Source organism: Tinamus guttatus, unplaced genomic scaffold (genome assembly GCF_059628265.1).
Source record: "Tinamus guttatus ecotype Peru unplaced genomic scaffold, ASM5962826v1 Tinamus_guttatus_pri_ptg000208l, whole genome shotgun sequence".
NCBI classification, from domain to species: Eukaryota; Metazoa; Chordata; class Aves; order Tinamiformes; family Tinamidae; genus Tinamus; species Tinamus guttatus.
This window is the reverse complement of record NW_028288742.1, coordinates 4508048-4622742: the sequence shown is the minus strand read 5'-3', so window position 1 is coordinate 4622742 and position 114695 is coordinate 4508048. Positions and strand designations below refer to the sequence as shown.

General features: G+C 40.4%; 2 protein-coding genes across 4 annotated transcripts; one reads left to right on the top strand and one right to left on the bottom strand.

Annotated features, from left to right (window-relative positions):
• Positions 1–511: 511 nt before the first annotated feature.
• STRN (striatin) lies at positions 512–59961 on the top strand. 2 transcript variants are annotated; one of them, XM_088524183.1, is made up of 19 exons: positions 512–817; positions 12494–12597; positions 19722–19795; positions 22878–22956; positions 24095–24259; positions 34957–35092; positions 37116–37251; positions 40828–40938; positions 43216–43302; positions 43857–44000; positions 46811–46947; positions 51002–51177; positions 52228–52275; positions 52970–53091; positions 53874–54041; positions 56181–56321; positions 57411–57518; positions 58462–58548; positions 58649–59961. In XM_088524183.1, exons 1-19 carry the CDS (start codon positions 527–529, stop codon positions 58816–58818), a joined length of 2484 nt encoding a protein of 827 aa, XP_088380309.1. In that variant the 5' UTR covers positions 512–526; the 3' UTR covers positions 58819–59961. The 2 variants fall into 2 exon arrangements, with proteins under 2 accessions (XP_088380309.1, XP_088380310.1); XM_088524184.1 differs by lacking the exon at positions 43216–43302 and having other exon boundaries at positions 527–817.
• A 12601-nt stretch (positions 59962–72562) lies between these two features.
• VIT (vitrin) lies at positions 72563–105410 on the bottom strand. 2 transcript variants are annotated; one of them, XM_088524178.1, is made up of 18 exons: positions 105377–105410; positions 103761–103826; positions 102966–103137; positions 100666–100799; positions 97135–97212; positions 94180–94260; positions 92174–92380; positions 91440–91490; positions 87544–87582; positions 87386–87442; positions 86689–86751; positions 82352–82399; positions 79911–79973; positions 78156–78303; positions 77257–77360; positions 76509–76735; positions 73538–74051; positions 72563–72913 (listed from the first exon to the last, which is right to left on the bottom strand). In XM_088524178.1, the coding sequence occupies exons 1-18, from the start codon at positions 105405–105407 to the stop codon at positions 72735–72737; spliced, it is 2262 nt and encodes a 753-aa protein (XP_088380304.1). In that variant the 5' UTR covers positions 105408–105410; the 3' UTR covers positions 72563–72734. The 2 variants fall into 2 exon arrangements, with proteins under 2 accessions (XP_088380304.1, XP_010221719.2); XM_010223417.2 differs by having other exon boundaries at positions 102966–103122.
• Positions 105411–114695: the final 9285 nt, after the last annotated feature.

Genomic DNA, 114695 nt, shown 5'->3' with positions numbered 1-114695 from the left:
TCTTGCTGCAGCCCCAGCATGGGTGCAGGGCGCGCATGTCCTTCACCCCTCCAGGGTGGGCCGCGAGGATGCCAAAGCCCTTTAAATCCTCCTTGGAGAGGGGGATTAATAATAATCCCGGGGGAGATTCCCACAGCCTCCCGCGGGGCGGGAGCCGGGCCGCGCTCCCTGCGAGCAGGCCGTGCCGAGGAGCGGGGTATCGGCCAGGCCGGCGCTGCGGGGCGCCAGGCCCGCTCCCCACGGCGCCATTCCCCAGAACGGCCGCCGGGCGCGGGGGGAGGGACATTCCCGCCCCGCTTCCGCCTCGCAGCGCCCCCCGGGCGGACTACACTTCCCAGCGTGCCGCGGGGCGGGGCGCGCGCCGCGCTCCGCGGCTGTCCCCGCCGGGCCGCCGTAGCGGCGGCGGGGGCGGCTGTCAGGCGGCGAGGGCGGGCGGACGCGCCCAGGTTGTTGCCGCCGCCGCCGTCGCCGCCGCTGCTGCTGCCGGGACGCGGAGGGGGCGGCGGGCGGCGCGGCGGAGCCGGCCATGGACGAGCAAGCGGGGCCCGGCGTTTTCTTCAGCAACAACAACAACAACAACGCGCTGCTGCTGCCGCCGCCGGCGGGCGGGCCGCCGCTGGAGCCGGGCGAGGCGGCGGCGGCCGCGGGCGGCGGCGGCGGCGGGGGTGTCCCCGGCGCGGGGGGCGGCTCGGCCGCGCCGCTCTCGGCCTCGCGGGCGCAGTACAGCGTGCCGGGCATCCTGCACTTCCTGCAGCACGAGTGGGGCCGCTTCGAGGCGGAGCGCGCCGAGTGGGAGGCGGAGCGGGCGGAGCTGCAGGTAACGCCCGGGACCCCCCGGCCCCCCGCGCCCGGGACCCCCCGGGGACCCCCCGCCCCCTCCCCGCCGCGACATGGCGGCGGTTGGCGGCCTCGGGCCGCGGCGCGTTCGGGGCCGTGGGGCGGTTGCGCCCCCCGCGCCGCGGGGCTGCGGGCGCCCCGCGCTGGGGGCTCGGGCGCTGCCGGGCGGGAGCGCGGGCAGGGCCCCGGCTGCGCCCCGGCCGCCCCGCGGCGCGTCCGGCCTGCCCGCGCTGCCCGGGTCCCTCCGGACCCTCGTCGGGGCTGGAAAGTGTCTCCTCGGCTTCCTTTTCGGGTCGCCCTCTTTGTCTTCTACTTCCTGTCCGTGCCTCGTCTTGCGGCTGCTTTCCTTGGACGTGCTCTCTTTTGTCAGCGCTGTTTGCCTGCGTAGCCCTGGTGGTTTTATTGTAGTTAACGGCAAAGCTGTCCTTTTAGCAGTACTTTTTACAGTAACATAAACAAAATCTCTCCGAGAGGAGTGTCCGAGGTGTCTTTCTCCATTGCGATCCCTGGGAATCTGAAGGAAGTGGTCATGGGGGCAAAGGGGGGATGCGGTGCTTTTTTTAACCTGAATGGCCCTATGAAGAATTTAGTTAGTAAGTGGAGGTGAAAAGCAGACTGTCTGTAATAAATGCCATGCAGGAGGCTGCTGGTTTAGTGTGTGTAACCGGAACATCAGATGTCGTGTGGAGTCCCACAAATAAGCATCTCGATTGCTTTTCATAGCTGATACAGATCTCCCAAAATGCTTTGGAGAAAAAATCCTGTTTTACAGGACCTAGGGAAATTCTGCCAGGGCTTTAATAGTAATGGCACTCTGCATATTTATGCTAACCCTGCGCAGAGGCCAACATCTCATTCCTCCCGTGCCTCTAGTGCCCTCGTTGTGGATGGAATAGGAAGAAGGAAGTGGAGCGTTTATCAACTATTTGCTAAAGCTGTGTGTTGTCGGGAGCAGAGCTGGGGTTATAACCCGATTGCAAGTTGTTTGCTTGCACTCCGTTGGCTCCTGCCGAAACACCTCAATAAAGTTAAAATGACCTGTGACCGGCACTACCAGAGGCCGTAGCAGCACTTCCCTGCGCAGAGCCGTGTTCAGAAAGGTGCAGGATCCTGCAGGCATCGTGTACGTTGTGTTCGCGGTGGCCGCTTCCGACTGAACGTTCCCTGGTCCGTGCTGGGGGTGCAGCCGAGCGATGAGCAGGAGGAGTTAGAAACCCATTCCGCGCCCCTGAAGCCTGTGGTTGGCCTGTACGTTTGGAAGAGTTTAACCGAGTGTTGGGAATCGGAGGTCACGCGCTTGCCCTCTCGTGAGGTGAAGATGCAGCGCTCCTGATTGTGCTTTAGTTGTCTTCCCTCCGATCCAAATTTAAATGTTAAATTATCTGCTCTCTTGGGAGGCTGTGTGGCAGAGATTGTTGTATATGGTATTCTTAGTATCTCCTAAAATTTACCTCTAATTCATCCTGTTTCTTGGAGGTAGCCCTTTTATCCTCACTTTCCTACCTCCCATGATATTTAACTCCTTCAGATATTGTGTGCCACAGCGATGCCATGTTTGTCTTCTGCTCTGTAGTCGTTGCTCAGTTAGGCTGTGCTCTTTTTGAGAAAAACTCTGCAAATCAATCCCAGTGTCTTTTTTCCCCTCCTCTTTTTTCATATATACACACACATACATATATTCTTCCTGAATATCACATTCTTGTGTTGCATTATGCCTGTGCAGGTGGAACACACCTTCTGCTTGAGTTTTGAACAGCTGTCTTACGTGTCATACAGCTTCCTTTCTGTTCTTACCTCTTGGTCTACTACTGTGTTTTCAAGACTTTCCTTCCTATCAAGTGCCTATATTTTGCTTTCCCTGGCAAATATCCATGTTTATTCTGATTTTTTTAATGGTTATTTTTCTTCGATCTTTGTTAATTATTCTTGCCCCGTTATATAATCTTCCTCATTCAGGGCAGAAGAGGACTTCAATGTTTATATATGTTCAAGTATCACTAGTAGGCTGTGTGCTTCGGAGTGAAAGCGGATTCATAGAGGGCTCCCCTAGATACTTATCTGCTAATTATATATTTCACCATTAATGCTTCACTTGTGTTGGCAGTACACAGAGATCTCTTCCTATGCAGACACTCCTGTGGACTGAATAATTGTCCTAAGATTAAACTTTTGTAGTGACTTATAAAGTGATTCACTAGAACAAAATACCAGCTTTTTAGTATTAGTGGTGTTGTTTATTTTCTTACCTTCTTAAAAAATTACATCTTTCCCTTTCTTCGTTTCTTCTAGGAACTACCTGGTACAGTTGGCAAGAGAGGGTTCCCTGTTTTGCAAAAATTATTCAAACTTAAAAGTATTTTGCATTCTTCACTGGACCGTGTTTCCACACTCTCATCGCAGAGTTGTCATTAGGCATTGAACTAACCAGCCCATCCCCAAATAGCCCATAGTTTGATCCAAGGATGTATGAAACACGTACCTTGACTGTTGAGGTGTGCAGGGTTTGAGCTGCCTTCCCCGTGGTGTCCTGCCCTAAGTGTAGATCTCCCGACAGGTTGGGGGTGATTCTGTTTCGCTGTTGATGTTCCCATCTTATTAGGACAGGGAGCCCTGGCCTGTGCCCGGGGCTGGGAAACCCGCGGAGCGGAGAATCGAGCATGGGAGTCTTATTTTTTATTTTATTTTTTCTCCGAGGCTGTTGAACCGTTGTTATTCCCGGCTGGATGGGTTTGACAGACTGTGGTTTTGTTGTTTTGTTTATGTGGCTTTTGCTTTGACTAGGATTTTCTTCGTTGAGTGTAATGCGTGTGTTGTGGGAAGTCTTGCTTTGACAAACTACCATTTTTTTTTTTCTGGCAAAAATGCCAATTTGCAGAATTTAGTTGGCGTTTCTCTTCATTTCACATTTGCTCTGTGTTGCAATTAACTGTTATAGGTAACTGTTTTTTTTGTGCAGACTCTCTATGCTACAAGGAATTTTCTAGCTTCTGTTTGCTAATGAACTTTCCATTTCTTTTAACTGATACTAGTTTCTTAAGAGTAGCAGACTGATTTGTAGTAATGGGACCTGATATGATCACGTTGGAAAGAAATTGCTCTGGCTAGATAAGCTTTCCTTCGAAAAGGTGGATATAAACGTGTTCATCTTTCCACAGCTTCCTGAAAATGTTCCTTGTGAGGCACTGCCAAAAGAAAAAGTTATAAAGGAACAAGTTAACGAAAGGAGATGGTCTGTGGTTCAGTGACCACAAATGAGTGTAATAAAGGGGTGCCTTTATTACATTTAGGGGTGCCTTTATTACATTTGTTTGTATTTTGATATTAAATATAATGTTTGCAAAGAATAGGTGGGCACTTGGTTATAGAAGTTCACTTTTTATCTTGTAGTTCTTGGCTTATGTCACTGCCATTCGCTCTTCAGGGTCAAGATGCACAGTAGTGATAGGCAGACACATAGGTAGTGAGGGTGACACTTATTTCTTTTATTTATTCCTGGGGAAACAAAAAAACAGATATTGGTGCCATTCTTACTAAATTGTAAGATTGTGTGTTTTGGAGATAGGCAAGTTAAAGTAGCTGAGAGAAGGGGCAAACCAGACAGATGGCTGTGGCTATTTGTAGTGTTTTTTAGAACACTGATTACATGATTCAGAAATGGTTGATATTTACCGTTTGGCTTTTAGTTATGGTATTTTATGGAATCAAGTTTCTAGTGAGAATCATTCTTATAGATGGATAATATGAAAAGAGTATTTAGAGAAAAATAAACAGGCAGTAACTTGATAAAACTGCCTGTATATTTAAGTGAAAAGTCCCAGAGTTGCAGGGGGTTTGGTTACTTGAATGGAGGGTAAGATGCAACTTGCAGAAGTTTTGTATCAGATTTTCAAATATGAGTATATCCACTGAACCAAGTCTGTGGTAGTATCTGCCTTATGGGAAGAAATACTTTGCAAAGAAAGCAGTGGTTAGTGTCAGATTCCTCCCCACCCCAAAAGAACAATATTTTCAATTCTATTATTTTAAATTCTTCAGATAATTCAAAAGAAAGGTGGTTGGATTCAGTCACGGGTTGATCGCTAGACTAAGACACGTTTGACTGGGAAGGGTGTTGCTGAATGGATCTCAGTAAAGAGCAGATACCCTTCCTCTTGATCATTTTTTAGCAAACTTTCTCATTGCCAGGTTCATGGGAAGCAAAGGAGAGGAGCTTCTGCACCTCTTTCTTCTGTTTGTTTGCTGATGTGTACGAGTGCCAGCCCATGTTCTCACTGAGAAGCTGTCAGGAGGTGTCTTCTTTAAACCAGGGAACCAGCGCCCGTAAATGCTCAATGACTAAAGGGCCGCCTTCAAGAAACTTGTAGTTTTTATTGTGAAGTAGAGGCGTAGAACGTGAATATGAACTGATGAGACGGTTCATTTGTACATTTTTACATAAAAATATATATTTTTTAAAATTGCAAAAAAGATCCCATCTTTTTTTCAGAATCATTTTCACATTCTTCTCAAATCTGTTAAACCTGTAATTTGGTTAAGTGTCTGCAAAAAGGTTTCTTAAACGAATTTAACTCTTTTTAGGAAAGTGTTGCTTTAAATGTGAACATGGCATGAACAGATAGAATGTACCAAAAGTGTCATTTCCAAGTGTTCTTTAAAGCCTACAAGCACTTTTCACAGAAAGTTGTACTCTTCCAAAATGATTCAGAGGGCTTTTTTTTTTCTGCGTATGATCTATTATAAAGTTATTGAATCACTACTAATGTAAAAATGAAATACTTTGTAAGATTTCAGGTAAAACCCTGTGTTTTTTTCACATCAATTTAGTAAAACATCACATGGGCTTCTATCAGTGCATGTTATTTCTATATCCTTATGTGCTACTTAAATTGTACTTCTTATCTTACTGTTGTAGTTCTTGCCTTATGTCAGTTCTGTTGCATAAGGGAGTAAATAACTCTGGGCTGCTTGAACAAGAAGTTGCAAACGTAACTCAACCTTTATCTGCATTTCAGTAGACACTGAAGCTTTATTTACAAATTCTAGAACAAGCTCTGTGCAAAATTCCCAAAGGAAGATCACGTGCATCGTGAGAGACTTCTGGTTCATCTTAAGGCTGGAAAAAGAAATCTATACAAATGTCAAGACTCAGCTGAAATTGATCTCTGTACACAGTTCTGTAAGTGAGGAAATAGATATTGGTAACAACCAATTTATTTAGCTTCACGTGGCTGTCCCTCGTCAGGTCCTCCTGCCTGAACCTCTTAACTGACTTACAAATGGCTGAAGGATTGTTAAATATTTGGTTTTAATATGCTGAGAAAGGTTTAGTGCTTCATATGGATCTTCTGAATTGCTGTCGAGTGTACAGGATCCAGGACAGTATCCTAGAAATAAAAATCCTCTGAGAAGTGAAAACAAAAGTTATAGTGACCTCTTCTGTATGCTTGTTTGATTAATGTGTATATGCTTGATTGATCTAAATGTCATTTTACCTCTTTGAAAAGAGTTTATTAATGCTAACTAATATTGAGCCTATTCAGAATAACCTTTCTGGTGACAACAGTAATTCAAGATTGCGTTTTTCTCCTGTTAGTCTGTGTTACGTTTGCCCCTAGGGCAGCCACATAGGGTAGGACTGCAAAAGCCTCTGCACAAAAGCAGCACCAGTTCTTGCTTGTGAGCAGGAGGTGGGAGCAGGATCAGCCACTCCTGCATCTGTTTCACTGCTGCTCTAGTCTCTTCTGTGCTGCTCCTGGTCGAAGGGCTGAGCTGCCGCCCTCACAGCGCTCGTGTATTTGTGTGTGGCTCGCTCCACTTCTCACAGCTAAGCTCCTAACGGGCTGTCATTTTGTGACGTGCCATTGCAGTGTCGCCTGTAGAATTACACCGTGTTTCAAACTTCCTCTTGTTGTCCTTCCATCAGTCTGCGCGGAGCATGCTCCTGGCACTCAATAAACAAATAAATAAAAACAGAAATTAACGCACGCCACTGTGGCAAATGTATTACATAAATAATTGAGGGACTGAAGAGAACTTGTCTTAGGAAGAATGATTAAATAAGCTGAATATGTGTTACTTGTCTAACTTGGCAATAGTTTTCGTGTTTGAAGTTGTTAGAATGCTGAAAGGCACTGCTGAAGACTGGGAAAACAGACTGTCTTTCTGGGAAGAGATCTCGCTAGTAGAACACTTAAAATTACCAAAAAGGAAGTCTTGCTCTTGGTTGAGATATTTAAGTTAGTAATCAAGGTACTCCTAGACATAAATTTTGCGCTCTGGATGATCTATCAGGAATTTTATGTTGCTGGTCTATTTGGAAAAATGAATTGAATTTAAGGAAGTAACTTTCTCAACCTTGTGTTTTTGTTTTTTGTTTTTTTTGTAGTTGACTAAATGCTAGATCTCTTTTGTATGGTTCAGGTCTTGAAGTGCTGTAAGGCAGATACCACTTTCAAGGCATCTTTGAGAAATTCAGCAAAAATAATTTGCCTGTAGCTGACTGTGCTATTTGCTAGGCCTATAAAGCAGCATGTTATGTACATCATGTTTCAAGTCTTGAAATACGGGGCAAACCATTTGTTTTAGCGCAATGACAATTCACTAGCTCAAGCTAAAACAGTGCCCGTGTGGTCGGTCCCTTGCGCTCTCCGTGCTGGGGACGGATTGGAATCCGGGACGTGCGACTTGCTTCCCTCCGTGGCCCTGCCTGGGGCTTGTGCAATCCCGCGAGCGGCTGCAGGCGCTCGGGAAGGCCGCCCGGCCTCTCCTCCCGAAACCCAAAGGTCATTTATGGGTGTGCGTGTGTTAATGTTTCTCAAGTGAGGCGCCTGAAAAATGGTTCGCTGGTTGTAGGAGGCCACTGACACCTTCCCTCCCCTGAGGGGCTTTCAGGCACCCCAGAGCCGCGTGGTTTTTGTCCCTGTTTTCTCTCGCCCCTGTCGCGGCTCCGCAGGGCCCGCTGGCACCTCCCTGCCGGCGAGGCAGCGGCGTGCACAGCCCCGCACGCCGAGCAGAGGTGTGCAGGAAAATCTGGGCCGACCGGTTGGAGCCACGGTCCTAGGCTGATTCATCTCTATCATCGTTTAGTTATTTTAGCTATTTACATACTTTTTGCAATACTTTTCTCAGAGGTTTTCTTCTTCCTTCCTTCCTTCCCTCCCTCGCTTCCACCCAACTTAACTGAGTTACAGGAGCGGCATATACAGAATTGCGTGTCTTTATAACAGTGCTGATTTTGATAAATTACCTCTGTTGACCTTCAGGTGCCCATAAATTTGAAAAGTGAGACTTGTTTTATAATATTCAGATAAATATTTTAATGAGAAGAATGGTTTTCATACATAGTTCTTGAGTTGTAATTGAAACATCACCTTAAGATGAAATAACTTTAAAAGTCATGAGTTGATAGAAGTTAATACTAAACATGAATAATTTGTGACATGATTTCTTTTAAACCCTTTCTGGTAAGGTAAATATACATATATATATATATTTTCTTTCTGTGATGTCAAGATTTCACTGTACAAAGGCATGCAAATATAACATACTATTAACATCTGTATCATTGTGGGTGATGATTCTAGGGAGAATAAATTTCAGTTTGAGTGGTAAAGTCCAGATTTAATTTATAAAGACTCAATTCTTTTCGGATTTTTTTAATGACTATTAAAACATGTTTTAGGGAGGCGACAGCTTTGTTTCTTACCCAGTGCCACCTAAAGTATTGCCTCACCCTTTTTGAAGTGTGCCGTCCCTTCCCAGTAATGTGACCTTTGGAGCCTCCTGGAAATCTTCTAAAACTAACATGTTATTGTATGTGAGAGCCTTTTAAATCTTTTTTTTTTTTAAGTTAAAAATGAATTATAGTTTTAAAATTTCCCAGTAAATATGTGGAATAGTTTGTATCCTCACATTACCGTTAGCTTAGGCCCAATCCATGTGAAGCTTCCAGCTTCTGAGAACTTATGCAGTTGATAATGCAAGCATCTTTAGGGAGATAAAGTGAAAAGCCAGGGTGTGCAACTATGTGTTGGGCATATTTGTGAATTCCTGAAATTTTTGGCAAGCCTTCCGAGGAGTGGCCACAGCACAAGCGTAAAGCAGCGTTGCAGATTATTGCACACTAGTGTCTCTCCTTTCCTCTCTGCTTGTGCTGGGTACTTCACATCAAGTTAACGCTCTGACCTTTTACATTTTAAACATTTACACAGACATTTATCTGGGCATTGGCCAAACATTTTGATTTCCACATTCATAGATGATGAACTTAGAGTTATCACCACATTATTTTTGAGACTTACAAATACTGCCACTTGTTTTTTTTCCTTGTGTAAATTTAATACATTACACTTATTCAATTTTCAGTTATACTTGAATTGTTTCATTTATGGTATAAACATTCAGGTTTATACCAAACTGCAGGTTTTCAGTCAATTGCCAAACACACCAAGAATAAAACAGGCTTTTGATGTAAACTGCTACAATATTGTGGTTAATGTAGGATTTCAGTTACTTTCTTAATGCTGTCCTCATGTTCGTTGTAGTTTAATCGTGGTAAGAATTTGTTAAATAGTGACATAAAACTCTGAGCTTGCATACATAATTCATGTTCTGTTGTCCTCTGAGGCTTATTTAATTGCAATTAGTGGAGACTTGTGTAACTGGGGGATCAGGGTTGTCAGTGTCCTGTGAGAAAAAGGAGGAGCAGTCCCCTTATGTTTGTGTATTGTAAGAATGACAAAATGAAACTGTTCCCATACACAGAGCCAGAATCGCTGAGAAATAATGTGTGTTGGACAGGAGGGCTCTCCTCTAAGAGGAGCAGCGGCAAACGATGCTGGAAACTTCCTGGGCTCTGTGGAGAGGCCACAAATTATTCTCAAGCCTCGTGGTGCACTTGCCCATTTCCTGGCTTGACAATAAAACTACTGCCCTCTAAAGCGTGTAGTAACCTTGAAAGCTCCTGGACAATAAGCTGGCGTGGGGCTGGACAAGCAGCTCTGGCGTCATTCACTTCTGCTGCTACTGCTGCTGCTACTGCTGCTCGCGTTTGGAATTGTTCGAACAACAAATGAGAGGATTTCTTGCAAGTCTAGCTACAAAAGAGTTGCAAGACACCTGTAACAGCATTGGGCATCTTTTATCCTTGGTGATATGCCAAACATCAGTTAATATTTTTTCCAGTTGACTTCCTGTATAATATAAAACATTATATATTGTATTACATTATTTATTTATATATATAAAATATATAGAAGAGATACAAGACAATCCTATTCCTTCATGCTGAATCTTAGAATAGAGGTAGTTAGGAAAATTATTTTCATTATTTTACATGTATAAGAACTTTTTGGTAATAGTCTTAACTTTTGGTTCTCATATGCTTAGTCAAATTAGACTATATCAGAATATATGTATATGTGTGTATATATATATATACATGCATGCAATGTAGGAATGCATGCGGTGTAGGAATGCTTATTTTAGCATCAAGGAGATGTATACTAGTCTTATTTAATCAAGCACATTTCTGCCTCTCTCTTATTTATAAAAGTAAGTTATGAAGACTACTAATAAGCTGTGTTTTTTCCCTCTGCGTCGGGTGGTGGCCGTGGTCGAAGCATTTAAGCTCCCTGGTTCCCAGGAGGGGCCCGACCTTTGCCAGCCCTTGGTGTCTGACCCTTGCTGAGCCACGTGCAGAGCCCGCCCAGAGAGGTGCTTCCTTCCCCTCCTGCCTGAGCTAGAAATCACTTGCAGACAGCGGCTCTTGTAGATCATTTTAGCTTGTGTCCTGATGTCATCGGATGATATTTTGCATCCCAGGATTTACATAAAATTCTGGGGTTTTGTTTGTTTGTTCTTGTTTTTTCTTTCCAGCGTGCTTGGATGCTATCTCGCTTAGTTAGAAGGACACTTTTTTCCTTCTGCTGGGCCTGTTTGGTGACAGGGCAGAAAAATTACCTGGTGTGTGCATTGTGATCTGGGCACCTGTACAGCTGTTAAAGTCAATAGCATTGGCCTCAAGCGCTCCTGTTGCTGAGAGGGATAGGGACTTTGGTAAGTTGAAAGGCTTCATGTGCAGTTCAGTTTTTCAGTGTCGGAAGGAATGGCTCCAAGAGCACCACTGCGTTTTCCCGTGTCCCGGTGTAAAATCAGCATTAGAATCAACTGCAGTTTTCTGTCCATCCTGGCTGGAGCGTAGAGCGAGGAGACGCTCAGTGCCAGGGTGACAAAGGCCCTTTGAAAGACAAATTCCTTTGAGGCAGCTAAGGGTGGTCTGGAAGCCAAATGCGTTTCCACAAATGAAGGTGAAGACCAACTTCACTGGAGCGACCAGTGTTTTTTGCTTCTCCTAAGCTGGCCACTGTAGTTGGTAACTGGTAGTTAAGGATTTTTCGGGTATCTCTCAGGTTCATTACTGGCACTTTTTGAGTGCTTAAATTACTTTAGTTGGCATCGTGTTTTAAAGCAGCTACAGCTGGTCCCCTGCAAATGTCCTGTTGGAGTGAGAGGGCAGAACATGTCAGATGCAGAGAGGGTGCTGCTGCTTTCATTGAGAGGTTGGTGCAGGCCGTAGTACCTACAGAAAATACTGAGCTTGCAATCCCTAAATGCTGGTGTTCTGTGAATAAGAAGTTTAGTGGTCTTCACATGTAACAGCTGATGTTCTTGGCCAACGGTCTCATCCCGTGGCTGCTTCTCAAGAAACAAGGTAGATATATTTAGGGACTTGCCCCGAAAGCTATCGGAAAGCTGCTGCTGCTGGAAGTGGCAGCCTGCAGTGCTGACGGGTGGAGCGGTGACAGCCCAGTTGTTGTGCACCAAGTGTGGGTTCCATGGGTAGTGAAGGCACAAGGACCGGGCGTCATTTCTGCTGGACTTGATTTAAGCATCGAGTACAAAGGCAGTTCTGCCTTTCTGATTAGGAGCGAATATCTTGCTTGTATTGTCGTTTTATATTGAGTGGAGGCTTTTTGAAGGCATCTAAGAACTTATTTCCTCAAAGTTAGGAAAGGTTAGGTGGCTGTCTTCCTTTTGCTGGGCTTTCATTTACCTCTGTGTGACTTCTCTTGTCTTTTCCCTGACCAAAATACCTTTTTTCATTTCCCTTTTTAACTCTCACTATTTCTGGAGAGCTTTCTTTAACCAACTTCAGTAAATATTGCAATGCATGCTTGGTACTCTATAACAGACTTTTTTTTAATATACATTTTTAGCTTAGCTTGCTGTACTTCAGTTGTGAGACTACTATCATGTATCTGATTTACCTACACTACAACAGCTAGTAAGCAGAACTGCTTCGCCATCTCCCTGCATATCTTTCCTTGGTAAATGAAGTTCGCTGGTCTGCTGAACTTTCTGTATGCTTATTATATCTATTCCTTATCCTTGATTGAATGTTTAGAGAATAAACAAACCCTGTCCCACTCAAGTTGCTGCATTTCTTTATCTTTCTATTATTTTTGGATCTGTAATGAGCCCGCGGTTTAAGTGTTTAATGTTTGTGGAACATGCTAAGCCAATTGCTTCTGGACTTTGTAAATCAACATGAAAATAACTCAGGAAAACAAAAATACTTCTGAGCAATGTGGAATGGTTTGGGGGAAACAGTGTGTTAATTTCGGAGTATTTCTAAGTCGAATACTATCTTTTGCAGGCCCAGATTGCCTTCCTTCAGGGTGAAAGAAAGGGACAAGAAAATCTGAAGAAGGATCTAGTGCGGAGAATTAAAATGCTGGAATATGCGCTTAAACAAGAAAGGTATACACTGCTTTAGTAATGAGTACACCATGTAGATGTTCTAAAGATGGATACTTTTGCCTTTATATTTAACAAAAACAAGAAATAATTCTTCTGTATGCATTTAGATCCCAAACTGACAACTATTTAACTGGAAATTGTTACACTGAATAAATCTAGTTGTTTGAATGTTCCATATCCTGGTGAAACAATAGCTAACATAATATCGTTCCCATGCATGTACTTTTTTGTACTTTTTTAAACCTAATTGTGTAGTTTATATCCCAAATTTACCATGTGTTCTTTCTTAGTTCAAAGCACTAGATTTGTTTAATATATCTAATAACTGAAATTTTTAATAGCTGAAACTGCTTTACTAGTACTAAATTTTTACCCTTTTCTGTGTGATAGCATGCTCAAGAATATCTTTTGGAGGCTACCTGTGAGGAATGGATTGTGTTTTATGAGTTATTTGAATATCTGTTTCGTTGTTCAAGGGAATTTCAGCAGAATCTTCCAGCCTACCACTACTTTTTTTGCTTTAGTCTTATGCATACTCTCTTATTATTCTCATCTTTAAGCCAAAAAAGTTGCTTTTTTAACTTTTCTTTCTCTTAAAATGTTTCCAAAAGTTTTTTTGTTCACCTGATCTATTTTAGGGCTGAGTTTCTTGTAAAATGTCTTAAAAAATGCTTGACTAAAGGATATATCCAAGGAATTACTGCAAAGCAGGCAGTACTTATATACCACTCTTTCTATCAGATAATCCCTACCTCTTTCAGATAAAACAGTAATTAAATTTTAAGTCTTTTAAATGTTTTTGTATTACTAGAAAAACCATGAGAACTACAGAGAAAGGAAGACTAGGATATTGCTGCTAGAGAATTGAAAAACAGACTTTGGCAGTTCTCTATCATAGCACTGTATTGTACCCTAGTGAGGTTTGGTCATTGTCATATATTGGTGACTTTGGCACCCGAGACAGCTCTTATGCAGCCAAGTTGGCTCTTGCCAGTAGCTTCAGCCCGCTGGCATGGAGCTGCTCCTGCCTTTCTGGACGGCGGTAGCCCCCGGACTCCAGCTGCTTGCCCTCCCTTCAGGAGGCTGTTGGATGGACGCCCAAGGTAGATGCCCTTCTTGCCCAGGCAATGTTATGTTTGATATTTTATATAACTTGGCGTGGGGGAATACAGAATGCAGGCGTGATGGAGATGGCAGTTTCCAGCCATGGAAAGGTCTACATTTGTGGAGCGATCATCAAGATTAGAGTCACTCTGCATTAAGACAGAGAAGCACTGGAGCATGTTCTTGTGCAGTGAAGGATGTGCTCTAAGGAATATACATACAGTAGGAATTCTCTCCTTGCATTTCAGAAATAAAGGAGCTCTTCCTGGTTTCCTAGAGAAATCCCTAACGTTTCAAAGCCATAATCTTGTTAAATTAGGAAGGAATTTATTCAAAATTATCAGACTACTTAAATCTCCTAGGACTATTAGAGAAGCTGAGAGCTTTGTAAGGTTAGAAAAAAAACCCACTTCTATATCAATAATAAAATTATCCTTCAGTTGCATTCAGTAAGATCCACAATAAATTGGGCATTGAAATCCTAAGCATGCAAACAGTCAGGGTCAGGATTAAGGAAGAACTCCTTGCGATTTCTTACCTGCAGTTTTACGTATATGTCTTATTTTTCTTGTAATTTTTTTCTGCAGTATCTGGTTGTTAGCCCCACTTGCTCACATTGCAAAGCGATGCATTCAGCTGCTCTGATGCAGTTTGACAGCTGACCTGCATGGGTATATAATCCTTTTTTTTTTTTTTTTTCTCTCTCTCTCTTTTTTAAAGTAAATCTAGTGCTTGTGAATGGCGTGTCCTGAACTCGGCTATTTATAGCAGTTTGTGGCTTTAAACAAGAGTTCCATTTGCCAGTTACTGGGAGAAACAGTCTTGTATTTCTGCTGGGAACGTCTCCCAACAAGTGTTCTTGCTTGATACTTAAAGGCATGGCAAGAATCTGTGCTTGGAAGCACTGCTCTCTTTCCCGACATTTCCCTAAATGAGCCGTCGGCCCGGCCAGCCAGTAGGCAGTTTGGATGCCAAGTGTTCCCATTGGGCATCTCAGAGTTGAAAAATGAGGTCCCACAAGGTAGGAGAAAAACATTCCTGGTGGGTTTGTGCAGGATGGTGGGTGTGGGAGGGGGCAGGAAGCATTCCCACATTCCTGCGTTTCTGCCCTGCCCTCTCCGTGCACCAAGTCCTCCTTAGCTAGATGGGAGAAGCGGGTGAGCAGCACTGGGACAGGACATACGACTGGGACCCCTTGGCGGTGCCCTCAGGAAACCAGGAGCAGGAGATTAGTGACACCGTTTTTCCCAAATACTTGGGGTTTTTTTGAGCTGCTGTTCTGTCTGGTGGGTGTTTAGCATTTCTTTTATTTTTTCAGTCCTTATAAATAATACACTTTACAAGCCATCGTTGTTCTTCATTTCATGGCACTTAAGTAATTTTAGAGTGGGAGAGAGAGAAAATGAGGGTTACTTGGGAGTCATCTTTTTTTTCCTGACAAATTTAGTTGACTGTAAGGTTCAGTCGTTCCTCCAGTCATAGTGAGATTACCTTTTTGTTGCTTGTGTCTGGAAACCTGTTTGTTTCTGCTGCAGAATCTCGACACACTTATCAGAAAGGAACCCGGAGGCAGTTAATTATTAAGAACGATCGTCTGTTCACCAGCAGTTTTGCTGTAGTTTTGCTCACATCCAGTAGATCGCAGTGTGAGCCTGTCCTTCATACTTCAGGGTTACTTTTTATTACTCTATCGATAGTTACTTCATCCCCAGTAAACTGCATTGTTTCCTCTTGATTTTCAGGAGCTAACTGAAGTACTGCGCCCTTTCTCTGAAGTACGTGTCTAATTTAGTAGTCTAGTCTAGCTCATTTCCTGCCTTAACATATTTTACCCAAAGAACTTGTCTCTTGAGCCATGTCTCTAGAAGCCCTTGATTTGATTTTATGTTGTTTTCTGCGCTGGTGTGTCTGGTGAGAGCAAGGCTGGCGCCTTCCCCTGTGCAGAGTATCTCGCAGTGCTGTTCCTGGCAGTCCCTCTTGTTTACGTCTCCGGCTTTGGCGGCGGCTCCTAGATCTTCTACGGATGTTTTGGCAGGCTCCCTCAGCACAGCTGGATCTGATGCCTCAGGTCTGGTGACAGATATTTCCAAGAAATAGTGGCCTTTCTTGATTGGAATCGAATTTGTTTCTATGCAAGCTATTGAGAACGAAGTTCAGAAGGGTGAAAGCTCCTCGCAATTTTCTCAGCAGCTTTTCAAATGTTGCTGTGTTGAATGTCTCCATGCACTGTTTGCGTAGGAGACATGTGGATTAAAGAAAATAATTTTTTTAAAAAGATGAGTTATGTAATCAAGTGCAACAGCCAGAGCAATTGTACTATTTATCCTACCTTAGTAATCACAGCTACCTGGTAACATTGTTTGACAGTCCAAAAATAGCTTTCTCCCCAGTAACTCCCAAAGCCAATTGTCAAAGGGGAGATGACTCCTATAAAGCTGTGTGACCTTAAGTTACTTACTTTCAAACTTTCAAGTGTTTTCTTGTTCTCTGCATACAGATGATAATGCAGATTTTATTTTTAGAAATTGAGGTTAAATCATCAAAGTTGAACAAATTTCACCTAATGATGTACATTACTGTGTTTTTTCTTCCTTCTTAACCTCTCCCTTTCTCTCCTCCCCCTCAAAAACCCAAACCCATCATCCTTGTTTGTGACTGGATGATAAAAAGATTATAGGAGATTTGGTTTTTCTGTATACTGATTTATAGAGGAAAAATAGTTTAGTTGCACTTGGTCATGATATGTCATTATCTCATGACTGGGATGTCTGAACTAGAGTTCAGTGTGAACTCCAGAGCATCAAATTCAAGTAGTTCCTGGCTGGAATATGAGAGTCTTGAGAAAACAGAGAAATTAAGATTGATGGGTGGGGAAGAGATTATATTGGTGTAGAAATGGGTAACAATAAACTAATGAACCAAATATAGCACATTCTAGTTCTTCTGAAAATGAAAAAAAACACAAAGGGAATAAGATATATTAAGCAAGTATATACGTATGTATTTCTGCTGTGAGAAATTTCCTAGCCTTTGATTGCAATACGTGAAGTTGAATAAGACTTGATAAGTCTTCTCTCTGGACTTAGCAGATGAATCCTTCTGTTCATCTCTTTCCACAGTATATTTAGAAAGAAGAGGATTGTCTTTCATATGTGTGACATTTTCAGCTCTGCCATAAGAAAGTTCCTAAAATTAAATCTCATACTTGCTTCCTGCAGGAGTGCAGAAATTACTTTCCCTTCTGTACCGTTAGCTAAGCATGTTGTTTTTAAGCATTTTTTTTTTTTTCCTCTAAGCTTCAGAAGCTGCTGACCCCAGCTGGAGATGGGCTTCCTAGGTCAGGTTCTCTGATGTGGTGCTCGCAATCCTGTTTCACATCTAGCTGGTGTCTTGCTCAGATGCTTGAATTTATACTAACGAATTCTCAGGTTTGAGTTTGGCATTGGATTTTCTATCACTTCTGCAGGCAAAGGACTAACTTTTTTTTTTTAAACTTCCCTGTCCTGTTAAAAATAGGGATTGCTTTTTGAGATTGTTGGTTATTCAACTGTCTGCCTTTGCAAGGACATTATGCTTTAGATTGGTCTCTGTTTCTATGAGTCTCTGCCTGTGACACACAAATTTAAATCTTCTAAGGGATGAAGCCTTAGATGACCTTAGTCATGAAATAAATTTAAGAGCCTGTGACGTATAAGACTCCATAATCTAGGTTATCCTTTCTGAAGGAAGGAAAAATAACAAAAGATTTAAAAACTATTCCTTTAGGGGAAGGAACCAATTCAAAAACAACTCTACTCCTCTTAGATTAGGATGTGGATGGAATGAATGATCTCACTTTGCTGAATTGCTTTTATAATACCTGTAACTGAGGGGTAAAATACCAACCCAAAGGCAGACACAAACTATTACTATTCCTAGTAATAGTCAGTTACTAGGGATACCTCTAAAACTTTAAAAATGCCCACAAGTAGATTTAACAGATTTGAATAAACATACTGAGAAACAAATAATAATAATAGTTACAGGCTTCCATAATTATATGAAAAAAAAGATTTTGAAAAATGGGAGAGATTTAAAGAATAGGAAAGCATAAGGAATGATCTTTTCAGTTAATCTACCAAATGTTTTTGCTTGTTTTCTAGATGGAAATTTATTAATCAAACCTTGGTAAGAAAATTAGTGAATGAATAGAGGATAATGTGTTTTGAACTATGAGCTACAAGCAAATGCTTCATACCACAAAACTAATTGAATTTACCTGGAGGAAAGGAGTACAGTACAGTACTGTAAAGGTCACTAATTTGAGTTTGAATAAAGCGTTCATATTTGCTTGTTTTTTTGCAAGATAGTTAAAATGGATTTAATATCAGCATCACTTCAATTGCATAAAGGCTTTTAAGTATTTGATGAAATGCAGTGTGGAAAGTTGGTGAGTCAGGCTAGTGACAGCTTGGAGATTCCTACATCTCCCTGCTTGTGAGATGTAGGAAACAGGTCATTGAAAGAGGGAAGTTACATGTTTAAATATTGGGTGTCCAGCTTTAATTTTGTTCTATTCTTGGTTATTTTCTACACCAACCAAAATGTTTTTTTCCATCGTTTGCCACTAGTGATACTTCTCACTGCTTCCCTTCTCCTTTCCTCCCTGGTGGCTCCTCAGCTGCGCTCGAGTTCAGTGCTCAAAATGCTGAGGACAAGTGGGTTGCTTCGTCCATCGCTGCGGCGGCACCTCAGAGGCTTTGGTTCAGTCTGCACTTGCTCTCCTCCTCCAGAATTTGGTGGAATATTTACTGTAATGGAAGTGCAGCTTCAGGGCCAGACACAGCATGTGTGGGACATGGGCACCGTCAATACCAGGGCAGAAAAACTACTGGGCACTGCTTCCCTTGGCACTGTTTCATCAGAAGTAACGAGCTGCCGTGATGAAATAGGGCAAGGCAAAACATTTTTGGCTTTCCTTGCCTGTTTTGCCTTCTCTCCTTCCCCCGGCTCGGTACATGCACGTTACGCTGCGTGTGTCTGTGCTTGCTGGGCCTTCCACTATTACTAACCTGAACGTAAAGTATTCCCTGATTTTTGTCTTCTTTTGTCTTCTATTCAAGATGAGAACTAATATGAGGGCTACTTTTATACAGTTCAGAATTTCTATGGAAGACATTTTTAGCTTCCTCTAAGCTTTCATGTTTGCCTGAAATCAATGATACAGTCAGAAGTTATTGTTAGTGGGTTAGTGGGAAGCAACAGAGAAACTGCACTAGGCTCCCTCTGCCTCACTTTTTCTCTCTGTTATTGGATTACAGATTTCTGCTTGTTGTGATGAATCATTTTAAATAACTTATACGTGCATTTGTAATGCCATACTGCTGTGGCATTATTTTGTGGTCCTAAAAGTCTATGACTGACTCTGACTCTGCAGGATGAAGCTTTTGTAGCTTCACTTGGTGTCATCGTAGAGCATGATCTGCAGGGTTTATTGTAATTTTACTTCTGTAGGTTGAATATTTTTGGAAGAAAAATCTCCATTTTCAAAAACAGCCAGGCAGCAATTTAGCAACTTTGAGGAACTTATAGGTGGACCTCTGTGGTTGCTAGGACCTAAATTTAGAGCCGTTCTTACGGAGAGCTTCCTTTTGTTGGAAAACATAGCGTTTTGAAGAATAAAACAAAGGCGTTTTGTAGCTGAGTGACAGTGAAGAAAATGGGAGAAGCAAGGGGCAGCACATGTACGTGAGGAAGGAATCTTTTCTGTAGCAAAAACCAGTATGTAAAATCTAGCATCTGTGTGTTTTATCATTACTCACTTTGCAAATACTTGTCAACCTCTGGAAACAATAATGAGGCAAAGGATTTTATTTCTTCAGTTCTGCTGAAATTATTTAATTTGCTGTTTTGTTTTGTTCTAGGAGTGGCTTTTTTTTTATGCGAGGACAGATGACATTTATGATCACAGATACTCTTTAAATGTGCTGATAGATTCCCTTGTTTTTATTTTTCTTTATTTTTCTTTTATTTTCTTTCAGGGCTAAATATCACAAACTAAAATATGGCACAGAACTGAATCAGGGAGATATGAAGCCACCAAACTATGATTCTGGTAAGAATTTATTGAAGATGAGAAATGTTGCTGACAGTGTTTGTGCAAGTGCTGAAATGATAGTGTTGATAAAATAACCTACTTAATGGAAATAGTGGAAATAGAGTAATTAATGAAGGTCGTATTTTACAGTTATAAGATGCAGATATTAGCAATGCAGTTTTTTTTTTTTTATACCTCTTAAGGTATTAATGGTAGAATGAATATTAAAAACTACCTCAAATCAAAAATAGATATTGCTTTAAAATGTCTTAATAGATCAAATGAGTTTAGCCTAAAAAGAGAAAAAGAAACAATGACTGCTCCTGAAGAGAAAGATCTTTCTCTTACTAAGTCATGTGAATGAGCATTTTGGAACAGGGAGTTACTGGGTTTAGAGCTGTAAGAATCCTGTACTTCATGAATAATTGTTCAGATGAAAGAGTTAACAGCAGAGGACTTGCAGTGCATAGAGGTATCATAGTTTACTTAGCTCAACTTGATTCCAGAAAAAAAAAATAATGAGAATACAAAACAGAAGTAAGTGAGAATCTGAGATTTGGGAATTTATTTGTGAAGTTACGGTGACCATTGGAAATGCATGCAACCAGCTTGAGTGATGTGCTGTGACAGGACAACTTTTACCCTCAGTTTCTGGAAAGCGCACTTGTTTCTCTGGAGATTGCATCTCCTACTCCAGAAATTTCTTTTTAAGCCCTGAGGTATAAGGAAGTGAAATTACTTCGTTTCTGCCCTCCCTCCTCCTCCCGCACCTTCCTCCATTTAAAACAGGGGGGAGGGGGAGGGAAGAAATATGGATATGGTCAAGCCCTTGAGAAGGGTGGAAAAAAAAACCTTGAGAACTGCCTTAAAAGAAGAATATAGAGAGGATCAGACTTCAGCTCTTGTCATTTGGTTTGTGAAAGGGATGGCCTGTCATAGTTAGCTCTTTATCTCATTGGATTCAGAATGTGATTTAAAAAAAATAAATAAAAAAGCCACCTGATAAAAATTTTGTACCAGATATTCCTGTCCAAGACGTAATGAAGTTTTGAGAAATTTTATTTCCTATTCATATGAAAGTCATTTCCTGAAGTAAAGAAATAAATTAAACTGGTGTTACTCAAGTCACAGACCCCTGTCTGTATCTGGACCACAAATAAAGTTTGTGCTGATCATGCCAAGCTCGTTTTCCATGTTTTTCTGTTTTCTCAGGATGCAACCCTGGCATGTTGCCCAAGATTTCAGCTGAGGAAGCATAATGCAGGGCCCGACCTGCCCAGCAGAGCTGGTGCCAATGCATCACTTCTGCAATGTGAACATTAGTGAAATTAGCTTTGATAAAATTTTTGCTCTGTATCAAATCTACAGTGTTTGAATATGCAGATTTAAGGGAGAGACTCTGTTGTTACGCTCCTTTAGAGTTGTCCTCAGTAGACACTCGTCCTTTCCCCACAGCTCTCCTTGCCCTAGCAGGAAAAATAGTTGAAAAATGTTTCTAACAACGCTTCCAAGTGAATCCATGGTGTTGGCCTTCTCTGTGATCTTGTGGGGAGCCTAGTAATACAGTTCTCAAGGAAGAGAATAATCTCCTGATTAAAGGATATCTTTTTTTTCTCTTTCATGAGATCATCTGCCTTTATAATGCAAGTCCTTGCATTGTTGTCTGTAATCCGCTGTTATCACAAGCTGTCGTCAGTTGTGCAGAGGCTAAGCACATCAGAATTCTTACCTGTGGATGTTCTCAATCTTAGCAGTGTTTTTGGAGGAAAGTTCTTCACTTTCCAAGGGAATTTTAGATCAGATTTGTCTCAGTCTTGTTTTAGTTCTTATATAGAGTGAGCTTTGACAGTTGTGTGCTGGGTGCAGCTGTGCTCAGTTGTATTCAAAAGATCATTGTGCAATTGATTATTTCCCAGAGTTGCTATTGAATGGGTTTGTGAATTTGAGGCGGATAAAATGCATATGGTTCACTTATAAAATTGCATATAAAATCTCTGTATGAATTTTGTTTAATCTGTGACAGCTGCTGCTTTTTTTTTTTTTTTTTTTTTTTAGTTCTTCTTTTGAAGGGAGAATGGTGTCTTAATTAGGCAGAGTAACTTTCCTATACCACGTATCAGGTTATTCACAGGACTGCCCCACAGGTTTTTCTGGTTCTTAATTTTTGTTTATGCAACATGACTGTTCCTGCTCTAATGTTTTGACCACAAGGATTTCAAATTTTGTAGAGCCTTTTGTACAGACAGTAAACCAAGATCTTTTATCTTGGGAAGCATATGCTTATATTTGTTAGCCTCCTTCCTGGAAAACAAACAAACAAGGCAAAACCATCATGTAGTGTGAAACTATATGTGGGATAAATCTGTAGCTGCTGGTATAGAATAGCCACATTAATTTGTGTGTGTGTGTGCATATGTGTGGTTTCACAGGACAGTTGTCTGGATCCGGAAGTGTGGTTGTAGAAAACGTGGGGAAAATTTGTTTAGCAGATTATCAGACTAAAAAAGTATTCAAACAAACTTGTTCTGCCATATTTTTGTTTGTTTGTTTCTTCCACAAAAGTAATACAAAGATGGATAAATTTATGCAGTTAGGTCTGACGGGTACATGTTGTACAGTCAAATACGAAGGCAACCGGTTGGATAGTAAAGCTCATAAGCAGGGATCATGTAGTAGTTGTAGTGGGTATCTTTAACAGTCAAAGTTCAAACTTAAGCTTCATGAGCAGCAATTGTTTGGAACGGTTAACACAAATATCGGACTGCAGGTTGTTCCTATGATTGTATTCCCTTAGGGAAAAGAGAGTAACTTGGGGATTTCTGCTTACGATGCCAGATAGACACTAGTGACTTGCAGATCTTGCTCTCATACGTAGCAGTACCAGACAATTTTTGTTACATGTAGGTAGTATTACATATACTGTGCATGTTTTTTTTCATTTTTGAAACATTGATTTTTTTAAATTTTATTATTAACCATTCCTATTAAATTTTAAGGCAAAGTTTTTTTTTGTTTGTTTGATTTTGATTTTAATGAATGGACATTTTAGATACTAGTAGGAGAAGGTAGAAAATGTTCATAACTAAATAATTTTTTTCAGATGAAGGGAATGAAACAGAGATTCAGCCACAACCAAACAGTCAGCTAATATGGAAACAAGGACGACAGCTGCTAAGACAGTAAGTACTGAAAAAGGGTTTGAATAAAGAATGGAAAGAATCCAGCAATAGAATGTGCTGATGGTCATATTTGATTTTTCTACTGGATTTTATTTAAAGAAAGCTTAGTGTGATAGATTAAATTCAGCTTCTTCCCAACTTCTCCTAGATTTAAAAAACAATACACCTAAGTAATTCTGTTTAGAACTATTTAGAATAAAAGTTAGTAGGGTCAAGGGTGGGATAACTTTTTCTATTTTGGCTTGCTTTAGATGCACAAAACACTGATACCCAGCAAGTTAGACTAGAAGGATCTTTTGTTTTCTAATTCACAGTTTTTGTCATTGAAGCATAAGGCTGTTAGACTTTTTGAACTGCGACCATAATGAATTATTCACTTTTAAGGGTATTAGTGCCATTCTTGTGTGCTTTTGCTTAGGTAAATTCCTCAGTACCAATTAAAGCGGTCCCAATATTGCACCTTTGACTCAGCAAGTCAGTGTTTCCTTGCATATGCCTTGTTTCCTAGACTGATAGTCACAATCTGTCATCTTCCAATCCAGTAGAAAAAGATAAATAAATATCCTGCCAATAACAAAAAGGCAAGGCTAAATTTATATCAAGCTTTGGGTGTTATAAAAAACACCTTTTTTTTTTTTTTCTGTTGTAGCTACAGCTACAGAATTTGTTTTTATTCGCTCAGTTTTCCAGGCATTAGAAAATAGTTTTCTAAGAAATATATCTGACATTTTTTTTTTTCCCCCTTCAGGTTGCTTTCTATGTGTTGAAGAATAAAATGGCTCTGTTGTATATGCAACCCTAGTGATTTTTGTAAACTGATAAATGTTTTAATTGAAAGCCCTTTTCCATCCATTTTAGTAAATGAATGAATAACGTATTGTATAACCTCTGACTGCTGGGCTCTTTGATTTTATTTATTTATTTATTTATTTTTCTCGAGACTGTAGAGACTGGTACTGCAAGAGACAAACCCTCTGCAGCTGGTACAGGATGATTTATTAGCATGTTTCACTAGCACAGCACCATACTTTGCCAAGCTAAGGAGCTGAAGAAAAGTTTAGAGAAAAGTTCTTATTTATGGATTTGAATAAACGCCCGAGAGATGCCTGGCACATTACCATGACTTCTGTTCCTGCAGGTACCTACAAGAAGTGGGCTACACTGATACGATATTGGATGTAAAGTCAAAACGGGTACGCGCTTTGCTGGGCCTCTCAAGTGATGCTTCAGAGAAGGAAAACAGAAATCAGGAGCCAATGGTAAATGGCACGGAGGGCCAGATTAAAGAAAACGCAATGATTGGGTAAGCATCAGAGATGAGCGTTATCTTTGTGCATAAATGTGGTTAATGGTGTAGAACTATTTTTTTTTTTCTGAGAAAATTTCAGATTTTTTTCTAATTAGAGTTTAGAATATTTTTGCCTAATTTTATTATATTGGGTTATAATTTTGGGCACAGCACCTCTGAGGTTCAGATCAAAAGCAACATGCTTTTTGCAGCTGGATGGCAGCGCAAAGGGAAGTCAAACGTAGTCGAGGTACCGATGCTAAATGGTTAGAGGTCTCTGTTGTTGCAGCAACAACAGCTTTTCAGTTGGATTGCTGGAAACCTTCCTGTGTAGGTTACAGGCTTTGCAGTCCTGGTGCACACTGACTTTTGACAAGATAATGTGCATTGCGTAGAGGATTATTTTCGTGTGATCTCAAAACATTCACTTTTTATTTTCTAATCCCTGAAAATTTTCAGTTTTCTGCTAATAGATGTACATATGCAAATCTGGCTGAAATGCAAGTTACTTATCTGTCTTTTTTTAATACCGCCAAAAGTTAGTCAAAGAGTCAAAGCTCGTTGTGCTTACATTTTTTTTTGAGTAATGTTGAAAATATTGAACCATTTTCTTCTCTTTTTCATGGAGGAAAAAAAAGAAGAAAATATTAAATCTGCAGTTTATTGCAGAGGCCTCATTTTCTTTTTTATTTATTTAGGTTATTATATTTCTAAACTTGGAAAATGATGGAAAAAGTTTTGTTTAAGCAGTACAGGTTTCTGTTCCCAGTAGTTTGTGCTGTCATCAACATTCAGTCAGCACCGATTTCCTTGAAGGTTCTCCCTCTTTTTTTTTTCTTTTCCGTACTAGTGGGGCAAAACTCAAGCCCCTTTGATATAATTCTAAGATATAAGGTTCTAAGATGTACTAAGAGGTGCTGTTACATGATATATTCAGTATTTTCAAATGTGTTTGTAAAATTTCATTATACCCAGGAGATGGTTACAGTGACTGCAGGCCAATATGTTATATAAGGGCATAAGTTCATTGTTATGTAATTAAATGGTGTGGGGTGGAAAAATTGAACGTATGAGGAAACCTCCAAGCTATTAAAACCTACTGTGCTGCTACACGGTTGACAAACTGTGTGCTTTATGTGTGAGAGCTTTGGTTTTGAAGTTCTTGATAGATCCCAACAACAACTTCAGTTCTCCTTCTGGTGGAGAAATGATTTCTTCTCAGGGGAAGTGGCTAAATAGAGCTCCCGTTCTTTTTCTAATGCTTTAAAACCGAAATGAATTGAAATGTGTTTACTCTGGCTTTAAAAAGATTGAGGTTTATGAGGAAGTTACGTGACGGATGAAAGGGTCTGACAATGGAGCTGATAGCAGCTTGGGCTGTACGTGTGCTTTTCCCCATGTACTGGCTTTCTGAGCAGATACGGTGTTAGGTTCCACATCTGCAGTCTGCTCTATGACTGAGGGTGTTTTCACTGATGCGGAACAGTGGTTTTTCCTCTTGTTATTGCTCTGCAAGATTGGCAGCTACAGGGCTGCTAAGGCAATGCACGCTTTGAGAAGCTTTGTTTTCATCTCGCTGGTAATGCATGAGGGGCAGATGCTATTAGAAAGCTAAGGGGGTGAGGCCTGACGCCGAGGCTTTACAGCAAAAGTGTTTTCGAGAGATCTTGTTCAATATAGTTATGTCAGTCTTCACAGGCTGTTTTGAGTTTTGAGTATCAACTGGTATGTCTCCCACTGGAAGGAAGAAGTTGAGATTTTTATTAAAAAAAAATCCTGGTAAAGATGAATCTAAGATGTGCTTTCAATGTTTTGATTCCTCTGGGTATTTTAGTACCCCTCCAGTTCATTTCTGAATTTTCAGTGCAGAAGGCATTCAGTGGCTTTCTGCCTAGCAGAGACTGCCTGTTATTTCATAGCACATTCACCTTAGTGCTTGGCTAGCAGATGGTATAAAATTTTGTGCTTTCCCCCCCTTTTTATTTTTTTTTGTGGTATATGGCATTATTTACTTTCTCTCAGCTGTATTATCTCTTGCCTCTGAGATTTCACAGCACAGCTTTATGGCAGATTGGAAGTCAGAAAGGAGATGAGGTACTGTTCTCCTCAGCTCATCAGCTCATACTTATCTATTGCCCGTGTAACCTATTATTAGCCTCACTTAAGGATAGATTGGCTGGCTTCTTTCTGAAGTGTATCAGTACTGAATAGGTGACTCAGGCTTAAGGCATGTGGTCTCCAGATCCCAGGGGGAATTCTTGCAGAGTGTTCAAAAAGTAGTATTTGCCTTTTTTTTTTTTTTTTAAAAAAAAAAACTCATTGGCACAACTGGGAAAAATTTAGGTGGCCCAGCTAACTTGATTCTGGCCTAGAGCAGAGGAAGGGTCACCCTGTGAAGCTGTGTCACTGCTCCTAGGCTGCTTGCCTCTCGTGGAGAGAGAAGAATTTGGCAGTTCTTTAGTAGCCTCCTGTTATTTCTAGTGTACACCTAAAAAGTGAGGAGGATTGGGGTCCCAGCAAGCTCAGAAATTTAGGAGGAAGGTAAAGAGCATTTGCTGGAGAGCAAGAGCACTAATATGGTAGAGACAGAGAGGGAAAGTAATGATGAGAGTTTGGAAGAACAGGAGAAAAACCACAAAACTTTAGTATCGTCCCTGAAAGATGAACAGCATGTATGGGTTTGTCAAGATCACTGGACATGGGGACAACTGCAAAACACAAATTCATGCTCTTTGTATGAGAAAAGTTTCTCACTGCAGCAGGACTGTGTGGACTGCCAAAGCCAATGCAACTGGGTGAATTTTGTAGTTCCAAACATTTAATGAAGGAAACCTTGATATCAAATATCTGCAAGTGTGGAAGTAGTGGTCAACCTGAGGATGTTAAAAATTGTCTTTGAAGAACAGAGGTCAGGGCAAAATATAATGCGTGGAAATGAGTCTATTTTAAAAATTAAGATGTGTTAATGAGAGGAAATGCAGCACCCAGAATATTGCTGATTTGTTTGGTCTTGGGAGAACTGCATAGTACTGTAGATCCAGACAGGACTCCAGATTTTAAAAATCTGTTTTTTTGTTTTTGGTTTTTTTTCAGTATGTGTGTGTAGGAAGAATATGAGAAGTGAAGGAATATGAGAAATGAAGGAATGCAGAAAGTTTGTGGGTGAAATGTGATGGAGATAACCTATCATGGAGTGGAAAAATAGCACAGTGAGAAACAGAAGGAAAAAATGATACAATGCTGAGTTTCAGGAAGAGGAAAACAGAGGGCACATTAGAGAATTCATGAGAGTTTCTTCATGCAGGAATGTAAATTGTGGAAAGAACATATTGGCTGAACTGTCAGCCATATGACTGGAAAGCTTGTTCGATGAATTCTGAAGAAAGTAAAGAATGATGTTTCATGCTGCCATATGGTTCCCTCTCTGGGGGGTGAGAGGGGACAGCAGAAAGGGGAAGCAAATTTTCCATTTTGCTTTGCATATCCTTTAAAGTCATCGACTAATACGTTCTTGGTGAAAGTGAAGTGGTGAACAGCAGGACACGGAGGGGCACTGAGCCCAAGGGCTGATGCCCGTTGTGGGGGCCTCTCGCAAAGCCTCTCTGCAAGCCCCACAGGCTGTTCACACAGGTTGTTGCTGCTCCTCGGCCCGGCCTCCTTCAGCGGTATCGCTGGTCTACCTCGGTTCGCGCAGACACACACGCTTGTTTAATTTTGGTTTTGTTCCGAAATGGCTTCGTTTAAGGGTTAGCCCCGGCTTTTCTCCCCTGATCCCCAAGGCTCTGTGAGGTATGTGCTTCTTGGCAGGTAGAGATGAAGGAGAGGGCAGTTGAGGCGAGGAGACTCCTCTCCTTGTGGACTCCGGGCGGGAGCTGGGCGCTGGCATGCGGCGCTTGAGCCTTTTTGGGAAGAGGCTTATGAGGTGCTTGGGGCAGGTATTGTCACCTGGCTGCTGTTACTGCAGCACCTGGAAGCTTAGGGCCTTGCTACTGCAAGGGCAAATGTATGTTGGATATCTTAAAAACTTGTGTTTACTTTAGCCCTCCACCTTTGGTTATCTCTTCTTTGGTACAATGATAAACCAACTGCTTGTTTTCTGATAATCTTTTAAATCCAACTGAGTTTCTTTTCTTACTGTTAGGTAAAATTGCTTCAGTCTTTGCGTGTTACTTACCACTACACCTGTAGCCAAATATTTGTATTCTTACACTGCCTATTTATTTGCTAATGTACAGATCCTCATGAAAACTTTAGCACTCAAGACATCATGTGGATTTCGAATGCGCCCTGGAAGATTTTGATTCCATAAATGAAACGTTATTTTGATAAACTGGCATAGATATAGTCCTGTTTCCACTTATTTCATGGAATTTAAAAGGCGATCTCTTTTCAGTTTCTTCAAATCAGCTCACTTGCATTACAACAGATAAGTACCACTTGGCATGATTGGACTCAGAACTGAATACTAAAATAATAACTTTACATTAACAGTTGAAATTCTTAACACCTACAGTGAGAGGAATGGGTCCTTTCCCCAGCAAATTTTGACACAAATGAGAGCCACTCTATATGTCAATCGTAGCCTTGGAAACCTGAGAGTATTTGAGTACTTTCAGCTTACCTATTGCTTCATTTCTGATTGCTTTACCTTGACTGAAACCTAAGCAGTCAGTTTGGTTTATCTTCTGAAGGTTTTTGACTACTGTTTGAGCTAAATAGAAGAGAATCTAATGAAGCAATCCTTCTGGAAAGGGGTGAGGAGATATCAAGCATATCTATGCATATAAACACGTGTGCGTGTGTATTTATAAAAACAACATAGATAATTTATCTGAGTTCTTGCTGAGAGTTTGATGATTAGAAGTCTTTTAAAAGAGCCGACAAACTTTTTAAAACGAAGCCTGATTGATACATCAGTCTCTCTCTGAAACTGATCTTCTGCCTTCCCTCCCCTGCCATGAAACCACATGTTGTTTCTACTGCATATATTTCACTTGAGCAGAAAAGCAATAAATGTCAAGTAAAGCATTTGAGAGCAAATTCCAAGATGTTTTCAGAGATTAAAATTAGACCTTATCTTTCTCATGAACAATAAATCATTCCAGTTGAAACTTTAGCGAGTGAACATGTTTTTTACATTAGAAGGCCTTGAATAACTCTTTTGCTTCCCTAAATCTTATTAACACTGACACATTTAATGAGACTGCTGCATACTGGCTGATGAATGTGTATAGGCTTATGAATGTTGTGTGTTTGCTCACTTATAAAATGGTTTATTGGAAAAAGATCTTTGACTTTAATAACCTGAGGTAACATCTGCCATGAGAAAGATTAAAATATTGAATTTAAAAAAGGAAAAAAAATGCACAAAATCTATTTGCTTTATTTCCTTTACTGCTGTTTTTCCACCTTTTTGCCTTTTGTCCTTACTTCTATCTTGCAGTGACCTAACCAGTGTTTCAAAGATAACTGGTTTTGACTGGACCTAGACACTTTGAACAATTGCATTGAAGCAGAAAAAAAAAAAAGATAAATTGGAGATATATCTGAAGAAAGTAGCACCAGTGACAGCACTATTCCCTTCACTGGCACAGATCTATGGCTTGAGGGGCTGAACGCTGCTTCTTGGAAATGTCACATAAGACTCGTAGCTCAGGAGCAGGGAGGAAGGCGCAGAGAAGTTGTGCAGTGGGAGAGAGAGAAGCTAAGAGAGGGGAGGTAAATGAGGAAATAACTTCTAAAAGTTTCTTCAGTTCTTCTGGTACTGATTTTTTTATTATTGTTTTTATTTAGAAAATAACATTTTTAGACATAGTTTGCTTATCTGACTAGATTTGGCAAGCCAAGTGACCTTTCCTTTTCAAGTGGCATTCCTTAACAATTGCAGTTTACATCCAAACCATTTTGTAAGTGGTGTTTACCAGCTGTAATACATATTGCACTGGTTCTTGCATTGTGTGGTGTGGTTTATTAAGAAGTTTCAAGAAGATTGTGACAGACTGTCTGGTCTGTCCAGTGTTTATCTTGTGTGTCAAGTTTGATGCTTATAAGTATTCAGCAGTTCATACATTGGTAACTTGATATTTTCTGTACTGCGTTATGAAAAAGTAATTAAGAGTATTCAAGATTTCTCAAAGTGTTCCTTAAAAGCAGTCATCATAGAAAGGAAGCAGTTTGAATGTGCATGCATGTATTTGTTGTACCGTTTGAAAGAGAGAATTCAACTAGCCACACAGAAAAGACTGCATTAAAACATGAAAAAGACAGAATTGGATGAGAAATTAGTAAAAATGATGACCTTCTACTGACATGTGGTTTGATAGTAGGAGGAAACTGAGGCAACAAGTGTCTCGAGCAAGCGCACGGCGTGTCGCTGCTGGGTGCGAGGAGCAGGCCGCAGGCAGAGGGAGGCCTTGGGCAGGGGAAGGCCGCCCGAGTGGCACCTGCGTGTGGCGGAGCGACCCGTGGTGCCTCGGGGCAGCTCCTCGGGGACCCTCGCGGTGCCTCGGGGCAGCTCCTCGCGGTGCCTCGGGGCAGCTCCTCGGGGCAGCTCCTCGGGGGCCCCCGCGGTGCCTCGGGGCAGCTCCTTGCGGTGCCTCGGGGCAGCTCCTTGAGCCGAGGTTCCTACGTGGGCCCCCAGAAACATTACCCATGCAAAGGCGAGCCTGTATTTATTTAACTTTATATTGTGGCATTTCTTCCTGCTTTTGAATTTTATCAATAAAATCTGTCATTATTTAAACTAACTTGTGTTTCTCTTGGATGGAAAAAACTAGCCCTGGACTCTTTCCTTTGGGAGAGCGGGAAGGACCGAGGCAGCTCATGGCTCTGCGGCTGGGCAGTTCATGAAGTTTGTGATTGTTTCCCTGGACGTTGCCGCAGATATTCTCCCGAGAGTTAGTAGCAGGACTGGAAAAGACGACAATAGAAATATTGAATTTGTGTATTACCAAGAAAACACTTCTCTGTAATCTGGCTTTACTCCATGTCGAACCTGATTTTACAATATAAAATGCCCTGATTGTGTTAGGAGCAGCAGGAAAGATATCATCAGTATGATGGTTTAGTTGCCATGTAACTTACAGGAAAAGTAGTGAATTTATTACTTTTCATGCAGTCAAAACTGAGATTTCTTTTAAGCTTCTAATATGAAATGTTATGAAATATTTAGATATCCGTCGACTGGATTTAATGCAAAATACTTTGTCTTGAGCCATGACTGCAGGGCAAAAAGACCTGGATGCATGGGCCAGTAAGATCCACGAATGCTATAAACAGAATATGTAGAATATGTAGAAATTGTATTTCTTTCATTTCATGGGAAGAAATTAAGATTATTTTTAATCTTAAAGCGACCAAAAAGTTAAGTCAAAACTGAATAATTGAACCTCCTAAAAGCAAAAATTTAAAATGAGGTTTCTTTCAGTGTGTTTATAGCTGTAGAAAATTCTGGCAAGCTCATGCTTCTGAGGAGGATAATATTGCTGTGACTTCAGAAGGTTTATATTGCTTCAAAGAAGTCGAGAGTGAGGAGCTGGTAGAACAGAGATTGCAAAGAAGTTGCTGAGGGGCACAGGGTGTGTGCCGAGAACCTGGCACAAATAGGCTGTTGGGGGTCGCTGCTTTGGCAGCTCCTCTAGCTGTTCCCACTCTCCGGGGTTTTTGGCTCCTTCTCTTCCTAGACTTTCTTTACACTGTATAGCTGGAGAAGAAGGGCAAAGCGCTGCCAAGGTCCTTGCCCTTGGGAAGGGATGCTCTCCCCTACGTAGAGTTGGGCCTCAGGGCAGTTCAGTCCCCCTGTATTTGCAGCCCTTCCGGTATCTTGCCGTAGTTTTGCACCACTCGTGCCTGTAATATGACAGTTCCCGTACCAGTTCCTGCCTTGACCCCCCCCCTCCCCCGCCCAGGTTCTTTGAACCATTGTTGTTATTATAATTTTTTAAAGTATTCTAGGTTGAGAGAGTTATGGAACTGTTTTTTTTGTTTGTTTGTTTTTGTTTTTCTAAAATGTATTATAAAGTAATTCATTAAACTGCCTTATCTGTGAATATTTTTGCCATTTCTACATTCTTTAGTTGCATCATGAATGACTCTAAGAGAAGCAAATGTAAGAGCTGAAAGATGGTGACCCAGCAAGCTACGTCCCACTGTCACAGAACCTAACGGAGATCAAGTCTAGGCATTTTCTGTGATACATTTTTACCATATTTTTAAGCGTTCCTTTTGACAGTAATATCCAGAATGTATTGTGTACCACTGAAGAATGAAAAATACCATAGATAGGGCATTGAGTTACTACTGGTAGACTGTTAAATATATCGGGGTCTGATACAGGTAATCAACCTGTGAGCTTGAAGCTTCTCTTCTCTATGGAACCCTTAAATGGTTCAAACATTCTGATTCTTCTGTTTTCTTTTCTTGTTCCCCTGAGCGTTCTTGGAAGAAACCTTTTGTGGTACTGAGCTGACTTGGTACATTTTTGTTTGGTGCAGGAGTTTTGAAATATATGATTAGCTACTGTGTTTCCTGTACGTAAGATACCTTCCTCCGTCCCTCCCCCATGAAAGGACGTGCAGCAAATTGAGTACATATCTTGTGTGCTGAAGTATGTGATAGTTATGTGATAGTTACTTAGAGTCACTTAAAGAAGATACCACCTTTTCTGGTGCTTGCTTTGAACTTCATTGAGAGAGCCTGATGTAAAATCAAAGGAGTGTAGAAACTAAGTAATCTGGGTATGAACTGTTACAAATACTTGGGACCTGCAAATGGAAGTTTGGTTCTTAACAGCAAGTTCTCTAAATTAAAACTTTTTCTACGTTTTTTGTTAATTCATATATAGCTGTTTGCTCTAGTATGTCTGTGATCACTGCCTGAGCGGAATGACAGCCATGATGTTCTTAAATGGCAGATTTTTAATTAACAGCGAAATACACAGGAGAAAATCACATACTGTTGCAGAAAGACAGTTCAGTCTGCTAAAAGTTGACACAAGCAGTCTGTTAAAAATCAATACCTTATTTAAGTGAAACACACAACAAGCTTTGCTGGAAGCAGCAGAATAACAATCCCATGGGATTTCTGTGAAAATGTACATTATTACTACAGATTCATAAGGTTTTGCAGTCTGCTGATGTAGTCATTACTTAAGGGAGAAGAGAACAAACACTATTATGACATTATTTCAGCTATATTGTAGAAACAGGAGGGATAAAACACTGCAAGATGCAGGACAAATTGAAAATATGCTTGAGATTACTCTCATCTGAGGCAAGAGATGGAAAGTGAAAGGAAGAACCTCGGTAAAAGCAGTGACCATGAAAGGCCACAGTACCTCACATTACGTTATGCTCATGGCCCAGAACTGTGGCATATCTGGAATTCCAAATGGAAAAATGAGATCTTCCTGGGTGTTTTATTCCATGAATAGATGAATGCGAAAAGGGCAGGAGGACAGATACCCTGGATACCACACCTGGTTGTGCATCACAATTTTTGCCCTTGAGTGTTTCCCCTAAAAAGGAAGGAACGCTGGGATCAGTGGGCACAGGGCGGATAGTGTCATGTTTACCCTGCAGGGAGCTGCTGAGGCCTCCTATTACCGCATGGTCTTGTTGGCCGAGTGGGCCTTGCTGGAGTGGGTCGTAGCTAAAGGAGAGCGTAGCAGTAGAGAGGCCCGTGGTAGTTACCAGGTAAGGAGGACTGGACAAAACAAGTTAGAACTGCAATTGTGGAAAGAGAGACTTCCGTGTTTTCGGTGGTTGTGAAAATCAAGATGACGGGAATTTAGTGATGAGCTGTGAGAAACAGACCACTCATGAAAGGTAAGAAAATTGAACTGCAAAATCTGTCATCTTTTTTTACTCTTGTAAACAGTTATGAAGAACATTGATTCAGATTTTCCTGAAGTCCTTATTGCAATAAAAACACAAATAAAACTTTGAGAAATTAGTGGAGGTGTGTCTTATCTATAGAAAGCACCCATCTGACATTGATTTTAGGATTGTGTTAATGGTACATTCATCAATGTTTTCTTTACTAATGGTTACAATCCCACTTCTTGGATTCTTCCTCTTTGGTTGTTAACGTGACAACCCTTCTGGTTCCTCTCCCTGACACACTGCCTGATTTTCTGCCAGTGCTGACAGTCATGACTTTACTCAAGGTTTACCCCTTTAATGTCAACATCTCCTTAAACGTTATCGAGTTTCTTATGGGATATCGCCATTATATTGTTTCGTAGTGGCAACTTTTAAATGTCTCAAAAGTTAATGAATGAGAGGTCTATAGCCCAGTGTTTCCCAGCAGGGTGGGGAACATCGCAGGCAGCAAAAGCAAAATCCTGCTGTATCCTGAAGCACGAGCAAGGCCAACTGGAAGATGCAACTGATGTCCTTGCTGCTGCAACTTCTGATGGAGATATATCAACACTGATATTGCTCTGGGGCAAATATCAGATGGTGCTTTAAAATTGCATCGAAAATTTAAGTGCCTGTGCTGGAAATTGCAGTTATATGAAGATAAACTGTTGGTTGTGATAATGTATCTTATGGATAACGACCATTGTTACCTCTTATAATCTGTTTTTACCTGTAGGCTTATTTTAATCTCATGTGTTGTTGGATATTATAAAATGGAACAGATGGGTGTAAATGCAAAAGTGGCTGTTTTCTGTTTTCTTCTGACTCGTGGTGGTTGTTGCTGTTGTTTAGGAAACCGGATTTGACTGACTCTGCCTCTCTGCTAGAGACCTTCAAGTTTCTTGAAAATGCAGCTGCAGACTTCAGTGATGAAGAAGATGAAGAAGATATTGACGGAAGAGAGAAAACAATCATTGATACCTCAACAGTGAGTGGAAAAAATAATTGAAAAAGTTGTGAAGAACAGAAAAAGTGTGAGATTAATAAGATGCCTGTTGCAAAGTTTATAACGGTGTATGTACAGATGCAAATCCTTAATGCATCTTCATGATGGTCTATCCAAGCATGTGTGCATCAGAACAGTTATACATGCATTTCTGGATTTGTGCATACAAGTTAAGCTTGCTTACCTATATCATATTTCTCAAGTTTACAGCGATAGATTAAGAACATTTTATTAGTAATTTTTGATGTATGTCATATACAGGTTTTAAATTACCAGGTGTCATTTTTTACATTTTTCAGCATAGTTTGAGGGTATTATGTATGCAATATATGTCAAAATGCATTATTTCTTAAATATTCATATAAATATAATTGAATACTTAAAGTTACTTATAGGAATTTCTCCCTGCAGAGTCCAGAACCGAAATACCAGATTTCTCTTTAAATAGCTTGTGAAAGAAAGAAAAGTATAGTAAGAAAAATACCAACATGTGAATAATCAATTCTTATTTGATTGGTCAAATGGTTAAAACTCTCCCATGATTTATAATTTGTAATATAAGTTGGTCATATAACCAGATGAAATATAACAGATGCATGCTATCAGTATGTGTTTTTATTCTTTTTAAAAATAATACTTATTCACTGTGTTATGTATCTGAAAAATTGAAACTGGCATCCTGAGTTGTTATGATCAGTTTTAGAGTTTATAAAGAAGATACTTGTAAAATGCTCCTACCATGTACTGACTGTGAGCTAATGTCTGAGGACTTCTCTCTAAAAACATCTATATAGCCAATATGCCAGACAAAGCCATTGAGCTTAATTCTTAGTATTTTTTCAGGTCTTGAAATTGGTCCTCTGAATTCAGAGGAAACAGCCAGTTCTCTTCATGCACTATTGGCCATATATTGAGCTCTTGTGAGACTGACCCTTATCAAGATTCCAAGTGAAAATATGGTGATGAATGTAACTTTATTCTTTCCTGGAAGTAAAAATTTTGCTGCAGATTTCAGTGGCATCACTTCATGTGCTAATTAACCATAACGCAGCCAGTCTGTTGTGATTATTGAGGAAAAGCAAAATGAGGATACTATTTGGTTCTTCATCAAAATATTACTTTTTTAAATCAACTACCAAGTTAGCTTTTGAATTAGGAAAGATTATGCAGTTTAAACATGGTAGCAGCATATTTAAGTAATGGTGAGGTCTCAGAAAGTATTTGGAATTTACTTGGAATGAGCTTTTCAAATTCTGAGCAAATCAGCATTTGGCAATGTGATGTTGTTCTCTTGGTTTTGTGTCACCTCAGCCAGTAAATGGAGTAGTATCAGAATGAGAGTTTAAAAGGCTGTTTTCAGAGAACTAGAACCAATTTTGCTTTGCACAAGCCATTCAAAAACATTCTATATACTTTTTAAAATCCATTAAAAGGGGCTTGTACTTTTATTGGATTTAAAAGATTAATAGTTTGTATCAATGTAGATAGACTTTTGAGATATTGTTGATGGTTCTCAGTGGTAACAGCATGAGAAGCAATAGGCAAAAAGTGAAAATTCTACAGAAATTCTAGTTGAACAGCAAATTCTAGCTGACCATTAGAAAATACTTCTTCACTATGAAGGTGGTTCAACAGTGAAAGATATTGTCCAGGAAGGTTGTGGCATCTCTATCCTTGGAGATACTCAAAGCCTGTCTAGACACTATATTAGGCAACCTGCTCTAGTTGAGTCTGCAGGGAGGTTGGACCAGGTGATCTCCAGAGCTACCTGTCAACCTCAGCTATTCTGCCATCCTGTTAGAGGAAGAAAACTATAGGTGATTTCATTTTGACTTTGGATTTGAACAAAATCTCTATGCATATTCTATTTTTGCATATTAATGTATACTTCTTCTGCTTCCTCAACTTCCTGTTAGAATTTTGTGCGAGAGAGATAACGCTGCTAGGTATAAAGATGTGCTTTTAATTTAATTTAACTTTTCCCATCCCTTTCTGACCTTTTCAGATTGTGAGGAAAAGAGTGCTGTCTGACAGCAGTGAAGACAGAGATACAGAAGAAGCTTTGAAAGAGTTTGACTTTTTGGTTACCTCAGATGAAGGTGATGCAGAATCAAGAAGTTCAGGAGATGGAACAGACTGGGGTAAGGCAATGTAATGGATTGTGCCAGGAAAAAAAAAAAATACACGCTAAGCACAGAGTTGGCCGATCGTCTTTTGTCAAGTTGGCAGAACCTTTTGAGTATCCCTACAGTAAATTCTTCATCGATTGACTGAGGTCCTCTTGGCATATTATTCTCATTTTTCTATATACTGCTTTTTTATTCAAAAATTCTGAGGTTTATGCTTCTACTCATTTTGCCTTTTTTTGTCTTTTTTAATGCAGCAGATAAAATTGAATTTTTATGAGTAGAATTTCAGTGTGTTTTTTCAGTGATTCATGCTAGGGAAGGACTCTGATAAAGCCATATTTTATAATTACAAGCATGAAAGATATTTCATCCTTCTGCTTCCTCCCACTTTGATACAGAGAGTAATGTGAGTCATAAAGACTGAATTAGTTGTACTCTATTCATATGTTAGCAGTTTGTGCAGTATGATCTATAGTGTTGCTCAGAATTTCTTTTCTAAGTTAGCAAAGATGTATATACATATTTAAATCCTCTAGCCAAAAACAGAAAACAGTTTGGGAATTTTCTGTGTCTTTGAGGTTAATGTCCTGCATTCCAGGTTGCCAGAATCCACTTTACCTTGACCTAACTTCTCTGCATAAGCCCACTGTATAGGGAAGGGAAAAAGGAAGAAAACTGTATTTAAATTTTTGGTGGCAAATTGTTTCCTCCTTAAGCTTCTCTAAAAAGTCTTACATGTAAGAGGGCATAGAGGGGGCTGTGCATGAGATGCATGAGAAGTAATAAGTGTTTTGAATGAAACCAAAACCTTGACAAATTAGTCATGATAGCTGTGATGCTCAGTTGGGTTAACAGCTCTGAGATTCTGTATTTTACTGATATTATCAGTGAAGTGGATCTGAAATTATTGTTCAGTGTCATGTAGCCTTTCTATTTAAAAAGCTAAAATCTCAATATCTCTAGGTGTAGCAGTCAGTGTTCTGTTCCCCAGCTGCATTTAGTAATGTTATTTCTCGGTAAAATATATTTTTTAAGTTGTTCTAGTATTTCTTCCATTTAAAACTTTATCAATTTATTCTTGGCAAGTGCAGCTATTGCTCGTATTACTGAAATGTTAGTATGGCAACAGGAGCTTTGTGTTCTCACATAAATTCACACATCCAATCTATTTTTACTTTCATTGACAGCTGAGTACAAATCAGCAAAAATCTAACGTTAAAACGGTACTATCATGGAAAGCAATAGTTTTGTTTCTAGGAGCTTTAAGACTTCTTTCTGAGTTATAACAATTGATGTTGTTAAATTATTTTTATTTCATAACTTATGTCTTTAATGACAGTAGTCTATGAAAATAATGTTCAAGAAACTGCCATTATGAATCACTTATGTCAATTTGATGTAAGCAAAACTGTCAGGTAGCATAGGAGAGAGCAATGCTGTTTATTGAGGATAAAAGCTACCAGAGAAAGTCTTTGCTTCATTTGTGATTCTAAACAGTATTGATTGATTGTAGTAGTCTATAGTTTGCATTAGATTCCAAAGAGACTCAAAAGAGTTCAATTGCTTTTTAACTACAAAGACCATTTGCAAGAGTTCAAGATCCACTTTGTGAAATTGAATAATACCTGTGGGACATGAAGAAAATATAATAGGTAACACTATTGTTAGAAAACTACTCCGTAACTTAATTAACTATAGAATGTCCCAGCATATTTTCTAGTTTTGTTTTGTTGTTGTTGGAGGAAGCAAAAAAAATCAACTTTCTGGGGAGGAAAAACATGATAAGAAATTTTAATGTGGTCACTGAAACTTCCCCCCCCCCCCCCCCACCTCAAACATGAACTTCTCAAATTTCTCATCACACAATGTTTGATCATTAGTGATACTTAATTGGACATGTGTATTAAGAGGGCATGACTTAGGCCACAGACTGTTTCTCTTCAGTGTATTAACACATCTCTTCTTTGATAGCTACTTAATGCTTCAAGGCTTTGGGTCTTGAATTAATCTATCACTCATGAGTATAGGATCATGAACTATAACTTCAGGATTCAAAGGGATCTTCCTCTATTCCCGTTTCTTGCTTGAGCAGGTCCATTTAGAGCAGGTTGCTTTGGGCTTTGTTCTTATCAAATTTTGAGTATCTTCAAGAATGGAGAATTTGCACCCTCTTGGGCCCCTCTTCCAGTGCAGCTTTGCCTGTGGCTCTGACAGATTAGGTAGTTGCAGGCCACAGTAAGAGCTCTTTTTTTGCCCTTGTATGTTAAGGCTGAGCAAACACAGTTCTTGGCCTCTCCGTGTACACCATCTCCTCCAGCCTTTTTAACCATTTAGTGGCCCATCACTGGAATTGCTAGGTCAGTATGGTATAATCACATATAAGGCTCCTCCATATAAGAAGGATGATACTGGGTGTAGTGCTGTGATCTCATGCTCGTTGATACAACCCAGCATGTCGCTGGTCACTTTACCACAAGGCCATGTAGCTGGCTCCTCTTCAGTCTCTTGTTGCATAGGATATTATTCTGAATATTATTCTGAAGATAATCTTATTGTTGTTTATAATGTTTATATTTTAGGAGAGCTAGAATAGCTTACAAACGTGCAAAACAAGCGTTGTCTAAAGGATAAGGAGTTAATATTTAAAAGTTAAGTATAACGTTGAGAGCTTAAACAAGAAAATAAAACAAAAAGCTAATGCAATTTAAAAATGCATAGCTGTAATGGTCATGAAAGTAAATATTTGTAAGGCTAAAAACGTACTATCTCCCGCTCTTCACACACAAAGTATTTTTCTAAACTGCCTCAGAAGAGTCTTTTCAGATACAGAGAAAATATATTGGCAGGTCGAATTTTGGTAGCACCCTGTGTTCAAAAAATCACTCAATACTGTGTTCTTGGAAGAAAACTTCTTGTCTGGCATGTTGCAGGGGAAGCAAATTAAGAGAGATATTCACAAAAAAAATCTTATATATATATATTTTTAATCTAGATCGTATGTCTGTGTAATTAGGCATGTTGTCAGGTTTAGTGCGTTTTCTCAAAGAATAAGAACTCAGGCTTTCACCTCTTTTGTGAAATTTCATTGCTTTAATGCTTTAAAATTTTATTCAAAGTTTTGTGAAATGTGTACTATGTTTAGAAGTTATTAAATATACTGCTTCTTTGTAAATGACATATCACAAAGACAGTGGAATCAAAATTTCAAATATAGTGTCACAGCACCCATATTTTAAAGTTAGGTTGACCAATAATATAAATGCTACTTTTAGATATAACTCATTCTCTGAAGAAATGAAAATACTGAGTAATATTTCCTGCTTTCTTGTAAAATAAATGTTGCTTAAATTTGTGAACTGATATGTATTTGGTTATAGAGAAATTTCATCTCAAAAACTTTTAAGAAAACTCTGAGCAAATGAAAGTGGAATGCGAGTAGCAGTTTTACAGCTTTCACAAGCTTGGTGCTATTTCTGTCTGCTTAAACTAAAAGACAAATGCTATTGACAGCAGCTGTTACCTCCTTCAGTGGAGATCACATGGTGACATGATTGAAAAAGGATGTTTCATTTGTTTCACTTTGTTTAGAAAAGGAAGACCAGTGTCTCATGCCTGAAGCCTGGAATGTGGACCAGGGAGTAATAACCAAACTCAAGGAACAATACAAAAAGGAGCGCAAGGGGAAAAAGGGGGTGAAGAGTAAGTGGAAAACATTGCACCTTAAAATCATAAATCCCACGTCTTTCACACCCTTAATTCTATCTCTCTTTCAATGTTTTCCTAAAATTACTTACTCTTTTACTTTGCTGCTCCTGACTGCTTTCCTCTTCACCAGTTCTCAGGGGTTGAAATTAATGATAGTCAATCAAGTTACTTGATAAGTAGTTGGATTAGATAAAACTTCTTCCAACTGGGTGTTAGATTAATTCAAAATGGTTGCTTTGAACATGGCTAGTGCTTTTATTGTATATAATGCATTGGTTTAATACTTCTATTCCACATTTTCACTTAGCAAATTTCAGAACCCTGTGTTAGTAAAAACATGCGAGTTTCACAGGAGGCCATTTGAAGCCTGATATGTAAATTAAAAGAAAAAAAAATTAAAACAGAAACTGTTGCGAGTATCATATTAGATGACAGAGGGAGAAAACAGGTTAATTTCTACCCCTGTTTATACTTAACATTCACAACATGGAAGTCATGCTCTCATCATAATTCCTTATGCAGGGCTCGAAATAGGAAATAATTCTGATCATCAGTTTATTTGCAAATAATCACAGGATTTATCAACTTCTTTATGTATGGGATCAATCTTTAAAAATGCTGGGTATTTTTATCCAAACAAACAGCTATGATCAGTATCTGAAATACAGTTTCTAGCCCTGTATTATAATTTTTTATGTTTCTTGAAACATAAATTCCATTTTGTAAAAGCAATGTTTTCGATTAAGTAAGCCTTTAAATCTTCCTGAACTCAGTGTTTAAAATGAAACTGTATTCACAACTATACGTCACACATTTAGCCATACTGAGAATTCATGTGTGAATGATGTAATTTAAAAATACTGCATGTAGCTCAATGAGAAATTTGAGGGATATTTCTCCCTTTGTGGGAAGATGCTTATTAACACCAAGGAAATTCTCTCTTGCAGAGAGACATGCAGACCAATGCTCAGGATGTCAGCTCCTCACATCGCTGATTGAGGCTGATTTATTTTGTATTTAATTGATGCTGAATATGATAACCTACTGCTCAGCTGTGGTTATGTTGCGGAAATTACAGTATCAAATACACAAACTAAACCTCCATTTTTTAATTTAAAGTAAATCATTATATACCTTACTGAAATTCATCAAGTGATAAGTGCAATATTTTTGTCATCTTTGGAATCATTTAAGTTATTCGAAGATGTTACAAGTTTGACAAGAAGTTGAGCTGGTCAACAAGAGTGTTAATGTTTCACAAAATCAATTCTAAATTCCTTTATAGTTAAGATAGAGAGGGCCTATCACTATATGGCTTCAATACAAACTACTTTTAAAATTTCTTGTCTGTGATTTTTAAAGTATGTGATGGGCTGTGTAGTGCTAGGGCAAATAGCTGTAGAGTTAATTTAGCAGAAATAATTTAATCAAGTTATCAAAATGATACCATTGGAAAGCTACCATGCACACTTTATCTTGGATAATAAAATTATTATTTAATTGTTAATAGACATCTAGATATTATTGGATCTTTTATCAAATATTTATGAGAAGAATACCTGATGTAAGGCAAAATTAGACATCTAGTGTTCTTTCATGAAGATAAATGCTTCTCAGCACATCTAGAGTACATTTTGGATGGAGGTTTGATCTTGGGATACCAGATCTTTACTATAGTACAGAAATTAAGCATCTTTCCATGGACAAATCATCGTTGGAAAGGCATCAGTGCAGAAAAATCAGGATGAATCGCAGCCTTGTATCACCTATTCATGATATTGCACATAGTGAAGAAGGAAGGAAGTCTGGGGAAAAAAGGGACTAAATATTGTGACATTAAATGGTACAAAATATGTTTTTATGATTTTAATATGATCATAAATGGTGTTTAGACACTGAACTGCTACTAAATAAAATGCTGTGTTTTATATAAAGCAGATATTGTAGTAAAACAATCTTGCAAAATCTTACTTACTGTTTTCCTCAATCAAATACTATTTTCTGGCAGACAAGTTAAACTCCATTTAGTTTATTAATCATTATTATGGTTAGGGTGGACAAAGCAGAGTTTGCAACTGCGTTAGTAAACTTGTGATTTTGCAAGGCTGTAGTAAACACTCCTGTGAAGTAGTTTAATAAGAGCATACAGATATTAGTATACACTTCTGTCTTTAAGCTGCTTGAAAATAGCTGTATTATTTACTGGTCTAGGAAAAACCATAATGGACTATGGGTAAGACATTTTCCCATTCTTAATTAAACTTACAACAGGAAAAACTACCGAAGATATGTTTCAGCCTCAATCCTATATAAAACAGTCAAAACAGGGATGTGGGAAAATGATGGAGCAAAGTACAGGTAAGTGTCAAGAAGGGCATGGGTCTTCACCATACGTAGCTTCAGGAAGTAGGCCAGTGAATCCAATTAAAATAACTATTTTTTTTTTTTAAGATTATGTAGTTCCACAATACAATGCTACTGCACAAATAAATTTAAAATCATCATGTTGCTATAAAAGTATACTTCACAAAGTATCTGATACACAAATTTAAAAATATTCACAAATATTTGCACTTGATTGGAAAAGTAAATATTTTAATAATTTTGATACCGTGACTCAATTGGAGACATTCTTCAGCTTACCATGGAAATAGCAGTATGAGTTTATAAACATGGGGAAAATTGTACATTCACAATTCTCAGTTGCTTCCATCACTTTCTTTTCAAGAAATTCATTTCATGCTGTATGATTAGTTACTGCCAAAAGTAGGTGCTCACTAGTTTTTCTGTGGTAACCTTATACTACGAGGAAGGATCCATTGTTGCATGTGCTGCTGTAGCATATTTGATGTGATAAGTAGAATTGTTTTGAATTATGCATAAACCATTTCACTTTTTGTCTCTCTGGTTAGGGCCCAACAGGTCAAAGCTGCAAGATATGCTTGCAAACTTGAGAGATGTTGATGATCTCCCTTCATTACAGCCATCTGTTGCACCCTCTTCCAGACCCAGTAGCTCAAGGCTCATTGAACACGAAATAAACAGGACAGATGAAGGCAAGTATTTAAAATGTACATACACCCTTTTAAAGTTTAGATGTTTATAGCTGCAGCTGCTTAAAGAATTTCCTCTAAGACTTCCACAGCAGGTTTGCAAATGCTGATTGTTATCTGTTCTATCTAAATGGGATAAACAGCATTCCCATTCCTCCCCCCCAGTCATTACTGGGAAAGAAAAGACACCTAAGCAAAGCTGTGACGGAATGCTTTGGAGCCAGCAGAAAAGACTGGCTTAGTCTTGGTGGCTTTATAATATGGGGGCCTGTGTTCATGCTCAGGTGTGCCAGAGTCAGGTGTGAAACATAATCTCTCAGGACATGAAAGCATTTGTATTCCTCTCCATGCACATAATACAATTTGTGTTTATGTATAGCTATATGTGTGTGAATGTGTATATAGGAATAGGCATGTGTATGTATGTATTTTTTAAAAAATACTAAAGTAGAAAGATAAGCTCTTCAAGTAATTGTGCAGGTGGCTAGGTTTAGCTTGTAATTGCATATGGAGACTCTATCCAGGATCTTACAGAAGAATATATACAGTTTGCCAATCTATTTATTTCCCTAATCTGTTCCAAATGTTCTCATAGTAGCTAAGTTCAAGTATGAAAACTATCTGTCTTCACAGTGCGTTGTCTCAAGTGCGGCATGTGATCCCTTACCTTCATTAACATTACCTCTAAGTTGCTATTTCATATATCTGATAACCTTTTTACATGCCTTATTAGTATAATAAAATTAACATAGTAGGATATATTAATTTGTAAAAGACTGTATCATACACTTTTTATTTAAATGGTAAATATGTCATTACAAGAATGAGCAAAACACAGTGGTGGCTTAGCAGTCTTTCAGTGAGTGTGAAAAAAGTGGGTCTGCCAAAAATAATTAAGATGCACAAAAAACCCTGGCATGTGGCATAGCTACTAAAGGTCTCAGTTGTTCTACTTCCTACATGCTCAGTGATTTTGTTTATGAAAGGATGGGGTAACTTAGCAACACTTAGAAAAGTGAAGGAATTTTTTGTTGAATGTTTGCTTTCCAACTTTTTTCACGTGCTAGGAGCCATAATGGCAGGGCTTTATTTTCATGTCCTTTCAAGTGTGTGCATTTGATTCTGAGACTCAAATGGACTTGCAGAAAAACAAAAGAGGACAGTTAATTTTTGTTAGGCTGTGTTCAGTATTACAAGCTGCTAGTTGCGTATCCCTTTATAAATCTGAGACCTTCTGATATTTTTGGCAGCCAAATCCTGTTATCCTACTAGCATTTCTAATTTGATGTTAAATTCCTCAGAATACAGTAATTTGCAGGTAGCACTAACAGCAGTGCCATATATATTGTGCTGAATAGAGTACTGCAGAACAAATGCAAGGGAGAGAGTTTAAGGGTAGTTCATACCCTGTCAGGGTGTGAAGGGATTTTTGTGACTGGTACCTAATGACCCTGCATCCCAGTTGAGAACTAACCAAGCAGCAGAGCTTTGAAGGATGTCATGAAAACCTTTAACTTGTTTGTGAAAGGTAACAGGGAGCAAACAGGGCATTTTAGAGAGGTTTGAGTGAGGAATGGAAAGACCTTGAAGATGAGCTTACCCCATAAGCTGGAGAGCACTCTGTGGACTGGAGAGGAACCAAGTAACAAACTAAATCCAAAGCACTGAGAAAGAGGAGCAAGGAACCTGAATAGATCAGGCTATTCATTGCAAGTTGTAGTTTGTTTTGTCTGAACTCAGTGTTTATGCCATTAAACTAAGCATTTTGAGAATGAGATGGTGTTTCCTCTCTCCCTGGCAGCAACAGTACTTGCAAATGCTTGTGTTTGCAATGAAACTAAAAGGAAAAGATAAATTGTAGTTTATTGAAAAACAGTTACAACTTTACAAGTGTGTAAAATCGAGTAGGATCTGCTATGCCCAAAGATAACATGTTTTTGTGTGTTCAGCCCATCTTTGGTGATGTGTGGCTATAGTCTTGGAGAGTTGTAGTAGACAGAAGTTGGTAATGGCACAGCTCTTTCCAGCTGCATTGCACAAGGAGACTCTGCATCAAATAGTGGATGAACTATGCTCCCTGTTGTAGTATTGTGGCCTTCCAGCTGCAGTGAATCACACTGTCAAGTATGATTCAGCATATTACAGTGACTGGTGCTCCTGTAAGTGTGCTGTGTAGCACCTGTAAGCTAGTAAATTTTGAGGCTGCTAATAGCAAAATGTGGAATTGAGTGCTGGCTAACCTACGGGGTAGATAAACTGATATTGGAAGCAGCAATGGATTCTCTGCTTCCAGTCATACTGCTAGGTTGGAGTGCATGTAAACAAACCTTACAGTGGTTTGGGATACACATGTGTGTGCAGTATTTAATAAAGAGAAGGTCTCATTTTTGTCTTAAGACATCCTTAAGACATGTTGCTTCCCCTAGCTATTCTTGTATACCTTTTTTTGCTGCTGTTTCAGAATCTTGTGTATTTTATAAGGGAGCTGGGGAAGAGCTTGAGTTTCTGTGTTGCTTTTCTATTGTACATGTGTGAATGTTAGCACAGTCCTGTGGCTATTTGTGTTTATTATCCTGAATTATACAGAATTCAGGTGCAATTATGTTCAGAGGGCACCATTTCTTGGGAAGCAGGGGAATTACCTTTAGAATATCTATTTTTTTCTGCATCTTTTTATGTTTTTGTCCCCAGCTATGTAAGAGAGCATTTAGTATTTTGGGAAGTAGGTAATATGCTTTTGTTTATCAACATGTATAAATCTGTGTTTTTCTTTGTTTTTTTCTTTGTTTCTTTCTGTTTTTTTTTTCTTGCAGTGGAAGCGTTAACATTCCCTCCTTCTTCAGGAAAATCTTTCATTATGGGAACAGATGAAGCCCTTGAGAATGAGCTGGGTCTTGGGGAGCTCGCAGGCCTTACAGTAGCCAATGAGGCAGATTCACTGACTTACGATGTAAGTGGTTATTAATAGTAATTCAATGTCCTACTGTCTCTTCGTTCTGCAGGCAGATGGCAGTTCCATCCATGGAGACTCAGCAGAAAAATTTCTCGTGTTTAAAATCATGCTGCCAAATGATACCACAAGTTTTTCTTGAAATATCTGTGTTCTCCCTACGCAGCAGCCTTCAAGCTGTCTCGAAGCCTCCTTCCTACAGTCCTTCACATGCTGTTTCACTCAAATAGTTGAAAGCTGAAAGTATCTGTACTTGGTGGTAGTGATAGAGGGACATTCTATACCCAATGATAGAGTTGGGTTACACATCAGGAGTAGCATGCCCAGCAGCTTTAAGGAAGCTGATGTCTTCTCTGCTTGTGAGGCCGTACTTACATCCAGTTTTGGGCCCCTCCTTTTCAAGAGAGTTGTGGAAAACCAGGAGAAGTTGAGAGCCCTTGACTTCCTTGCTCTGCTAAAGGATAAAAGGTGCTAGAATAGCAGCCTATAAATATTGGCAAAGGTCTTTTACATGGATGACAGGGTCCAACCTCCTGGTAGTGTCAGGCAAGACAGCAAGGGGCAACAGTCATAAACAGTGGTTTGGGAGGCCAGCCTGGTTTGGGCATTGTGAAGAAATACTGTATAAGAGAGTGGTGCAGCACTAAAGGAAGTTAGCTAGAGAGCATGTGAAATTCCTGCCCTTGAAGGTGTTTGGGACTTGGCTAGGGAAAGCTGTGTCTGACTGCAGCTGGTGGTGTTGATGGTCTAATTCCAAGTGGGAGGCTGAACTGGTTGTCTTCAAGGAGGAGGCCAGCACTCCTATGACTGTGTGTGCAGCACAGCACGCAAGTTTATATGTATTTATTCCTACCTTCTATTTCACATTTCATGGAACATTTTCTTAAAATTGCTTCTTTGTAGCCATATGCAATTTCAGTGGTCTTGCAAAAAGATACTTTGAATATTACTTTAATCATTTTTTCCTTTATAATCCATGAACTTCAAATGAGCCTTACACTGAGTGCAGCTCTGTCAAAGCTGAGGCAATTCGGAAATGACTGAGTACTACATGTTGGAGAGGAATGCAATCCTTCAGCAACAAGACTCTTTCTGAGTAGTCACTGTCTGGAATTCTACCATCATAAATCAAATCTGCACACAGTCTATGAATGACACTGCAGAGGCATGTGTGTGACTTCTTGTGAATCATCACAGTTACAGTGAACATGCCTGATTTTAAATTCAGTATCTTAGTTTTATCTCCTAGTTTGGGCTTAGCATGATTTTGTTGTTGTTCTTGATCTTGCCCAATGCTGTTTCCAAAAAGATGATGTACAAGTGCCACTTCTCCAGTTGCACATGAAATTTTGGCTGAATTTTTAAGTTTAGAGATGATGACAAACCTAATTCATCTGTACAAAATCTTACTGCTTTCATCAGTTGGCTTCATTGTTCCAGTCTCCATAAAATCCCTAGTGTTGTTTGTCCATCTCTGCACATCCTGAAGCACCAGCTTTCATTTATGTAAACGAGCATTTCTTTATGTCCCTCCCACTCCCCATCCCTTCCTCTGCGGATGGGAGTATTAACTTCTGTTTGTTCACTGATTAAATGCCTTTATAAATCCAGTCACTGTGATCAGGAATTCACAGTTATTCCTTCTGCACTCCTTATCTTTTCTAGTGTTGACAACTTCAAAAATTCTTATTTGGTAAGCTCCTCTCGCTTGTTGCTCTAATCTTTATGGAAGCAGAATAAATGATTTTTCTGCTTTCATGATACGTGGAAATGTTCAAAACCCACTGGAAGTTTAGCTTAGAAATAATACAGTCTGTATGCACTCTGGAGTACCTGGTACCTTTTGCACATGTCAAATGCGAATCAGCTATTTAGGAGGATTTAAGTGGTGATTTTAGAGAATGATGATGAAAATATTTCATTTGGATCAATTATGTGTTCTTAAAAGTTGTGGACACTTCTTATTTTGAGACCTTTTCAACCCACTTGGTTTTTATGTGAGTTGTTTTCTCCCACAGTACGGGAATATTGGCCTGTTTGATTTCATAGTTCATATATTTAAACTGTTGCTTGGACAGCCTTAAATTTAAGGAAAGGTTTCGATTAGTGTAGATTATTAATGTATAACTTAGATTATTTTCTACCTTTGTGTGCCTGTTCTTGGAATTTTGGTGTGGAGTTTGCAGTAGGCTCTTGCTTGTTTGCCTCTGGCTTTGATCAACAAAAGTATCCATCATGTTACCTGTATATCTTGGCTCTTCTGGAATTGCCAAGTGGTTTATATAATATAGAGTAAAACACCTGCAGACAGCATTGCTGTGATTGTCAAAAACTAATAGCACCAGCTCAGGTACTAACTGTGGGGTGCATCCTCTCCCGTACCCTGGAAAATGAACAAACTAACTGATTTTCAGACCTCTGAATAGCTCACTCTGACGTTTTAGTGGAGAGAGAAAAAGGAGTCTGGCTGTTTTGTGCTTCCCTAACATCAACCGCACTGACACTGTCCTCCAACTTCTTTCTAATTTTTAAAACAATTCTCTGAGATGCCTTTGCCTCAGTACGTTTTTGAATGGATGAGAAGGAAAATGAGAAAACTATCCTGTCGGAATTGGTGTATGCTCTTAGGATGTCTGATGAAGCTGGTGGGTCTGAGAGATGGGTTGCAAGCCCCGTGTTTCTGCCATGGGCAAGTGGGATTCCCTCAGTTACCTAAGTTGCCGTTAGCTTAGATGCTGAGGCAACTGAATTCTGCTCCAGATCCGTATGGTTTTTGTGCACATGTTGTACCCTTTTTGCTGAGACATTCTTGGCCAATCTCCAGAAAATTTGGCAGAGCTGCAAATTCACCGGCCTGCCCCTTGCACTAGCTGCAGCGTGAGCCAGCGGAGCTCTGTAAACTGGCCAAGCAGCGGAGCTGACCAGCTGAGCAGACAGTGCCTCGGTCCTGAGGAGTACTATGGGACTGAGCCTGCTGCTTGTTGTGCCTCGTTTCTTATTGTTTGAATGTGTAGAACACTCTAAGGGAAGCGAGCAAGTAACAAAATGTAAGAAAAGCTGCTTTTAAACCTCTGGTACCTTGCAAAAACATCCAAAATATAGATTTCTGAGTGGCTCAAAACAACTTTCTCTTCTTTACAATTAATAATATTAAAATATTGAAGGGTTTGGAGTTATCTGCAGCTTTCAGTATAATAAAATCATCAGTATTTGAATTGGTTGTTCATATTAATGCTTATTTAACATAGACCTTTGCAGTGATTATGGCGCGGTAAAATTAACCATGGCTATGAGGATTGATGAAGTCTTAAGTCTGCACAGTGTTTTATGTGAATATTTGTTCAAGGAAACACTCCTGAAATAACTGTTATTTCTTAAGGCATTTCTTTTAGTTGTCTTAAAAATGCTATTATTGCCAAATAATTGCTTCTGTATATATGATAGATTATGATTTGCTAATTATACACCTCAGGTGTGTAGCTTTCTCTGCTTTCTTATACTGAATTATCCCAAAACTTGTACTGCCTCAGGAGAATGGGTTAGATTGTATTCCTTTTTGCCCTGTAGGAATTTTTTTTTTTTTTTAAGATCTTTACTTAAGAAACTTCCATGTCAGTAATATTTTAGACATTTATGGAACTCAGCTTGGTTGAGTCAGGCCTACTATTAATGAATGAACCAGTAGGAGTAAGCTGACCTTCAAATCCCAAGCTGTGTTTATAGTGGTATCAGTCGGGAAAGTTATTTTTCAGTTTTTAAATTAGTGAACTTAACAGAAATGCAGTCTATTTCAGACTTTCACAGAACCAGTTATTGTGGAGATATGCTTGTCATCTGTGGTGTTTGTTTGTTTGTTTTGTGAATGTCTTCATACCCATTTTGAACTGGCTAATCAAGGTCAAATGGACTGTTGCTCAAGAACAGGTTGTTTTTGAAAAATGGATGGGGTCATTTGGCATTTGAAAATGTTGAAGCCAAATTGTGATTTTGGCCTTTCTTGTTGTCATCCGCATTAAATATGGCTTATTTATTTATTTATATGTATTTTTAACAGATAGCAAACAATAAGGATGCCTTGAGAAAGACTTGGAACCCCAAATTCACTTTAAGAAGTCACTTTGATGGAATAAGAGGTCTGGCTTTTCATCCAATTGAACCAGTCTTAATAACAGCTTCAGAGGACCATACATTAAAAATGTGGAATTTACAAAAAACAGCCCCAGCAAAAAAGTAAGACCTTTCGTTTCCTTTGTTTCTAAAATACATTTTTATTCATTATTTATGGAAATAAAATTATAGATACAGCTGCTTCTAGCATTCCTTAGAGTTAATGGCAATTGTTCTGGGACTTTAAGAGTTCAGAAACTAGCTGTTAAAAAAGGATGGAAACTTGTAAAGAGTGCCAAGAAAAAAGCCATGCAAGTTCACGAGCGCTTTTTCATTTTCAAAGACAAAAATGATTCACTTCTGTATTTTTCCTGTAGCTAGCATGTCATGATAGCTTACTAGTGGAAATATTTTGACATGGGCTGCTTTAGGTTAGTGTGCTTGCCTGCATGTGACACATAAGAGACAATATACAAAGAGACAATATAACAACACATCTGACCACGTTTGAATTCGTGTATCTATATGTGTGTGCCCAGGTGTGCCTGCCCACACGCAGATTCAGTCATGGACTGACATGATCCTTTGTACACTCTCTCCTTTGTTTTGCTGGGGACTTCCAGAAATGAGAGTATATCCTTAGTTGGGCTAATATAAAAATAGAGTATTCCATATTTTTTAGGCAGAAGGGACAAAACATGGCCTTCATGCAGGCATTATAGGCAGCCCCTGGCTGGTTAAGTTTAGATTAAGGGTTTTGAGACACTACTGCAGTTTTGGTATAAGCTCCCTGTTCCCTCCTAGAGGAAATTAATTGCTCTTAATGATATTTCCTCGAATACTGTTGACACTCCAGTGCTTTCTCACAATTGACTGCTTTGACTTGAAGAATACAGAAGCTACCTGTTAAAGGATGGAGTAGGAGGGAGGTCTCATGTACAGCTTGCATTCACCTTCAAGGTCTTTAAACAAGAAAAAAAAATCAGTTGCATTTTGAAAGAATACAAAAAATTACTAGTTACATGAAAAGTCACGGGAGAGAGAGTTGTGGGAGGACTTCAGAGTTGCTGACTAGAAAGAACGTAGCGATATTTTGGCACATTTTCATAAAATATTTCTAGGAACATTGTGTAAGGTCAAATACATGTTAATGTCTTCCTGTGCTTCATTTAGGAGTGCTTCTCTTGATGTAGAGCCAATATATACATTCAGAGCGCATAAGTGAGTATTTGCTAAGAACATTGTCTTTCCTATTTTAAGAAAAGTAAGATTTTAAACAGGCGCTTTTTTTTCAGTAGCTTCCAGCATGTCAACCGGTAGTTTTCATGAGATGCCCTTACTTCCTACTTTATTTATTTTAAATATCTGCATATGCTCAGTTCCTTTCTGCATAACTATTTACATCTGGAGCTAGGTAAATCGCCATTCAAAAAATTAAAGCTACAAATTAAATGGTTCAGATGTGATCAGATTTTCTGTTCATCATTTTAGTTCTTGCCTTTTGTTCAGTATATGCATCTATACAATGAAGTTCTTTTGAGTGAATTCAAATCTACTGACTGCTTTTCATGAAAGAGTTGTATCTTTTTAAAAAGAGAGAAAAGCTTTTTAAACTAACAAGGGTTATATTTTATAAGTGTTTATAAGGATGACACTGTTCATGCTTCATGTGCTTAATAATTAAATTCTTCTGAATGTAAATTACATTACAGAATATTGTGGAGGTTTTTTTGTAGGAGGTCTTGTATGATCTGAAATACACAGAATTTTTATTGCAGCAAGTGAATTGTATTTAGTAAGAAAGTGTGAAGATTGGGTTGTCTTTTTTTTTCTTTTTTCTTTTCTTTTTTATTTTTTAATTTAATCAATGAATACATTAATAGCCAACCTGTTTTTTTGTGGATTTTTATTCCAGTGGACCTGTGCTTTGTGTGGTGATGAGCAGCAATGGTGAGCAGTGTTACAGTGGGGGAACTGATGGCCTCATCCATGGCTGGAATACAACCAACCCAAACATCGACCCCTATGACTCTTACGGTAAATTGCTATTGGACATAGCAGTGAAATGATACATCTAGACACTGCTGTGTGACTAAAAATTTATAATTCCTAGGAAATTTTTTTTTGAAAATTTAAGAGAGAAAATGGAATATTTGTTTCAGATAGTAGAAGTAAAATTTTGTTTTAACAGTGGTTGATGAGAAGGTCAACTTGATGCCTTCATAAAAAGGGCCTTGATCTCATCAAATTTTGAGCAACAGCTGGGTTGAAAAAGTACCGACCCTAAGCTTTGGCGAGTACAGCAAATGTCTATTTTAATGTTCTTTTCTTTTAGAAAGTGATATGCATCTGAGATAAAAAGAGATTGTATCGTCTGAGACCAAAGATGTTAATATTGTTGGCAAGCAGCCAGTTCAGCAAGTTTTTCCAAATGTGACTGGATGTCAGCCTTGTGTCTGTGTTTTAAAGCATTCCTAACTTCGCAGAGCTGATGGGCCTCAAAGCTGACTTTTAGAGAAAGAGACTCTTGTGGCATTAATAGCTGCTTGAGGTTTGGTTTTGAAGTTGAAGTCCGTGTTGCTGACTAACTTGACGTGGTCGCTTTTGCTGCAACTTGTTTTTGTTCTATTAGTTGCAAATTGGATAAACCGAAGCCAGATATGCTGATGAAATTCAGTCATCTTCACACCAGGATATCTGCTGGTTTTGCCTTACGGGCTGGCTTATTAATGCTGGTCCTCCAACAGAGACCAGAAGGCAACTACTGATGTAACTTAGATTTTACTTTGAAACGTGAATTGTTGTGTTTCTCTTCACAGACCCTTCTGTTCTAAGAGGTGCTTTTGTGGGCCATACGGATGCCGTGTGGGGCCTGGTGTACAGCGGAGCTCACCAGCGTTTGCTGTCCTGCTCAGCAGACGGCACCATACGTTTATGGAAAGCTACAGAAATTGCTCCAGCTCTTAGTATATTTAATGATAATCAAGGTACAGAAAAGCATCCTGCCTTAAAGCTTATGAGTGTCTGTGTTCAGACCGCCATAACTTTGGCCACCGAATGGAAAACTTTCTTGTCTGTTTTGAAGGATCTTATATCTTTATGAATATTTTTGGTAGGGAATGAAGTTTGGCTCCCTTCTCCTGTGATACCTGTTGAATAGATACCTGTACACAGGGGAACAGTCAAAAATATTTAATAGCCAACTCCTGCACGTTATTTGCTGCTGTTTTAGAGACACAGGGTGATGCTTCTACTCTGCAGTAGAGATTGCCTCTAAGTTTCTATCAGGCCGTTGCTTCTAGTTGGCTCAGAATGAAAACCCTTACTTCTTCTTAGTGCTTCAGAATAGGCCTAATTAGATCCAGGCCTGGGTCATAATATGTTTTCAGATTAGATTCCTTATGCTTTTAACACAGTAGTCCTGGTTCAAATTCAGATTTTTTGTGTTGACTAAAAAGCATGAATCTGATCATCCCAAGAGCCACTAATAGGAGGGAAAAAAAAAAAAAAAGTACTCCTTTGAATTTAGTTACTGAAATGTGTCATGTTCAGACCAAAATCCCATTGTTTACCTCCTAGTTTCTTAAAGCTTCTGTTTCAGTAAATGCACTGGAATGAGCCCATTAACACTGCCAAATTCTTGTAGAATTGATCATTCTAAAGGTAAGTTATTAACTGAGACAGTTGCATTGCTCTTCAGAACAACTTCAAGGCTACATAAACTTCTACATAACCGAACTGACTTAGTGAATTATTGTGTAAATCCCTGATCAGATATGTTGGGACAGTTTCTTCTTAGTTAAAGCAAGGCAGAAATGTTTCATGTAGTTTAGTTCTGGCAGAACTGTGTCTCCAAAGGTCTGCAGAGTTCTCTCAAAAATCGGAATGGTTTTCCTACCAGCCTGCCTGCCTCTTTTCTTTGATACCTTCCTTTAAAGCAGGAAGCATTTTGGTTTGAAATGTTAAATTAAGGAGACCAGAGGGGAGAGGAAGGGATCTTGCCTCAGAGAGGTCTTTTTCATGTGTTGTTTCAAACTGGAATGAAATCCAGTTGTGAAATTCCAAAATCCTCCTTTAAAACTCAGTTTTCCCTATGGCTTATTGCAAAGCTTGGAGAGGAAAAAAAAAAAAAAAAAAAAAGGAGGAGGAGGAAAAAAAAATCTTTAAAATTCTCAGCAGCTCTCAATTAAATCCTCTAAGTTAATCTTTATAGATTTACCAGAATGAGTGGACAAGGCAGTGGCACCCCAGTGCTTTTTAGCCTTATTGGAGGATCTCTTAACAAGTACTATCACTCACGAGCACACAGGCAGTATGTCCAAGGTCCTTCTCTTGGAAATCTTAGGTTGAGAGACACGCAGTGATGATATTCCTGCATTAACCTTCAGTGTCCCACTCTGTACCTCGTCCTTTGCCTCCTTCTCCTAACATCTGCTGAGACAGTGTAAAGAGGAGATAAGGTGTATTACTGCTGTGGGCAGGTCAGAAGATGCTTTGTATATGAGTTGATAATTTATATAAATAACTTCCAACGCTGACAGTATCAGCATATAAATTTGCAACTGGCAAAATCAAACAGGGGATTATTAGTAGCTTTTGTGATTAAAATAGTAACTTTAATCACCTGTCCTGCAATTATTTATTTATTTATTTATTTTTTTAACTACAGTCTTTTCAAGTCTTCCTGCTTAATACAGCGGAGGTTTGATTGAGAATTGATCTCAAAGCTGAAAGAAGGAAAAGAGGAATGGTGGTTTTTACTTTCCAGTAGATTTCAGAGTATACCTTTGTCCTAGCCCCAGTTCTAGGTACAATGTCTTAGCACATCAAATAAATAGGATAAAAGTAGTGATCAAGCAGACAATCGAGATTCTTGGTATAATGTAGATTTTTAAAAACTGTAATAAAAAGGCATGCCAGCCTTGAAGTAATAATTTAATACATCTAAGATAGCAGGCTGTGTTCCAGCATTTCAATTAGTGCATTGGAGAATACAAACTGTATTTGTTTTTAAGGTCAAATTAGGTTTTTCTTTCCTAAAGATGCCCTTTTTAAAAACAAAGTGCTTTGTTTGTGTGTTTGTTTTGATTAAATCATGCAGAATTGTTTTCTAAATTGTTTTCTAGAACTGGGAATCCCTTCCTCAGTAGATCTTGTGAGCAGCGACCCAAGCCTCATGGTAGCATCATTTAACAGTGGGCACACGAGCATTTTTAACATGGAGACACAGCAACGAATTCTCACCCTGGAGTCTGGAGTCGACACTAGTATGTACCAAAAAAAACCCAAAAAACTCTTGCTTAGAGTTTTCTCTGCTAAGACCAGCAACTATTAATGGGAAGTGGGAAGTGCTTTCAAAATAATAGGCAGAGACTGTAATGGTAGCTAACGTTATGAATCACATTATAGTCTGCGTTTTAAGTTGTTATTTCTGTACCAGACCTTATGGGCACTTCAGCAACAGAAGGGTGCACGTACTGGTGACAAAAGGTAGAAGAAGAAACCACTGTGAATTATTCTTTTATATTGTATAAGTGTGCAGTCTTTAAGTCTTTTTTTTTTTTTAACATTATTCTTTTTTTTTTAAGTACATAAGGTACCTAAAGAGATACACTACAGAACTTCTGTATCTGTATAAAATCAAAATTATTGATCTTTGGTATGGGCTTTCTTCTTTTTGGCATTTTAAAACCGAAAATAGCCAGCTTTGATACACTTTCAGGTGCTATAAGGGAGTACTTTTAGGTGTTTCTAGTAATTTACATTTTTAGGTGTCCTTTGGATGGTGACACTACTTGTAGGTTCCATTTTTTTTCCACTTAAAATGGAAGTGGATCGCATAGCAAGCGATCTCTAGTGGTATTTTATTTCATTTGGCAAAATTTTGATTAGTTGATGCTGAGTGTCCTTTGGCTGCAGTTTTACTAAATATCTTGTTTCGTGTGGGAGTTTATTGTGTTTTGATCTGGGAAGCGGACGTGTGTGTTTTCTCTGCTAATCTGTCCCTCTGAAGAGCACTCTTGCATTAGTCTGTGCATCGAGGCAATGCTTCCATTTCTCATCAAAACATGAAGCACCAAAAAGAATTTCCTAGTTCCTGCTTTGATAGTAGTAGTTTAAGGGCAGGATAGAGACTTCAGTCTTAATGTTTCAAAATGCCTGAAGGCCAGAAAAAATGATACTACTGTGAATAGGTGTTTTAGAGTAAAAAAAAAATCTGAAGTGTTAGTTGAAAGAATTTCCATTGTGTAAAATTAAGAATTGTATTACTAATAAGAATGATCACACATTTATTTCGTAGTAGCAGTTTTTCAATTTAGCAATTCCTATGTTGATATACATTTTTTTTTTCTTAGCAATCAGTTCTTCCTGTCAGATAAACAGAGTCATCAGCCACCCAACTCTTCCAATTAGTATCACTGCTCATGAGGACAGACACATCAAATTCTATGACAACAATACAGGTAGGTATACTCCCAACATACATTAGTCATAGCAGTTGTATAAAATAAAACAGAGACAATTTCTTTGTGATTAATTATGCGTCACATAAATCCTGAGCAATGTTTAAAGGTGGATATCATCTGACAGAGAAATAGCTTTTCATGAGTAGAGACAGAAGATGGCCAGTCCATATAAAGGAATATTTGATTGGAATGGAGTGTCAATCTGGTTTTATTTCAAGGAATCTTGAGGATATCCGTTTTACAACTTCTTTACTTCCAGGTCACGCTATATTTAAAGTTAGGAACTTGCAATATTCTTGTTGATTGTGTGTCACTACTCTGATTTGTGTTAAATGAGAAGAGGTCTAAGGACCCAATGGAAGTTGAGAAAACAGCTGAAAATAGCTGGTTTGTTTAATGTAGCTCTGAAATAGTAGAGGAAACATACCCTTTTCATTTTGTCTATTTGGCCCTTAATTTGTTATTTTTAATAGTAAGCCATTATTGTAATTAGACATTGATTCTGTGTTGATTAAATATATCACTTATTCCTCTTCTAGTTTAGATTCATTGCTTAGTGTACTCGGTCACTGTTCTCCTTCACACTCAAGATATTTCTGCTTAACTTTAATCACTTAAGAGGCAGACACTCAATGGGCCCCCTGACTGCAGCGCCAGGACGATTGTGCACACACAGTGTAGGGGCTGACAAAGCTGGTAGTATTTGTGCTGCCCCTCTTCTGAGATAGTAAACGTTATAAGAATGATTTCTTGCATAATAATAATCAACTGTGAGACAAGATCTTGTATTTAGAGTAAGGTAGGCTGAGGGAAGCAAAGAATACAGATAATTAAGTGCAGAGAGATAATGTGAATCTTTTTCTCATTTTCTTTTTTTCTCTTTCTCTTTTTTATTTATTTATTTTTTTTTATTTTTTAATTTTTTTTTATTCCCCCAAAGGAAAACTGATCCATTCCATGGTAGCTCATTTAGATGCAGTTACAAGTCTAGCTGTTGATCCCAATGGCTTGTATTTGATGTCTGGCAGTAAGTATATTAAATTTCATTATTTTCCTTTCTCATTATGGTGGTAAACTTGAGAATTATAACAAAACTGTTTTTTTTTTTTTTTCTCTCCTCTCTTTAGGTCATGACTGTTCAATTCGCTTGTGGAATCTTGAAAGTAAAACCTGCATCCAGGAATTTACTGCTCATCGCAAAAAATTTGATGAATCCATTCACGATGTGGCATTCCACCCATCCAAATGCTATATTGCCAGTGCAGGAGCAGATGCTCTGGCTAAAGTGTTTGTATGACAGAGTGCTTCCCTTTCAACTCTAGCTTGTATATATTTAACCAGCTGCACAAAAGAGAAGAAGAGGGCAAGAGTCTCCTTACCCTGCCCTATAATTCAGAGAATGTTTGTAAGTGTTTAGTTTTTGCGGGGTGCTCTTTTCTAAATTAAGGTTTGTTCTGGTTTCTGTGAGCTCAGCTGGTGCTGAGAGCTTGGAAACTCTCAGTTTCAAATAGTTCAAAAACAAAAGAAGCGCTTTTGTTTCAGAGGGTGTGAGTTTTCGTCCAGGCAGGCCTTGGGGGAAACTTAGGTCTATGTATTCTCTATTAATAAAATGGGATACTGGAAAGGAACAGTCCAGTTGCTTCAGGGAGCGGGAAAAGAGGGAAACTTCCTGGGATGCTTCTCATGGGGAATCTTAATGTGCTTAAAACTAAATCACCTGGAAAACGTGTCAGTTCACATGCTCATTACTGTGCCATGTGAGAGGCTCTTATCATCCCTTTGGTATTAATAAGTAGATAGTGTTCAGAGAGCAGTAGCTGATAGATAATCTCAGCCACCTGGCTGTTAGCCTAAGAGAAGTGTGGTAGAGGAAAGCAAATTACTAACAAAAATTAAAATGCAGAAAAGTTTTGTTACATCTTTTATGTTATACAGCAAATATTTAGTTTGCAAAAAAGTTATATAATTTTTTTAAAGACTGTATTAGCGTGTGGCTAGAAGCTGAGCCTTTAGTCTAGTCACAATTAACAACAGACTGAAGCAGTCTGTATATACTGTAGTAGCAGATTAACTTATTCAGATTTATAATACTGTTTATTCTTGGAGGTCTGGCACAAGAAATTGTCACACAACTTTCCAAAGAAACTCGCTTACAGTTTAATTATCAGATATTCATTTCTTCTTTCTGTTCCTGCTAAAAAAGAGGGAAAAAAAAAAAGGTGTCATTCAGGGCATTAAGTGTAAAAGTGAAATACTTTAGTTCATTTGGAGATAAAAACTGTACCTGTTACTCCATGTGAGTTCAATTACTGTAACAGATATCCATACAAAGTTCCACCGATTTGAAAGATTCTGCTATTTCTAGAGGTATTTCCTAACTTTAACACTTGTGGAACTTTTAAGCATGTTGTGCCAATGATCAGGTTATGTGAAGAATGAGTGCTTTTTTTTTTTTTTTTTAATTACTCAACAGATGTGCTTTGCTTGTGTATTCAGGGCTGCTCTGTTGATTTGAATGACAAACAACTTTTAAACCCATATATTATTCTTATCCCTTTTTAAAGGAGAGTACCTGGTTTCTTTTCTATTACACAGCATTATCAGAGTTCTTACTTCTCTTTTCCAAGTCTGTGGAGGTTGGTGTTTTCCTTTTAAGTGCAATGAAAAGCAGAATTCATGCTGGAGATTGTGTGCTGTTGACGTGAGTAGGAAAGAACCCAAGGTAACTCTTCCAAATACCACCCTGAGCTTAGGACTGGAAGTTGATAAATAAATCTTTACCTTTAAAACTGACACTTCTTAAAAAGGAATCATTGAAAGATACCGACATAGGATTTGATCATGCTGTTTTAGAGCGATCTTTCAGGATGGGACTATGTTTTAAGATGAACACAGAGTTTAGATTAACTGCATTATTTAGAGTAAAAGGTTGACCTGTGCTGTTTGAGCCTGCAACACATTATATTTACTGCTAAAATCTCCTGGAATACCTTTTATTGCTCAGAATATTCAGATATGTCACTTCATGATACTGATAGGCAATGTATTTCCATAGATAAGATGAAAACGTTTACCATTAAACAGTCAACTACAATAGTAATTCAGACTTTTTAGTTTTTCTGATGTGTTTTGGTTATGATGAAAAGGGGGAAACTTGGCTGCAAACTGAGCATTCAACTTGGTGAGAGTTCTGTGTACTTGACTCTTATTCTTTCAGTGTCATTATTTTATTTCTTTTTGAAAAGGAATTACAAAGGTTTATTTGAAAAAAATCTAAAAGTTATGTATATTATATATGTGTATATATATATTGTAAACATGTATTAAACGTGTCTAGTAAGGGAAGACTCCATGGGTGCATTTTAATGTTTTAGTATTAAGAGTTCTCTTGAGTTTGTGTATACAAAGGATAACGGTGTGAGTATGAAATGAATGTTGTGCTTTTGCTTACACAATACAATACGTAGCTACTATTGGTTAAATTGCTGTACATAAAACTAATAGGCCAGCATGCTTGTTTTTAAAGACGGTCATTCTGATTACCATTGGAATGTAAGAAGGAGCTGTTCAAATGTGAATTGAAAGACAAAAATCACTGAATTGTGATTCTGTAAAGCTGGCAATAGCTAGAGGATGAGGTGCCTTTAAAAAAAAAAAAAAAAAAGAACAAAAAAACAAATGTAGCCTTACAAGAGGTTGTGGAGTATATATATTTTTGTGCTGGTCTTCATAATTGATGTCAATGTCTTTTTACTGTACTTGCTCACATACTTGTAGGACTGCAGGGTATTGTGCATGAGCCTGTCAGATCTTCTGAACATCATCATAGAAGTTAGGGATGAAAAAATTATGTAGGTTACCTAGTTCATCTGCTTGCTAAAACAGGTTTGTAGACTTATGCATTTTAATAGTGTCTTGGACAGTGAGGTTTTTATGTATGTTCAAAATGATTAGGCTTCCTTTGGCAGATTATTTCAATTACTGTATCTCACTGACAGGAGAATTTGCCTGATGTTTAGCAGTTCTTTTTTGTAATTTCACGCCAGCATTCCCAGTTGTGTTCTTTTGTGCCATTTAAATGTTCCTCATCTTCGTAACTGGGAACCTGCAAGTGCATATTAGCTCTAGTTGTATTTTAATGTTCCTCTCATCATTCCTCAAGCTATTCTTAGCCTGCTCCTTTTACATAGCAATCTTTTTTTTTTTTCTTCTGTTTTCAGCTTGTGGCCTCATTTCTCCGTAGCCTGGTGCCTACAACACCATTCCATACACATGACTCATTGCACTTAGACGGAAGTAACCTGATTTTATTTTTTCTTTATCTGTAACATGCTGCCTTTGCATAGGAAGTCCAGACTTTTGGTCTTATGGCTCGTGTCACACAAACACAAATCTTATTTGTCTGACAGCTGTTTTAAGCACAAGCATTGCTGCTTCTCAAGTTTCTTCTGCACTGCTCAGTGTGTATCTGTGCTTCCCCTTCAGCCGGATACCTAACCCTTCTTTCATAATTAATGATTTTTTTGTAAGTTTTGAAATTCTGATTTCTGTGTGCACTAAAATATTTTTAGCTCCCTTTTATGTGCAGCTCTTCCAAGTTTGGATTGGTAATTTCAAGAATGTGAAATATATATATATATATATAAAGATATCAAATATAAGTAAAACTGGACAATAAGCATTTTTGTGCAACTCAGTATATTGCATTTTACCATTACTGGTTTTCCCATATCTAATTCACGTGGTACACTTTGTAATGGTTAACTCAGAAACGTTAGTTTATGTTCGTCTATGCTACTGACTTTGGTATTCGTGACCAACTATAAAGGAGGAGCTGCAGTCTTATATACTGAAAATTGGTCCACTTGGTTGAATTATTTTTATTTCTAAATTATAGTGCTGTGGTATGTGTTTTTACTTATTGATTCAGTTACCAAAACACTCACACAAAATGATTTAAAATAACCTGGAAAAAAGCTCTAGATATAATTATATTGTATAAAATATTTATTTCACTTTTATTATAGAGTCCTGGTCAATGCATTTATTTTTGTGCCTCAAAAGACGTACCAAGTAAAAGACTTTGTTTATGGCTTATAGGAAAATCACAATTAATATTTTTGGATCTCATTCATCCTTATTTTGATACAATGTTTTTTTTACCTAGGAGTCTGTACAACTGCATGCCACCTACTTTTTTCTTTTTTTGTCGTATGCTTTCAATTAATTATGTGTTAAATCAGCCCCTTATATCATGCATTTGAGTGTGTGATGTTTAACATTCATCTTTGTGGTTAGGCTATGAAGTGTCATTTTGTAGTTGTGAATTTAAGTAGAAATTTAAACTTTCGCATAAGTGTGTGAAGGATAAAGGACTTAATCACACTATATTTTTCAGTACGTCTCTCTGATCTCAGACGTGCTCCTTTCTCCCCCTCCCTGGTCCCGCTTTAACAACGTAATTTTGGGAGCAGCGATTTTCATAAACTGAATGTCACTTGGTCAGTATTTGATTCGCAGAAGTATTAGTCCATACTAAAGGAAACAAAAAATGAAAAAGCAGGCATAACCATCAGTTCATGAAGGTGTTCCAGCGCCTTCCAAGTTGTGTATCTGGAAGTGTTTGCAGCCTGGGGTTCGGCAGGGTCTTTTCAGGACTGTCTTAGGGAGACTGTTTGACGCCTTTGTGAAATATTTGTTATGGATTATAAGCAGTAAGTCCTATGTGGTCCAGTTTATAGTTTCCTAAAATCTATTTTATAATGGGTCAAATTTTGTAAGGTAGCTTGAGTGACAGCAGAAAACCCAGCTACAATGTTTGTCCCTGTGCCTGGGCACCAAAGGGCTATAGTGGTGGTGGAGTCCGCTTGCTGCAGCGTCAGGCTCGTGATCTAACATTAACAGATTCTTCGGTGTTAACGCTAAATGAGTCCCTGCTGGACAGTTTTAATTAGTAATGTTATTTTATTCGGAAGATTGGCGGACGCTGGTTGGGGGCTGCGTGCCCATCCGTGGGGGAGCTGCCAGGTCGCCCACCGATGTGTCCAAGGGCTGCGTTGGCTCCACGTCGCTGCCGCGGTCCGGGATGCTCACGGAGCTGTGCCTGGGGCTGTCGTGGAGAGACATGGAAACCACTTAAATGTCAGAGGAGCAAGTCCAGGGAGGGCTTCCCCGAGCTACTCCTACGTTTTATTCGTTTATCCGTTTGTTGCAGGCGGTACGTAGGGCAGAATTTAGTGTTTTATGTCAAAGATAAAATTTATTCAAATTTCGAACCTGTACCACTTTAGAGGAGGAAATGGCAAGATAGTTCTAACAGGTCATTTCTTCAGTTCTAAGAACAGAGCCTTCCTCTTAACTCAGGCCTCTTCTGGGGGCCCGACTGGGCTGAGATAGGTACCTCAGACAGCTCTCATGGGACCTCACTCGCCCTTCCGGGGAGACACTTTCCTTAAAAAAAAATTACAGAATTAAGACTCTGTCTTGGGATGTCTGTCAGGAATGAACCAAAGCCACAAAATTTGCAAAACAGAAATGATGATTAGGCTTGTTAATCAGGTTAGGAAATCAGTCATTACCTTCATATTTAAAAATAATGTATTACACATATAGTGTCATTTCTCTCCTCATAACTATCCTATTCTAAACATTATGCTGCTTATAAAGCAGCATTTGAAAACCTTCTGAAATTTATGGATATTCAGTAGAAATCATTTTGGCCTTAACTGTTGAAAACGAAGAAATCTGAATATGAGAAAACATGTGTGGTAGATGGTTTGTATAAAACGGTGCAATCTTTGACATGAATATTTGAGTTTTCTTGGGCATCTGCTTTTGGTAAGCATTGCAGCAATGCTCAGTTTAGCTCTTCTTGCGGAGTGACAGAGAGGAGGCAAAGATTTTTCTGCAAAATCTGCTACCTGTCCCTGTCTGACAAACATTTCAGGAAACTCCCTTTTTCCAGAAGGAGGTGAAGGCGTTGAGAATGTTCTGTCTAAATGTGATACATTTTCGGCTGATAGTAAGTTAAGTCTCGACTCTTTCACCATCAAATGGTTTAGGCTTATAGAAGAGTAGCGTTAGGGAAATTAATGGTCTATAAACTGCAGGTCAAACCCTCAGTAATGTTTTTGAGTGGGAGTGAAATGGAGAAACAAGCGGTAGACAGGATTTATTCTGTCCAGTTACACATGGGGCGCTTTAGGAGGGAGAAGTCGCATTTTAGAAGATGATCTTACGTCCTGTAGAGCAGTGTAGCAAACACGGAGGAGGAGCTAGATTGACTTCTGCGCAAATAGCCCTTGCTCAAACACTCCTGTTCAGCCCATCCGGCTAGTCCTGTAGCCTCTTGCCCAAACGCATGAAGTGCCGTATCCATTAAGATGGTGTTCCTGAGAACCCAACTGCAGGGTGTGAGTGCAGTTGGTTGAAGAGAAAACCTCTGGCCTGGTTTGCTGTCGGCAGGTGTTGGTTGCAGGCTGAGGAAATCCAAACCACACCTGCACTGGAGAAGCCTTTCGTAGCGCGTGCCGGTCAGCGCCGGTCTCCTCTGGCTCGGGCCTGCCCTGTGCTGCTGCGTGTGGAGCTCGGCTGGCCCTGGGCGTGCTGCCAGGCCGTGCTGTGCTCCAGGGAGATCAAACCCGCGCTTCGTGTGGCTTCGATCCCATGATAAACACCATGGTGTGGTTTTTGAGCTGCCCCGAGCCCTGCATTGACAGGGTCCTCCAGCCCTGCCTGCTTGCTTCACCCCTTGAGTTCCTTGCTTGCTCTTTCCAGAACCCCTTGGCCCTAGTGCCAGAACGTTAAGTGGCAGGTTGAGAAAAGATTTACACAGCTGGGGTTTGTACTTTTCTAAAAGGGAAGGGATAACTTGTTACCAAGCCAAATATTTTCATTATTTTGGATTACTTACTAAAAGCAGCCAAAAACATTGTTTAAGGGATAAATTATGGACTTCAAGCTAATATTTTTCCATTAAGAATTTATTTTTTTATTCTCCTTTCATCAAGATAGCGGTCTTTGAATGTAGCTTGTTTTCAGATGTATGGCTCCTAAAGTTGCTGTTTCCTTGCAGTCAGACAATTACAAGCATACACAAGTTTTGAGGACTGTCTCATGTGTTAGCATTTTCCTTTTCTGGAAATGGAAAGTGAGCATGTTAGTTACTAATTTCTTGTACCTTTGCAGCCTAGCAGACTGCAAAGCGGTTTTTGTGCTATATTTTCCTTGAATCATGCATCTGAAAAAACTTGTAGGAGAAGATCTGTGATAATGAGACTATTGTTGCTGTAACATTTTCTGTTGGCATTTCTGAGCACGTCTGCTACCTGCACTGTGCTTCATGTAGGTATATTCAGTTGGTTTCTTTCAAACAGTTGTCAGGTAACCGAAAAACTGCTTTCAGATAAATTTCTTTGCCTTATTGTTGGATTTGCTTTTCACCATAATGTCAGTTTGGACTTTTTTTTTGCTTGGTTATCTTGTACTTCTTTTGTTCCTACAAAAACAAGTGTTGTATAGAGTAACCTGACAGTTCCCTTTCATAGGTTGTAACCACTTAAATGTTAGTAATTACAATTGCTCCTCTTCTTTTTTGAGTCACTTCCATGACAGATGGTTGATATGAAAAGGCTACTGTTACCGATCCGTAAACCCTTCGTTAAGCAGCTAAAGGAAATGAAGATTCCCCAGCAGAGTTGTGCTGAGGCTATGATGTTGCATGCCAGTTTGAATGACTACTTTGAAAAAATGTTGGGCTTCAAGTGTCTTGCAAAAATGGTGGATCCAAATGAGAAATATCTGCTTGTTGATCAATACAGTCTGCTTCTTAGTTTGTGTATGGTTCAGTACAAGGTTGTGTCAGAATTACAATGCCACCAAATTACCTTGTTTAAATGCTACTGCTGTGTAAAAGTGAATGTTATCTTAAGTGAGATATTCTGCTTCTAGTTTGTGAAGGAAGTAGTTCTCTTCGGAGCAGTTCTCTTCGGAGCACGAATCAATACATTTCATATAACTCATGACTCCAGAAAGGCTTTTTATTCATGGAAAATGAGAGAAATGAAATAGTGATTTGTTCTCTAAAAATTTGATAAGCATTTATCATTAAAAATACAAATTTTTGCTTTAAATGAAAATGCTGCATCAAACATTAAATATTAAACTTCATACTAAAGTTCCATATTTTAAAATCTTGGATAAATATCTAAAATGACAAAGATAGAGAATTCTGTGGGAGATTATTTTGAAATACACCAGTATATTTTTGAGCTTCTCAATTGCAACCCTGAATTTTCTATTTTTCACTGCAATTCATGTTTTGTGAAACTTCTTGGGTAGCTTATACTTAAAGTTACATTCACTTGCCTGACTAAGCCAAGTAAATACTTTGTCATTAAAATTATATAGATCTGCTTATGTTAGTGTGCAGTTCAAAATGAGACCACACTGAGGTAACCATACAGGTATTTATATTGGTATGACAGTAGTGAAGTGGGATAGCTGTATATTGTACCCGCAATCTGTGCTGAGCAAAATCACATGGACTTCCAGAAATAAGCAATGTTTTTTAAGAGCAGCTTTATTTAATGTTACAGCAGCAAGTAAGTGTCATTTGTACCATATAATTATGTAAATTGGGTGCTAATAAATACTATTTTTCAACATTTTGTATTGTGTTCGTGATTCTGCTCGTTTCTTATCAAGAGAAGTGTGGTCATGGGGCATGTACCAGGAGGGGGAAGTTGCAAACTAGCACAAGCTGACATGAGATTAGACAGCTTCATGTGACCTTCCTTTCAAACTGTGCAAAATATAATTAACACGTCTCCACTTTTCTGCTCCCCATCTGTTTTGTTTTTCTGCTCTTATGCCATCCTGGCCCTGCTGGTGCCCTGCGTCTTCCCACGCGCTTACGGACATGGTCTTTGGTATCTCCGTCGGGTGATTCATCACCTTTGCTTGGGAGTGGATTTATCAGCGGCATGTGGATCCCAGGGGAACACGGAACGCGCCCTAGGTAGGGCAGTCATTTAAAGCAGAAATAAGTGCGCAGTTCTGCCCGTGGCGGGCAGTGAGAGCGCACCAAGCATCGCCGCAGAGGGCAGTGCCGCTGCTGCAGGGAGGAGCTCGGAGCAGCCCTGGCGGGGGTGGGATGGGAACCTACGCAGCGCAGAACCGAACGAGTTGTTAGCCAGCCCGGCCTGGGGTTTTTTCTAAGCTTGTAGGTGGGGTAAGTAAAGTTCTGGTCTCCTCTCCGTGGTAGGTAAAATAATCCTTCGGGGCAAAGGAGATGATGAAGGCACTGGAGCATCTGCCGTGCGAGGAAAGACTAAGTGATCTGGGCCTGCTTAGCCTGGAGAGGATTGAGGGGAGCTGATCAATATGTACAAATACCTGAGGGGAGAATGCAAAGAGGATGGGGCCAAACTCTTCTCAGTGGTGGCCAGTGAGAGGACAAGGGCTAATGGCTATAAATTAAAACACAGGAAGTTTCGTCTCCATATGAGGAAGAACACCTTTACTGTGGGGGTGACAGAGCCCTGGAACAGGCTGCCCAGAGAGGTTGTGGAGTCTCCTCTGGAGATCTTCTAAACCTGCCTGCATGCTGCCCTGTGCCACGTGCTCTAGGTGTCCCTGCTGGAGCAGGGGGGTTGGACTAGATGATCTCTAGAGGTCCCTTCCAACCTCAACCATCCTGGGATTCTGTGGCTTAGCCCTGCTCATCTTTCTTCATGGGAAAAGGGGAGTCACCTTACAAAATAACAATTTTTTCGTGTAACTGGTATAACCTTCACGCTAGTGTTCTGCTTCTGAAAAGGATCAGTACAAAACTTCTTGAAATAAGGCGAAAAAGCTCTTATTGAGCTGTGTAGGAATAACCTGCTCACACAGGGACACCTTCCCTGCATCCTTAGGGATTTGCCTATGAACTGGCTGGACATATCCCTTTGTGGGGGAAAGTGAGCCTGTTCTCTTTGGCCATATGGTGAAACTTTTAACTAGTGTTTGAGTGTGGGCTTAAAAATAATCCATTTCCATGAGGGATTGTTGGAGTTGGTTAAACTGCCAACTCAGACTGATGGGGCTAACCTAGTAAAAAGGAAAATATCTTTTTCTCGTGCTACTCATTATGACTGGCAGTTGAATGTGAAGAATGTAGCTGATATATTTCTAAACCTGTTGTGCCCCACAGGATTGACTTGCTATGTTTAACAAAGAAAAAAAAGACTCGTATGGGGAATTTGAGATGCAGCGATATAGATGTACACTTGCAATGTTTCCAGTTATCTAAGACTTCCACAAACTGAGATGAGAATGGAAGAGGAAGCGGAACTGGCTCCGGTCCTTTTTGCAGCGTGGAGCTGTTGCTGATGGGCAGGGAAAAGCAGGAACGATAGACACTGACATTCACCTAGGCTTGGGGTTACCTCTGTGTGAGGAGGGGGTTCAGCTTTGGGTTGAGCTTTGGTTATTCACCCAGAATGCAAACCGTTAGTGCTGGATCTGTGTGTGAAGAGGGAAGATGCTCCTAGTGCAGCGCCCAGCCAAGGCAGGGCCCGGCTGGCTGCCCCCCTGCCTCCCATGTCCCGCTCTGGGTGCTCCGCAGTCATAAACCTCAGCAGCTCTACCTGCATTGCCAAGGCACCGCAAACTCAATGGCCTGGGCTCAAGCACCCCGGCATCCAAGTCCTCTTTTTATTCAGACCCACATCAAGGAGACTCTAGATGGTCTGTATTGACTGATTCACCTGCTTTTTTTCAGCTTCCAAAAGAAGTCTGGTTCAAAACTCGTATGAACTTGCAGCCCCAGGGAAGGTACAGAAAAGTTTCGTGCCTTTTGGCCAGTAGTCTTTGCTTCAGGGACTGATTCCTCTGGTAGGTAACTCGGCAGTCCTGCCCTTACTAGCTCACATGTAGGTGGCTTTTTTTTCTTTCATTTTTTTTCCCCTTCCTAGTTAAACACACAAAAGCACAATCCAAAACCTAGTAAGAGCCTCAACTGCTTTTCAGAAACTAAAATTAAATGGATCATATTTGATGTTTGTTTTTTAACCAGATGTGTGAGACAACATACACTGTACATGCCTTTTGGGACATTTTTATTGCAAAAGATTTAGCAACTTGTGTTGTGAGAAGCTCAGAATAGCTTGTATATGTTACAAAGGTAGTTCTGCTGCTTTCTTCAAAGAAACATCCTCAGCCCCACAACTTTTATGAAGATTTAAATGTAAGTTATCTTGTTTCTTTATATATATATATAAAATATTATTTTTAGAAACTTTACTGTATTTTGCCAGTATTTTGCTTGCTATGAAAGGTGAAGGTTGAGAGGAGTGTCTTCTGCCTTCAGCTATGTGCTTGCTTCTGTTAATGGAAACATGCATTCTTGCAAGTTTTGAGACTTACACCTAAGTTTACCATGTTTATGAACAGAATATCTATTAAACTGCTTTCCCACTTTCACATTGGACAATTTTGTGGTGACCTTGAAGACTAAAATGCATATTGGCACCATCAGCACTATATAAGGGTCAGATAAACCATTTAAGCAACAACAAACCTTGACATGCATTTTATAAGTGCCTGACACAGAGAATGACTAACAGTTGATCTTTTCTATGACAAGCATTTAAAAACTTGAAGTTTGAGCTTTGGGAAGGAATTAAAATGCCTGTCCTAAAGAATGCACATGGCTGTGACTGAGTTCCTAACTTCTCTGCCATCTGTGCTATGCAGAACACAAGTCACACAGTTGGAAGTATCTGAAGAGCATCTCTTCTGTGCTGTGAGAGTACATTCGGTATGGAGCTAAGTACATGCTGTGACAGGTATACGTCTTGTTGCATTAAAAACAAGTGCAGCATTAAATATAGTTAAGAGTTAAAATGTAGGCTCTCTTCTCAGGTGGATGTAAGTAAAAAGCCACGCAAGCAGATTTTCAAACAATAAAGCTGGGATCTGAGCTACAATCCTCAGTAAATCCACTTTGTGAGTTTGAGTTCTGTCCAGACCAGCCTTTGTCAGAGGAGAGCGGTGCCTTCAGCAGGATGATGCTGAGGGAACAGAGCTCAGGATGGTGGGTGGGAATACGGGGCTTGTTCTGATTCTACATAATTGTCTGTCCTTTATTTTTCAAGCCATGAGGCTATTGCTGTGGAAGTGCTGCAGCAGAAATTAGTGTTTTTTAAAAAGAAAGACCTTCTGTGTACGTATTGTACGTATTTGATGTGTCTTAGCTTTCCTTTTTTTTTTTTTTTTTTCCTCTCGCAGTAACCTGTGTCTTCTGTGTGGGTAGCATTACTTTATTTTAGGTGTTCAGTTAAACTGGAATGGACCACTTCTGAAAGGGGAAGCTCTGAATCTTCCCCGTGTAAAACTGTTGCTTCATCCAACTGCGTTTTTGGTAACAGCTGGAGCATCGCTAGGGAGGATCCTGGCTTGGCTTATGGCAGCACACTGCAGAGACCACGTAGAACCATGTGCTCTTCAGTTTGGTTTTTGCTTACTTCACAGATTTCTCTAAACTGCTGAAGTCATATTTTCAGACACAAAGATTTGAAAGCTTGTGCTAATTTTGTTGACAGAAAGGAATCTTCTGTGGTGGCAATTTGCTTTAATTAACATTTTTATATGAATAGATATTAAACATCCTTTGGTCATGGTTATTCATTAAAGTATAAGCCTATTAAAACCCAGATTTGTGAGTAAGGAGTTAAATTTGAGCTTTAATTTGTTTCAGTTTCCCGTTAGGTCAACAAGCCTGAAGCAGCATTGCTTTGACAGCCAGAAGGCGTATGAACACACACATTTTCACTGGCTCTGAAGCTGCTTTCCTCCTCTTCCATAGCTTCTGCTTCACGAACACGTTTTCTTAAGATACAGCGGATGGAAACATAACCAGCAACTGCTGCTGCCTAATTAGAGTGTGATTTCTTTGACCCTCTTAATGTATCACTCCTGGCACGTAACTATCATCGTTAGAAGCAAGGGGGGGGTTTCGAATAATCACAGGCAAATGGTAGGTGCATAATCAAGCAAAGGAAGGTGCATTTTGAAATCCATCTGCATAGAAGCGAGTTCCAAAATCTGAAGAGAGTGTCTGTAAATCCTAGAAATCTTGCTTTTTCCCAGCGAATAGTACAAAACATTATGATTCTTTCCTCATAAAGTCCTTCTAATGGCCCTTAAATAATTCTTTTTGTGTTACTGACTGCTACTGTATCTGACCTATCTGGGCCACGGTGTAATGACAGAGCAGTGGTTCTCAAGCACTTGTGGATTGTCAGCAACTTAAACCCACGATTTTTCTCCAGAGTCTCTTCCGTCTTTGCAGCTCTGCCATTGTACTGCAGGGCTTGAGCTGCCTGACAAGGCAGAGCAAGAGAGAGCCAAGGGCGAAAGGTCTGCTTGCCAAAATCAAATTTAATGCAGGGCTGTTGGAAAAAGGAGAGGGAAGACTAAGTTACTAGTTCCCATGTGTTGGCTGCTTTGTAGATCTGTGGCTTTATTGGGGTTGATAAATGCTTGTAGGGTCCCCCAGCTATAACGTGGGAGCTTGAATCTTTCCTCTCACCTGTTTTCCAGTCCCTGGGTTTGGATAAATCTCAGCACTTGAATTTACATTAGCTGAAACTTAACTTGCCAGTGAGACAGCTACAGGGAGAGTGGCCTCTTCTAAGAAGGTGTTCAAATTTTAGTAAAAAAAAAAAAAAAAAAAAAAAAAAAAAAACACAACTCTGGAATTTCAGTCCTGACCTGGAGAGCAGCTTATGGGCATTGTCACGTGGAGGTGCTTCTGCCATGGTAGCTCAGCAGTGTGGAGGCTCTCTGAAAGGCCTACAGACCAGGGCTGAGGCCAGACACCAGCTCAGGTGGTTCATTTTAAGGGGCATTCGTGTTCCCATAGATGAGAATCAGTAGTTTATTTATACTGGAAGAAACTTTTCAAACAGCTGCAGCCATCTCCTCCATAAAGTTTACTGCCTTTTTTTACTACCCATCCATTTCTGAAGCCTGCAAGAAGAAAACAAAAATCAACAGCCTACACGGAGTATTTCATGCATAGGGAAAGAGCTGCAATCAACCTTGCGAACTGAAAAGTGCCAGAGAATAACAATTCCAGTATTTCTTGGACTTGGAGCTGGCATTACACCTACAGCATTTTGTGTGTCTTCAGCATTATGCCCAAGGATTCTGCTTTGCTTGATTCAGTCAGTTCCGTGGCTGCGAATTAAATTCTGTGCAAATGTTTTGGATGAGCTGATTCACAAATTGGTAGAGGTGGTCAAATTCATCCACAAAGAAGGAATGTTCCTTATCGGGATCTGTTGCAATGGCTTCCAGTTCATCCTGGGCTGCCCAAGCAATTCCAATGGAATAAGCTATGACCCCTGAAAAGAAATCCAGAGTTTAGAGAGCAATGAAAAGCAGTCACTGCATTAATATTGATTTGCTGAAGTCTGATACCATAAGTATAGTTACCAGGATACAAAAATGTGGGCAGTGAATTGCAGCATTCTCTCTCCCTACAGAAGTGGTATTTTCAAATTCAAACAGGCCTAATTTGCTCTCTGGAGCTTCCTTCAGTAATATAAAATTTTAAATAATAGAGAATTTATAACAGTGGCTGTAATAAACATGCTTCTGAGTGAGCGTTCAGTGTGGATGTCTTGCGGTAGGGTAGGCAGAGGAATTAACAGCCTAACTGGAGAACCAAGGGAGGCTTTAGGTGTTAGTAAGGCAGTACGAATACACCAAGATCTCCTAGGAGTAGACACGTATTGCTAAATCTATGTAATCTAGGTAATTGGTGGTGCTTTTGCTTTTTTGTTTTATTTTTCTTTAAGTTATTAAACAGATTCTGGTCTTGCTCAGCGCCTGACTAGACAACACTGCAAGGTGCCATGCTTCCTGCCTAAAGTTTTGTCCTTTGCCTTCAAATCCCAGAAAACTCAAATCCTCTGAGCTGGATAAATGCTGAGGTAGAGAGCAGGCAACGAAGAGCCCCAGCTTACCGTTCTGGTGAGCTGTCATGGCCGGCACTCTGACGTCGTCGTAAGACCTGCCGTCGGTGATGAGAATCATGATCTTCCTCTTGTTGGGTTTGGATTTGTTGAACAGGTGCTCCAAGGTGTAGCTGATGGCTGCTCCCGTGCTGGTGCCTCCGCTCCAGTAATTGATCCTCTTAATAGCACTGAGTACGTCTTGCTTGGAGCTGTACTTGTCGAAGCCAAACTCCAGCCGTTGCTCGTACGTGTACTGAACAGCTCCGATGCGCGTGTCGGTGTCCGAGATCTCAAACTCCTTGCTGATGTTGGCCACAAACTGGAGCACCGTGCGGAAGTTGCCGGTGCCAACGCTGCTGGAGCCGTCGATGACGAAGCCGACGTCGGCGGAGTTGAGGCACGTCTTGCTGCAGACCAGCCGCTCGGTGTCGCAGACCCGCTTCACCAAGGGCTGGACCGCCTTGTGCAGGCTGAACCAGCTGGGCACGTTGATGGAGTAGAAGCCATTTGTTCTGCATACGGCCTGCAAAACGACACGAGGAGGAACGTACTGGAGATGCCGAGCATGTGTTTCAGCTAGGATTTTAGTTAAACTAAGTTTGGGTCCTGGAAAGGAGAATGCTGGAGTCTGAAGTGGCTTCTCCTCCAGTTACCAGCTGCTTCCCTTAGAAATGACGTCAATGCAGCCTCACAGACACCTGTGTGAAGAGCCAGTCTTTCCTGCTGTTTGTTTACGAACTAGGGTAGCTGATGTTCTTACACTAGTGAAAGAAATGCTATGGGGAAGTTTGCCTCCTGTCAAGCTTTTATAAATAAGCTATATAGTTCCTGGAAAAAGCATCCAAATCACAGAACTAGTGTCAACTAGTGGTGGGCGTTTTGGGAGCCTTTCGGTATGGGAGCAGCAAACCCTGCTACCTTGAACCAAAACCTGGGCCTGAAGGGGTGTTCTTCCTGGCTCATTTGTTTCTAAGCAGAAAAAAAAAAAGAAAACAAGAAATTTTGGTGAAAATACTGGAAGCCCATAAAGACTCCCAGTTTTGCTCGCTTTGCGTAATAAATTTTACTGATTTGTTTTATTATAACTGAATAGTGGTAGGGAATTAGGGGTGGCACAGAAAAGTGAGTGGGAGAAGTCAAGCTGGTAGGGACAGGCTAGAGCAAATTGTCCTTGGCTTTAGTGCCTTTAAATTGTTCATGTCCCATTTCTCTGAGAATATTTTGTTTAGCCAGGCTTTCTCTATCAACTTCTTGTGCACAGGCCTGTGAGATGAAGGAACTAGGCACTGTCGTCTTCCCAGCCAGCTTAGAGCTGTTATACTTCCCCATGCCTTTACCTGACTCACACGAAGTACAACAGCTGTAAGCCAGCTGGGGTTCCCATCAGTTTGCATTTCTTGGCAAATCCTGTTCTCATTTGTTTTCTTCTGTTTTGCTGCTTTTTAATGTTATATTGCAGCTGTATAAAGTCACCAAACGCTCTTTGCTTTCCTATTTTGATTTATACTAAATGCTTAGTTTTGCTTTGAGAGCTCACAGAGACTCTCCATAGCTTTGCCCAGTTAAAAAGTACTAAAACCAAGCAAACACTGATCAGAGACAGTGAAGCTCTCTGGACAGCTCTGAAGCTCTCCAAAAATGCATTTCATGGCAGAGCAACGTAGCTCAGACAGGAATCTGTTTTCCACAAACACCGGATATCTTCCGTACTGCTTCCTCTACCCAGGCTGGCCTGCCACTCGATGTGTTCCTCCATAACCTCGTGCCAATTTGCCCTGAAGCGCTATTAAAGTGGGCAGCTGTCACGTCACTAGTGTTTAGTGCAGGTAGTTCAAGGCTGGCTTTCTCCTCCTGGATGCACGCTGCAGCTTTTTGCATGTTTTTTGAAGAGTTACATGACAGCAGAAGAAAATAGCTTAATAGCTTCAGATCAGCCACTGGTACAAAATGTTAGTTATTCAGTGTAGCTAAGGAATTGAGATATCCCTCTATTCAGTGTCCCAACATTCATATGCATGGGTGCTTCCTGTAACTCGGGTATGAATATGTCTGGTCTTAGAGGCTCCTCTTGGAATTGCTGTCGAGATACCCTTTAGCAAAACACTGCCAAAATGCTTAAAACTGCCAACATATGTTACGCTTTTATTTAAAGTTCATTAAAACCCTTAGTGTGACCACTGGATTATGCCTAGTGATTTATCCTTATGTTTAAAATGTGGTGAATCATAACAACCAAAGATCTGGTCTTTTCTAATCACTGAGCTTAATAGCAACAAGTTAAAACCCACATGTTAAAATGAAGTCACTTTCATCTTGAATTTTTTTTTTAAAAAAACTGTGTATCTATCTCTGTATCTCCATATAAAGCATCTTTGGCCTTCTCTTTGCTGCAGAATATCATGACAGATTTTAGTTATGTATGGTAGCCCTAGAAATAAAACAAAAAAAGTCACCACAAACCCCATATGGCTCCAAAAGCCAGCACAGTACCATTTCAGCTTGGCAAAATGCTCATATCTTGCTTCAACTTAAGTTTAAGAACTTTTGTTTCCTTGTTTTCTGTCTGACGATCTCAGAGCAGGGTTTGGGTGGATTTAGAGATTCTGGATATCCTGGTACTAATCTACTGGTGTTTTTTACTTCAATAGATTTATCAGCAGCGTTTCTCGCCATCGGTGTTAATCTGTTCGTGAAGGCCTTCTTTAAGAATTTTGTTGTTGCTAGGGCTCTACCACCTCTGCAAGGTGAAATAGGTTTTAATGGTCTGGTTTTGTTATCCTGTGCATCCACCTGAGTGTGGAGTCACTGCTGCCTGCTCCCTGGTGCTTCGCACGTGAAACCTCAAGATAGCGCAAGCAGAAATAGATACAAGCATCAAGGAAAGGGGAGTCTCCTGTGAGAACTGTGACCCCTGCTTGAAAGAGCTTGAAAAATCAGAGTTGGAGTCTGACCTCCAGCCATAGCCCAGCCCTGTGAGTACCTTGTCCACAAAGTCTGGTTCGATAACATTCTGTTTTTCGCTTTCAGCAGCTCCTTCAATAGTGACAAAGAAAATATTGATCCCTGACTCTCGGGCCAGCCTGGAGGCCTCCTCCACTTTGTCCGTGGGCCATCCGTCCACCATCACTATTGCCACATTTGGTGCTCCGCCTCTGTTCCCATTGGCATCCGAAAAGAAGTTTTTGTTAACAAATGAAAGTGCCCTCCCTGAAAGAGAAGGGGAGATGGAAGATGAGTTAGAGGAAGGGCAGAGCTCATCTGATCCTGGAGATAGGGAAAACCCCCTTGTGAAACATCAGGCAAAGGGAAAATCTACGCATCAGCACCCTGAAGAGAGAGGGTAGGAGCAGTAAGGCAGTTTATCTAGGTGTGCAAGCAGGAAACGGAGGCACTTTTAGGGGTACAAGGAGCTCCTCCACCCTGCTGCACCCGCGTGCCCACGTGAGCCTCCCCTCCCTGCGCTGTGGCGGCTGCAGCTCGCGCTGTGGCAGGCAGCAAGGGCCCTTGGCTGGAGGGGCCTCCTGCTGCTGAGGAGGAAGGCGGCTCCTTCCCTCGCGGTGGACGCGCAGGGCCCTGCCTGACACAGCCATGGTGCTGCACAAGCCTCGAGCTCTGCTCTGCTCTGCCCTCAGTGCGGTTCAGGCTCTGCTGCCCGGGAGGTGCTCGTGGAGTCGCCTCAGTCGAGGCTCAGAAGCCTCCCCCGCGCGTGCAAGCAGCCCCACACGTACCCACGTTGGAAAGTCCGCCTTTCTGTGGGATTTTCTCAATGGCGTTCCTTATATCCTTGGAGTTTGTGTAAGTTTTTAGGTTAAATTCTGTGGAAGGGTCATTGCTGACAGATCGAAAGAAGAAATAAAAGCAGTCATCAGTTTTTTTGCGTTGCATACATTATAATAGCTGTAGACCATCCCAGTGGTGTCTTGCTCCTAGGAGAAAAGGGGAGTGTGACCTATCCTATTTTAGCTACACAGGTAATCCCACAGTACTGGAGTAGCATGTCCTTCAGAATCACCCTGGATAACATCTGGCTGCTTCCACAGGCCATGCAATAAGATGCAGAAGGATGCATGAAGGCGGCAGACTGGGATAAGCTACTTGCTTGAATCAGGGAGTGTGACAGTGAGTGGTAAGGCAGGATACGGCACTTCAGCACACTGTTATTTTATTTCCCAGGGAGGGGGAGAGCCGGTCTTCTCACATGCCTCACACTAATACAGCATCCTGTTGGAAGGCCCTGACTCATGCTGCCAGCACTAACAACACACTCTCACCATGCTGTACACACGACGGGGGAATAAGCCAGCGAGGCCACAGTAGTAAGGTCTTGGGTGTTATTTCTGCAGTAAGCACCTCTGAATTCAGTTACTGCTGTTTATGACACTAGTGGAACAGAGCTGAATTTATAGCCCCTCAAGGCCGCCTCTTGCTTGGGTGCTTAGTGTTTGCGCTAGTTACAGCATGTGTTGAAAAAACCGTGGCAGGCGTAATTTTAAATTAAGCTTAACATTAGGCAGTGCTAGAGGTCGGAAAGCAGATGGTTTGCCCTCAGCTATGTCCTCCCTTCCAAGGCCTCCCTGGAAAGCTGCCTACCTGGAAGGAAGTGGTGCTGGTATTAGGAAGTTCTTACCCGTACTGAACGATGCCCATCAGAGGACCGGCACTGCCGACGTCGAGGGCATCAGCCACGTTACTGAGGAACTGTTTCTGGATCTGAAAGCGGCGCTTACCGATGCTCCAGCTCCCATCGATTAAGAAGGACAAATCGACTTTGCAGGCTGAGATGAGAACACACAAACACAGCAAGAGTTTTTTTTCTTTCTGACAGCTTTTCTTCTTGTGACGATCAAAGCTCTAGAAACATCCTCGTCCAGGAGCTTGTCCTGCTACGCAGGCTCTACTAAAAAGCCTTAACAAGGGCAAAAGCGTGTCCTGCTTGCTGGCAAATTCAAGGCTTGCTCAGGTTCGCTCCCGTGCTACAAAGTGCCCTCCCGCACGATGCCTAAGCTGGGTCTTGGTGAAACTGTGGGCTAGAAATTGTTCCCAAGGGCACTTTGGGGGCTGATGGCCGAGGAAGAAAAGATTGAGTGTGGTATCTTTTCAAAGCCGGGGGTAGATTTTGCCTGCATCTATGCAGTTTTTGTCTGTTTTCTCTAGCTTCTGTGGTCTATGAGTTAGTGGTAAGACATTTGTAGACTGAACTATGACCAGGAAAAGGATCAAAATTCGGCTTACCTAGAGTGCTAATTAACATTTTCCCCTTCTAGCTCATGCATCTCTTGATTTTTTCCCTGGTGTTACTTCCTCGCAATCAGACTGTCCCAAATAGCCTGTTCTGATCATTAGATAGCCCAAGGGCTACAAAGCTCTGATTGTTTTTGCTGCCTTATGCAACTGCCTCCCCTCTCATTACTTTCTTATTTTTCCTCCTGCGGCTGTCTGTTTTTCTAATTTTAATAGTGCTGAATTATGAAAGCACAACCCAGAACTGTGTTCTTTCACAGCAGATCATGAGGCAAGGCCAGGAACCCACAAGAAATAATAACTCAATTAAGCGTCAAACTCTCCTGAATTTCCTGTCCTGAAGAGGGCAACTCCCTCATGTGATGTATATACATAACGTGGAAGTTCCTTAGCCAACAGGCATCGAGCAAGGAAAGGCTCACATGCCTTCTCAAAGTTATATACAAACTTACTTAATTTCTAAGGGCAATTCATGCAGCAGGAATATTTCGGTGATTACGCATTAGCAGGGCTTTGAAAGATCATGTGCTAGATACGCTGTGCAGGGAGCTAAATATTTCCAGATCTGTAGGAGATCTGAAATACAGCTTATGGTCCTAGAGGGGATTGGCACGTCCCATTTCTCTTCAGTTGCAGCTGTATAATTTGCTCAGATCTGTGATAAAGCACTAAATTTTCCTTCAGCGAGAGTGAATCTGTATGGCAGAGTCTTCTCCTTTTCTTCTCCCCGCCCTTATTTCTGTATTAATTTTAGGTCTATTTGACATTCTTTGGGGGAAAAAAATACTTCTAAGTGGTAAATTAGGCATACACCCCCTTTGATACTCCTGTGTATAAAATCTGTGCTCTGGGAATGTGGAGATGATAGAGCCCCAGACAAGGTAATGGTTGGTAGCCACCATCTCACTGTCCAGGTGTGCCACATTTGAGATGTACTTCCTTCCTTGTAGAAGCCAAAAGTGATTATTTGTAAGAGAAAGACCGGTGGAGAACACCTGATATTTCTCTGTGAAGGCAAATGTATTCTTTAAGTTACTTAGGCTCCTTAACAACTTAATCTTTAGTTAATTAGTTTCAAAACATTCCAGTAAAGTTTAATGAATAAAATGCTTAATTATGAAATTAATTCTGATATACATACTGGGGTTCCCCTGGGATCTTGACTCCAGCGGTTTCGTTTGCAGTTCTTCTTTTGACCCGAAGCCTAGAGAGATTAATGAAACGTTCATTTGGGGCACACACAGGAGCTACCTCACTAGAGCAAAGAGGACATGCGGACGCAGCTGTTCCTGGGCCACATGCAGTTGCTGAATTCACTGTGATCTGAGGAGCTATGTGCAAATGAAATTAGGTTGTGGCCCATGTCCTTAGAACTTACCTTTTGTGTCTTCTGGGATAGCTTTCTATAAAACAACAGTGAAGGCATTTCTAGAAAGGCCAGCAAAAAAAATCTAAGCAGTCAGTCCCCTGTGAATGGTTAGTCAGCAAGTGCTTTTCTTTTTCTGACCCTTTGACTCCCCTTTTGGAGCTGGTTACCTCACTCAAGGATATATAAATGGAGGCTTCCTCATGTTCAAGAGAAGAGCAAAACAGCAATAAAGGCAGGGGAAGCAATGGCCTGGACCCATATATAGATGCCTTTGTCAAATTCTTGCATTTAAAACAATGATAATGATGATTGTAGTTGTTTTAAACCTGAGACACGCTGCGGTTTCCCCTCATGGCTGTGTATATTCCAATTTAGCTTCTAATTACATGAGCACGTAACAGCTCCTCGATAACACAGCAAGACCACACTTCCTCTTACAGCCTGTGTGCCACATACATAACGTGTGCCAGCTTGTTATCGTGTATGTGCAGAACACTAAGTAGGTGGATTTAACACTGTAGTGAAAATAGATATTAATATATTCCATCCATTTTTAGCAACCAAATTATATAGGGAAGCTAATTCATACTTAACTGCCTCACAGGTTCATCTGCATCCAGTAAAATCCATAGTCCATACCCCAATATATAGCTGATATTAGCTTTGTCAGTATGGAAAATCTGACAACACAGCACCTTTCCTTCTCTCTTGCCTGTGCAATTAACAGATCCTGAAGGTTGCGGGTCAGCTGGCTGATGTGCATTTAGTCTAACACTCAGGTCACCCACCAGACTGGCTTCTCCACTAATTGGGGAGGTGGTCGCTTTCCACGGCACTCCCTGTCCTGCCAATCCAACTTAATGTTATTGCTGCATGGGAATCTCAGTTCGCTGCATGGGCAGCTCGCTTCATGCTAATTAAAGTTCCCTTCACTGATTGTCACAGCTGTCCATGCTGATTAAAGCTCCCATTCATTTAAGGAAGACGGCAGCGGCTACATGGATGCCAGAAACCCTTCCTTTGAAGTGACAATCCGAATTCATCAGCCTTGAGCACGAGTCTGCACAGACGCTTCACTTACAGAGGAACTATTAATACAACTTCCCTTCCCCCATGCCCAGCCTCTCATTGCATTTAATGCAATCTGTCATTTTTTTTCCTCTCAGAATATCCATCTACATCCCTGGCCCTAGTGCTGTAGCTTTTTTTTCAGGATAAATCCACAGACCGCTTTAGCTGCAATGCTAGAAACGATTTCTCTCTCCGGCTCAGCTTGCAACCTCTGCAGAAGGGAAATCCGTTCATATTTAGGATGATGCAAATTCTGACCAAACAGACATTGTTGCTGATACTAGGTTTTCAAGCTGATGCCAATGCTTCAGCTTTCAGTCATGCTTCAGCTTGAAGTAAGTCAGGACCACCAGCACAGCACAGTTTTCCTCCAGCAACAGAATAGGTGATGGAAAGGACATGTAAATGGCAGGTCAAGTCCCTTGTGAGAGCGAGGCTCTAACCTATAGGAACTGCCCTGTGCTCCGTATGGTCTGCTTTGAAATGTTTCTGAGGAAAGGAGCCCCTAAATATCAAGCATGTAGAAACTGTTGGTAACTGCTCTGACTAAGGGTTGTTCAAGTTCCCTTCTAGTTGCTACCAGGGTCTCCTATGAATATAGGATTTTTTTTTCTCAGACATCAATAATTATAAAATTTTGGCACCTCCATATTGTCTGTTTTTGAGTTTTAATGTTCTAAAACATTGGAAATGTTCAATAATGTTTACTTTAAATTCTTTTTTTATCTGAATGCCCTTCATTCTTACATCAACCCTCAGAAGAATTCATCTTCTTTGCTGATTGCATCTCTAGACTGCTGCCTGAACTGTGGCATTTTCCAAATTCACCTTTTTAATTTAAAAATGGGTTTTAGTAGGTACAACTCGTATTTTTTTCAGTAGAGCTGCCAACTCCTTCCAGAGCTCATCTGTTCTGTTCCTGCTTGACGCAACACTTGTGACCAATGCAAGCACAGAATAATTTTAATTATTGAGATGCAAACTGTGTACCTCATTTGTCGCTTTGAATACTATAATCACTCTTTAAAATGAGATTGTTATCAACAGTGTCGTGGGACTGATTAATAATAGTGTTAGCTTTCCCCATGTGTGTTGGAAACCAATTATTCCCAGAGTAGTTACAGGAGGCTTTAAATATTTACCTGTATCAAAAAGGCTTAATCCAGGTTTCCACAAGTCTGTTTCCATTGCTTTCACACATGAAAGAGAAGAAAAAATATTACTGGAAATAATAATGGAATTACTGGAGGTTGCAGAGCTCTTGGCTCAGTTTAGAAAGGTCAGTTTGTACAATGAATCATCATTAATAAGTAGGAGCTAAGGAAATCAGTAAAACCGGAAATCTTTATGGACACATTTTAAGCCATATTTAAGAACCTCTTCTCACTGCCTCCAAAGCACTTTCTTTTTAATGATTTTAATTATGCCTCTATAGATCAGTTTGAATATTGCTCTAAATGCATTGATTTTGAGGCAAATATGATAACTATAGTATACAAAAACATATGCACACACACATGCATACATAAACACACATATATACATATATCTACACACATATACACACTAGACATACATTGTGTCTCAGGGAAAATCTGCAAGTACCTTTCTTCTACGAGCTTCTGTAAAACCTCCACCCATCCAAACACAAAGTTATCTAAATCTTGTCTACAGTCTATTAGGCATGAAAAACTGTATCAAAATTGCTATTTTCACAAGTAAATCCCAAAGTACCCAGGTTTGGAGACTGGTGAAGATGTTTCCCAGGAAAGTAATGTTTTGTTCTGGACTGCAGCCAGATGAAAGCACTTAAAGCCAACTGAGATAGATAGGGTAAAGACTAAGAGCACTGGTGAGATCAGTAGCTTCATTATGCTCCTCCAAATGTACCATAACCTACCTGGCCTGCACTGATAATGCTGAGACACACATTTTTTCATCCCTCCTCCCCACACCTCACTCTTATTTCCCTCATTTCCTTGATCACTGGTATTATTATTGGAAGCTCACAATACACTTTCTTCTGATTTTTTTTTTCTTATTTTTGTTTGTCTTCAGGACAAAACTTCGAGTCTTATGCATGCAACCCTTGTTCCTTGGGCCTTTCTCTCTACTACCTTTGAAAGCTGGACTTGAACCATGTATCTCAGTGGGGCGCATGTATCTTGAGGGGAAGGCAGGACTGACTAATGAAGCAGGAAACAGAAGGAAAGACAGGAGGAGAGCTCCTAGCTTATCGTCCACCTGGGCAGGGTTATTTACCAGAATTTCCTGACTGAGCGGAGTAAACTTTCTTTTCTGAGAAAACAGTGATGAATCAAGTGAGGGGCATGAACTGAAGTATTTAGACGAAGGGAACATACCTGTCGCACTTAGCACAGATTTGCTTCTGCTGCCACCTCACTGTCAAGGGCTATTCTCAGTCCGTGGTACTATCCTGTGTGACTGAAGCATTGGTCTTCTAACTTTTCTGGATTGTTTAAGCTCAAAGAAGAAAGATGTTTTCCAGTAACTCCATTGAAAGAATGCTTTTGGTCAGTAAGAGAACTGCTGAAGTTTCTCTAGATCTGCTCTTCTCAAAAAGTACTTTTGCTCAGCTAATAACCAAGTGCTCTAGTCCTTCCTAAGCCCTCTAAGCGAGTGCTTTCTATTGCTTCTTTGAGAAGTCTTGCACTGATTACCTCCTTTAAAACTTTGTATGGTGAGATGACATCTGTGTTTTCCTCATCAATGAAGAAATGAATACTAATTAAGCTGTAGATGCCAAAGTTTTTGGGTAGCGGTCTGAAAATATAGAGAATATACAGCTTTCTGAGTGATCCATAAATGACTCAGGATTTTTTTTCTAGGTCATGCTTTTAAAGAATCAAAGGTTGATTTTAAAAATATTACAAGACTATCTTAAAAACAAAGCAAAACCCTCCTGAGTATAACAGTGTGAAAAAGTTTGAGCAAGTAAGGCATTTCAAGAGATTTGATGTGCATTGTCAAGATCCTGGAAGACTTGGGATGTTCTTAAGAATGTGTAGCAGGAAGCAGAGCAGGCAAAATGGTGTGTCGAGATGGGTGTTTTTCCAGCACAACTTTTTCCTAAGTGGAGCTGATGACGAAGTTCCTCAAGAGCCCAGCCAAGCCCATAGAACTGATCATTGTTGTGTACTGAAGAGTGTGCGCTCGCTTGGTAGGGTCAAGAAAAACAGCGCTCTTTTCCAAGAAAACAAGGAGTTGCGCAGGAATTTCCCTTTGATCATTAGAGAAACTGGCTGCTTGGAAGAAACACACCAGAGCTGCCAGAGCCTGGGCTGAAAAAAAGATCAGGACTTGTTGGGAACATGGCAAGTGTGTGTCTGTGGGGATTTTCCTTCTTCTGTGATTGAGAAGAGAGAGTCATTCATGGGGTTTATATTTTGTGACCACCTTGGGGGATCTTGAGGTGTTTTAACCCAATATATTTGGCAGAATTAAATACTGGCTTTGCGTTAAACAAGCCTCAGCACTGTTTCGTCCTGCCTTGCGGGCACAGGTTCTGATAGATTGAGGCATGGCCTCCTTTAGCACCCTTCGGTCCTGATCACAAGACTCTTCTGTTTCAATCCTGCCAGCCAGGCAGATCTGCCACCTTGGGCTACTCTGCTCCTGCACAGGGTGTCACATATTTAGCACATTGCTGTGAGTGGCACATTTACAGGCAACCTATTTGCTCTGCTGTTCTGTACAGGCAAGTATTGCCCATATGTGTCTCCTCTGGAGGTAAATATTGGATTTTGACAAGGGCAAAGGGAATTAAGGGAGAGCAAAAAAAAAAATTAAACAAAAAAAATGTACGGTAGAAAAAGGAAATAGCTGTGACATCAGTATGGCAAAAAGAGCACAAGTAGCACAAAGATGGAGATCAGTTTGAAGACTGACAAAAACAAGGAAGAGTAGTGGAAAAGTGAAGGGGAAAAGTAAATCTCTGGAGGAAAAGGTGAAGGTATTTTAAATGCGTTTCAACTAGGTAAACTACAAAATGTCATTTTGATGGAGACATTAAACTTACTTGGTCTGTACTATCACAGAATCACAGAACGGTTGAGGTTGGCAGGGACCTCTAGAGATCATCCAGTCCAACCCCTCCGCTCAGGCAGGGACACCTAGAGCACGTGGCACAGGGTGGCATCCAGGCAGGTTTGGAAGATCTCCAGAGAAGGAGACTCCACAACCTCTTTGGGCAGCCTGTTCCAGGGCTCTGTCACCCTCACAGTAAAGTTCTTCCTCATATGGAGGTGGAACTTCCTGTGTTTCAACTTACACCCATTACCCCTCGTCCTGCCACTGGACACCACAGAGAAGAGCCTGGCCGCATCCTCCCTACAGTCACCCCTCAGGTACTTGAACATGTTGATCAAATCTCCTCTCAGCCTTCTCTTCTCCAGAATAAACGATCCCAGCTCGCTTAGTCTTTCCTCATATGACAAATGCTCCAGTCCCTTAATCATCTTCATGGCTCTCCGCTGGACCCTCTCTAGAAGCTCAATGCCCTTCTTGTACTGGGACTTGCCCTTGTCCTTGTTGGACCTCATGAGGTTCCTCTCTCCCAACTCTACATCCTGTCGGGGTCTCTCTGAATGGCAGCACAGCTGCTGGGAGTGTCGGCCACTCCTCCCAATTTGGTGTCATCTGCAAACTTGCTGAGGGTGCCCTCTGTGCCCTCATCCAAGTCACTGATGAACAAGTTGAAGAGCACCAGGCCCAGTACTGACCCCGGCGGGACACCACTGGCCACAGGCCTCCAACCAGGAAGATATACATACATTCTGCATAAGATATACATAAGAATGGCCTCTGGCCTCTGGCCTTCATTCTCTGGCTATGTTGCTGTCTCCTGGAGCAGTATCCCGCCGTGCACTTTCCAGCCCTCAGCAGAGCTGCCAGGACACTGAGCAGACTGAGGCTCTGCCTGTGTTCAAGGGCAACTGCGACACAGTAGAGCTTTGGACTAGGCTTTGGCAAAACATCTGAACCATGTCCTTGGGGGCAAATGCAGTCCAGGAGCAGCATTTAAGCTCAGACCCTGAGGAAAGTATAGATGATGTTTCTACCCTCAGTGTCAAAGGCAATTGCCATGGCTGTGATCAGCTTGGAGGCTTCTGGGAACAACAGGAAGAGAGAAAAATTTATCTTGCTCATAGACATGATGACAGGCTACAAAGAGCTGATTTTTTGCTGTTGTTGCACATTTGGACTAACAAGAAAGGCAAATTGCAAACCCCGTGGTAGATGTTCATTCCCACGGCCCAGAACAACAGCTCACCAGTGACTGAGCTTGTCCTTTGCTTTCAAATTCAGGAGGCTGCTAGTTAGCATGCAGCACGTGTGGATTGCTCTGGTGCTCCTCCAGCATACATGAAAACAACCTGAAATACTGCCTGCGGGTTTACTTTGGATTACTGAAACTATGAAAGGGAGCGGAAAAACTGCTCCTGAGAGTCTTGCTCACCCAGATGGGCTGGAGATCCGGCAGGTTTCCGGAAGGCTGCAACAGGCTCTTGGCGCTGAACTCCTGCGTGATTTGACAGAGAGGTTAGAGGTTAGACAGCAGTTGGCTATGAGATAGAAGCACCACAGCAAGGCACACGGTGGCCACAAACTATCTTTCTATACATGTTTTCAAAACAAATGGAAAAAGAAGATGACAACAATATATAAAAAAAAAAAAAAAAAAGAAGAAGGAGCATTTAAAAGCAGAAAAGGGAGACAAAAGAAGAAAAGTATTTAAATCTTATCTGCACAGGGCAGCTATTAGCCTGAGCATTGCAGCACAACATGGGTCCCAAAAGATGTCCAGCAAGCTCACTCCATGGAAACTGAAAACACTCATCTAAGGATCAGGTCAATGGCCCCAACTTGCATATACTCAAAGTTCTCTTGCTGTTTTGCAGCAGGAAATGTTATACAAGGCCTCTATGAGAGAGATTAGAATCCCATTTTAAGAAGTATTATAAGCTGCATTATTCCATTTTTCTTTTTTCCAGAAGTCATGCTAATATCACACATAATCAACGTGATGCCTGCTCACATTGCATCCCACTGAGAATGTGATTAGGAGTGGAAACATATCACTATATGTCTCAGTAGACACGAGTGGTGGCACTAGCTCCAGGGAGAAATCAAAAAAGAGATTTTAATGTCTTTACCTGTACCGTGTCGTAAAATATTCCTGCTACTTGAGGAGATGGAAGAGCCCCTGAATGCTTTGAAAACATTATATTGGTTAGTACCTGGAACTTAAACATAATGTTTTCTAATACTCTAGTGATAAATATCTACTGATTTTTATTAATTTAAAACTTACCTGTATTCTGTCCTCTTCCTTGTGCAGCCTGAATCTGTCCTGAGGAGATATCAGAATGGAAAACTGTAATTTACATCACATTTGCTTCAGAGCTACTGTTACCTGGGATTTCCATTTAGTCTCATTTTATAGCTCTCAGGATTCATGGTTTATATGTAGAGTTCTCACTAGCATCCTTTCTCTGTTGTTAACACTGTACAGTTGGAGCGAGCTTAAAAGCAAATTGCTGTGGTCTGTCACACAGAAAAGTTAATGTTCACTTCAGTTATGAATATTACTTGAATAGGACTCTAATCTACATTAAAAAAAGCTTGTCATTATTGCTGCGATTTGTTTCCCCTTAGAAATTTGTTATCTGTTTTTATTTATATTTCAATAACAGCTAATTGTGCTGGCTGTGGGAGGTAGGAAATACCAAACCAGACTGAAACCAGCTTATAACCCAACCAGTTTACAAGCCACAGCAGGAAACAGCAGCAGGCACAAGCAAGCAGGTACGCTGTAAATAACGGGATGGGACAGTATAAATGTGTCTGAATGTGACTCATGTCTGAAAATTCTCCAGCGCTGTCTTCACAAAAGGCTTTTTTAAGGTGATTGCATTAATATTATTAAAATCTCATTGCTGAAAATTACTAAAGGCTTTGCAGATGTCTTTAGTCATGCCTTTTGTTTGATTACATACTCTTAAGAAACTTGTTAATCAACTTACTCTTCAACAAGCTTCTATTCATTAGTTTTCCCAGTTAATTCTAAAGCTTGCTGAAATCCATGACAATATTTTAGCTGACTTCTATGAACATCGGAGCAAGGCCCAGGAGACATTTTTGTCAGTAAGATATCATAAATAAGGCCATTTTGAATGGTTAGCTCAGAAAATAGGAACTGCTGATATTTGGCATCCTGGCATCGCAAAATTAGGCGACAGCAAATCTTCTTATATTTTTATATATATAGTATATATATTATTTTATGTATTTTTTATAAAAAATATATAATATATGTTTTATAATGAATTTTATAGTTGACCCAAACTGGAATATCTCCAGGCCACTGGCAGTCTTTTGGTGGGATTTCTAGGTGGCATCCTGAGAGACAACTTCTTCTCCTGAAGACCCTCAGCAAACGTGGCTGAGTTTTCAGGTTCTGGAGTGAAATATCCGTTCATGCAGCAGTGCTGTATGGATTTTTTGCAGTCTATGTTTTCACACTGTGGAGATCTCTGTGTGCTGAAGAGCCTAAAGGGAATGAACGTCTCTTTAGACTTGTGAGGATGGGCAGACACTGAGTGAAGCCCGAGAACTGGGTCAGAAATTAAAGCAGTGGAGCAGAGAAACCTTTTAAATACTCAGATCAGAGAGGTTCCATTTCAGATGGATGCTGTGGTTGTAAACTGTGAGAAGGGGTGTAAATAATGAGCAGCTAATAGAACAAGGAATTAATGTGCAATGCAAAGCTAAGGACAGCTCTGGAGGGCTCAGATGAAATATGGCCAGGCAGAACAGAGAACTAATTGGGGCTTGAGGTCAGTGACATGCAAATACACTGAGGAACTGCTCAGAACTGTGGCTAGAAACCAGTCTCAGCCCCTGGTTGGGAACAAGCCCTGCAGTGAGCAGGAGGCAGTAAAAGACAGATTATCCAGCTGATGGGGCAGTGAAGAGGAATGCAGTTTGGAGTGGGCCTTTCAAGAGCTGGGTGCTGGTGCGAAAAGGGGAGCATTAGCGGCAGCAGACTCTGCTGGAACTTGGCCAGCACCCTCAGGTTGGGGTTAACTTAGGGGGAAGAACAGCATGCAAACTCTTTGACAGTCTTTCTCTTCTTTGAAGAGAAGGGGGAGAGCAGAACAAGAACAGCGAGGGCTAGGGTGGACGGTTTTACCTCTGACACCAACAGCTGTAAGTTCGCTTTTGCTTTTGGTCCTGTGAACTTCTGCCAGTGGCTGGAAATGGAAACACCTTCGCTAACAGCAGCCGCAGCAGTGTTCATTCTGCCTGTGCTCTCTTTCCAGGGTATTTACTTTTGAGGTGTCTTTTGCAGGCAAACTACCAATATAGTGAGAGTTAGGTCTGTGAGCTCCTGTGAGCCAAGATAGACAGGACATTAGATTCTGCCTGCAAGGTTTTTCTGTTTCTTTTAGAGTTCAGTTAAGCCAAACAGTGGTAGAGACAAGGGCAGCATCAGAAGCTTTGGTCTGAATAACAGGGGTGAGTGCTAAAGGCTCCTCAGGCAGGAAAAGCTGATGGACCACACTGCCTCATGTGTGGTCATCAGTTCAGAAATATATTGGAATTTCTGCAGGTTTTATCTAATTTTCCTCTTAAGAACTAAGAAGACATCAGGAGAAGTCAGGAAGTCAAATACCAAGCATAGACATGATCCATGAAATCAGAAATAAGTCCCCACTGCTCCTCTAGCTCACAATTAGCTGCCTTAAATCTGACATCTTTTATCATTTAGGGATTCATTTACATTAGATCCTTAGTAAAGACCATTGGGAAGAAATGTGCACCCAAATAGCAGTGAGATGCCTTTAGAAAGATTTGCAAAAGTGAGAGTCTTTTCATTTATTGTTATTATTAAAATTTATTTTTTGTTGGTGCTAAAACTTTGGTGTTACTAAAGACATGCAACCTTCAAGCTGACTTCAAAGCTGTCAGAATTTCATTCTTAGAAAAGCCTATTTGAGGTTCCCCAGTCAGTAAGAGATGCAATTATCAGTGGAAACAATAAAAGCCTCACTTGCTCTCAGCCTGCAGGAACATGAAAAGGAAATGAAAGCATCAACTAGGACCAGGTTTACAGGGACACTGGATGCTAAATGAGGCAGATCAACAGTGAATCTGAAGTGCACTGGATTGTGCTGGCACTTCAGCAAACCCTGCCATACACCTACCTGCACATCGCGCTCTGGCACCAGCACCTGCCCCTGTCCTGGAAGGCCTGAGGAGCACATGGAGCCACCCAAGGGCCGCCTTTCACCTCGTCTCCTCTCTTTCTCCCCCCACAGAGAAGATGCTGCCCTATCTTCCAAGTAGACATAGTGAAGTAGGAGACCTCCATACTTGCAGCTGAATTGGCCAGAAGATACACAGCATGTGCTTTGGCTCTGATTTTTTAGGCTACATGGATGCATCTAGTCATGTTTGTGAGAGCAGAACAGTTCTCAAAGCTTTCAGAAGTAGTGACAGAACATAAAACCTATGGCTAATGATTGGCCACCCTTTTTATTTGAATGTAATGATATTCTAGCACTCAGTAACAGCTGAAAATATTCTCCTTTACTTGAGCGCACAGCTGAGCAATTGCACATTGTATGGGAAAACTCCTCTAAATATTTGTATTGCAGCCTGCAGGCTAAAATGGAAGCAGGCTTCTGGAGCAGGATGAAGAGCTTCAAACAGCCATGATTTTGTTGTCAATAACACAAATGTAATGCCAGAAATAACATCACATTTATGCCAGGCTCAGAACCACAGCCTGAGGTTTTCGAAAGAGCATTGGTCTAATTTAAGTCGGCATTTCAGAACTCTCAGCTCTAAGTTTAGATAGCTATGCAACCATCTGTACTGTGTATCTTACAACTAGCTCAGATCTTCGAGAGAATAAAATCGCAGAAAGCATTATGAAAATAGCACAGGTTTCATCTCAGGTGTTGCCAAACCTAGCATTTGTCAAGGCTAAAACGTGCAGATATCTGCTAGAGAGGCTTCTCCAAAGCTGCAGATGATTAGCAGCTCTGACAATCAGGCCAAGTGTCTATTTTCTGGTTTATATCCAGCCTTGGCTGCAAGCATGGAGTTTGCTGAGGCTTTAAAGGCTGTTATTGAATCACTGCTGCCTTAAAATACACAGTACTCCATGTCTCGTGGCACATATTTCTTCACTGTACTTACTTGATGCTGCCGCTGCCACAGATGAATATGCTGGGTGGATACTGCTAGAGCCTAAAAACAAGAGATTTTGACTTTCAGGTATTGCAAAAGAAAAACAATACTAATGAATGTGAATAAATGAAGAGAAGAAGAAAAGACTGAGGAAACCTGGCTGTGTAAAAAGCAGAAGAGAACTCCTTTAGAATGTTTTCATCTTTCAAATATTAGAGTAGTTACTAAAACCTGTATTACAACTCTCACTTGCTGGAAAGTTATCACAAAATTAATTCTCAACCTGTTTTTAGAACTCTCAGTCCAGGTATACAACAAATATTTGTTGAGTATTATATCTGCAAATTACAAAACCATTTGGGGATGAAGAGTTTACTCCCCCATGAAACAGCTTATATGTCAGTGTATTATAGTTAGAGATAAGGACTAGCTGTAATTGCATTGTGTATTGCAGATGAACTAAGTTAAATATAGGCTCTTTTACCTTAGAGAATCTGCATAGGTTGTCTGAGTGTATAAAAAACCCACCAATTTTGTATGCATCTCAAAGTCAATACTACAACTCCAGCCCATCTGTTGGAATGAATTTCTTTATCTGCTATTTTTACATCGAATTGCTGAATACATGTTCATAATCTGTTAAATAATGGTATATTTAACTTCATGTCCTGTTCCTTAAATTTTAGGAAAACTCCAACCTCAGGAAAAAAAAAAAAAGATGCTTCATAACTTGTGCTACTGACCTGTATCTCTAACTCGATGCAGTGCTGGTCGAGACTTGGCTGTAGCTGCAGCTGTTGTGGTTCTGGTCGTCACAGGTGTTGTAGCTGGTTTCGGTGTTGTGGTGGAAGGGTCTGTTGTTGCTGTTGTCTGTGGTGGGCTTGTGGCGGCAATTGGGGTAGCTGGGTTTGGCACTGGAGATGTCTGGTACTCTTTGCGGACTGTATTGCCTTTAGAAACATCGTAAAAAAAATCAGCGTGTGTCATTACCTGGGCATGTGACACACGCATGGAAGCATCATTAATTGTGCTCGCTGTTTAAGGTGTTTTCCTTGGGATGTCTACAGGCATCGCCACCTTTGGATCCACTGGTGCCTTCTTTGGTGAGCAGATCTACCACACGTGTGCCCGTGTGACGCAGTATTGCACAGCTCTCTGCACAGTGCTGCCAGTGACCTCTCAAAACCTTCACGTTTCCCCTACACATTCTCTGCCTTGGACAGGAAAGCCCATAAACCTGACAGCTGTCTCAGGGCTATGGATTAGTTCAAGCAGGCAGTTGCACTCGCAGTTTCTGTTTTGTTGTCATCTTTTCTCAGTGTAATTAGGCAATTAGAAAGTCCATATAAATGGAAATCAGATGACATCTGGTTATAAAAGATGGCAACTTCTGAGTCATAGAGTGGAATAAGATATGCGCCACCTACCACAGCACTGAAATACTTTTGGACAAATGACAACTTTCAGAAAATAATGATTCAGGGAGCGGGTCCGAACCAGAAGAGAGAACACTGTGGCTCTGGCTAGGGTGACAGGGGAGACGAGAACATCTGAGGTGCCATTTCTTCCTAACTTTGACTCATGAGAGGAAGAGAGAACTCTGGTCACAAAGATGCACGTCGTAAAGATCCTTATACGAAATTAGTGATATGCTTATTGTTATTTTATGTCATTGTCTTAAGAGGGGAAAAAAAAAGTCTTCACTATCTTATCCTTCTATCTACAGAAAAAACTCCCTAAAATATATGCTGTGTTCACCCCAGTCTTGTTCTTTTCCTTTCCACCCATATCCCCAGGCATGGCTTGACAGCCTGACAAACTGTGTATGCTGAAAGGAGATGGTGTGTCTTTATGCACTTTATTCATTGCTGCACAGCACAAGCTTGCATTTTATTCCTGGATGCTCTCCTTTTGGAAAGCATCATCATGAAACTGTCCAGTGGATTAATTACTGTCTAATGCTAGCCACTGAAAAATTCAGATCTCAGGCACTTTTAATGGGATAATGCTGAAAGAGGGGTTGGAAGAAAAGCAAAACAACTCAGCTGAAAAAAATCATTCTGAATGGCGCTCTTTGGGCTGAACTGTGCCTTGCACTAAAATAAAGGAAACAGGGGGCACACTGATTTTTCCCATGCAAAGTGGTGCTGCAGAAACAGGGAGCACGAGTAGCTGTGCTCTCTATACCCTAAGCTGCAAGGAGCAAAGAGGCATGGAGCTAAGCATATAGCAGAAAAAACAAAAACAGGAATGAGGAAATATGATTAAACAAAGCAGGGGTAAGATGATGCCTTGGTGCTAGCCGGCTGGGACTCTGGCAGAGCCTTTAGGGCAACAGGAGTGCTTAGGGGGGCTGGTCCTTCCCAGTGCTCCAGCAGGCAGGATGTCCAGCTCCATCGCAACATCTAGCGGAGTTTGTAGGGCACATTTTCCACACGGAGATATAACATTCCCACATCTCCCAATAACGGAGAGCTGTAATGCAGGCTCTCCAAGGTCTTGACACATGAACTGGCCCAAAACACAGGCAGAAGCTATGCTGGGAGGGTGCCTTCTTTTCTCCAAATTGTCACCTGCCCATGAGCCCAGGTCTCAGGAGATGCTTTGGGAAAGTAGGGCTGTATGCATTACCTGTATGCATAATGTATGCATTAGCTGAAAGCGCCTCATATATATTCCTATAACCATTTGAGGGTAACTTAGGCTGAGAGGGACTTTGGAGAGGAGCATCAGGATCCTCAATCCATACCTTGTTCTGATGCTTTTTCTGCAGTGTTCGAGATGCTGACATTCTTCATAGCTTTTATGTCTTGCTCTGACTTTTTAGGCTCTAAAGCAAAATGAAACACATTAGTAAATGCAGCTTTCAGAGGAAATAACTTTAAGTCTGAAATTTAGAGATTATCAGTCCTCAAATGGAGACATCCCATTGCCTAGCTTAGAAAGGCTAGTCAGGCTCATAAGAGCTTTCTCAACAGATGAGAAAAAGTGATGATTGCCCCTAGATAACAGTCACCTCCTATTTTCAGTGTCTGACTTAGGCAGTACCTGCTCCAAAGCTCCTATCAGTGTCAGTAGAACTTCAGAAGTGAACATTAAACATGTGATTTTTGTGTTCTAATAAACCCAAACACATAAGATTCAAACAGCGTGTTGCTGACTTTTCTTTAGAGTAGCAGTGTCCTGAGAATCAGGGTCACAGTGCGTGCAGGGTGTTTGGTGAATATTAGCTGGCATGTCATATTTCAGCAGCTAATTCGCATGCAGATGCAGTTCTTTCTTGTCTAACACTGTCGAATCAACATGGAGTTAAATACTGAATTCAGTGCACTGGCTTAGAAGAAAAGATTTTTCTTCATCTTTTTCTTCTTCTAAGACCCAGACTCATCAAAGTATTTGGAATTTTGTTTATTACAGTTCAGTTATCCCTACCCTGCAACGGAGTTTGCCTATGTTTTCAGATCTGACTGTGCACTGGGGTTTTTTGTTCTATTTTTTTTTCTCTTCTCTAGCTATTTTGGCAGTATTGACCTAGTTTAGAAATTACTCCAGGGTTAATAGTTTCCTATTAATTTGGATTTGGATTATTTTAAAGAGCAGCTGTTGATTGTTTTTACCAGCTGTGAATAGTTGTAATTCTGGGAAGGTTTTTCTTGCTGTACCCAGTGTTTGGAGAGCACTGTAACCATTAGCAATATTTAAAGAAATGTCAGGCACTATGAATCTCCAATGCCCTGAGGACCAGGACCAAAATTGCATCTCTGACAGTTGATCAGATGTAAAGTAGGATTTTCCACTAATCTGGCAGTGACTGAGTGTAATCCTCAAAGGACGCACTTTAGCTCCTCGAGATAACGGGCTAAAGTATCCAGCTGTGTAATGAGGTCTCTAAAACTTAAATCAGAATTTAAAAAGTAGTTTTTCTAATTAAAAAAAGAGAAGTAGGAAATCCTCCATCACAAGATGGCTCTAGCACCACATAGCAGGGGACAATTGCACCACATTGATACAAGAACAGGCAGTTCCTAGCACAGTGGGGCTGAGAGGGATGGGCTGAGGCGATGAGGGCAAGGAGGTCTCAGGGGGAGGTTGATTCAGGTGTCTGGGCTCTTTGCTGCTTGTGAGACAGGGCTGAGAGGTTCTCAAGAGCTGCATTTGATAAATCAGATATTATCTGTTCCTACAGTTATCCTGGGTTTTCACTGCATGAATGCACAGTTTTTGTTGCTAGGATCCTAACATTTTCATTCATACCATTTCATTCAAGAACAAAATGAAGGAAGTTGTTGGCATCTTTGGGTTGCTGCAGGCACAGTCTTTGGATATTTTGTTTGTATAACTGAGATGTGATTTGAGAATGCTTCCCGTTCCTACTCTACTTCTCATGCAGCGTGGGTTTTAGCACTTTGAAGAAATCATTGCTTGCAGATGGCTGAGCACTAGCTTGGCTGATAGCTCCTGATCTGCCGTGATACATTTGAGCTGATACTTAAAGTGTGGGCACCTTCAAGAATGAAGACATCTGTTTTTAGTGAGCTTTTCCTGGAAAAAAAGCACAAAATTTCCAAGATATTGCCCTCTCTCCCTTGTAGCAGAGCTTAATATTTGTGTCAGTGATTTCAGAGTGCCTAGTCAAGGAGCCTTTATGAATCTGTCCTTATTAGACTGTAGATGCAAAGGTACTGCAAGTCAACAGTGAGTATTTTGAGAGATGCATTTTCAGTCTAAACAACTACAGTGTTCAGATGTAAAAGTCCCTTTGAGCGAGTAAAAGTGTAAAGATGAGGAAAAAGCTTTGTAATTTACCTCCATGAGTAATAAACAATAATGAAGAGAAGCACAGCACAGATTTGAACTTAACCAAGCACAACCTTAGATGGAGACACCCAGGGGAAGGTGTTGGAGTGCATGGACAAGCTACAGCACCTTTCCTTATACCACAGTTCTTGGCTGATCAACTCAGTAACATTCAGGCTCAGCAAAAGAGCCATGGTAGCTGAGAACTGCTAATAGGGAATTATGGTACTATAAGATATTAATTTTGTTTTCATTTCATTTCATTTCAAAGATGATTCTGGACATAATGCTGTTAGTACAGGAATAACGAACAAGTGGCATTTCAGTGATGGAGACACTTCATGTACACTTGAATATCAACTGCCACTTGGTCTAAACCATGATGATAGACCTTTTATAACAACTGTTTTTTTTTGACTGAGTTGAGTCTGAGAGAGTAGGATGCGAGCTAAAAGGAAGTTGGTCCTTATCATATTATCCCTACCTAAGGCTGATGTAAATTGCCGTCTTTAATATTCTAAGTGTCATTATATGTTATTATGCTCTCCACATTATCATCCCAAGAGATAACGTGAATATCATTAAGAGAAAGCCAATATGTAAATATATCAAATGATTTCATATAACCAATAAAATATCATGCTTTCAAACAGATATAAAGCAAGGGCAAGACTGCTTGAGAAGTTCTGTGGAAAAATAGAACAAAATCAGAAAATTTCTGGAATAATTTTCATATATTTAACATAAGAACTATGAACAGGGATTTGGAGCAGACGTTAATGCCGATGAGCAAAAGAGATGCATTAACTTCAGTCTTTGAACAATCAAACCTTTCTATTACACAACTGAGACACTATAACAGATAGATATGAATTGGTCTGGGGCAAAGACAGTCAAAAATACTTGCCTGATTTAACAACTGTGCTTTTTGAAGAAGAATATTCAAGAGTTGATGGGTACGTCACACCTTTCCTTGGCTTTCCCTCTACAAAAAGTAATTAAATAATACCACAGAGTAAAGTCATGGTTACAGAACAGAGATAAAAACTCCAAATAACTGAGTGCACAATATAACAGGCAAATCCATGACTGGCATTTTAAGAATTTTAAGTTTTTTTACATCAAGACTCCCATATAACATACAGGTGCAGAATCAGACTTGTTTCTCTAACACCCAACTTGTTTTCTTTAAAATTCCTTCATCTCCTGGTAGAATCTCAAAACCATTCCACTAAAAATACCAGTACGTAAACTGAGCATCATTAAAATAAAAAAGGCATAAAAATGCAGACCTGGGAGCATTTTGAAGAGGTTAGCTAGTTCATTCCTTTGCTCTCAGGCAGTGTTAAGTATAAGGACTCTTGTATAACCTGTACTTAAATGCATAGCCTTCCTATGTAGCCTTTTGCAGTGCCTGACTATCCAGTTGAGTTGGAAAGCGTGTTTGATGTGGGATTCCTTTCTTCAGGCACATAGCATTCTTTTCTAACCTCACTTTTGTGTTCTGGCAACAGTCTTCTGCAATAATAACACCGAGAGAAGGCTGTGTTTGTGTGTGGGAGCATATGATAGCTATATTTAGATCTAAAATGAGGGTCCTGTCCTAAACCAATGAGCTGTGTTTCCCAGTTAAGCTTGAAACCACAAATCTTTCAGTCCTGTCCCAGATGCCATTTCCATTGGCATGTGCAGCCATGCAGTTCTGTCTCATGGGGCAGTTTTGATAATCAGAAGAGATATCTACACCAGTGAATGAAAATTGCTGCAGCAAAACCTGGGGAACTAAAGACCACCCTGTCCTCTAGAAGCTGTGTCTGTGGGAGTTTGGATGTGGTGGACATGGGACTTCTGGACCCAAGTGACTCTATGAGATGCTGCGCTGTTGCGTACATCTGTGCTATCTCACGTTAGACCTACCTCTTCTTTGCTTTCCCTTATTTCTGCAGCAGATTCTTTTAGGCCTGTGTATATGTCACTCTAAGCATGACAGCTGTCATCTTAGGTCATTAGTCTAGAGATTGAATCTTGGAGAGCCTTTCTACCAGCGTGGTAGGAAACTGGAAAAGTTACTTGATAACAGGTAATTGCTAAGAGCTTTTATGGATCTCTGGCAGAGCTAGAGCTGTCAGATCTACAAGGTTGTTACAGGGATGTAGCAATAATCTAATAATCAGATTTTAATTTAGAATCTCTCTGTGCTAGCCAGGCAAATTTGGGCAAATAGGCTGCCACTGGGGAGGTAAACTGGCATGGGGAGGCTGGCTACTCCTGAACTCTGGGGATTTTGATAAACAGCAGCTTGGGTCCCATGCGTGGCTCAGAGGAAGGTCTGAGACATGACCTGAGCGTGGCCCTGCTTTCTGGAGCAATAACTGTATGTCCTTTCCATTGATGTATCATCTGCAAAAAGTTGCATCTAGGCCAGCTTTGCTTAACATACCTAAAGATGGGCGACGTGTGGGTTGAAAACCTCACCTTCTGCCTGTTTGAAGTACAAGCAATGAGGTGGTGGCTGCTCACCCTCTCAAGCCTATTTGTCAGGAGCAAACCCGGAGGTTTAGGACTCTATTTTCTCAACCCGGGAGCTGCAAAACTCCCACTGCACTGAATGGAGTCATTCAGCTGAGTGCCAAGGCGTTTCAGCGCTTGAAAGCGAACACCAGGCCATTTGCATACCTCCTGGTGCGCTCCCTGCTTTAATCCCGGGGGACAGGCCGTGTCCCCCGCTGCTCCTAAATCACGCCACTTCATTGCCTGGCTCCCTGAGGGATTCCTCTTCAGGGCCCTTTTGTTTGGATGCTTATTCACAATTTAAATATCACAAACTCTTTGTGACAATATCCTGACTAGGAATCAACTGTCAGCACTTTTCCAGGGTACATTATCACATACAGTTTTGATCGGCTGGTGGAGAGGTGATTCAGTTAAAGCTCAAAAGCTGTCCTGAAATTAATGCCTTGGATGACCTTGTATTTTTATTGGGAATCCTTTGACTCATAATTGTTAAAAAAAAAAAAGACTCTTTTCTTTTTGAGAATGAGATCTGTCTGCCTTCATCCTCAGGCTAATGAGATGAACAGCACTGGATTCCTGGTTTTTCATTCTTCTAAATGTCCCACATATAAACTCACACTTTAAGAAGAAACAGTGAGGACTTCCTACCTACTACCTACCTTTAAATTATATTTGCTTTAATGCTTGAACCTGTTTATAAACTGAATAGTTCCATGGACTTCACTGGGACCACTCAACATGAGAAAATTAAGCACACAAGGAAGAAATGTCATCATGCCTATGTGTATCCTGATTCCTCATCTCATCTCACATGTGTTTGTAACTTCCCTCTGTCTCTTCTTTAATTAATCAAGAATAAAGATTTGCTACTATAAGCCTCAAATTCCTGCAGTTTCACAAGACAGCAATTGAGCAGCTATTGAGGTAAAAATTTTTATTTCCCATTTATGTACAATGTGCTGTTTGTTGGGAAAAAAAAAAACAGCAACAAGTATAAGTAGCAATTCAACTGTTCCAGGAAATTCCTACTCATCCAAAATAAATCCCTCTCATAATGTGGTCTACCCATTGGAGAATGCTGTAAAAAGGTGCATCCAAATATATTAATACCGATTCCAGATGGCAGCTCACTTTGGTCACTTTCTGAGAGCTCCTTTGCTATTCACAAATTTTCACATGAAAAGACCATTTCTTTATTTTTAGTGGCTATTTGGTTGCTTCAACTGTTGGTTTTTCCAGAAGTGATGTAATTAACTAATATTAGCTGGTCATACCTAAATCCTCAGGAGAAGTTTGGAGCACTTGTATGGATGCTGCAAGAAGTTAGATTTAGAAATAGTGGATAAAGCAATGCAACCTAGACCCTGCTTCCCATGGGCAGAATGGCGACAAGCAGGTTTAAGAGAATCTGAAGTTGGTATTAAAAAGTTTTAACTTCCAAAATATTGTGAATTTCTTTAGTGAGTCCAAAGTAATGCCATGTCTTGCTGTACACTATGGGGAGAAAAAAGAGTTAGTATTAAATTGGATTTCCTTGGAAATCAGTGGATACTGAAACCATTTGGCTAACAGAGATGAAGAGAACTGGCAACATATTTGGGTTTCATCGGTACTATTGATTGATATAGGCTTCTGCATAAATACACTATGGCTGTCTATGGCTTGAGATGGGTGGAACTCTTTTAGTTTAAAATGTGTAGGCATATAAATAAACTACCAGAACTTGGAGAACTCAGGTAACTGTGACCGCCAGCTGCGTTACGATGTTGGTGGAGGAAACCTTTGAAACCTGCCTTTGCTGGAAAGCCTAAATATGTGGAAAAGCTTCATGGTGACACTGTTTTGTCCCTCCTGCCTGCTCCCAACTCGCACAATTCACTGCTTTGGGCAGCCTGGTTGGGGACTTGGCACATTTCCACAGTACCTGCAACGAGGAAGGACTCCCTCCAACGCGGCAGCGACAGGGATCGGACCCCGTTCGAGAAGCTCCCTCTGTAACCAGAATGGCCAGCAACCTTCTGGACGAGGATCTTCCCACCTGCGTTGTCAATTATGCCGCTGCAAGGGGGAAACATGGTATCCAAAGGAGAAAATTATCGCAAAAACAGAAACCATTCAACAGGGTTGGGAGGTAGGAAGTCTACACCTTTTGTTTTTTTTCTTTAAACCAGGTGCTATAGTGAAGCTAGGAAGAGGCAGCTAGGTCTGCTGTTAATAAATATTTGTACTTCTTCAATATAGAGAAAATCATTTGCTATAAAATGCGTTTTAGGTCTGTTTGCTCTTCCCATTTGCTAGCTCTGTGTTTGAATTTGACCTAATTGCAGAGAACCCATTTCTGTCTTCATTAAAATCCCTACAAGATTTATTGAACTACTGAAGATTTGTAGAAATGTAGTCAGAGAAGTCTTAGGGCCAATTATGCAGCAGAAATAGCTAGACAAATATGAGGCAAACCTCCCTGTCCTCTTTTTGTTTTGTAAAAACTGATGTTTTCTTCAAATTCCAGTATATGTACTGAATAATTTAGCAGAAAATTTAGATTGCTTTTGATCTCAGTCTGGAGTAAATTCAACAAAATATTACTGAAAGTTGTCAAAAACCTGACAGGCTGTGTGTGTGGTACACACTAAATGGTGTTTATCATATGTTTTGATACATATCTCAAGACAAACAAAACACTTTCAGTGTATGAAACCTGACCATAGCGTTAGTAGGTGAGTATGGAAACCAAGTTGTGACTGCTACTATAAAAGGATAATATCATTGACAAAAATTACACAGTGCTGGAAAATAAGAAATGAACAGCAAAAAAAGGTGAAGAATATGCTAGAGATGTAGATTTCTCTTATGATTGCAAGATGCTGATGGTAAAATACTTGCAAGGAAAGCAAATTTGCGGATTATGGAAATGCAACATATAAGCTAAAAATGCAAACTTAGTTGGCAAATGAAGAAAATAGAGATGCTCTACGCCAAAAATACAGGCAGGCAGCTTTTGAACTGTGTGTATTCACTGTCGGTATTTTGAATGAAGCTTGTGACTTGCCTTTGGGGCCAGCTCTGCTAGCAGGGGCATTCACACAATTTCCGTGTGTGCAGCTCTCTGAAGGCAGCATTGGCTGGTTGTCTGCCAGCCACTTGACAGTCATCTCCATGGCCAACAGCTGAGCACGCGTGGTGGCAGCCAGGAGATGGCAGCGGCATCGCACAGACGTGTCTATCTGCAGAGAGGGCTGCGGAGGGTTTCACGGAGCCACCAAAAGCTGCCCTTTAATCTCACCAGCTCATACTGGAGCAGCTTATTACATAACAGGAGCAATTCACAGGGTGGGACTGAGAAGAGAGTGAGAAGACAGAAGATCCCAGTGCTGGTACTGCTGGTGTCACCTAAGGTTTACAAAACTCTTTTCCTTTCTCCATCAATGCTGCTCCAGGTTCCTAACACACTGTTAAGGGAAGCTGTTTTTCAAATACAGTACAAAGTGCCTAAGTTTCAGCTATTCGCTGGTTCATAGAACCAGAAGCACCACAACAGTGCTCAAAATGAAGTCAAGATGTCGGTCAGACTACGAGTTCTTACTGCATTTTCACTTGAATCTTATGGTCTTTGCATCCTGCCTATAATTGTTATGTGTTGTTGATGCCAAGTTATTCTCCATTTAAGATTTCTGCACATTTTGACCTGGCAAACAAAACTTTGCAAAACATCTTCTGTGTATATTTGTCCTTTTCTTGTAGCAAATAGTTCTTTCCTGTAGACTATTACTCAGCATTCGATGTTGAGAATGATTAAATTGAAACCTGGGCAGCCAGCTAATCCCAGAACCATGTGAATTGCATATTTTCATCACTGGTGATATGACATTTTTTTTTTCTGAACATTTATTAATAGCAACAACTCTATCCTCCTCTTCCACTCAAATAATAGTAACGCAATAATCACTTGCTACACATGAATGAGAACTGCAGATCTCAAGACATTTCTCCTAGTATTGTGAAGCACCTTTAAACATGACTAATTTCATTTGGGATGCAGGATTGACAGCATTTTATGACTGGAATCATAATATCATAGTCTTTCTCATGTGTTTTCTACTAGAATAGCAGCTTGCGATCAAATCTGCAAGGCAGAGGCAACTGTAAATAACCTGAAAGAACAAGAGCTCCTTACACTGAAATTATGGTTCTGTCTGAGCATCTGACTCGTTTAAACTCACTCACCTGTGGATTGCAGCGCTACACACACTGGAAAAAGAAGCATAAATGTCTGTGCCATAAACACGATATTTTATATCTTGACATCCAGGAGGGCATTTTGCAATGAATTCTGGATTGATTATCTTCCCCGCCTTGACGTCACAGTCGATCTGGGGTACATCTGTGAGCACAAAATCTTTGGAAAGTCAGATTGAATGTTTCCACAGCTGAATGACCTTGTTACGGAATGTGTGAGCTGGGTGACAGGGAAATTTTCCTCTCCTACACTTACACAAACGCTTTAGAGATGCAAGCAATGCTTATGTGTTATGCATCTTCATAACTCCTCTACTAAGGGATGTGACTGTAACTCATGATGAACAGAAAGGTCTGCGGGCATTTTTGACCTCGAATGTTTGTTTTCTCGGAGCAGAGCTTAAAGTTATAGAGACCTGCACATAGGACATATACCACCTCTTCCTACTAACTAACTATATGTCCTCATGTTGCAGCACATTCATTTCACATAGTTATGTCTCTTTGCAGCCTTAGTACTATGATCCTTTTACAGTTCCTGGTTGCCCATGGAGATATATTTTAAGAGAGAATCATGTGATATATTTCTCACACATATTTAGTGGTACTTATTTTACTCAGTGATGCGACTTCACTAACAGAATATATTAGTTAATATATGTTCCCACTGTGTCTACAGAGATTTGTAAAGAGTTACCAAAATATAACTTCACTTCTTTGGACTTTTTCTGCACCAGACTTGACTTCTGTAAAGCAACCAAACATACTACTGGGATGACTTACATAGCTTAGCCTTTTTAGTCTTCTTCATGGCTTCCTTAGCTGCATATGTATATGTAAGAAATACACCTAGAAAAAATTGAAAAATAGTATGAGGAAAATGGTGGACAGTAGCATTGGTCACCACAATTTCCTGTATATGGAATTTCATATGTTTGACTGAACTAGCTGAAGAAATGAGATGGAAATATTCTAAGCCACATTTAGGTTTCTGAACTTTGCAGACAAGATGGTATCTACCATAAAGTGAGTATTTTTCAAAGGGATTAAAAACCATTTCATCTCACGTGTCAGTTTGTGGAACTCACTATCAAAAGACGCTATTGAGTACATATGGTCAAGAAAATCATGAAAGATCCAGATATTTTCATAAGTAATGAAAACACCTTATAGTTAGTGAGAAAGAGATGCTAAGGATGTGCAACATTCTGTGTGCATAAAACACCTGTGAAGTTATGGGGAGAAAGCTCCTCCTCAACAGCCCTTGTGAGGAGTTTAGCCCTTAATAGTGCAGTATGAAATTTCACTCATTGGTCTCTAGTGGTGGCCTGTATGGGCTACCAGACAGCACTATGGACTGTATGAGATTGTAGAGTAGCATGTCCCAGTATCCTGTCTCAGCAAGGGCACTGTTTTACTTCAGTAAGCATAATTACGATTTGAAAATTGTAACGGCAAGAGCAAAATACACAGGTTAAAACATATCTTGCACTCTCTGTATGTGGTTATCTTGTCAGGTTTACTTGAGAAATGTATGACATACTGAAACTTCATTCTGTGTGCTTATCTTACAAGCAATATATTACGGGTAATAGCCATATTACAAATATTTTCACCTTCCTATTTACCCTTCCCTAGTCTGACCTTTCAGAGGGAATTAAAATGCTCTATTATGTGTTGGTTGATCCTCTGATGATTTGTTAGGTTAATCTTGCTAAAATATGTGATAGCAATTGTATTTTTTTCTTTACTCTTTTCCCGCTAGACTGATTTGAGAGAATTTCCAGACTTAACTCTTAGAACTTGCTCAAAAGAAAGAAGAGGATCTGAAGTGAGGATGTACCATTGGGACCTTTTGTCATTGGCATAATTGTATTACCAAGGATAACTTTTAGTTTGAGGGAAAAAAAAAGAGAGAGAAACAGAGAGAGAGCATAAAAGAAATTGGAATGTCTTGGCTGAATACAATGTTAGGGCATGATTTTATGTGGATAAAGTAATTTTTGTAGCAAGGAGAGAAAAACTGTATGGATAGCTATGAAGATAAAGGTCTATCTCCTGCAAGTTTTGAGGGTTCCAGCTAGAGGGAATATTGCATGGGAACATTGAAATGAAAGCCAGACAGCACAGCTAGGTTACATGGTGGCTGTACCTCTGTCAAAGAGAGATACAGAAGTATATAAAGAAATCCTGCTTGGCTTATTGCAAACTTACTTTGGCACTCCTTGGTCATGGAAAGCCCTGCATTCTTGGACAACTCAGAATAAAACAGAGAATGAATGTTTCCCAAGTGTGAAGTATGCAGACTCGCAATCTTAAAGTGATATTGTTATTTTACAGGGATCCTTGGCCTAGCTCCACTTGAGCTCATATATATATAGCAGATCAGGTGTACTTACCAAAAAAGGCTGCAATGACTGAGGCCTTCATGGTAAGAAAGGCAAGGTCTAGATATATCAGTAGGAAATTCTGCAAAGGAAAAGAAAAGTACATCAGGCTACATTTGAAGGAACAATAACTGACACTGAAAACCATGAAACCATTCAGAGTCCTCATGTGCTGAATTTTCTTCTCACAGGCTTTCTGGAGCAGCTGATGTTACTGGAATAGATTATATTTGGGTTATGACATTTCCATGGTTTGATTTTTTAACTTATCTTGTAATTCTACCATCAACTGGAAGTTGCATGAGAAATCTCTTTCCTTTTGTGTTTGTGTATGTGTGCATGCCAGGGTATGTGTTCAAGGTTAAGAGAACTCTCTGTTAGAAAATCTGGATGACATTCTCTTTTAGAATAGTTAGGAGGGAGGGTGACTTGCTCCTCGTTTGAAACAGCGGGTCCAACAAAAAGATAAAGACAGAGCGAGCTCCCCCAAATTCATTGAAATTGGGTATGTTCATGTTGAAAGTATGAGCAGCTGGCTACTAACCCAACATGCAACAGCCCTTTAGCATGAGTCTCTGCAAAAGGCAACAAGTACAAGGGCATCTCTGTCCTATCTCTGCCTTTCTGTGTGTATCTGTATCAGGAACTACACTGTATAAGGAGTATTTCTGAATGAAATTTGCTGGTAAGGTGAATATACATGAGGGCAGAATCCACACGTGTAGAAGCAATTCCTTTTTCTGAACTATATTCTAATTTCAATACTAATTCTACTTCTAACATTTTCAGTGTCTAAAGTCATGACGGACAGAGATTCGGACTTATAATATTAATCTATATTCTGAGGAAAGAAATCACTTCTTTTCTAGCCATTGAACATAGTTAGAATTAGTCTATTGCCATTTTACTTTACACATATGGGAAGTCTTGGAAAGTCAATAAAAGTCAATAAAAAAAAGCAGGAAATTTAGAAAGAGATGTGTGATATTTGTTGCACATGTCACAGACTGTGAGTTACAATGTATGTTTCCTGCAGATTAGCTGCTGGAAACCTTACAGTGACCCGTACCATGGAATCCAATATATCCTCAATTTCTTTGGATTTCAAAGACTTCAGGTAGGCTCAATGAGTTTATTAAGCAACTGTAGTGGTCAGGGGACAGAAATTTCTGTATTACACTGTTGTTTTAATGAGAGAAATGAAACTCTTTATCTTTGCTGAAGAATAATTAGGAAACCATTTTAAATAAGGCATACGTGGAAATAAAGAAAAAGAAGAGGAAATTATCATAATGCATGATGATTAATTTCTTGTTTCTAGTAACCAAAGTGTTGGTTGTTTGGTGACTGTTGGAGGGAATCTTGTACTGGCAGTTCATAGTCATTAAAATACCACAAGATGCCTAACAAACATTGGACTAAAAAGTCTGAGAGGGAGAAAAAAAAAAGTGTTTTTGTAGAGGAAGGCTCAAGGATCAAAATAGACTTGGTATTCAAAAAACTTGATCATCTGCTTACGAATGGAAAGATTTGTGCTAAACTCAAAGTTAGCTTTTTTTCAAGGAAGAATATGCACAGAATATTAAATCTGGAAAGGACCAGGGCAAGGATGGTTTCTTTTTTCCTGGACAACATGGCAATTTCACTTAGAGGCAAGTTTCACTTAGAGATGCTCATAAACAGAACCTGCCCTTTACCCAAAAAGGAAATTTAGAGTGACAAAATAGATATGGAAGAGAGAAAAACTTTCTGCAATCTGTTTTCACATACAGTGTTTCCGCATTTTTATTTAATTGCTCTTCATTTCTTCATGTATCGAAAGAAGGGCAACGAAGCTGGTAAAGGAGCTGGAGCACAGATCCTAGGAGGAGCGGCGGAGGGAGCTGGGTTGTTTAGTCTGGAGCAGAGGAGGCTCAGGGGTGACTTTATCACGCTCTATAGCTACCTGAAAGGAGGTTGTAGTGTGGTGGGGGTCGAGCTCTTCTCCAAAATAACTACCTATAGGACAAAGAGAAATGGCCTCAAGTTGCACCAGCAGAGGTTCAGATTGGATATTAGGAAAAATTTCTACACTGAAAGAGCAGTCAAGCATCGGAACAGGCTGCCCAGGGAAGTGGTGGAGTCACAGTCCCTGGCAGTGTTCAAGACACATGCAGATGAGGTGCTTAGGGACATGGTTTAACAGGTATGGTGTCGAGGGGCTTACGGATGGACTCGATATTGAAGGTTTTTCCAACCATAATGATTCTGTGATTCTATTTTATGATTTTCAGGCCTATTTGGATGACTAAAATGGTATGCTAGACTCTAAACTGACTTCAGCCAACTCTACATCTGTAAAATTTATAATCCTTTTTTCTACAGGTGAACTGCACCTCTGATTTCTACTTCCATACTATAGTCAGAAAACTTAAAATGCCAGGACTGCAAGTGCACTAACAATAGCACTTTGGTTCTTTCTTACTATGTCTGTCCCTAGTAATCTTACTAAAACAATCTTCCCACTCGACTGCCAAAACTAAAAGCAACGGAATTTGCTCAGAAGACACAGGACTGAGTTCTGGAGGGGCTTGGGAGACTGCTCACCACCCTGAGCAGGTTTCTGCAAAATAAATTATGGTCACGGGTAGCCCTAGGCTGTCCAAATTATAACGGCAATAACAGTTGCCTGGTAACATTTTGATGTAGCTGTTGTTGTTATTTACATGCAAAAAAATCTTGCCTACCTCTGAGAATAAAATAATTTGAATCATATGCTGCAGTGTATTTCTGGTGTGAGGCTCTCAAAAAGCAATGATAGTGAGCTCCAGAGCAGAGTTTCTCTCCCAGCTCAGATGCTTTCCTATCCACTTACATCCCTCAATCCAGTGCTAAGACCGTGAGATCTTCAAATGTATTGAAAAGTAGACTTCCATTTCTGGCAACGGAAGGCAATGACAGTTCTCACTTCCATAACACCTACTGTCCTTTCGGATCAATCCCATTAAAAAGAAAAGGCATATTATGAGAGCTGCTGATCATTTGTTGAACCATCATATACTGCTACAGGCTATATTGCCGTTGACTTGGTCTTTAGAAAAGGCATCTTAACATGAGCATCCCCAAAATCTTCAGCAAGTAAAATCACTGTTGACATCTTTGTTTAAAGTCAAGAGGTTTGTAGGAATTTGTCCTGACAGTATTTGCCTTAGTACTGTTGTTATCTTCAGTTTAACTAGAGTAGAAAAGATCTGAAATAGTAAAGGACACATCTAAAACCTTGGTGGATTGCTGTGTGTGTTGTGGAGAGATTCCCATGCTACTTATTTTTGCCTGTACGACAAAGGTATAAACCACCTGCAAAACTAGTGTTGCACAGAAATTCTCATTGTGTTCCTATGAGTCTGTCATCCCCAGGGCCCTGCTGTCCCCAAAGTCCTTCTGTCCCAAGGGGCCAGAATTTGCAGTCCCTGAGGCCTTGCAGTCCCTGAGTGCCCTGAGCAGTGCAGTGCTCTGAGGCAGCACTGCCTCACGCTTAGGCTGCAATCACCATCTCTCTCACCACGTCTGCTGGTGGCATTGCTTCCCAAGGCGATAGGAATTGTGTGGGGTTTTGTTGTTGTTATTGTTTGTTTTTTTCTTCTAAAACATCTAAGAAGAATTCAGATGTAAAACCTATCAGGTGGCAAGAGTTCAGTGAGCAGACACCATTTGCTGTAATAATAGATATTATTTCAATAGGAAAATTAACAGAAGCATTTAGATAATACACCTACACAACTGATGTGTTGTCATAGCTACACTTGCATGCACCCTGTATGCAATCTATGTTGAGTGTCTGGCTTAGATGCTCTAAACTTCCTATTGCAGAAAGTCTGTTTGCATTCACTGTATTCAGAGACTAGGGAGTTACCTGGATGAAGATTGAGAGTTTGTTTGAGACCCCCTATACTGTGTATTAGTATGAAAGCTGCTACTTCCAAAAGATAAAGAGTGAAAAAAGACTGGAATAAAATAGTGCTTTTATTTTTCTTTTTCTCTGGAATCAGAAAGTAAGGCTCTGGTCATGCAAATGGACACAGACAAATTACAGACTCTTTAGTGCATATGTACACAATGACAGATTCTGAGGTGTTTTACCTTTAGACGGTTAAGAATAATGTTGTGCTATTACGCACTGATGTGCTACTGTTCCTTTGTTATTTTACTGGATAAATATTTCCTATTAAAACAAAACCAAAAGTGTCTATGTTCGGTTGATCTGTAGTGTGAGTTTTTCTGTCATTTTACCTTTTATTTTACCATTATTAGTCTCACTACTATGATGTAGTGAGCTAAATTCACTACATTTTTAACCAATTTTTTTTTTCCTAGAAACATCAGCTCACCATATTGTGTATAAAATGATCGATCTTTATGTGTAAGACAGATTTACACATCAAACTTATTAAATTGTTTGGTTTTATTCCAAAAAGCACACAGAATCTACCCCCTCCTCCCTCAATTTACCTAATCTATCTTTTTCATTTTCTGCTAATATGGGATGTGATGGGATAAAGTGGGATAAAGCCACCGCTCCCGTTTTCTCCAAGACATTATTTCTGTTCTGAAAATTACTCAACCTCAAATCTTTCAAATATGTCTGACATGTAACCTGACCCCTCACTGAAAAATACCTAATCACAGAGTCATCTATTGATAACATTACGAACTTATCATCAGGGGGCCTCACGGATTTACACTTCAGCCTTTTGCAGTTATTTTTCTGACACCTTGTTATTTAAGCACACCTGGTTAAGCTCCCTGTCCTCTCCTCTCTGAGAGAGAACTATACACACACACAAAAAAACCCTTCTGCAAACAAACAGATTGTTCAAATCCATATAAATTGTCACCGAAGGCAAACTACACTTCTAAAGAAGGCAGGTTTTAAGTCCTTGAATTCTGTTAAGGCACTGCAGTCCATTACACGTGCAAACAGAAACTCTTTGTTAGTGTCATGTGTTTTGTCTCTGCAAGAGTAAGCGGTTTATTTCCAGTAATCTCCTATGTTGCAGAAATTAATTTTGTGTGCTGTCTTTGTGCTGCAGCAGTGTGTGTTATTGTTCTTCTCAAGAAGCCTTAACACAGCAGCAGCAGTGACACAACAGCAAAACAGAAGTGGACTTTGTTCGGAAGATATTTGAGCAAGTCGTGTGGAGTTCACAATACTATCCTTAACTGTCCTGTGGGATGAAGTAGTTATGTGCTCCTTATAGAAAAATTGAGTGGGTTTGGTGTAGGTGTGAGTAAACTGGTTTGAATAAACAAGAGGTGATCATCTTTGGATTTCTTTTTCTCTTGTTTCCTTTTTTAAAATGTTTCTCTCTTTTTCATGTTCTTATTCCGTCCCTGTGGTACTTAAACCATGTGCAGCAATGCAATAATAGCTATGCATTTTGGTGTATACTAGGTAGTATGACTAAAACCTGCCACATATGATTTATTCTCACCTCCTTTCTTCCCAGAGGGAAGGAATGATGTATACTTAGGGCATTGTGTTGCTCTGACAGACTATACATAAAAACAAAAGCCCTAGTTTATTTTAAAAAGGCAGTCAATTAATCCTGTTGAGCCAGGAAACCAGATTTGATAACTGTATTTCCTTTCAGAGACTTAGGCTGCCCTCATGTTTCAGATACTGATGTTTCACTGGCTATCAGAAGGTCTGAAAGGTCTGAAATGCAGTTTTGCAAGGGTAAAACTCATTCACATGAAACACTGAATTCCCGCTTGTGCTGGTCTGAGTTAGTTAGAATATACTCGGCCAGGAACTAAAAAATACCACAGACTTCATCATCTTCTGCTATTAAAAAAAAAAGGTGAATGAAAGCTTGACTGCTTTCTTCCATACATGAAGGAAATTGCAAGGTGGGTGCTATAATTTAAACAAGAGAAAGTTACTATCATCTGTGCTAACACTATCTGCTAGGGTAGGACATACTATATTGTATCGTATCAAAGATAAAACTATTTGCCTGCACTCTGTTATGAGAAGAGTCAGTAAGAACTCAAGACTTTGAGCAGACGGCGTCAGGTTGTACCTACTTCCACAGCCTCCTCCAGCTTTCCTCCAGCCTGGACAGTGGCTGCAAGCAGGACACCTTGGCCAGACAGCAGGAAGTGGAAATGCCAAAAGGAAGAGCTTGGTCTGAAAGCTTGTCCCCTGTTTGAACACGGGTGCATCTGCACGTTAGGAATAAACTAGGAGTGTCGACTAGGGTGAGCTAGGACTCAAAACCAAGAATGCTTCCTGGAGCCTGTAATGAGACAGAGCGTGGTGGTGCCTTTTGCCTAATCTTCTAGTGTCTCAGAAGGAAAGCTGCCAAGGAAATACATGGTTTTGTGCTTGCAGGTCCCTTCACTGTGGTAGAGGAGTTGTATGAAATATTATGCATTAGAGTTAGAGATAGCTACACACTCTGTGTCATTCTCAGGCCACAGGAATCCCACACTCGGGTCTGCAGTGGTCCCCACCTCTGCAAATAATCGTCCTTTCCATAGCAGAGCTGGTGATCACAGTCATTCCAATTTGCATTTAGGCTTTTGCTTCAGAGGTGTTACCCGTGGGCTTCAACACTGCTTGCTTCCTGAGGCAGGTGCTGTTTTCCACTGTACTGCTATACAGTTTGCTTTGTTTCTCCAAGAAATGCAACGGGTGGGCTGTGCTTACTGTTGCCAGTGTGCAGGAACTGTGCCCACATTGGGCTGATTAACCTCTTGGATGGCCTGTGATCTATCTGCTCTGTTCAGGGACCAAAGCCATGAGCTCAGGCCCTGCTCTGCTCCCAGACAAGGATCAGGCTTCTCGGCTGCTCTCTTTCTGATCCCATTTCCAACATTCCTGGTTGCACTGGGGCCCTGCTTCAACACAGAGACTAGGGCACACCCCAACCTCACGAGGTTCCTTTGGAGACTGATGACAAGGGGCCTCTTTGGTGATGAGGGAAACGTGGGTTCAACTCTCTGAGGAAGAGGATGGCCCTGAGCCCTGTTGTTCCTGATTAGGAGTTTTACACAAAGAGCGTTGACTGGGGGGGGGGGGCTGCCACACGCTGTTTTAGAAGGTGCTTTGCTCTGCTGCATCAGGTACCTAACTCAGAAGAGAGTCAGCTGGCCTGCTGCTTCCCATACCTCTCACTGGGTGCCTGTCAAGTCACTGAAGTGTGGTATGGGTATTTATGAGAAATAATGAGGGGGTCTTTAGGAGCACTTCCCTTCCTTTGCTGATTTTAGAGGGTATATGCTACAGGATGTCTGATCCCAGCTAAATGAGGTGCCTGAATTGGTCATATTGGATCTGGTCCCTAACTTGTCAATTCCAGGTGTCCTTCCTCCCACCAGAAGCGAGATGAACAGCTCTGGAAAGAAGGTGAAAATACCAACAGGAGTGGAGAGACCCAAAATGATGACAAGACCAGAGCCTCACAGAGCCTCAGCAGCCAGGACAGCTCCTTATGGGTTGTATACTTGAACTTAGGGGGTCTAAATTCTGACTAAGCTGTACTTGGGGCACCTGAGTCCTCTTTTTTAGAACTACTTTCAGAGATTTTTCTATGTAGACTTGCAAAAAGAATTTAGTCCAAAAGGGCTCTGGTCAGGTAGGAATAATGAGAAGATGCTATACCTAGAAATTTAGGAATGAATTAAAACACCCTAGCAGGCATATGCTACTCATTTTATACCCGTGAGATGTTCTGAAATTAAACCAACATAGTGCTGAAGTAACAGTGATGAATCAGGACCTCTGCTTTCCTTGGAGTGCTTTCAAAAGAAGATAATTTATTTAAAGCTGTCATGTGATTTGTTTTGCCAGACATTTCTCAGGGCCTAAGTAAAACTGCAATGGTTATGCTTTCTCTTCTGTCTCATGGAGATAACCCTCAATTATGCTAAAGTCTGGCCTGTCCCTTCCAGCAAAGGAAGAAATATGCTTAGCATATGCCACCCACAGAGGAAATGGAATTGGGAACATCTAGATGACTGAATCCTGGGTCATTACACTTTACCTTTCTGTTTCCCGCCCTGCCCTCACAGAGCCAGATCTCCTGTGAGCACTGGAGCTTTCCTAGTGAAATGGTGCTGTTGCAGAACACCTCCTTCCCTCCCCTAACACAACTAGCCCTACTTAAACCTCAGTCAGGCCCCAAACTGCATCCCTGGCACAGTCATTTCCTCCAGAAACTGAGAGCCAACAGTTGGCTCAGGAGACACGGAAGTATCTTCAGCAGGGCCTGAAGGCTGTGCCAGTGTTTGGTTTCACATTCCTCTTTCTTTCACTTTGTAGAAAGTGCACCATTTTCTATTTTCAACAAAAATATCCAGTTATAGCGAGTTAGGTAGTCTTTTTAAAGTGTAATACATGCTTTCTGAGGTTGGACACCCAATATAAAAGCACTGAATACCAGCACTATTGTGCTGACTGCAAGCTAAGATTTACTGTAGTGTGTCAGAATTCCCCTGAAGGTAGATATTTGGCCTGAAAGGGAAGAACTGGTGTTAAAGACACTGAAAAAACTGCAGATTGCCCTGGGGATGGTTCTATGGATTCTTCTAACGTGTTCAAACAAAGCTTGAAACCTTTTATTTGGGTAAAAACTTAGAAGCAGAAATTCAGAGAAACTTTAGGATGTTTGTGCTCTGCTTATTAAAGGCATGTATCCCTTCAGTTATATAAGTACTACAAAGGCAAAACTGAAGCATGCTAGTAAGTTTATACAACATCTCTCACACACACAAAAGGAAACTGCATCAATTCAGTGCCTCCTGCAGTCAGCATGACTACTCACTCATCATGCCAAAGCCGTAGACTGGTTGGATAAGGATTCAGAAGAGAGGCATATTTAACAAAATATCTGGAACTATCCTATTATGTGGCACTGCTTTGAAATAAGATGGTTAAGTGGTAAAATTCATCAATGAAATGGAACACCTAGTAATGATGACAATTCTACTCAAACTAGGGGAAACTAGAAAGCATTTTGGAAAGCTAAGCTGAAATCTGCTTTTGTGCTGGAAGCCAGCTGAAAAAAGCTGAGGAAATAATTTCACTTCTGCTTTATAGTTCTCTCTTAAATGATAGTTCCAGGCTGGACATTTTCCCCCTAATGTATTTTGTAAATGCCCTTAAAATTCAAAAATCATATTTGCTCCTGACTTATTGCATTAATCATTCCCTCTCATTCCCTCATATCCACCTCAGATGCCTTTTGGGTGTTTTCTTTCAGGAAAAAAAAATGCTATTAATGGTTCACGTATGAGACTGAGGAAGGCTGCCTGTCATTGCTAATCACAATTTTCTTTGATTCCAAAG

Coding starts and splice junctions, on each gene's coding strand:
- STRN (XM_088524183.1), top strand. CDS start 527: ATGGACGAGCAAGCGGGGCCCGGCGTTTTCTTCAGCAACAACAACAAC. Junction 51,178..52,227: donor AAAACAGCCCCAGCAAAAAA/GTAAGACCTTTC, acceptor TGCTTCATTTAG/GAGTGCTTCTCTTGATGTAG. Junction 57,519..58,461: donor ATTCTATGACAACAATACAG/GTAGGTATACTC, acceptor ATTCCCCCAAAG/GAAAACTGATCCATTCCATG.
- VIT (XM_088524178.1), bottom strand. CDS start 105,407: ATGAAGGCCTCAGTCATTGCAGCCTTTTTTG. Junction 86,752..87,385: donor TATTTTACGACACGGTACAG/GTAAAGACATTA, acceptor CAAATCACGCAG/GAGTTCAGCGCCAAGAGCCT. Junction 82,400..86,688: donor CGGATCTCCAGCCCATCTGG/GTGAGCAAGACT, acceptor CATGTGTGAAAG/CAATGGAAACAGACTTGTGG.